Below are 144,179 nucleotides of genomic sequence, written 5' to 3' on the forward strand. Positions count from 1 at the left end.
TGTGTTGGTGCGGGTGGGACATTACTGGCGCGTTTGAATAGTAATTATGCTTGTATGGGACTCCCACCAGATGACATGATTGGGATTTTAACCCAGACTAATATTCAAAATCGCATTAGAGAGCAGCCAAATAAATGGCAACCGATTCACTGCTGTTCATGCGTGCTCTTATTTTCAATGCTTTCTTTAAAAAAAAGAGGGGAGGGTGAAGTGGGCTGCCCCATTTTGGTATTCAAAGTCCCTACAAAGTTTGCGACGGGCTTTTCAGAGAGATTTCCCTAACTTCAGCTCACTTGTTTCGGTTGAGAAGACGCGGATAATGGCGTGTAACGTCGTGTGAATTGATATGTTTCGGTGTACCTTATAAATTCATACCTTTTCTCACTCGACCGCCTCAGAAAGAAACTGTCACTCCACGCGATTCTCTCTGCTGTCGAGCGCATTTAGCGTGAGGTCTATTTGTGAAGTTCATTCCTAGGCAAATGTATGCAAGGGAGCTCACCATGAATAGAGCAGCGTGTCAGCCGACCCTAATTGGGATTTAGGCACTTAAAGCATATGCAGAACGTGACAGAAAGTCACAGGTTTCAAAGAAGTCAAAACTTTTGCCCTCCTCGTTGAATATATGGGAAACGTTCCTTATAGTATTTTAACCAGCATTTTCTTACGGAGCGAGGGTTACTGACCTAAGTGGCAATGCAACTTGTTTCGCCAAACAACCCACGCCAATGAAATATAAACAGCTGTAACCCTTGACTAGAAAACATTGGCCTATATGCTTGAAAAGGACCTGCTATTTTATACTAAGTTGTATATGATTCTGCGTTCTTTTGATTCTGATCTTTTCTTTTTTGAGTGGAAGCAATTAGTATGCCCTTTGCATTCGTTTGATTTAACTGATCTTGTAGGGTATACAAACAAAAAGGTCTGAAATGTTATCCTATAGGGCAAAATAAAATAAATAAATAATCAAGAACCCAAAGAGCTCAATTCAAATATCACAATTGTAATTTATTTTTTCCAAAATGCTGATTTTGGTGATTTAGCAGTCTAAGCTATGTAATTTAGAGAAGATGTAATGTAATTTAAAATCACAATTTAGTGGTTTTAACATGTTAACCGTTTTAATGGAAATGCTAATTCAAATTGCCACTTGTTGTTCAAGTGGCAATTTGTATTTATATAATTACAATATAATAATATTTTAACAAATTACAAAACAAATCATTTTTTATCAGCTTGTTATTCTATTTTCACTGTTTTCCATGTGGCCCCATCAAAATTAACATGACAGTAGCACCATGGACAGCTCCCGATTTGCAGGCTACAATTCTAGGCCTATTGGTAAATCACCTCATCATATTGATGTTTTTCGTGGATCAATTTGGTTGGCTGCACATTACTAAGGGTATTAAAGTGTTATCTCATGATATGAATCGGGGCTAAACGGAATGAATAGAATGTCTTGTCCCTCATTAGAGCGCTCGTTTGACAGCCATCCATAATCCGTGTTGCGTTTCTGCACAAAGCGGAAAAAAGGGAAAGCGACTTTAATTGTCCCTATACGTCTTCGGGTGGGATGTGCTTGTGGAAATGATAACCCTGTAGTTCACATAATAGACTATATGAAATTATAGAGGTAGTCTAATGATAATTTAAAATACATCCTTCATTAATGATTTATATTTGGATCATTATATACAGTATGCTCACATGTGAAGATGTGTGTGTGTGTGTGTGTGTGTGTCAAGTGTGTGTGTGTGTGTGTGTCATGTGTGTGTGTGTGTGTGTGTCACTGTGTGTCACTGTGTCACTGTGTGTGTGTGTGTGTGTGTGTGTGTGTGTGTGTGTGTGTGTGTGTGTGCGCGCGCGTGCGTACAATTTGTACAAATTTCCTATAGACTGTTGTAATACATCCATATAGGCTTATAGACATTTTTAATCAATAACAGTCATGCACCAGCAGTGATGCAGCCACTCTCTTTGTATTATTTTCACCAGCATCTTCTCTCCTGAAGGACATGCTGGAATAGTGAGATCAAATCCCTGCTGATCAGCAACAGGAAGAAAAGGTGGACAGAATGCGGCTGCCATCACTCCACTGTGGGAAAGAATCTGACTGATGGCTCTCTTCTCCAAGCGTGGCAGGATACCATGAGGTGACACACACACATCCCTCATGACCTCCTTTAGCCCAGTATACTCAAAGTGTGGTCGGGAGACCCCCAGAAGTCCTTGAAGAGACCCAGCAAAATGAGGAACAGTTTAGACATTTAAGCCTTATCCCCCCCCCCCCTCCCCTTTTGTTTGCTGTTCGAAAATAGCTGATTTCCAAATGTGTTGCAATGTGATGTGTTGCGAGCTTGTATTTTCAAATATTGAAACGTTTTGACAAATCTTCTCTTATGGTCCCTGGCAGAGAATATATTCAAATAGGGGTCCATATATATATATATATATATATATATATATATATATATATATATATTGTTTTGAGAACCACTGCATTAGCCTATTGTTCCCACAATGTCTCACTCTGAAAATATATGTTTAGCTTACTGCTTTGGCTTTCATGAAATTTGTTCTCAAAGTGGGATGTGTCTTCCAGGGGGTCCCCTACAACAGCGGTTCTCAACCTTTTCAGGCTGTGACCCCCCTAAAATAATCATATTTGAAGCACTTGGAATCATTGGAGTTGAAGCATTCCATTTTGTTTGACTCGGTTCCAGAGATCTACAGAATGTAGATCGGAAGTTTTCACAAGCCACTTACTGATATAATTTGACAATATGGCCAATGTTTGGTAAGTTTTCGGACAGTATAGTTTGTTGATCACGTTTGATGCAGTGGTATATTTTTCCTTCTGTTTTTGAGGTATTAAAAATGTCTTAAATGCCTTCAAATTGTCACTTCACTGCCAATCATGTGGTTTGGGACCCGAACCACAGGTTCAGAACCACTTTGTTAGTTTCTTTTCCTCCGCTTAGTAATATGCTTAAATTCAGCGGGTCCTCTCGTCTGATCTGAGATCTGAGGAAAGCAGTTCAATTTCACTATTATTTCACTATGTAAAAAGTATATATAGCCAATAAGATAATTTATAAGAATGACTATTGTGACATTATTATCTCCCACTTATAATAATGTAAAGGTATTCTAACAGCAAAATATTCTCTTATGGGGTCCCTGGGACAAACTCCTTTTAAATGGGGGTCTGCACTAAGTCTATACATATCAATGTGGGTGTCCTTGACATGAAAATGTCTGAGAACCACTGGCTTAGAAAGCGTAAAATGTAATCTATGCAACACTGTCATCCTCACAGATTGGGCGTGTCATACATAGGCGGAAAGTTTCACTACTACAACTATTTCAGATCATTTCAACTCTTATCAGAAATAGTGAAAATAGCTCACAAGCTGCGTTAGTGTGGGCTTTAAGCCATTAAGCCCATCTGCTGTACATCTGCTATTTTCAACGAGCAACACAGTTGACAATGTATAAAATAGGGCTTAAGTGGTTAAGGCAAGGGTTCAAAATGAATGAGATATCAAACAAGACAAGGTAATTGAATGCTGATTGCTTTATTTGCAGCTAATAGAAGAAAAGGGGATAGGGGGTGTGTAAGGGCACACAAAAGTTTCGAGATCACATTTCAGGCCTATATGGTCAAGGCATGACTCGGTAGAAAGGGGTCATCCATGGTCTTCATGTCCAGGTCAAAGGGCAAAGGTCAGAGCCCAGACATGGGGTTTTGGTCAATGCAAAGCTCAAAGGGGGGCGTGGGGGTTTATAGGGTGCGAGAAGGTCACACGGCCACTCTTGCTTCATTCACTGTCCGAGTCGTCGCCTGCTCCAGTGATGATGTAGGTCTGCTCCTGGTGGTCCGTCTCCATCACGTCTTCAGTTTTGACAGTTCTGGAGGGGGATATCGGTATTATATTCATATATCTTCACTTGAATGGGCTATATGCATGCACGCCATTTTGGAAAGAACTTGGGCCACTTGGGCCACCTTCACAGGTGTTACCGATGATACTAATGGAGGCTCTGTTCCATTCTGGTCAAACAGAGCAGGGTGCTGCTGCTGCTGCTATTGTGCATGTTGGCTACTTGGCTCGCTGGAAACACTCTGCTACACCAGTGGGTCTCAAAGTGTCCTTGAGTGAGTTCCAAATGGCCCGGTACGGGTGTGTAACTCTGAGAGTGTACAAACGGAACCAAATGGGTCCATTTGGTTCCATTTGTGCACACTCAGAGTTATAGGGGTCCTTGAAATTAAAACAAAGTTTGAGAACCACTGCAAGAGCCTTAATTAGTATCATTGGTAGGGAAGGGGCCCGGAAGTAGGAAGAGTTATTCTGTCTGCATATAGCCCATTGAGTAGCCCATTGAGTGACATAATTATAATGTATAGCGAACAATTGCTGAAAAACCAACTGTGTAGAACAATTCCTGCATGTTCTTACCTAATGAGCACCGTCCTCCGCTCTGTCAACTCCACGGCTTGTCCCCCATAGCCCTCGAGGGTGGCATCATATCCTTCAGATGAATATCCCAGAATTCCAATACCCATTCCCCCTGCGCCACCCTTCAACCCGGCAGCACCCATTCTACTAACAGTGGAACCGTCTGCGCCCATTCCTCCCTTGCCCTTCACTCCTCCTGCCGCGCCAGCTCCCCCGTCACCTCCCGTACCACCACCCATTCTTGCAGCCCCTACCCCAGAGCCTAAACCCCCAGGACCACCCGCACCGGCATATCCTCCATCACCTGCACCGCCCAAACCGCCAGGCCCTGTCCCTGAAGCAGCCTTTACTGAATCTGCACGGCCGTCTCCTCCACTACCCCACATACCAGCACCGCCCGTGCTATCTGACCCTGTGAGGCCACCATCACCACCCCTACCGCCTGCTCCAAAACCTCCACCTACCTGTACACCCTTAGTAGTACCAAAATCACCAGCAACCCCGCCTGCACCTGCCCCTCCAGCCCCCATACCAGCACCCATCCTACCAGCACCCATTCCGGTACCATCAGCACCCACACCACCAGCACCCATGCCGGTACCATCAGCACCCACACCACCAGCACCCATGCCGGTACCATCAGCACCCATACCGGCACCAGCAGCACCCATACCTGCAGCTACACCTCCAGCACCCCTAGCTGCACCTAAACCATCAGCACCCATACCGGCACCACCAGCACCCATACCACCACCAACACCACCAGCACCCAAACCGGTACCATCAGCACCCATACCACCAGCACCCATACCACCACCAACACCACCAGCACCCATACCGGTACCATCAGCACCCATACCACCAGCACCCATACCACCACCAACACCACCAGCACCCATACCGGCACCACCAGCACCCATCATACCAGCACCCATACCGGCACCACCAGCACCCATCATACCAGCACCCATACCGGCACCACCAGCACCCAAACCGGCACCATCAGCACCCATACCACCACCAACACCACCAGCACCCAAACCGGTACCATCAGCACCCATCATACCAGCACCCATACCGGCACCTCCAGCACCCATACCACCACCAACACCACCAGCACCCATACCGGTACCATCAACACCCATACCAGTACCACCAGCACCCATCATACCAGCACCACCAGCACCTATACTGGTACCATCAGCACCCATCACACCAGCACCCATACCACCAGCACCAGCACCCATACCACCAGCACCAGCACCCATAACGGTACCATCAGCACCGATCATACCAGCACCCATACCACCAGCACCACCAGCACCCATAGCGGCACCACCAGCACCAATACCAGCACCACCAGCACCCATACCAGCACCACCAGCACCCATCCCTGCACCATAACCACCAGGACCCATACCACCGACTCCACCAGCACCCATCCCTGCACCATAACCACCAGGACCCATACCACCGACTCCATCAGCACCACCCATTCCTCCTGTACCACCCATGTCTCCTACACCTCCCACCCCGGCAGTGCCCATTATTCCACCCACTCCTCCGGGAGAGCTACCTAGTCCTCCTGGGCCCATCCCTCCTGCAACACCCCCACCCATTCCTGCACCCGCCATGCCTCCGATGCCACCAGCAGCTATTCCTACACCCATTCCACCAGGACCACCCATGCCTCCTCCACCCATTCCACCAGGACCACCCATGCCTCCTCCACCCATACCCATTCCACCAGGTCCACCCATGCCTCCGATGCCACCAGCAGCCATTCCTCCACCCATTCCACCAGCACCACCCATACCCATACCCATTCCACCAGCACCACCGATACCTCCTCCACCCATACCCATTCCACCACCCATTCCTCCTCCACCCATACCCATTCCACCACCCATTCCTCCTCCACCCATACCCATTCCACCACCCATTCCTCCTCCACCCATACCCATTCCACCACCCATTCCTCCTCCACCCATACCCATGGCCATGCCACCATACATGGCACCGCTTGTAATGGCCATGGTTTGCACCTGGCCAGAAAGTCGCAAGTCCTCTCCCTCAATCAGTTTTCTGTGAATAAAAATAGATAAATAATGTTAAATAATTTATTTTTTTGACATAAACAATGCCAATGTACCAGTTCATGGCACCAAGCTAGCATAGCTTCAGATTGTTCCCTCACCTGTAAGTTGTGATCTCAATCTCTAGAGCCATCTTTATATTCAGAAGGTCCTGGTACTCACGCAGGTGCAGTGCAATTTTCCCCTTCATGGATTTTAGCTCAAGCTGCAGGGCTTCAATCCTTGCCTGTTATGTAAACAGGACCGACAATAGACTGTAAGACTGCCATTTTGTCTGTGTGTGTATCTGTGTGTGGCAGTTCAAATTAAAAGATTAAACAGCATAGTGAATAGTAAACTACACTAAATGGTATGATAATATCTTTACCTGCAATTCCTCTAGTTCCTTCCTGTATTTCTCTTGCATCTCTCGTATCTTGGCCTCAAGAGCATCATTTTTCGTCCTCATGCCGTCCAGGTCTCGCTCCTTATTTTGGATCTGGAGGAAAGCAACATTTCAATATGCTAACCTTTTTTAATTAAATTAAAATAAACAGTTCTAATTAAATGTCATCACTTTTTACACTCACGTCCTTCTTGGCGTTTGTTAGTGCTTCTCTGCCGCTGCGCATTTTATCCACCTGGTTCGATGTCTTGCTGGTCATGTCCTGAAACTTATCTCCATACCACGCATCCATTTCCTAAAACATATACAATGGATATTTGGTATTTGGTTGGAAGATCGAAAACACATTTGGCTTGGCTGTATGCTGCAATCTTATCAGTATTAGACAGGATCAGCATAATCATTTAGTCATACTCGGCCATTAAAAGTGTAAGTTGTGCAGTGTTATTATTTTACCTGGAGATTTTTGGCTGCAATGTCGTCATACTGACTTTGGATTTGTTTCAATGCACCTGCGAGGTCAGGCAAGGCGAATGCACTCTCTGCCGAGACGTGAGCTGAGTAGATCTGTTTCATTAATTCATCAATTTCCTGAGAGACAGAAAGATTAACCAATCAGAAACATTTTGAACAAAGTCTGTATGGATAAAATCTTTATTTAAAGATGTGACCCACCTGTTGATGGACCCTTTTCAGAAATTCTATTTCTATCTCCAGCTGCTCCAGATTTTTCTCCAGGACGATGCGGGAAGAGGTGGCTTTGTCAACATCCTGTAAAATGCACAGCATTGTCATGATATGTGGTTAGGGAAGAATTTTGTTGACAAAAAAATGTCTGGCCAATTTAATGGTAACATACTGGACGGAAGGCTTCAATTTCCATCTCGGCTCTGTGCCTCAGCTCAAGTGCCTCTTCATACTTGACTTTAATTATCGCCAGTTGACCATTCATGGCCTCCTTAGTAGCAATGGCACCATTCTGAGGACCAAGAAACCATGTAATAGTGTCATCCATCAGATGTTTTAGGTATGAGTAAAGCTTGTGTAAAACCTAGATCAGTTTATTGCATTCCAAACATGTGCTTAAGACCTGTGTTTGTGTGCGCACTTGTCTGCACTGCACAGCATCTTAACACACTCAGGAACCTCTGTATTATTTGCCTGCCAGAAATAAGCCTGTTACCAGGTTAAGAAACCTTGAAAACACCAAGTTTACATCTTTGTATCATTGCTTGAATGGATCTTCTGCATGGTGTTCAGTGAGACAAACTAACAATTCAGTCTTCATGCTCTATTGATCGTTTTAAATGTACAGCGTATAACAAATATAAATAGACTTGAAAAAATTCTGTCTCACCCGCTGAACTTTCATCTGCTCAACAATTTTCAGTAATTCCTTCAGCTGTTCCTCGTACATGAGGCTGAGAGCTGATGGCTTCTCAAAACGGTTCCTGTAAGCATTAATCTGTGCCTCCAACATTAGGTTCTGTGCTTCCAGGGACCGAACCTGTGACAGTGGGAAAAATAACAAGTTAACAACTTGTATTGTAACACTTCATGTGTCCCTGGAACAGACCTCTCATAGTAGTGAAAATAATATTCCTTCTTTTTAAGGATAGCAATGTCAGTTGGTTTGGTGGTCCAACTAGAAAAGAATGGTTGATTAATTTTGATGGGGATTGTACCTTTTCGATGTATACGGCCAGCCTGTCATTGAGCATAATCATTTCCTTTTTTTCATGTGTGCGCGTGCTTAGGAATTCCTGATTCTCTGCGGAAGCCACTTCCAGATCAATAGCTGGACGTCCATCATACCCCACACATGCCATTGTTCCTGCACCAACACTACAATAACAAGTGAGAAAGCATTACTCAATTACTTCAAATGAATGTTAGCATATGGGACAACAAAACTAACAGAGTTCGGTGTAAATACTATGCCATTTAGAGTTAAATTCTTGATGGCTTCTGAAATGGCTGAGGTATGAAAGCTTTGATATATAAAGTAATATCTACATTCACATACCATTTTGGTAACATTTTATATGAAGTACATGCATTATAAATGTACATAATACAAAGATAAAATAAAATGCAATTATCATCCACTTATAAGACTGTATAATCATAGTTAAAAGTACGGCTCTCTCATATTTGTAATACATTAGATTTTGATATTGCATTATAATCATTGTTACAATGCATTATAGTGTGATTATTAAGTCACTATAAGTTCATTAACTGAGTTGGGTGCTTTAAAGTGAAGAAAAAAACCCCCATTAAAACTATGCAAGAACTGCCTGCCTACGCCTTCAGGAATATCATTACTTTACTTAAATCACCCTAAGTCCACATAGTGACTTACAGTATAATACCTCTAAAATGCATTGCAATGGTGAATTTAATCCATTATATAATTCAAATACTGTATTACAAACTATGAGAATTATAATACACTATGATGATCCTTGCCAAACAGACTGTGTGTGAGTGTCCCACAGTTATGAAGCCTTAGCCATTCTTTGGGGCTTGACCTTTTGCTGACATAGCTTACCTGGCTCCGCGGGATTTGCGTGCAGCAGAGGCCGTCCTCCGTCCCGCTGTCTCCATACGCATGTTGCCGGCCCCAGCGCTACGCGGGCCGTTGGCAGAGGCATGGCGGGGTTCTCTCTTGGTGGGGCAAGGGCTGGTCACCCTAACCTCGTAGGACGCGCTGGTGTCCTCAAAGTGACGGCGGTAGGACGAAATCCTCTCTTGGCTGCGACTCATGATGCTGGCAACAGTGAGGCCTCTTGTTCTCTGGAATAGAGTGGAAGCAAAATTCACCTCGGTTGTGCTGTGGTACTACTGTCGCTGTGTGCTGTGGTACTACTGTCGCTGTGTGCTGTGGTACTACTGTCGCTGTGTGCTGTGGTACTACTGTCGCTGTGTGCTGTGGTACTACTGCTGTTAGCTTGGGCCCTTTCTCTGGGTTTTATACTTACTGTCTAAGTCAGCTGGGCTGTGACGATTGGACTGGACAGTGTGTGGTGCATGAACCAAAGCCTTTGGAATCTCTAACCTCCACACCACCAAGGGCTTGACCTGCTTGTCTGATATCTGTCAGCACCTTGTGAAGAGCTGAGCTGGGTTCATGAAACGGCTGGGTGGAGGCAATAGTGTATAGTTGAGGCTATCAACGTATAGCTGACATGTCAGTTTTTGGCTCTGTCTCATATAACATGTAAAGTACCCACAAATCGGGCTAATTTCCCCAAACCTCAGCATTCATGGCATCGTTGGGTGACAGGCAGGGTTCGGTCTGTCACGGAAGCCAGTAGGTGCACTGCTGATGTGATCCGTGGTGATGGCACGAGGGACTTTAATTGCTAGCTGAGCAGAGGCTTGAGAGTGACTCGATGAGGTCATGGCAGAGGGACAAAGGACCCCTGCGAAATTTGACATAAATTAGTACTTATTAGTCTGGTCTGTTTTCTACATTAAAACATTGGTATGCAGGAAAAGAAAGCCGAATTAAGTGCTTTGTAGAGAAAATGAGGAGGGGGAGGGGTGGTCTTGGCTGTAGTCTGGAGTTCACGGTTGACATGGCATAGAGATATGAGAGGGGAAAATAGTGTTCTGGCCTGTACAGCAAAACGCTCCATTGACACCTACTGCACAGGCCAGGCCAGGCCCCACTCTGACTGTCGGACATACTGTAGGTCAGCAAACACTGTCTGATTTACTGTATGCCTAAACATTAACTGGCCACTGCCATGAACTCTCTTTACCCATTCAGGCCTGATGTCGAAATTAAAAAAAAAAAGTTTTCTAAATCATGACAATTTTCGGAAAGATTTGAGGCACATTTTAACGATTTCTCAAAAATAGCACTTACAAGTTCATAGCGCGCCACTCGGTGGCGCGCTATGAGCTTGTAGATCTGCTATTTTTCAATAGCTAAACTATAACATAATGCTTGAAACACCAAAAGGGGTTCCCGCCCAAAATGGGTTAATCCTTAAACACAAATATAAATAACTTATGCTTATTTATATTATTTAATTCACCTCAGACTTGGAATTATTTAAGAGGCCTTTCCAATCTCTACTATCAGTGGTTGACTGAATGTCCATTTCCTTCCAGTGACTTCAGATCTTGCAGTTGTGTGTCACTCTTGTAGGAGGTGGCTACGTGTTTCAGAGATGTGGCCATGAGTCTATCTTCACACACCAGCACTTGTTGGCATACAATAAATATCGCATAACAAATCATTGTCTGGGGCACTCTGGCTATTATATTATTTAAAGTTAATGCTAGGTTGTCTTTTTCCCTCCACAAAGGAGGGGGTTTCTCATTTTGCCATTCATTGTAATTTGTGTCCCTGTGTACCACAGTATGAGGGTACAAAATGTTCACTCCAGAATCATTATTCTGTAGAAAGGCCTACATTAGTTTGTTGTTGATACTAGACTATTTATGGACAATATATATTCCAGGGAGCTCAGATAAAAGACTTATCTGCTCCAGGAGGTCTTCCACTATTTTTGTGTCCTCATTGAATAGTTATTTCTCAAGTAGCCATCATAACGTCTCTGAACAAGAAATTGCATACCATTATCCACAAATCCAGTATCAATAGGCGAATAGTTCCCTGGCCATAGATGAGATATGTGCTATGATCATACAAGCAAGACTGTAGTGAAATGGAAAACAATTGTCACATTCGTCATCATCATAAACTAGGAACCTGTGAATGTCCTCTGGAGGGCTAGTGACACATTTGTAGAGATGCAGTGGATATTGGACATGGTTAATTGAATACTATAGATCATCCTAGCCTTTGTCAGATAAATATTTGGTGGGTGTCTTTATTTAGCTGCCAGTGACATCAACATCTTAACCACATTACACCCTAGCCGATCTACAAGCTCACAATGTGTCTCATTGTGACATGTTGCAAGCTTGGAGGGGGGGGGGGGGGGGGGGGGTGAAGAGTGTACCTAGTAGACCTCAGCTCTTTTTATAAAACCTGTGTGTCATTCAGGCAGGTGAAAAAGAAAACTGTCAAATGTTTGTGGCTGTAAAATCAATGAAAAAAACAAACCCTCACCTTCAAGCTGTCAAGTATGTCAACTGTATGTAGTGTAGTCCTCAAAACAAAACAAATCAGATCAAATGATTTTTGTTTTTACTTTATTTTGATTATGTTGACAAAAGCTATATTAACTGATGCACAAATGCAAATCAAACTATGATTATTGTCTCCACCAGGCCGAAGGCATGGGGAGAGAGTATGTTTTGCACTCCGTCCGTGTGTCCGTTCCTTCCGTCCGTCTGTGTACAGCTAATCTCCGGCACCGCTAACCCGGTCGATGCCAAACTTTGCACACACACTCCCTGGATGCACCTCTGCCCCGCATTTTCCAGAACGGCCTGTTATAGCGCCACCATGAGGCAGCTTTTCACATTTTTTACCTAAAACTGCACCGATCTGCATGAAACGTTGCATGCACACTCCCTAGAGGCCAAGGACAAACCTTTGACCTGCATTTTCCGCAACTGCCTTTTATAGCGCCACCAGGAGGCCGACTTTTGTAAAACACATTTTTTGATATTACTCCTCCAGATTCTGTCCAAAAATCTCACAAATCGTTACACAGTATCTCTATGGTCATGTGCTCAAGTCGGATCTGTCCGATATTTCATATTCCATCCTAATTGGCTATAATTGGCTTTCACAGTTTGCAAGATTGCCCCGTTTTGAACAAAAGCCTCAAATCATGAACACAGCATGCAATTTACGTGAAATCTTTCACACATTTTCTTACTAGGCTGAGGAATATATCCCACCCTTTTCACATTGGCCTGTTATAGCGCCACCAAAGGCAAACATGTTTATATTACTCCTAAACATTTTGCCAAACATCTCACACAGTCCTATCCTCCTGGTGGAGACCTGTGCCCAGAAGGGCACTTTTTCTAGTTTACAATATATCAACCTGAAATGTGTATTGTTTTCTTGGTAATTTGCAGTGGTGGAAAAATAAAATAACAAGTAAAAGCCTGAAATCAAAATATATTTTAGAGCATCACAGTTCATTAGTCGTTTGCATAGAAAATCTATATGCACTTAAGAATCTGAAATTCAATCTTCACATTTTGTCCTATAAAAATGTTAAGGCTATAAACATTCTCTCCCAAAGCGTACAGTCTAGGTATACAAGTATTAAGGTCTAGAACTGAACCCTTGCATACTTAGTTGTGCCTATGATTACCCACTGTTCAGTGGTTGTAAGTGGTTGTAAGTAACAGTATGGCAGCAGTTATAGCAGCTGGTAGCAAACAAATGGTTGTCGCTGAGCTGTGGGGAAAGCCCTGCGGGTATAAAAAGTCTTTGGCAGTCATTCACACAGCAGATTTATGCCTTAACAATCGTGTATTATATAATAATAATAATATAATAAGTGCACAGCCCATCTGAAAACCTTTTATAAGAGCCTTTGAGAGAAATTCCAGTTATAGACTGATTAAGATGGGACTTCAAGTTCAGCGGTCCCTCCATCAGTTCAGCTGTTCGTTTTTTGCCCAGTCTTGCCATCCACCAGGGTAATGCTGCACACTAAAAGAAAGAATGACGGTTTGTGAATACAGTGATAATACCTTGATATCAGGTCAATACATCATGATATTCAAAACAAAACAGTTCAAAGGTGCCACGAAGCCAATCAGCATGTTCATTTTGTATAACTGTACTGGCAACACACTTGCGTGGGCTATTTTCGGCAAAGAGCTATGGTGTAGAATTCTGTAGATAAAGTAATTAAAAAAGCAGGTAGCTGTCCGGGCACCTAGGCTGCAATGGAGCCTGACAGTGTGTCATGGGTTTGGGGAATCCCGATCCCGACGACCTTTGCTGCATGTCACTTCCATCTCTCTCCCCATTTCCTGGCAGTATACTGTCCTATAAATAAAGGCACAAAAGGCCAAAAGCAACAGCTGTGCTTGATTACAGACCTTCCTTAAATATCAGGGAAACCACAACCACAAAGTAACAGTTTTTGTATTGGCTTGTTTGAAATGTACCCAGTCTGCATACTGTAAAATAAAATTCTCAATCAATCAATCAATCAAACCCTTGGTCTTGATTGACAATGCATTCATTGACATCATCAAATTGGCACATAAGAAACATGTATTCTAACATCAAACCAGTGCCAGCTATTCATCAGCTTGCCAAAATTATCCATAGGAGGTAATATATCGAAAAGTGAGAATCCAGCCAAAAATGTCAAGACAACAAAGTACCAAAGTGCATATTGCCCCGTTCTGTTATCACCAGATAAATGTAATCTCTTCTAAACACGTGTACCGAGTAATGCCATGGGCTCTGGCACAGGTCACTTAACTTTACATGCACACAGATAAGATTGTTATAAGTTACAATTAGGAGTAAGAACCTTGTGCAAAGCACCATCAAGAAAGTCAAGACCTAGGACAATGGTCAAACTATTAATACTTCTTCTAGATTATTCTTTATTTGTAGCCCCTCCTCCTATATACAGGTTTAATGTTTGTCTTGTCTAGACAAACATTAAAAACGCCATTGACAATGGACAGAGTTTAATGTTTGTTTTGTCTGTCACTGAGCAAATCGGCATATGATGTTATCGCGATGATGTAAGATGATAAGGGTTGGTAAAGCGCCCCTCACTTCACACGGGTGTGATTTTTTATGTTTACTTTGGGTTTACTTTTGGCTTTTCTCCTTTATTTAGATGTGGAGAGACAGGTAATAGGGGAGAGTCAGGGGTGACATGCAGCAAATCTGATCATTTTGATGATGGACAGTTGTCTGAGAACTTAGCAAGTCATTCTCACGCTTTATATCCCAGTGAGGTGGCCATCTCGAGGGCTTTCTTGCTCCTAATCCCAGCCAGGCAGCTGAAGACAATGTTATCCATAGGCTGGGGCATATCTCCACCATACTTCTCCTTGAACTCATCTGGATCCAGTTGGAGGGCATGGTCTACCTGTCCCACTGCAAAGTCAAAGGAGCACATTTTGCTAATAGTCCAACACAGTGGTCCTCAAACCTTTTGTGCCAAAGGCACACTGATAGGCAAGTCCAAATCTGAAGACAGTAAGACACACAAGCTCCAATACAATATACATGCTCCAAATGCATTGCAACGCTGTGATCTAGTATATCTGCTATTTTAAATTATAAAATATAATTAGATTTAAAATGTTCCCCTATAACAGTGGTTCAAATATACAGTAGGCCTACGGTATATATATTTTTTTAAAGTTATAGAATTTGCCTTTGGACAGTGTGAAATGAGAGCTAAAAAAGATTCATAACAATTTGTATACAGTATATTGCAATAATGTGTGGTTGTCACAAAATCCCACGGCACACCTGGACAAATGTGGTGTGCCTTGACAAAGCATGAAGTGAAGTAGTGAACTAGTTGTCTTAGTAACTTCAAATTAGCACACTTATATTTGTGTATACATGTGCTCTCCTCCTATAGGATTGCACTAACCTGATATTTATGGTCTTAGTAGTGCAGTGGAATCATCTGACAAGACTTATCAGCAACATTATGTCACATGGCTCTTGTTATGAAATGTTTTTTTCAAAGTTCAAAATGCAATATGACAATTACACCTTCACCTTTGATAATAATAAAGATTAAAGATACACCGTAAAATCCTGAGTGTTAATTTGTTAAAACATACAATAGAGCAGTGGTTTGATATGCAGTACAAGCTTGTAAAACGACTATTTTCTTCACTATTTCACTATTACTCTTTCTTAGCTGATATTTGACAATGTGGCCAATGTTTGACAATTTGAATATGGTTTGTTTATTTTTCATTTTAGAGGTACTTAAAAAGGTCTTAAAAGTCCTTAAATATTATTTTTTAGAAATGTGCAGCCAGATACCCTATATAGACGTATACTTTATGTTGGTGGTTTATTTACTGTCGGGTGAGAAAACATTTGGGGACCCCCCCCTGGGAGTTCCGACCCACAGTTTAAGAACCACTGCAATAGACGACGAACTCACAGGGTACGTTGATGGACCCCGGGATGCTTCCATACTCTCGGAGCTCCCAGGGCTCCCGCACATCGAAGACCACTGCCTTGTGTCCAACCAGGATCTGCTTCAGTTGGTCATAGCTCACGTCTGTGTTTCCTGACGACGAGCTGTAACACCGTAGCAACAATTCTGTCTTTGAGGTCAGTGCATCTATAATGTAAACAAAGGATGCAAATAAACAGATTCCATGTGAGGATTGAGAATGATGCTATTCTGGGCGATATTATGTACAAAATCAACTCAATATTATTATGACTGTTGGTGCATTCAAATAATTTTGATAAGTATCAGTATCTGTAATGTACTAAAGTAATTTTTTTACTACACTACATTTTTAGGAAGGAAAAAAGTATGCAGCCTACATATGAATTATCCACGTGAGCCTTGCCCTATTACAAATATTGCAGTGCATTTTGTGAGATTTTAGATCTGCTATTTTCACAATTATTTGACCTTCACTGTTAGTATTTGACCACCAGTAGACCTATTTATACTTTGACTCTGGGGTTTGTTGAATACTTTTTGTCCAACATGCACTGACAGCAAATAACAGAACAACAGGAATGCAATGCAAAGAAATACCTTCGCAATGCAAATACGGTAGGTATCTATAGTCTCATCATCACACAACATCCCAGCCCTGCTTACTTACAATAGAATACCATCTAGGCAACGCCTTAATTGACACACACATTAAAGTAATATGATATAAATATGACTTCTGCCGTTTAATCACTACTTACATGAACAACGACGAGCGTGAGTGTTGCTGACCAGACTGGACACCGTGGTGGTGGACAGTGGTGATCGTCCCGAGGCACAACACGCACCACAACGAACTGGGTTCAAGAGCAGACGAGGAATGACACCCGCCGCAACCCGCAGGCACCTTCTGAGAGCCATAGATACTGATAGATAGATAGCACCACTACTATTTTCTATTCTACCCAAATTGTACACCTACTACTACACGGATTTCGTATGCCAGATCCCTGCCTGTGTGTACACAATACACACACCAACCGACTGTTATGGTGGAGCAGGAGCTTGCAATGTTGCTTCAGTTTGGCACTGACACTGACATGCGCGACGCGTGCTTTAAGTTAAAAAAAAATACGGGTCACGGTCAAGGACACACCGTTTAAGGCAATTTGAAACGCAGCATACGCGTAACAAAACCGTTTAGGACCGACATCATATATTAAAGATGGATCCCACGTATGATCGTGCTCCTCAAACAGGACCGCTGTGCGCTGCGAGCGACGGACCCACCTTCAAATCTTCAAATCGATATTAGGCTGTTTAAATCAAAAGGCACGGCTTGTCCACTCTGAGCCACCGTTATTGCGTCACGTGTTGTCGGTGGTGAGGTGACCATGTGACTCTTGGTCTTGGTGCCCCCCCCTCTCTCCCTACCAAATGCTATCGATTATTATGATGCTATCCTGATTCCTGACAGGCTAAAGTCCTGATGATCGATTTGCTTTCTGATCGTCGCTGTGTCGCAGTTGGTAGTACTGCATGTACCTCGTCAATAGAACGGAGTTACATCGCTGCGGTTGACCCAATTAAACCCTCTATATCTGTCTACTCTCCACCGCTGCTGGCTGGGATACTAAACTAAACTATATAGCTAGCTCGGTGGCTAGTTAGGAAGTGTTGACAGTGTTCCAACTGTTGGCTCACATTGGCTGATAAAATAATAACCAGGGGAACACAAGGAACGAGGTGAGAGTTTACTTTTTGAGACATGTGTTGTTATTATTGGGTACGTGTTTAGTAAAAAAGGTCTTCCACCGTTCGTTGTTTTTTTAGTAGTTTTGATGATAAAGCATGATGAGCCAAAGAGGCCTTTTTGCTGCTTATCTACACTGACTGAGCCTCCCATCAGATCCTCTCCTTATATATCTGATTACTAAACACCTATAGGTGGACTATAACTTGGACATACTATCCTGTTAGCCTTGGGCCAATGTATTTTAATGTCGATTGACTGATCTGTGACATCTGTCTGAAGAATGGGCCAAAGACCTCTCTGTTAGCCTTGCATTGGTCGAAGGCTACTACTCTAGGTGGTAACATCTGTCACCTGATGCTTCGCAGTTGTTTAAACAACTGAGTGTACTGTATGTACAAATGTAACCAACATGGACATATAGTATCCATTTAGTTACATTTGTACTTACACATTTACACAACCCATCACTGAGGAATGAGGATTGCATGTGTGTGACCATGAGACTATCCTCATGACTAACAGCTGGTAACCTGGACCTCCTATGTTGACAGACAGTTGACACCTGGACCTGGTGTAGCCCCTCTCGGGACCCCCGTAAAGACATAAACATCCAAATGTCAGAAACCTTTACGGGGTCCCGAGAGGGGCTAGACCTGGTGTAGCCTAAGATTTAGACTCGTAGATCTCGTATATATAGTAGTATTTTTATTTTATCGATTCTGACATTCTCATCTCAAGGATCCCCAAATAAATGTAGTTTCTGAAAATATGTTGCGCCTGGGAGGCAGGGCTGCCTGCCCACCCACCTTGATTCTGCAGGAGTTTTCTTGATTTCAGACCACATCTCCCAGATAAAATCCACCAGAACACAGGAAATGACATCAACATTACAAATAAACCTTGATTCTCACAGTTTGATGTTGGCAGGCCTGCCTGGGAAGGACTTCCATAAATGATAAACGAAACGTTTTAAAACAATTTCAAGGTCACTTTTTTTAAGCTATTTTCAAATAGCCTATATATACATATGTTATATATAGGCTGAACGTTGGTTTAGGTTTACTAATTTTGCTTAGGACCCCCTTGGAACCTCTCCAAGGACCACTTTGAGAACCACTGCAGTAAAATATTGCATATTATCTAGTACTGTCCATGCTTCATCACGTTGATCTGTGTTGATAATGAATGCAATTAATCCTTACCTCGGCTGCACACTGCACAGCTCCCTGGGCTGCACACTGCACAGCTCCAGATGCGTCTAAAGGACCCCTTCTCCTTGAAAGCCGCCGACATGACCAAGCGGTCTAACAAGCCGAGGAAACCTCGAGATGAGGAGTCATCGGATGAAGTCAGTGGTAAGCTACTGATGGAGATAAAATATCGTACCACTACCAAGTAGGGTTGTCCCAATCCGATCACGTGATTGGAAATCAGGGCCGATCGTGTGTCATGTCATTTTCAAATGATCGGAATCGGATCGGGAGCAAATAAATGTGATCGGGACATCCCTAGTATCAATATCATTTATATCCATATCATGATATTAGACTGGATATTGTCTGTGATTATTAGTGTTCTATAAAAATATAAATATCGGATCGGGAAAATTACATTCAGGGGCTGTGAGTGGTAGTGTATAAAATAATGTAATGATCCAGTCAAAATGGATTGGATGGTTTGACTTGTCTTCCCATGTTCTCTCTGGAGCTTTTCTATTTTGTCTTTTCACCGTCCTTGATGTGTACTCATGAGTCATGTCCTGATAAAGGGCAGTCTGTGGCCGAAGCTACTTAACCTTGTCGTTTTCCATTCAAAGTAAATGTAACATGTTCCATTAGAGAGCCTGTTAATAAAGGCTTATCTGTTTTTGATAAGAAGAGACTTGAACTTCTAGTTTTCTTTACCCTGTCGTCTGGTCAACCGCCGATCCGACCAATTTCACGGCCCCGCACTCCCTCGGTAGTATACACACACAGTCACGATTATGACATTTTGCTTCACGAATAATTGTCACTCAAATAATTGTGATTAACCTTTTTAGTTGTGTCTGTCGTTGAACATTATTGGAACGTTACAAATGCAACTTTCATTTATTTTAGGCTTTGTAAACAAAAGTTGCACAGGGCAAGTATTAACTAGAAAATCAGCTCCTGCAGAAACTCGGTGGGATTGCTGAAAACTCGCGATGTACAGTATATGATGCACAGTAGAAAATATATTAAAGCTGAAGAAAATAATCACACTCATGTGAAATGAGGGGCGGTCTTATCTTATCATCATACGTCATCATCACTTTTCCGTCTTCCACTTTGTATCTTCACTTTTTCAGCCCTCAGCCAATCAAATCATCGCTATACACACAAAGCTTGGCATAGGAGGGGCTAGCGCCCCTCAAAAAGGGTATGGGCCTATACTAATGACATCAGGGTCCATATATGGGCATAAAAGAGACACAGACAAGGTGCTGCCACACTATCGAAAGAGCCGCGCACGTTCTCGGCTGTGCGCAGCTTATTTTCCGAGTTTTTAGACAGCTGGTGGATGGAAATTAAGCTCCACCTCCGCGGAAGACTTGCACGACGGCCAGATTCCCGGAAACGCTCTCCTCCGCGCAAGTCGTCCGCGGAGTTGGAGCTTCTTTTCCATCCACCAGCTGTCTAAAAACTCGGAAAATAAGCTGTGCACAGCTTAAGACGTGCGCGGCTGTCGACCGTTTTGCGCTTAGGTGTGGAAACGCTGATAGACGGGTAGTCTGACAAAGTCCCGGCACTACAACTCAGGGACATATTGGTCGGATAGTTGGAGCAACATACTATAGGTGACGGTGTGAGAAATACGAGCATAAATAACTGCATAAAGCTGAACATATTGAAGTTTGAACTAGATTTCTAGCACAATGTATGTGGAAGTACTTAGATTCTGGAAAAAGTGGCAGAATTTAGAAGAAGAATAAAGAAATGATAAATATAAATGGTAGAGAACTAAATAGTGTGTGCTCGCTGGAGCACACACTTGAAAAAAAAAAAATATCCTTGAAAATATATGAACATTTTTAACATGGAAATGGTTAAGACGATTATGAAGGAAATGATTGTGAACAGTCTGCCAGACAGAATATTCTCCCTAGGGGGCACGGTGGCACAGTCGGTAGTGCTGTCGCCTCACAGCTAGAAGGTCCTGGGTTCGATTCCCGCTGGGGACGCTGTGGGCGCTGGGGGCGTGCTCCCTCCTCCGTGTCATCGGTGCCCATACCTGAGGCGGGGTTGGTGAAAGGGCCTTTCTGTGTGGAGTTTGCATGTTCTCCTCGTGTCCCCTAGGGTAGGTACCCTCACAAAAAACATGCAGTAATCTTGGTCTCTAAACTACCTCCCCCTGGCCAGCCGGGCGCCTGATGGAGGGGAAAGGAACTGGTCGGAATCACGTGTTCCTTCCACGCGCTATGTCCGGCCGGGTAAACTCCCCCTTGTCAGGTGAAAAGAAGCAGCTTGGACTCCTCATGCATAGCAGGAAGCATGAGGTCAGTCCGCTGCCCCCCTAGGTTGGCCGAGGAAGTGTAGTGCCCAGGATTACATTCAATAATTGACACTGGGTGAAAAAATAGGTTGCAAAATTGTCGGATAAGAAAAAGAAAAAGAATATTCTATATGAGCAATTGAGCATCTTACATTTTTGATGCCCACCGTTCCACCCACAACAAGGCAATTTTGATACAGGATGAGTGAGTCCTTATCAGTCCCATGCTGTTTTGAGATGCTGCATTGTTGCCCATAAGCAAATTATTTAGTTTATTCAGAAATTCTGAACTGCGATTGTTAGAAAATAACAATTTTGACTGAGTTTTACTTGTGTGTGTGTGTGTGTGTGTGACGTGTATTTGGATTGTTTTGCAGGATTGACATGCCAACATGTGAGCAAGGCGGTGGACCTGAGTTCAGTGAAGAAGTCGGTGAGCTCCAGCCTGTGGTCGGTGTGCGCAGAGTGTCTGAGAGACAGGGTCATCATCGATGGAGACGCAGCCAGCTCCCACGACATCCTTGTTTGTCTCAAGTGTGGATTCCAGGTCAGAGTTAAGCCTGAAGCTTGACTTTTATGTTATATGCATACCAATGTCACGGTCCGAAAATAGTCGTAAAAAGCTCACAACGCATCACATTGTTCACGAGTTGTGAGTTTTAAGATCAGCAATTGGCTGATTTTTGGTGTGCAACTATATATGAAGTATTTTTATATGCTGTAGTACAATGTTGTCGCTCGCTGAAAATAAGTTTGCTAGAATGCAGCCACGAAATCTATGCAGTGGAAAACTGCATTTCCAGAAAGACTGATTAATGCTTAATTGTATTTGAACATTGTTGGCCTTGTAGGCTCTCTTAACACATTGAGAGCCCACGCAAAACTGCCCAAAAATCACTTTCACCTAGAAAATCCATTCACTTTTTACTTTGAAATGTTTTATAGTTTCTGAGTTATTTAATTTAAACGCCAAATGCATTCTCAATGGCGAAAACACAAACTTTGGCACCACGTATTAAAAAAAATAAAAAAATCATTGTTTTGATTTTTTTGATTAAAAGAAAAATAATATTTTTTTTTTTTTTTCAAAGACGTCCACAGACGTCTTGGGCTCTGCCCGTGCGGTAATACCAAAGACGTCCACAGACGTCTTGGGCTCTGCCCGTGCGGTAATACCAAAGACGTCCACAGACGTCTTGGGCACAAAATGTGTTTTAATACTGAGATGGTTGGCTTGTGTGCTCACACTAGTCTCATGTTGCCAGACTGTTGCCTCTCGCAATTTCCAAATGCTTCGGTCATACAGTCTGGAGCAACGGAAGCTCTATCATGAGTAAAATATAAAGCGGAAGTGGCGCCTCCTCCCCACTTCCGTTTCGTCTTTACAGTCGCGCAAATTTATCCTAATTTTAATAGAAATCATCTAAGAATATATAGCTTGTTGCTTTCTTACTCAGATTTTGGGAGGTGTAGTATAGTATTCGGAGATTGTGGAATAGTTGTCTGGCTATGCAAGACTACGCTCGCACTAGATATAACTCAATTTGTCTCCAGAGTAGTGTTTTTGTTTTAAAGTCTATGCTGTGTTCCTTCTACAGGGCTGTAACCAGTCAGAGATCCAGCACTCCGCCAAGCATCACCAAGCTCTCCATTCAGAGTCTCACTGCATCACTATCAGCCTCAATACCTGGAAGGCCTGGTGAGAAGCCTTAGACATTTGTAATGGTAACCTTGTTCAGATCTGTAATGAAAAACCAAGCTCTGTAAACATTGTAAATGCTTCCATGTACAGTACATTAAAACAAATCATGTATGTGATTTGTCAGTGCTGGAAATCTAGTGGTAACAATTGTTGCTCATAGTGGCATCTTAATAATTACTTAATGCATTAAGTGTAAACCAGGCATTTAGCCCAAACCACACCAGTTTGCAACTAGTCGCAACTCCTTGCACCAAACAGGTTTAAGGTCAACCACACCAATGCAACTCCTTGCAACTGCCATTGGGGATAATGGTTGCAAATGGTTGCATGTTGTAAGGAGTTGCGTGGCGAAACATTGGTGCGGTTTGGGCATTAGAGTGGGCAGACTAGACAGTCACACTCAGCTGTGCAATGTGTGCATACTGTGTGAATATGTTTCTGACAATAGTTTTAGGGTGCAGTCACACCACACCTTTATTCTACCTATGAGGGTGGATTCTGCCAATGCATTTCAATGGCAATGGAGCGTTTTTTTTTGTGTGTGCAGAAAACAATTCACAAATGGCAGCAAACCACTCCATTCCCATTGAAATGCAATGGTAGAATTCGCCCTAAAATAAATAAAAGAGCTTTGTGTCAGGGAAGTGTTTGGTAAATGCTCTGCTATTCGAATTATTTGTCATCATTTAATAATGTTGTTCCAACAGTTTTAGTCATTTCGGTGACATTCTGTCTTTTTAACAGGTGTTTTGAATGTAATGAAGAGCTGTCCACTCACTGTAACAAGAAGGCTTTGGCCCAGACCCTGGACTTTCTACAAAAGCACTCAGTCAAGGCAGCATCAGGTAATTTGTTTGGTTGTGGACCTCAAGGCCTTGGCTCCTCTGCATCTGGTGAAAATGGTAAATGGTGCATTTATATAGCGCCTTTATCCAAGGCGCTTTACATAGATTGTGCATTACATTCACCCATTCACACACACATTCATGTGATGAGCTTCTTTTTCCATGCACACTGTGTAGACCAGGGAAAGACTAGATCTGGTGTAACATTTCAGTGTTGTTTTTGGCAGCAAATTTAGATTTTAGTTTTAGTTATTGTCTCTTGAATAGTTTTCAGCATGCAACCAATTGTAAAGTGGATCTCTTGTCCACTAGTCCCTTCCTAACATTTTAGTCTAGGTTTTATTTGTTAGTTTGTCAGTATATTTAGTCTTAATTTTATCATCATAGCTTAGTTTTCATTTAGTTTCCATTTAGTTTTCGTTAGTGAAAAAAGGTAGTCGACGAACATTTTTCGTCTTAGTTTTAGTCGACGAAAACAACACTGTAACATATACATTATTTTCCCTTTCATGCCGGATGCGACAACAAAAATACAATAGAAATGGAAAAGTAATCAGAAAAATAATAGGCAAACATAAATACAACATGGATACATGGTATGAATGGGAAAAAGGTCAAAGGGTGTATGTGCAAGAGTTAAATCTTAATAGTTCATTTTTATTCATCAAATGGGTTCTAAGCCTGTATTTAATATGATTTAGTGAAGTAGACAGTGACGAGATCTCAATATAGCTGTTCCATACCTGATGGGAAATTGACCCAGACCAGTATGGAACTTTGGGAGATGTAAATGAGTTGTCTGCCTGTCTTGTATTGGAATGGTGCACATCACTGTTGAACTGGAACATTTCTGAGCTGAAATGGATTAGAAAGAGGTATTGTGTTCAGAGGGAGTGAAACTTCATAATATTGTAGTGGCCCAGGCAGAGTGATCACACACACCGCCGTGTTCCAATTCAATTCCCCTCCCAGTCAGTGACCACTTACTTAAGCTAATACAAAGTGTTTAGAGGAAGCGAAAGCGATGGAGGGCAGGTTAAATGGAAACAGAGATGGTGCTATTCCAGAAGTCCACTACTTTTAAGTGAAGAGGTTATTGCAGCTCACCTACCCCCCCTGGTGGCAACTGACATATACCCCCCCCCCCCCCCCCCACACACACACACACACCACCCACACCTTTTAAAAGACAGTTGAGACAAGTTTCAAATGCGCCAGTCAGTAACAATTTTATCTGAGAGAGAATGCATTCCATTAACCCATTCTGGGCGGGAACCCCTTTTGGTGTTCTAACCCTTCTGGACGGGAACCCCTCTTGGGGTTCTCTACAGTATTCAAACATTTTAAAAAGTTTTTCAGAAAACCTAGATCAGTATTTAGAAGGCATTTTTAGAATCGGCCCCAGTCCAAAATGTGTTAAGTAAGAGGATTGTTGTTTGTTCCAAGTGATCCTGCTGTATAAGTTGGATGGATATACTGTAAAATAATGCACAACCATTGTGGTGGTGCTGAAAAAGATTCAAGCAAAAATGTCTTCTGTTGGAAAAATGTCACATTTTATATACAATGCAAAATCAAGCTCCTCCTTCTTACAAAGTAATTTTCCATATTTAAAAAATTCTAAAGGCTTTCATATATCCGTCCACACAGTGCTGTCTGAAACGTTTTTTAAATGAAAAGCAAGTTGTAACTTTAATTAAGGACAATGGCTTCCCTGTTGTATAAAGACACTATGATTGGCTCAACACAGAGCAAGAGGTTTGGGAATTAATAGAGAATGTCCAGTTCTTCAACTCTCACACACAGCCATTACCATTTTATGGCTTACTTTCTTTGCAGTTCTATTTCCCTTTCACCTTACTCAGGCCATCTGAGCCCCCTCCACTCAACCATATGAATATCCACAGATGCCCCCCTCACCCTGTTCACCCTCCCAGCCCCCTGCTGTCTGACCCGTGCCTGCATCCCTATCTGCCTTGGGCTGGCATGACGGGACTCTCCGGTCCGTAATCTGCCTGTGTCCTTTTGCATCCCCTCTCTGCTTGTGCTCAGCCTCTCCTGCCCGGTAGGCAGTGTCCAGCATGGGCCTGGTCTCGGACCCAGTCAGACTGGTACCCCCTTCGTTCTCTCTAGCCAGACTGCAGAGACGCGGGGATGGCACTCCAGCCCCCGCCCGTCCTCCACCTGCCGCATGGCTGCACATATTAGAGGAATTAGACGCTTGAGCGATGCTTCCCGGCTGGGTTCCCTGAAGAACGAGTGCAGCTGTGTGGGCTCCAGCCACTACTCTGTTGATCTCTCTATCTCTCTCTCTCTCTCTCTCTCTCTGGCATACTCTCTCTCTTTCTCACTCTGTTCTGCCACCTCTGCGCCTGTGTGTGCTGTACTTGTGGGATCCAGGGTCCTTGATAAGTCGAGGGACAGGAGTCCAACAGCTGTAGTGCACACATTTTCACTGGACACAAGCACGCACTCACTCACTCACTCTCTCAGCATATAGAGCTCTAGGCTTGCAGCTACATTTTAGCAAACCATGAACACATGACTGAATTCTGAACATTTCTGGGCCACAATAACCTACCTGACCTGGCAGAGACCTATCCTTCGAAGATCACTTTTTCTAGTTTGTTTATTCAGTAGTCAGAAAAGAGATACAGATGAATGCACACCTGTGTTTGTGAGGTGATATGACCTTGGCTATATGTGCCTAAATGAAAAGTACTGTGTACAAAAAAGCTATACGCACACCAAAGTCCTTGTGGTGGTGCCGGCACACGGGAGAAAACTGTAGAGGAAATCTTGAAAAAACAAGAAGGTGGCCGCACACGCCAATAGCCAGAGTGCCAATATTTTATTAGGACAGCAGGTAAGACAAAAATGAATCCAACGTTTCGGCGGTTAAGCCTTCATCAGGGAATACAGAGCACATAATGGTTCACACTTAAGTATGGTGCCAGAGAGTCATGCAATCAATCAGAAGGGGGTAGGGGAACACGGGTTAAGTAAGACCTGTCCCTGTGATATGAGAGGTAGGGATCATGGTCATGTGGTGTCTCAAGTTCACATACAAAAGGAGTTTATCTCAAAGATGACTATAAGGCCTCATAAGAGGCTCTGGAATATACATTCCTTGTCATAGAGACACTAAAATGTATCTGAGAAATACAACGATATACAATTGTGAAATATAGAACCATACAACAGCGAAATGTATACAAAATAAAATACATAATTAAATACATTCAATGCAATCAATATAGAAAAATATTCAAAGATTTGTTGTGGATTAAATCCATGTACTGACAATAGACCTGAATGCCCCTCTAGTTATGCTGGAGTAGGCCTACAGTATAGTTATAGGTCACCTGCAGGTGAAAAGGGGGAAGGCGGCCATTACAATTAGGGTTAAAAGATGGGTTTACCAAAGGTTAAGTATTAGGTACAAAACATTTTTTTTTTGTAAAGGAAAAGTAAACAAATGTAAACCCAAGTAATGATTTGCCCTGTTCAAGTCAAAACATTGGTAGTAACCAGTGGTGTAAACTGCTAAGTACATTTACTTAAGTACTGTTTTGAGGGATTTGTACTTTACTTGAGTATTTCCAATTTCCAATACTCTATAATCTCAGAGGCAAATATTGTACTTTTACTCGACTACTTATTGGAATACTTTAGTTCCTAGTTACTTTGTAGATCTTGATTATCATCACAAAAAACACATTAACTACTTCAGCCCTATTACTGTATATATACATTTTGGCTGTTTGAAAATAGCCGATCTACAAGCTCACAATGCGTTGCATTGCGACGCATTGTAGAGCTTGTAGATCTTGAAATGGGACATTCTGCATAATGAGTACTTTTTACTTTTGGTACTTTAAGTTTGTTATACCAATACTTTTGTACTTTTACTCAAGTACATTTTGAATTCTGGACGTTTACTTGTAACGGAGCATTTCTACATTCCAGTATTCATACATTCAAATTCAAGTTTTAAAACACTTGAGTAGGCCTACTTTTTCCACCACTGCCCACATATTAGTTGAAATTTTAAATGGCACATACTGTATTAGACATTTTAGAGGTCTATTTGACAAATCTTCTGTTAACCCAAAACAGGAAAGCATCTGTGTCATTTTAGACTTTAGCGTTGGCTATTCAAAATGGCAGATATACAAGGTCACAGCTGCGAGTTTGTACATCTGGCATTTTTGAACATTTTTGAAAAATCTTGAAAGACCTACCGGATTTAGAAGACATTTGTAGGGTCGGCCTCAGGTCTTTCAATTGTTTGAGTCATTTCCCCCAGACCTCTTTTGTTCTTCCAACTGCCTGCCAAAGTTATGAATTTGCACAAATGGTATGATATGAGTTGCATTTAAATAAATAACATGAAACAAATGGATGATGGTAATTAGAAAAATATATTCTTTGCATTACCATACAATTTTACATTACATTCATACCAACTACACCTTAATTAAAGACACTAGACTTATGATCATTATGTTAATAATAATAAAAAAGAAGCATTGTTGTTTTAAACATAACAACCACATATGAAACATGCATCTCTAGAAGAGGTTAGAAGTTAGGAAGATTGTATACTTTATTAATTTAACAGTTTGCAAGGACAAGCATAGGAAAGTACAGTTCAACACAAGGTCTGATAATGGGATTAAATACCCAAGAAAACACTATGGCTTGTTTCCATTGGAGTCCTTATTTGTACTCCATTCATCTCTACTGACCTTGGAAAGTTTGAGCCCACCCTGACTCGATCAAGTCAAGTTCCATGATACAGTTTCTGCATGCATGTTATAGTAGGCGGAGATTAGGCCAACATTGGAAAACATTCAGCAAAAATCTACAAGCTTGGTGTAGAGGGGAAAAAAGTACAGACCCCTCGGGGACCCTGGTCAACAAAGTATATACTTTATAGTTAGTTACTGCAACTTTACTTTATATATAGGGTTTAAGTGGTCATTTTGCTAAAAATCTGCTGTGATTGTCACCCACTATCTAGTACCTACATTCTTCCTCTTTGCCTCTCTGAATTACCTGTCACCTACCCTGCACCTGATTGTTCCACCGTCTGGCTAATTGGGTAAAGAAGCAGGCAGCCATTGTTGTATTGAAATTGACTGTCACTGTCTCTTGGGGAGCTTGTGAAATTGCATTCTAGCTTGAAGGCCAGGTTTTAGGCAGCGGCTGTTGTTACGCTCTCTTTTTTCCCCCCATAGACCTCGGGCACAAAAGAGCCCCGGAAAGGAATTTTTCAGAATGTATAATAGTTTGTACAACAACAGCTTGTGGAAGAAAGAAAATCTATTAACTGTGCTCTCTCACCATCAAGGCCTTCAGCTCAAGTATCAGAGTCCCGGTAAAAAGCAAATTGACCTCTGGCAGCCCAGCTCAGTCTTGTAACACAGCTGGGGTGTCTTTGTGGAGCAAATTAAAATGTTGCCACTGAATAGGCATCAGAGCTTGCTGCACTCGGCCTATTTCTCCATTTTGCTTTCCTTGTGTTTATTGTTATCAATTTACCTGAGCGCCACTGTCTCAGGAGGTGGAGTGAGCGTTTGACAACTGGAAGGTTGCCGGTCCGATCCCTGCCTCTTCCTTGCATTGTGTTGCGAGTGTCCTTGAGCAAGGTTGGTCCTGATGAGCAGGTTGGTGTCTTGCAGGTTTGCCGAATGTGACACACTGGAAAGGCCTTTGGATAAAGACGCTATAGAAATGATAGACCAGGCATTTATCAATATCAATCAAGATACTTTTTTGTGTTTTGATTGACCAGAGTGTGGACACCCGATCACAAAAGCACTGTGTGTGTTCCTGCCGTGGTGTTCAAATAACAGGCTTTAGAATGTGAATTTAAAAAAAATCTTTAGTTTTTGATCAAGGTAAGACTTCCGAAGTCAAGTCTGAACAAAAAAACAGATTTCACCCACTTTTTACGTGTGTAAATGGTGATGTGACAAAACGGTGTATAACTGTCTGTTTCTTTTGCCTTCTTATTGTTAAGACCTGGCCAAAGGGTAACACAAAAATATGAACTCCCTCCTTTTCAGTCCCCTAACACAGCCAGTCAACACCAAAGTGTCCTTGAGCAAGTTTGGTCCTGATGAGAAAGGTTGGTGCCTTGCAGTTGCAGGTTTTCTCACCGCCGTTGGTGTGTGAATGGATGAATATAACACACATTGTAAAGGGCTTTGAATAAAGACGCTATAGAAATGACAGACCATTTATCAATATCAATCCAGATCATGCATTGGGAAGACGGCACACAAGGAACTACACATAAATGTACACGTAGGGTCATAACACTTATCCATGACCTTCAGCCCTTTCAATAGTATATAAAGTATATATATACATTTACTGTGTCCCTTTAGATATAGAATTAAGGTGACATCTTCCAGGTCACCAGGGGTACAGTATTCGGGCTCCATAGATTTGCACTTTTGTATCTGTTTCCACGTGTAGCCTAAAGATGTTTTTGGCCCCACAGAAAGTCTTTTAAGAATTGTTGGACTATGCTAGATGCCATTGCTCTAATGTATATGCAATACAAGAGAAATACATTTCATTTGAGCAGCTTTGGATAAACATTGGTGTTGGTAATGCCTGCTATCCTGGATGGTAAATGTAGAGCTGCTATTTTCGGTGCGCAACACCAGTCTTCCAAACACAGCATGTAGAGACAACAAGGTCACATCACGCTGCGCTGTGGCGCGTAAACCAAATCTAACACAGGCTTTAGAGAAGACTATTTTTTTGTGTGTGCTTATTGTTCACGTCACGTAAGCTGCCTATCAGTTAGGCCTGGTTATCAGTCAACAGCCAGCAAGAAACTTGTCCCCTGGTGGTGCTTTCACGGAGGTAATCAAGGGTGATTCCATCTTTATTCCCACCACCGCACACGGAAGTAGGCCAGATAGTGGGCAGCAAATTCTGTATGTGTGTGTGTGTGTGTGTGTGTGTGTGGGGCTGTGTGTGTGCGCGCACGCATGGAATATGCTGCTTCAGTGTCTTGGCCTCAGATGGCAAAGAAACGGGCTTTTCATGCCCCGCAGTCACAACAAATTAGCAAATTAATAAGACATTTGGTGTTGCTTGGTCTTCCTCTCGACTGGCCGTTCTCTGCTGCATGAGGGGACTTGGCCTTGGCTGTCCACACTGCTGCACTGTAAATGAACGTGGGCTCATGAAACCAACTGGCCATACATTGTGGATATGTCTGTCTGATCAGATTATAATGAACACCTCGTTGGTCATAATTCATGATCCTTGTAGGATTAGGGCTGCAACTATCGATTATCTTGGTGATATCCATGACTTTTTTTGATTCATTGTATAATGGAGAAGCTTTAAAAATATATATCTCTATCTAGCTATCCGATATAGACAAATAGATATCAATGTGATTTAAAAAAATATATTATTCTTTATACTTATACTAAAATTGTCCATTTACAAGCTTACAACAAATGACGCTTCTAGATGGACTCAAAATGATTGTTGAATTTGATTATGATAATTAATTAATATTTGTATACTGAATTATTGCTGCACTGTAGCTTCCTGCAATGTACTAGTAGGTACATTTAATTTTTTTCTACAATTTATTTTTTGGCATGTAGCCCATTTTAATACTAAAAAACACATTTAGGTTTCTTTTCAGTTAATGGAGGTTGTGATTACTACCAAAGACCATAGTAATGTCATATTGTCATAGGTAGGGGGGTGAGGTTGTCTGACACTGTAAAGGACTTTCTCTGGTGTTGGCTTTTGTTAAGACAACAGTCAAATGTAAAACCTACACAAATTGGATAGTGCACAGAATTCTGTCGCCTTATTTCATCTATGCTCATTACTTTACTGGTGACTGGCAACTTTTTTTTTTTTTTAAGTTTAAACAACAACAGCAACACAATTCCGAATTCCTATTGCATTCCTTCTGAATGGCATGTGTGGAAAAAGGACAGTCATTGGAGGATTCTCGAGCGTTTGTGCGTGCGGCACGTGTGTGCGCGAGCTCTGCTCTGCCCTGGGGACAGGCTCCACAGTGCTACTGCTGTCCACACTCGCTGGGTGAGCACGGGAGGGCCAGGTGGTGGTTTGCCGAGTGCAGCACAGTCAAGCGTGGACGCGGCGCATCCAGACGTTCGCCTTCCCCGACTGCTGCAGGGAGAGGAAAAATCTGCTTTTCCATATGCTTGTGCTCGTCGCAAAACCTCGTCCCTCCACCCACACACCCACCCCTCGTTTCCCTACACCCACCCCTCAATTCCCTACCAGATGGCTCGCTGAGCATTGTTTACCTTGGGAGACAGTCCCAGATGCAGAGTGTGACCATGGGCATCCTCATTCCGCTAGGCTTGTTTCTGCCATTCCTCTGCTGCTTCCTGGCAGCTCAGGTTGCACATCGAGGCCTAATTGGTTAGTGTCTTTTACTCTGACGTGGAGCACGGCGATGTGTCGGATCAATATTTCGATATGAAAGTTCTAGCTATGGTCTAGGTGACAAGTGGAAGAGAATATCTACATATTTACACATAGTGCCGTATGTCTATCTGGTGCGGTAAGGAATTTCGCATCGATATTGAGGTATAAAGTATATTTTATTTGGTCCATATCACCCAGGGCCAGCACTAATTGCAATATTCCCAAAATCAAATATCTATAATATTTGTGGGGAGGATTATTTTCACAAAATATTTAGTGAGATTTTGGATCAGTAATATAAGTACTAAAAGGGTAAACCAAATAATAGAACAGCTGGAATAATCACGTAGGTTCAGATAATTTGATCAGTTTACTGTAATGCAGCCAAGACATATATATTGCATATTTATATATCACTATATATAAATATGCATATTTATATATCACTATATATAAATATGTATATATATATATTTACAGATCACCACATTCGCATATTATTCGCATATACTATTACTCGCCTAAAATAATAAACAAGTAAGTTAAACATAGTAATCAAACGTATTGACATGGTATCAACTAAACTAATACACTCGTGTGGAGTTGTATGTTTGTGTAAGTGAGTGTGTGTGTGGGAATGCGCATATGTGTACGCATGTCTGCACATGCGTGTATATGCAGATGTAAGGCTACATTATATGGTAGGCTTGATTCATCAGGCTGGCTCTCAATCTATGTTTGTGTGTGTGTGTGTGTGTGCGCGTGCGTGCGTGCGTGCGTGCGTGCGTGCGTGCGTGCGAACATAGATTAAAACCTCTGTCTTTAATGGACACTGGAGGGAGGATGGAGATTGTCTAGTATTAGACAGTCGAGTATCGTGAACTTGAGAGTTGGCCTTAAACTATTCTTTGAAAGGTGTAACGAACTAGCATGTAGGAAGCATATTTGAAAGGTAAGGCATTTATAGATGAAAGAAAGAACAGGACTGTGTGTTAATGTCATAGATAGACAATACATTTAGATTTTTAAACAGAGGAGCAGATGGAGCCGAAGAGGTAGCCATTCTTACACATTTCTTTTGAATAATGAGTAATTTGTGTAAATTAGATGAATATGTACTTGCCCAGACAATATTGCAACAAATGAGATATGGATAAATTAAACTGTAATAAAGGGTTAAGTGTTAGAGAGTTTTGTGTCCGGGTAGCTCAGTCGGTAGAGCTCTCGCCTTTGGACCACAAGTCCATGGGTTCGATCCCGGGCACCGCCAACTCAGCGAATGTTTAGCACGGCTTGGTGCAGCAAGTCGTGCGGGAAGTACTGGGAGCTGATGGTAGGTGTAACCTCAGCATTCCATCTCCCACGGGTCTAGCCAGCGCGACTGTGGCTCAAGAGGTAGAGCAGGTCGTCCAATGATCCATGGGTCGGCGGTTCGAATCCCGGCTCCTCCTGTCTACATGTCGAAGTGTCCTTGGGCAAGACACTGAACCCCAAATTGCTCCCGATGTGCTGGTTGGTACCTTGCATGGCTTCCGCTGCAATCGGTGTATGAATGTGTGTGTGAATGGGTGAATGTAATGCAGAATCTATGTAAAAGCGCCTTGGATAAAGGCGCTATATAAATGCACCATTTACCATTGTAACAGGGATACGTACACTCCCGCGTGTTACCGGCTGATACCGACAATATAAGCCACTACTTCTTCTGGAAACTTTGTTGGTTACTATTGAATGAATACATTGTAAATTGTGCATTTATATAGAGCTTTTATCCAAATCACTTTACATTAGATTACATTCAACCATTCACATACACATTCATATACCGATGGCGGAGGAAATCACCATCCGGCCGTTACCGGCCACTCTACCCCTGAGCCACTGCCGCCCCATTAATAGTCAACAATCACAAACCAACACTATTATATTGATGTCACTGTGTTCACTATGACATAATCGATATTCCCCAGCCTTCTCGCATACATAAGAAGTAGGCATTGTCCCACACACACACACACACACACACACACACACACACACACACACACACACACACACACACACACACCCTCACCCTCACAGATATCCATGCATCATTTCACACCTGCTTCTCACACACATTCCAATATACAGCGTTTTTCTTTTTTGTTAACCCCCCTCCCATAAACCTTTCTCCGTGTCCTGTAAGCATTGCCATATGGGTGTTCCCATATGGCTGTGGTGTGGAGGGAGGGAGGAATAGGAAACAAGCCCCCAGATGTTTTGCCATCGTGGATAGCCAGATGCTGTTGGCACCACTGGGCGGATCGCCATGACGGCCATCGGTCCCGCCAAGCTGTAGCACATCTCTCTCCTCCTCCCTCAGGCTTCACTTCTATACTCCACCCTTTCAACAAGTGTCACTCACTGTAGATCTAGTCTCACGTAGCCAGACAACTATTCCACAATCTCCGAATGTTATATATAGAGTCCGGCATTTCCGTTCATGAAAATATATTTTTAAAATATCTTTACATTTAACTTTTTAACATCCATTTCGGCTATGTATGCTTAGATGATATCTATCTATCCACAGTGTGACTTTAACCCATTTAGAGCTGGTGCAACCTACAGTATACCTTGTTTTACCAAGTTGTTGCTATACATGTAGCAACATAATTATAATTTTTTTAAGAATTTAAAGGTTTTAAGAAACCTTAGATTAGGTTTCAGAAGTCGTTTATAGAATTGGCCTCAGGTCTAAATGGGTTAACGCTGAACATGTACAAATGCGCCCAAATGGACCCCATTTGTGTCACTTTTTACACTCTGAGTTAAAGTAACACTGAGGATTTTACTGTGTTTAAACAATTTCATTGGTCCAGGCAAGAAAAGACAAACTTGGCCTTGAGTACAATTATCGTTTTGTACTCAAAGCGGATTTTAGCAGTTTTTCTACCACTGTAAAAATGTAATAAAGAAATGTGTGTGCGCAATTGAATGTGGATTTTTCTTCCGAGTTCCAGTTTAATAGAGGAGTTGCCATTTTGTTTCCTATGGCTTCACCTTCTCATGGGGAAAATGGAATGTGTGTGTTAGAGGGCCACGAGTAAAAAGCCCTCGGTTGCTAGCATGCCCAGGACACTCCTGTCAAGGTCCTTGTCCTTGGAGAAGAAAGCTTGCTGGGTAGAGGCCAGTAGTGGGCTGCTGACTGGACTATTGGATGAAAAGCCTTTCAGTAAATGTGTTGTGCGCACGCGGAGTGGCTCCGCTCTATGAATCAGAGAGCCAAGCAAGGGGCAAGGACAGGCTCATGTCGAGAGGAGGATTGGTGAGAGCAAAGGGCAGGTTGTTAATTATGACTATAAGAATTGGTGGTTGGGTTCAGTTTCCATGGTTTTGGACACAGGTGGGTTTAAGCCAGAGACCCTAGGCCAACCTGCTCTTGTGTCTTGTTTTATTTGGGTGAAGTGTAGTTGGTCCAAAACCATTTCACACATTGTACTGTGAAGAGATGTAAAGTCAGTGGTCACTGGTCAGTATGTAAGGAATCCACTTTCCACAAGTATTTGCATTTTTTTCTCTGAATGAACAACATGACCAGCTACATAAAACACTAATCTACTGTACCTTCTTGGAGCCTGAGTTTAGCAAAAAAGATTATGAGAATATATTTGTTCTCTTTTAGTTAAAACCTCTTGAGCCCCATTGCCCCCGCCGGCGGGGGCAGCGGCTGTCCACCTCTGAACAGCGCTCAGCGGGTAAATGGAGACCCAATTGGTCTCCGGTTCCAACTCCGATGTTGCCGATTTACCCCCTTTACCCTCTGGGGTTTAAGAGGTTTTTAAGGATTGATATTGAGATGAAATATTAACTGTCCAAGTCATTCCAGTCTGATATATCCAGGCAAGTTGGAAAAATCATCTAACGTACGCATTGCTTACACATACAGTAGACTTCATTATCTGTAAGTGTTGCGGTAGCTACTCTACTGCAGCTGTGCACGGCTGTGTTTCCAGGTTGTAGTCCATTGAAGAATTTAAGATGAATAGTATAAATTCAGAGTTGTTTGTCGGAAGTGTGTCATCGATCTATAGCTTGTTCTTTACAGCAGGTTGGTGCCTTGCATGGTTCCTTTACAAGTGTAGCACATTGTAAAGCGCTTTGGATAAAAGCGCTATAGAAATGCAGAACATCTCTTCCCTAACTGCAGAGATGGCATTGGAACTGGCTGGCGTATTGAGCTGTTTACTGCCTTGTTTATATGCTGTCTTGCTTCTGGTTTGGCTTCATGTTGAACTAGTGACCGCAGAGGACAATTCTTGGCTGCACCTAAGCTTCCTCTTGACTCATGAGGATTCATGAGTCCGGTACCGATTCCGGTTCTTCTTATCGATTCCTTATCGAGTTCCCTATTTCCGTTCCAAAATGGTATTTCAATGAAAGGAGAGCTCAAGTTGTTGCAAATTAATAGTTTTATTTCATAAAAGATAACGTTTTGGTGATTAGACTCTAATTGCATTTAATGTATAAGATTAGCTATTAATAGGGAGAACCCCCCCATTAGGGTCTATGGCAGTGCAGATGAACCTTCTTCCTTCTCGACACTAGATGGACAAGGTGGAGTTGAGGATGGAGGTGGTTTGCTTTTTGCAAGCTGAAAAGAGAATTACAAGTGTCAGAGGCAGTGATATTTAAAAGCTGAGTCCAATCGCCTGACTATTAAAAGGGAAGAAACAGTGCGTGACTTTATGTCTGTGGGAACCAATAGGGAGAACCGAAAATTGAATTATTTGAATAGGTACCTGGTACCCAAGCAAGTTGGGTTCGGTACCTGCTTGGTCCCGAGGTTCGGGACCCACCCCTACAGTAGATACCAGTAATATGTCTCTACGTATTAAACTCATTCACTGCCGAGGATGAGTTTGAACAAGTTTTTTCCAAAGGTTCACACTGCCAAGGACAAGTATTTTTTTTCTTCTTTTTTTCTTTTTACACTAGATGGCGCTCTTGGCTTACGTATGATCCACCATTCAAGCCCCGGAAGTGCCTTTTCTGCAGAGCTTTCATCCAGGTGGCCGTGGTTTTGAGGTTATTCTGTGAGGTTAGGTTTAGTCATAGTTTTTGAGAGGTTAGGGTTCTGTTTAGGCATCACCTGGGCTAAAGCTCTGCGAAAAAGGCAGTCCCTTCAAGTCCCAGTGAAGCGAGGAACAAGGAAACTGTGTGGTCGCAAAAAACGACTCCCATCCACCCCAGACTATTCTAGAACACCTTCCGGTATCGTTCCACTTTTTCCGCGACCACCATTCCATTTTCAATTGACTCTTCTATTGAACAGATGAATATGAATATTGCATGCAGATTAATTTTCTGTGACCACTTACACTTACGATCGCCAAAATAGTTTCAATGCTGGAGTTTTCCCCTAACCTTCACCCGGGCGCGATCGTAGTTCCATTTCACGACAATCCGTCTTAAAATAGTGTGATCGTTTGTCATAGTGTGTCCAAAAATATTCCCGATCAACAACAACAACGGGGAACAGAGCGACATGGATGCCGCCATTACGCTCCATAGACTTTGCATTGCGCCTCGTTTTCTCACAAGCCCTAAGAAGCCAGAGTCACTGATCTTTTCCGGTAACGTGACATCATCACAGATTCACAGTGTCAGAAGAAAACCTTATATGTCTTAAAGAGACTGTCTCATTACATCTACTAGGTTTAGCATGTCTCCAGAGTACTTCTATGTCTACCTGTAACCTCGGATTCTGGCCATCTAAGTGAGTTCCCGTTTTTGGTTAGTTTGCACAGTGGTGTTCAGGAGTAACAGCTGGCTTTAGAGAGCTCTCGCCCTCCCTCTCCCCAACCAACGGAAACTTCTCCAGCTGTCATCTGCTGCCCCAGATGACCAGCCTCTCCTTACAGCTGTCACCACAGCACCCTACTCCCAGCTACTGTACCAGACTGTTTTTTCAGCTCCTAGACCTGATTCCAGTCTCACGATCTGATTTTCCCTTCCAACAGCCACGGCGTCTGTAACAGTATCCAGTTTGGTTGCGAAAGCTCGGCATCAGTCATTGATTGATTGATTGAAATATTTATTAACAGTTTGCAGAATTACAGTACAATTCAAGCACAACTCAATACAAAGACTGTTAACTGTGAGTGGACGACCCAATAAAGCATTACACTAGTTTACAAGAGGGTCCACCTTGTTCAATTCATCAAAACATTTAGAGACGTACAAATATACACTTCTATAAAGCCAAAGAGCAGAACGGGAATTCATCATAAAGGAGGTAAAAAGGGAAAAGAAACAGTGAGGGGAAAAGGGGTGTGGGGGGGGATTTAGATTTTACAGGGGCCAGTTTCGAATTGCAGCCGTCCGTAGGTGCCCTTTGAGAGCGGATTTGAAGGAGTCAAGGGATTCGCATGTCTTAATGACTGTTGGTAGGGCGTTCCACATTTTGGTGGCATAGGAGCGAAAATAATTTAGTCCCTTGTTTGTGCCTAATCTGGGTTGCACATGGTTTGTTGCACTCCCTCTGGTGTTGTGGGTGTGGACTTCGTTAACATTAAGGAAGTATTTGGATCATGTCCTGCTATATCATGTGCATGGTGCACGGATGTCCTTCATCCGTGCACCAGACCTGACTCACTCTACTGTAGACATTGTATAATAGACTAGTCCCTTCCCAGACCCAAGGCCTATTGGCTCAGCCCTCGCTATTTGCTAGTTTATATCCTGTCCATATGCATTGTGTTTGATTGTTTTGTTAATCATGCCATTGCAAGGTGGAGGATGGTTCACCGTGCGTCTTTTTCTGGCCTTCTCTCTCTACCAGGGTCGTCATCCAGGATCATTAAATTGCGAGAGGAGCCTTTTGACTATGCAGACACACCCAGAGGGAAGAGTCCTGCGATCAATAGCACACTGGCCCCTGTTAAAGGCATCAACAACCTGGGTAACACCTGCTTCTTTAACGCTGTAATGCAGGTTGGTATTGCAAGAAGTACAGTCCTATGCATATATTTCATGAGCACATTATATAAAGGGCAGTTACCAGTGTACTATTATTATGACTGCATTTGTATAAGCACCCAAGGTTGTTGCAAATACATTATGATAAATCCAAGGCCTGACCACTTTGAAGCATGTGCTAATATGTAGAATGAATGTCATTGCGTCGAATTTGATTTGTATACCGGTAATATATTATGCCACCATTTGGACATAATGGTTTTTTCATGCTGCTTTGACATTTATGATCATGCATATGTGCACTGACTGCATTGTAGATCCATACATACCGCTATGAGTGTCCCACTGTCCCTACCTCTCTATTCAAGTGGAACCTTTTACAAGACATGTTCATTACGCAGCAGCAAACCAGATAAGCAGTAGAGGACGAGTGAGTGTAAACAAGCTAGGCGGTGATGCGTTTCGGCTTGCTAGGTCATTTTGAAGCATTGTCTGTGTAGCTAGCAGTACATCTATTATTACAATTGGGAGAATTCCACGCCCACATTCCTCGTGGCGACAGTTTTGGCGACACATTTCTGGCGACTCTTCACAAGTGTTAACTAGGGGTGCATCATTATGAAATTATCACCGATATCCGATCTCCGATTATGTCGAACATCAAACATTAGAAATACACAAAACAAAAACGACAGAGACATGGTCACATTATTATTGCATCATCAATATCTGTGAAAATAATCTGTATTATTTTGAGACTGATCTGATATGGCATTTTTCATGGCCGATTTCGATATGCTACCGATTATATTGCGCATCACTACCATTAACAATGTAACCACGACGCAGCATAACATCATAAATGAGCCCAGAATGTCCACGTTCTGTTCAATCACAGCGGAATCGTGGATGCAGCCTACATTCCGAGAAAAACGTTTTTTATTTTTTTTATTTTTTTATTATTAGTTTATTTTAATTTAATTTAATTTGTATTTACGCGCAGTGTTAGATGTGAGCACTCCGAAGCAGTGTTGTTTTTGGCATCAATTTTTTAGTTTTTAGTTTTAGTTATAGTCTTTTGAATAGTTTTCATTTAGTTTTAGTCACATTTTAGTCACCTGGAATATTTTAGTGTTCAGTCTAGTTTTAATCGACTAAATATCATTAGATTTTAGTCGACTAAATCTACAGTTGATTTAGGCGACTAAAATGTATTTAGGTGGGCCTTGATGCCGTCGTAATGGCAGATTTTACACTTGCTGAAAATAGCCGATCTACAAGCTCACAACACGTCGCGCTGCGGCGCGTTGTGAGTCTGCTATTTTCAGCATGCAACCAAGTGTAAAATGACTTAGGCTGGATCTCTTGTCCACTAGTCCCTTCCTAACATTTTAGTCTAGTTTTTATTTGTTGATGAAATTGTCAATATATTTAGTCTTAGTTTTTATTTAGTTTCCATTTTATGTTCCTCAGTGGAAAAAGGTAGTCGACGAGCATTTTTCGTCTTAGTTTTAGTCGACGAAATCAACAGTGCTCCGAAGGCGTGTGAACTTCTAGTAAGGTACAAGGCTGGAGGCAGACGCTTTCACCTGCCCACAGATGAGTGGCTCTCAGGTGGTCTCGGGTGTTTTCCATCCATCACAGCTACAGAGCCACACTGGTCCTTTTCTGGTCATGTCGTGGTGACTGTAAGCTGGCATTCTTCCTCAACAATAACACTCTTTGTCTGCCATTTTGGTAATCAACCTTCAGGGTCGCCTTCGTTGATTGAAATTCGAGTGAGCGCAGATCTACAAGATCACAACGCGTTGCAGCGCTGTGTGTTGTGTAAACGGGCCTTTCGCTCCATTTGTGTTGTGTCCCTAAAGGAAATTGCAATCTTGCTGGTGAAAACATGTAATTGTCAGCAGGAGAGCCATGTCGGTGCTCACAATGATAGCGCTATTGTGTGTTCTCCATAGCAACTGTCTTCATTGCCAGAATGTGACAAAACAAATATCTGTTGAAAGGGTAGAAAGAGATGCTCCATTATCACGAGGGGACAATGTTGTCTCCTCACCAAGGATCTTCTCCTCATTGCATTTCAAATCAGATCATGGGTTCGTTTTAAGCCTCTCTTGGCTGAAATGAACAGAAGCGAGAATTATTTCACAAGAGTACATTTTATCGGCCACTTTTGCGTTTCCACTAGCTCAGAGAGAAAGCCGCAATTTAGTCTCTTGAGTGTTTATTTTATTCAGAAGGCTCATCTTCTTTTAATTTTAAACTCACTGTTGATGACATACAGACGGGTGACAAATTAAAGGAAAAACCAAAATAACTGACAAATGCGATGGACTGCATGATACAATTAAGCAATTAACATCCTATCATGCTCTGTGACATGTATAAAAATGCTGAGCAGGCCCGCTTGACCTCGATTTTGGATTAAGATGACAAGAGAAAAATATCTAAATGACTATGAAAGAGGGCTCATTATTAGGGCAAGTAACGTCAGGAGTTCAGTCATAAATACAGCTCAACTGGCTAGTGTTTCAATAGGAATGGTGACTGCATTTTATCTATGGGAAAGATATCTGGAAATATAATGTAATAATATAGAATAGTATAGAATATGATAGTGTGTGTGTGTGCGTGTGTGCGGATGGCGAACGGTGCCATCCAGTGGTATTAGCGAGGTGTTTCAGCTGTCGTGCTCAGACACAGGGACACGTATAGGGACACATACTGTAGCTGGGTATAGGAGTGGCTAGCACCACTCAAAAATAAGAAATATCCAAGACTTTTTAAATCCTTATTCAATATTTTTCAAAAATAGCAGATGTACAAGCTCGCAGCTCAACACATTAGTGATGCGATTAGTTTGAAGTGTCACTGCAAATCAAACAAAGTTATCACATTTATCCTATGATACTTCTATCCTGATGCGAGTGGTCTCTTCCAGGCTGACAATGCCCCTCACCCACAGTACACGAGGGCTCACTGAATGGTTTGATGAGTATGACAATTATGTGAATCATATGTTATGGCCTTCGCAGTCACCAACCTCAACCCACTTTAACGGACGTGTTAGACGGCACTCTCCACCATCAACCACCACCATCAAAACACCACAAATGAGGGAATATCTTTATTTAGAATGTTCCATCCCTCCAGTAGAGATCCAGAGACTTTAGGCAAAATCTGTTGTTTGTTATAGCTTGTGTTTTTTTGTGTTCTTAGGCTTTAATGTGTATTTTGCCAGTTTTTCCTTTTTCCCAGTTCCTTTTACCCACATAGTACTGTGAAATAACTGAAATGATATAATGCAAGTTTGTAATTATTTGTATGAAAGTATCTGTATTCTCTCTTCATAGAACCTGTCCCAGACACACATGCTAAACGACCTTATCCAGGAAGTAAAGGAGAAGGGGCACAAACTGAGGATCTCCCCCCCTGTAGAGGCCAACCTGGTACTGCCCATAAACCCACCACACACACACACACACACACACACACACACACACACACACACCCCTGGTCCATTACTAATACTACTTTTTGGACGCTATGATTTAATGAAAGTCGCTTTTTGTTTTATTGCATCTGTTCTCTGACAGCATGACATTAAAGTTGCATTGTTTAGAATTACCTTGAATGGAAGTGTGAAATGTCAAAAGTGTGTATCTATTGTAGGCATTCAGTACTGGGGGGAAAAAAATAATTCCTGTCATTTGGAGCTGGGAGGTGGAGATCATGGGACATCTTATCCATTCCTCACTACATCAAATTGGTTGGAAGTGCAGTTTTGATTTCTTTTCATTTGAGACGGTTTCCCCCCAGGGTCTGTTGACAGTGTCCCTCCCCAGCCCAGAGCCACTGACCTCAGCCATGTTCCTGTTCCTCCACACCATGAAGGACACGGGGAAGGGACCAGTGAACCCCAAGATCCTCTTCAATCAGCTCTGCCATAAGTAAGATGTGCACCCACCATCACAAGTCATGCTGGGGACAGATTTGAAACCTGATTATAACCCCAATATGGCCATTTGTACTCAAGATCTGCAATGATTTGTTTAAAATAGGGGAAGTCACTATGGACGGCACGGCATGCACACATGTAGTGTGAGAGGGTTTAGGATTCATATCTGTCAACTGATCAAGTCGGATCTGTTTGATTTTTATGATTGTAATCTGGCCAAATTTGAACGTGATCCTATTCCTAATATTAGTTAGTTTGAACTGGTTCTGAACAGTCTTGGAAAAGCGACTGCAATCAATCAAATGTCTTTCAGTGTGTTTGAGGCTTTTACTGGGTTGGTAGTTTTTTTTCAGCTGATTTCTTTAACAAACACATTATGAACTAATCCTTAATATAAAAGTTAAGTCCCCTTTATTGTTTTGCCAAATCATTGGATCAAAATGACAAAGGGCAAAAAGTGTTCTAGCATCAACATCATTTTCGGTGGTCGACTCGACACAGTTGCGCAAACCAACTATAAATCAAGCCTTCAAAGTGAACACCAACTGTTAGCCAGGCCAACATACTGGGTGTTTACAGCACTCGGGGCCACAGCTTTCACCTGCTTCTACCCCCCTCCTACCATGGTGACCACTTCACCGAGGGCTAGATTTCAACCAGCCAGACCAAGCTCCACCTGGTCCCAGCCAGTCCACCCACGAGCGCTCCATAAAGAACAGCGGCGAACACACAAACACACACGCTGACGGCCTGACGCACACATAACATCAAACCCAATGCCGACTAGTGTACCGTAACCAAACAAATGGGAGCAGCCAACTATTTTTTGCTCGTGTCCTTTGGCCCCACTGCCGCAGCACCTGTGTCGTGATTGATCAGCAGTGGGCTCTAACCAGCCGTGTGACAGGCAGGCAGTCACACCGCACGCGGCCCCACATGGTAAATGTAGCCGTCCACAGGCTTGTCTTTGAACTCTCTGCATGGTTGGATGGCTATGTCTTTTATTGACGAGTGGTGTGTGAGTGGTTGGCTGGTTGGGCTCTTGTTGTTTGAACATGGTACACTGCTGGTTGGCCGCGCGCTGAGTCTGTGTGATATATAGAGCTGCAACTATCCATGTTTTACTTGGCGATTATGCTATCCATTACTCCTTCGAATAATCAAGACGCGTGTGAGTTTTTGTAGTTTTTTCTTTATCGAGGGTTCCCACTGTCACACCGTGATACGTTGTTAGCTTGTAGATCTGTTCTTTTTGTCACGCGACACCTTCACTTCGAGTCTGTCTTTGGGGCATTGGGGCACTGATGTAAGTTGCTCTCCCATCTATGATTGCTACAGGCCTGGACATGGGGCTCACAATGCGTCCCTAGAGGGGCTGAGGGCAGTCTGCTGCTGCCTCTACAGTATGTTTGACTGTCTCTTGACTAGATTGCTCTCTGGTGCTGCTTTTTCAAGTGCTCAGGTACCTACAGTAGCTTTCCTAGCTTTCATTGCGTGTGTGTGTGTGTGTATGTTTGTGTGATGCCACCTCACCTGGTACCATCTCAGCCTGCAGCGCATATGCAGTCACTGGTGCGTTCAGACAGGCAGACATTGCATGCTTATTGCTCACGCACGCACGCACGCACGCACGCACGCACGCACGCACGCACGCACGCACGCACGCATGCACACATGCACACGCACACGGACACACCTTTCCCTTGCACCTTGAATAGAATAGAAGGAGTAATAGAAGAACGGATTTGCACTTGCTGTATCATAAACAATATTGAAAATGAGCTCCATTTTGTTTTCTACTGCCCGTTGTACCATGAGCTATGTCAAAAGTTATTTAACAGGTGTAAAAATATATATCTGATATGGTTAAGCGACGCAGAGCGACTTTTTAACATAAGATTTTTGCACTTGCAGAATATTTAGAGAAAGCATGGGACAAACAGTCCTTTCTGTGTGCGTGCGTGCGTGCGTGCGTGCGTGCGTGCGTGTGTGCGTGCGTGTGTGCGTGCGTGCGTGGCTGGTTTATCCTAGCCTGGCTAATAAGCCAGACCGAATCAGCCGTTGGCAAAAAAAAATTGCCTGCCGGCGGATTACGGTCTGGAGAGGCTCAATTGTACGCCCATTTCCTACACCAGTGAACTGGTGTGGCCAATCGGGACACGGTATGCAATATGGGCGGGCTTTGGTACAGTGACGTTCAATGCTTGAGACCTTTGACTGACAGTAGCTCTGACCAATTGCGTCAAAGAGAAAATGTTTGAACCCGCCCCCCGGGAAACAAGATCCATACACAGCATCTCCAGACTCAAATACCACACGACAGTGTGATTTGAGTCTGGCTTATTAGCCAGGCTAGGTTGCTAAGGCCGAAGGTTTACTATGTCATCTGTACACGCCATTTGCCATTGTGTTCTCCCTGGAACCTAAGCTCTCCCAATCAACAGGAAGGAAGGAACAGGAAGAAGCAAGGTCAAGAGTTGCTTTTAAATATTTCCTTTCTCCAGTGCAATGACCTTCAGAATAGCTAGAGCATACTCTTTGGATATACGGTACTGACACTGTGCCCCCGTTGTCACTTCTCCAAACTGCCGCAGCCGCCGAGAGGCTCGGGTCTGACCTTGACCTTTAGTGGGACGGCTCCTTTTCTCCTTTGCACACCGCCCTCATGTACAGTATGTGTGTGTTGAGAGCCAGGTTAATAGGGCTCACCGGCTATTAGACCAGGCTCAGTGCAAGTGTGTGTGACATTGGTGGTCTGTGTGTGTGTGTGCGTGTGACCGTGTGTGTGTGTGTTAAAGCACGTGCACATATATACATGCATGTGCTTTCACCCGTAAGCAGCTGGGTGCCTGACACCATGGACTGTTGCCAGGCCAGACCTCCCTCTCCTCATGCCAGCTGTACGGGGGGCCTGGTCTGAGATCAGATCAACACCAAGCCCAGGCAGTCGCATGGATGTTCTGGTCAACGGGACGCACTCTCTGGTGCCAGGGGAGGTCTCGGGCTATTTAGTGGGGGCAAAGACGGATGACAAGTAGCTTTAACTGTTCTGTATTCTTTTCATGTAAGAGTCTACACAATGTCTGTCTGCCAGATACTGTGGATCAGATCTCTTCATATGCAATCACTCAAGGCTAGCAAGCAGCATGCGCAAGTTTCAATCAAAAGCATTCTGCTATTCAATGTCTTGATTGTTAGCTTAATCTGTTGAAATTTTGCCCAAGTGGATGAAGAGGCCTCGCGGAGGCATTCATTGTACACCAGCTTTCCTCTTGGACTTCAATCCAGTTCATTTTCCACCATGGCCATTTATTGTATCCACGGTGCATTTTTCAGTACACGTTCTCTCGCAAACCTTTCGAGTTGAGCTATAAAGGCGCCTTACAAGAAAATTGCAGGGGCCAACAATGAATCCAGTCTAAGTGCTATTTTTTTTTTATCACAAAAATCATGCATACACACAAAGGTACAGATAACATTCTGCTGTATACAGAGAGGCTGAGGACTCGAGGAAATAAAGCACACTGAAGGTTGTTTTTCATCTGGTTATAAAATGTCAGACACTGACTAGACTAGCCCATTTTGGGCGGGAACCCCTTTTGGTGTTAGCAATATGTTATGCTTTAGCTATTGAAAAATAGCAGATCTACAAGCTCATAGCACGCCACCGAGTGGCGCGCTATGAGCTTGTAGGTCTGCTATTTTTTTTAAATCAAGACATTTTTAGAATCTGATCTCAGGTCAAAATGGGCTAGAGAATCACTATACAGGCTACTGTGGGCCCAACCTGTCAGTCAATAACAATCCTCCTGTCGGAGACAAAAGAGCATATGTCTGCATTTGCATTCTGATATAATAGTGAAAAGCCCCCTCCATAGCCTATTCAATACGTCCTGTTCTGTTTTCTTGTACAGCTATACTGTATAGATACTGTGTATTGTGCGATATATTTCACTGGCACTAGCTGTTGTACAGGTTAGTAACCACTAGCAGTGATACTTTTGACAGCAAACTTTGGTTTAGTTTTAGTCCTAGTCTTTTGAATATAAATGTAATTTACCGGTAGTTTTATTCATATTTTTTCTTTAGTCTAGTTTTAGTCTGCAAAAACGATTTTAGTAGACTAAATCTATACGGTTGATTTTGTCGACATACTATTTTGACAAGCGTTGGTGTCATAATAGCAGATTTTACACATCTGCAACACCCGAGCACAACCAAACTAATGACTTGTAAAATAAAATGACTTATCTAAAAATGTACCAGCAAAATAGAAAACCTACTGAAGTAAAAAGAAAAATACCTCTGGTAAAGAAATGTCCCAGTATTACATTGTATTATGGCGGTGGATGCTGAGGGTTAAGGAGATGATATGTAAAATGTACTTCAATAAAGTTATTTATTTATTGTGCCCAAATATGGAAATGACCAAGCCCGATATCAGCGCAATTCGGCATTGCTTGGCAATGGTCGACATCAGTGCAAATTGGGGGATTATGCCCAAAAATTGCCAAGATGCGGGCGAGTGGATTATGTCCAAATATGTCTGTCTGATTGATTGAATACTTTATTAACAGTGCAGAAATAGCAATTCATCAAAACATGTAATGACATACAAATATACAGTACATCATAGACTCACATTCTTTTAGGACTGTTGGTTCCACATTTTTGTAGCATAGGAGGAGAACATATTTAACCCCTTGTTTTAGCCAAATATGGGTTGAATGTGATTAGTGGTGCTCCCTCTGGTGTTGTGGTTGTGGATGGCGTTTTGGGAGTGGTTTGACAGGTACATGGGTGTCTTTGTGGTCTGGTAGATCAGGCCCATTGCAAGTTGCTGTACTCTGTCCTCTACCCTGAGCCATCCCAAACTAGCAAAATAAATATAGGGGTAAGGTGAGTTGAGTAAGGCCAAGCCGTGGCCTGGCCAGTTTGTGTCGGGATGTCTGGGGCCTTGTTTTTGGGCCATCTGTGGTGCTATGGTAACATGAGGTGCATGGCTGCATGCATAGTCGTAGTTCCCTTGAATTAGTGCTCCTGTTAGAGTCCTCAATGTATTATTACTGACATCTTACTGACATCAGCGTAAATCGGCCTTGTTAGAAAGACAGTTTACTGTACTGTATGTACACTATTGTAGTGTACATTTGTAAATTATAGTTCTATTTTTCTCTGTATTGTGTGTGTGTGAGTGGGGGCAAATGTGTGGTGACTCTTGTGCAGGTGCATTCTGTTGCGTGCGTGCGTGCGTGCGTGCGTGCACGCGATGCGTGCGTGCACGCGATGCGTGCGTGCGCATGTGCCTGCCTGCCCGCCTGCCACAGCATGCAGAGATTTGCCTTGTGTCTGGTACCAAGTCATCCGGCTATTAATCGTGTTTGCACCGCAGCTGTTTGCATGGGCCCAGGCCAGATTGGGAGCAGTGCTACAGGGCCCTTCTGCCTCTCTTCCACTGGGATGAGCTTCAAGACTGGCACATTCCCACTGATCGTCACATTGGAGCTCCTCTCTACTTCTCTCCTTTTTTTTAATCTCACTCTCTTGCTCTGTTTCTCAATGTCTCTCTCTCTCTCTCGCTCATGATTCTCGACTTGCTGCAAGCACACTGTGTTGCTTGTCAAGGGCCTGTTTTTTGCTGTTTGCTGAATGGGTACCAGTCCAAGATTATTCTGTGCTCAAATTATTGGACAAGCGATGTTAAATTGAGCATCCTTGCATGAGAACGTAAAAGTTCACTGTAATTCTTTGGTTAAAATAAATATGTTGTAAATAGTTTAGTATGGAGGTAATCCATGCGTTTTAAATGAATGCATGAACATTCCTCTAAACCCTATAGTAAAACAAGCCTGTGTATATTTAACATGAGACATTCCATTACATGCTCACCATCTTTTCAATTGTCAAAACACTGACTGAACCGGTTCTAAAGTGTGTGTGTGTGTGTGTGTGTGTGTGTGTGTGTGTGTGTGTGTGTGTGTGTGTGTGTGTGTGTGTGTGTGTGTGTGTGTGTGTGTGTGTGTGTGTGTGTGTGTGTGTGTGTGTGTGTGTGTGTGTGTGTGTGTGTGTGTGTGTGTGTGTGTGTGTGTGTGTGTGTGTGTGTGTGTGTGTGTGTGTGTGTGTGTTGGATGGCCATGGTGTGTGATGGGTGACCATCGCTGTGTCAAACAAGTTGCAACTTGCAAATCTGTTATATACTTCACTGCGATATTTACATTATTATTGTTATGACTTGTGGCTGCACTTTAACAATCGTTAATGGAATCGGTTCTCAGTTTTATTTTTTATTATGCATTGGTATCAGATCGGTACTCGGTATCAACCGATACGCAGGTCGAGGCAATCAGAAAGGGAAACATGGTTTTGGAGCATCTCTAGTTCTACTGTGAGTGAGGTCTGTACTCTGTACTGGCCAACAGGTTGCTATTGCTCTGGCCATTGGGTGCCCATCTGCCCCAAACATCTGTCTCACTGTGTGTGTGGGGCCAGCGACATACTCAAACATCTGTCTCACTGTGTGTGTGGGGCCAGTGACATACTCAAGGAGAGGCGCATTAATGCCCAATTTGTAGTTGACACACTCTGTACTGCAGTGGCATCCTGAAGCTATTGATTCAGTCTGATATCATTATGATTTGCATAGCTCCTTGATGCCATTGTTGACTCACTAAGGCTTGGACCATGAACAAACTATGTATGGTAGGCAGTAGGCACTAGGCAGCAGAGTTGATGAGTTAGGTTAGCAGATCTAGCATGCGTTGCTGAATAGTGAATACTACACGATATCTACCCTACCCCACTGGGGCGGCGGTGGCTCAGGGGTAGAGTGGCTGGATGGTAACCGCAAGGTTGCCAGTTTGAACCCGGGCTCCCCCAGAGTTGGTGTCGAAGTGTCCTTGAGCAAGACTCTGAACCCCTAATTGCTCCTGATGTGCTGGTTGGTGCCTTGCATGGTTTCCGCCGCCATCGGTCTATGAATGTGTGTGTGAATGGGTGAATGTAATGCACAATATATGTAAAGCGCCTTGGATAAAGGAGCTATATAAATGCACCATTTACCACTCCCACGCATCCTGCCATTGCTGTAGATCTGCGTTAATTAACAGTTTGACGCCATACCACGCGGAAAATCGGGTAAGAAATGGTCCGTCGTCTTGTTATGATCAGATGCACCAGCGGCCATGACAATGCGAAACGAAACCAAAGTGCAGAGCAAGTTGTAGTCCAAACAAACCCCCCGTCCACTTGCATTGGGCTCAATTTCCCAGAAGCCCTAGCAGCCCAGCATACGTTTCGATTTCCGGTTTCGTCATCATAACATGAAGCTCTCTCCCCCTGCTCCGCGGCAGAGGCGGACTTTTTTTATTATTATTAATGCCTTGTCCCAGATGGCAGGAATGAATGAATGAATGAATGAATTAATTTTATTTGTATAGCACCTTTCTAAACATATAGTTACAAAGTGCTTTACAGACAGGTTAAAAACAACAATCATGATTCATGAACAGCATCAGAAACGACAAAGCATAAAATAACAAAACATCAAGGTCATCATAAACGGCAAAAAGTAAAAAACAGTATCAGGAAAAACACTTGACATACAAATGTATTTTTTAAAAGCTGTTTAACTTCCTTAACCCAAGCCTTAAAGGAGAATTCTGGACCAAACATTTTTTTGTACAATAATTTGATGTTATTATATCCAAGAACGAGAGGTAGAGGTGAAAAATTACATAAACTCCATCCCTAGCCCATCCAGAGCTTTGATTGTGCGAGGTGGGGCTAAATCGCTTATTTTTATCACTCACAAAATCTGTCTTTCATCATGACTAGATATGCTGTACAGTGTTTTGTCTCAAATGGGCTGCCGTAAAAAGGCGAACTACCGTAAGATCCACCGCACATACTCGATGGAGTTATGTCATTTTACTCTTCTCCTCACACATTCTTGGATATAATAACATTAGATTAATGTAAGAAAATGGTTAGTAATTCTCATTTAACTCAATCTTCTTCCAGTGCCTAACTTAACTAAAACTAAAACAGGGGCGGCGGTGGCTCAGGGGTAGAGTGGCTGGATGGTAACCGCAAGGTTGCCAGTTTGAACCCGGCTCCCCCAGAGTTAGTGTCGAAGTGTCCTTGAGCAAGTCACTGAACCCCTAATTGGTTTCCGCCGCCATCGGTGTATGAATGGGTGAATGGGTGAATGTAATGCACAATCTATGTAAAGCGCCTTGGATAAAGGCGCTATATAAAATGCACCATTTACCATTTAAAACTTGATTAATTAAACCAAAAACAAATGCCTATATCCAACGGACACAGTTCATCTTGCATTTTCCTGCAAACCAATTCATTCTAAGTGCTACAATGATGTGTTTGTGCTTGTGAGTGTGGATGTTTGACACGATTACAGTGCACATGTCATCCTCACTGGTTTAACTAAAGCACATTGAATGCACCACTGACTGTTTATAAGCTGCACAAACCTGAGAAAGCAGGGAGGCACTTAATAAGCATGAATACCATGGTGTGGCCATTCAGCCTTATGGCACGTGTCTAACAATGCTCATTTGCGTGCCTGAACAACAGCTATTGCTTGCTGGCCGGCACCACCATGGGAACATGCATGTCTGGAGTCCTTGAGAAAACAGAATATCCATTTTCTTTCTTATTGATGGTTGTGTTTGCATTAGATTTGATTGTATGCTGTTGATTTCTTTCTTTTGTTTTACTTATTATTATTACTTATAATTGTTGTCCCCCTATGGATATCCAGGAATTCAATCTCATCTTCACACCCCCGAATCAATGTGTGATGTGATTTTATGCTATGGGGGTGGTAAAGTATTTATGCTTGAGGCTGGTGATATAGTTCATGTTTATTGGCAGCGAAATTGAATCCACCATAAATATTATTTCACCAATGTGTTGTGTGTGCCCTGTCCAGACCAGGGTACAACTGTACATGCCATATGGTTCTCCAAATAAAGGGAAAGATGGGCATGTTATTTATTTGCTCAGGGTAGGGTTATTCACGTTGAGTCATATTATGTCTTTATAAAATCAAACTTGCACATTATCAGTGGAATATTGCTGACTCAACTACATCAGGAAAGCCATATCCATGCCGATGGTGTAGGATCACAATACTTCAGTGTTGGAAAGTAACTAAGTACATTTACTTAAGTGCTGTACTTAAGTACAATTTTGAGGTATTTGTACTCAGTTGAGTATTTCCAATTTTCAACACTTTAACTTCTACATCTCAGAGGCAAATATTGTACTTTGAATCAACTGCATTTATTTGAAAACTTTAGTTACTAGTTACTTTGATATTATTATTACAAAACATACATTCAACAATTCAACAAGTAAGTCAAAGAATTGAGTACTTTTTCCACCACTGCAATACTTGCTTATTGGAAGTCAGGTGTCCCAGTTCACCACCCTCAATCTAGACTGGAGACCATACTCTTTTTAGAGTGTCTTTGCTCTTTTTAGAGTGTTTTAGACCAGGGGTTCTCAACGTTTTTGGCCGGGGACCCCCGGAAATGCTTTGGCAATGTCTCGGGACCCCCGCCCCGCCCCCTCCCGACCCCCAATATAAATTGACTGCTACAATAACCTTAACCCATTTTGGGCGGGAACCCCTTTTGGTGTTTTAAGCATTATGTTATAATTTAGCTATTGAAAAATAGCAGATCTACAAGCTCATAGCGCGCCACCGAGTGGCGCGCTACGAGCTTGTAGGTCTGCTATTTTTGAAAAATCGTGAAAAAAATTAATAATAATAATTTGGGGACCCCCCAAACTAATTTGGCGACCCCCTGAGGGGTCGCGACCCACGGGTTGAGAACCCCTGTTTTAGACTAGTGTCTTATCGCTGCTTGCAGCTATATTTCTTATTGTGTCATGTCCCTCATGCCCACCCTTTCTCCTTCCTCAGGGCTCCACGCTTCAAGGGTTACCAGCAGCAGGACAGCCAGGAACTTCTGCACTACTTACTAGACTCCATACGAGTAGAAGAAACCAAGGTGAGTTTACTTAGGATGTCCCCAAATGTGGTTATTGCTACAGCTTGTATCTAACTTTAAATCTTAAAGAGTTTAGCTTTTCAAGTTGTCATTTAACGTTTTCAATTGGATTGCTGAAAATATGTATAGCCAAAAGAATAATGCAAGGCCTTCCATTCCATAAACATCAGACTGTATTGACAAATCTAACAGTCAGTTAGTTTGACCACAACAATCAATGTCTCAATGATACCACAACGATCAGCAGACTTTTCTGTGGCGTTTATGCTGTGCTCCACTGGGATTAGTGTCCAAACAAAACAGCAAATCTCAGTCATTTGGATCACGACTGATCTGCTCACACAAAGTTATTCAAGACTAGTGAGAAAAGCGTCATGTGGGACATTGAGACAATTTGTACAGGCACACAAGGTCCGCTCTTTTTTTTCCCCAGCCAGCCCATTCTTTGTATTTCAACCTTATGGTGCCATGTTTTCTGGCAAGTGAAGAGTGTTCCTCCCCGTGCGGGGCAATTAGACGAGGACCCCACAGCGGCCCGTTCGCAGGGCTGAGCCTGGCTGGCCCCCCTCAGCCCCACCAGCAAGCTCAGTGGGCCCAGGAGGAGGAGAGGAGCGGGTGTGCGTGGAGTGGTCACCCCGGGGCCTGGGAGGGGGCACAGGCAGGGCCTCCCCTGGTCCCATTCAAACTTGTGAACGCAGACAGTTGTGCCACTTGGGGGACTTGCAAGTGGCACGACCGGCATCATTGTGTGATCTTGGGAAACCCACAGCTGGTGAATGAGCTGCGGGGCCGGCCCATTGTGCTAGAGGGTCAGCCCACGCCCCCCTCCCGCTCACTCGCACACACACACACATTGGTCCCCCCCCCCCCCCCCCCTCCCCAAACTAATCAAGGCGACAGAAAAAGGGGGTGGGCAGGGGGGTTACAGGGGTACAGGGTTAAGCCTGCTCTCTTCATCCACTTCAGACAAGCTCAAGTATACAGCCAAGCACAGATACAGTAACTTACTACCCTATATCCGAGTAGATTCTTAAAATGAAGGACGGCGTGCCTTATGAAGGTTCCCACAATGCATTGTAGTGCTCAAAAATATCCGAGACACAAGTAAAAATTACATCTGACACACGCATCCTTGCATGTTTAATTTTGCTTAGGTCATCAGTACACTTTTGATACTTTGTGAATGTAAACTCATCTAAATTGCAATATCTTAAATTGGACAGTACACACACACACACAATTACCCACACGACCTCGCCTTGCACGTGCCACATGACTGGTCCGTACTACGGAGGGTGTCACCAACCTTTGAGCCCCTAAGTGTTTGTGTTGATGGGCCATTAGCATGGGAGGTCTAAATATGCTAATTCTAAACACAGCCAATTATCGCCGATTAGCTGAGACGGTAGGTATTACTCTCTCAGGGCATGGCCTGTCCTTCTTCAACCCATCTTCTTTTTAGCTTCCACCACCAACCAACCATCTCCACTGCACTCCACCCCACCCCGACCTCCCTCCCCCTCGTCCCCCTCTCTGTTCTGTGCGGGACAGACAGCGCTGTTGGTTTGGGAGAGAGAGAGAGAGAGGGGGGCAGGGGTGGGGTGCTGGTAATTAATTAGTAGGCGAGCCTCCGCGTGGCCTGAGTGGGTTGCGGGCCGGCCGGGGCCTGGATGGGATTAACAAGGTTTTTTTGACCTAAATAGTCATTCCAGTGCGTGGGTGCCAGGACAATGGGGGACGACTGGTCGGGTCCACAGACACAGACCACGGCCAATTATCTATTGATTGGTGCTTTACTGTGGCGGGGCGCCTCTTCACAACTCTCTCACCAACACACTCACTGACCATGCCACCTTCAATAAGAGGAGGCTGTGGAGACGACACTGACACACACACACACACACACACACACACACACACACACACACACAGTAAAATCCCAGTGTTAACTGAACTCAGAAGAGTGTAAATGAAACCAAATTGACGCATAGTGTTCCATTTGTTTCACACACACTTCGGAGTTAAATTAACGCTAAGGATTATACTGTGCACACACATTCCCAGACGACAGATCATGCTAATGTTACTAGACAAGTACAGTGATTGCTTCATCTTAATGATGCCTCTAATATGTGTACCTGTCAAACTGACCATTATCTAAAATTACATTTAGCTAATTGACGTAACACAGATCATTAATCCACTTCTACACTTAATGTTTTTTCTTCCCACTCTTGAAGTCAAGTAATTTAGGTTCAGTTCTCTATCTGCATCAATGTATATTTGTGTGTGTGTGTGTGTGTGTGTGTGTGTGTGTGTGTGCGTGTGCGTGTGTGTGCGTGCGTGCGTGTGCGTGACGTTTGCCAGAGAGTGAAAGCCAGCATCCTGAAAGCCTTCAACAACCCCACAGAGAAGACCGCAGACGAGGAGACCAAACGCCAAGTGAAAGGTTTGAACACACTCATAACATAGCCTGGATCAATAGCCCCATCTTGTGGCGTATGTTGAAATACACCTCAGGCCATTTTAAGCAGCAGGGTCCTACTTATAATACTTTAACTGTAAGCCAATTATAATGACTTTATATTTCAATTGGAAGAGGTTGGGTTAATGTTGCTGTGTTTGCCAGGCCTACCAAGTGATACCAAGTGTTGGTATCAGAAGCCTCTTGACCACTACACTGCAAATGACCTGTTCACTGTTACTATTAATAATGCTGTTCCAGTGCTCGTTTATCTACGAGTGCCTAGTTTGACTGAAGTCAGAGTACTAAGTGGAATGGAATATGTTCCTTATGGCTCTGTTTTTTATGCTGACTGATGAAACAGTTCATTATAATCCAGAAATGCTTACATGAATCTCTCATTTTTCCTACAGCGTATGGGAAGGAAGGTGTCAAGATGAACTTTGTCGATCGTATCTTTGTAGGCGAGCTGACCAACACAATTATGTGTGAAGAGTGTGAGCATGTAAGTGGTTGTGTATGTGTGCACAATTAAAGAAAAGTAACGTATAAAATCTATATTCCAGGTTCTGTTTTTGTTTCTAATGTTTGACATTCTGTTGTTGGCGTCTATATAGTCATTTGAGAATACATTCTCCCTAAACAGACTGGTGCCTCATTGTGTTAGGTTAGGTGTTCTACAAGTGCTGTATGTGTTCCTGGCAAGGCGGTGATTGCCAGTGCCACGGCACCCGTTTCCCTCACCCTCAGTCTGAAGCCGAGGCCCAAGGCTGTTGCCGTAGCACACTCTGTTTTGTTTCACCTCTTCAATAAAGCATAGTTGAGAGTCCCAATGTTTTTTCTTTATAGCGCAAATTACAAAGGTAGCTTCTAAACTGGATGTTCACAGTGTAATTTGTAGGCTAATCAACCCAATTGTCTCTGCTTTTAGGCTCTCAAGTTGTTTTGATTTAAGCTGCACGATGTAACTTTGCTCTTCTACCCTGGATTGGAACCTGGTTTCCTGGTGACGGTGACATTTAGTGATGTTTATTTTACTGCTGAAAATATAAACTGATATATTTTCTTTATTTTTCTTCTCTGCCTCTCAGATTTCAACAGTGAAGGAGGCCTTCATAGACATCTCTCTACCCATCATAGAGGAGAGGGTAAGCCTTTATATAACAGTGACGTATAACGACTAACATTCATGCCAGACAGTACAGACAATACAAGATGCGGCCTGCTCATGCATTGAAGGAAGCATGAGCTCAGTTCGGGGCTCTCCCCAGGTTGGCAGAGGTAGAGTAGCGCCGTCTGCCAGGATTACAATTTAGGCAATATCCCACCCCCGATGACAGACTCGGAAGTGAATTCCTCATTAATTTTTTTCCCATAGACGTTTTAAAAAGTATTTATTTAAAGAACTTTTAAGCCTCGGACAAAGCCAACTCTTGTTGTGACAAATCATGACAATAAACACAAAGTTTTGGGCCGATCAAATATTTAAAAAGAAGAAAAAAGGGCAGGGTATAACACTTTAAAAAACGTTTTTCTTCTTTCTAATTATTTGATCGGCCCAAAACATTGTGTTTATTGTCACAACAAGAGTCCGAGGCTAAATACTTTTTGAAACATCTATGGGAAAAATGAATGGGGAATTCTCTTCCGGGCCTCTCGTTTTCATGAAAGACTGTGACGCTCTATTGGCAGTTGGCACCGGGTAAAAATGTTTTACAAAAATCTGAAGGACTAATATATATATTTTATAAGTGTTTTACTTAAGTCGGCCTCCTGGTGGTGCTATAAAAGGCAGATTTGGAATACAGTTTGCATACAGTTTTACGCAGATCGGTGCAGTTATAGGTAAAGATGCGACTGCCTGTTATAGCGCAACCTTGAGGCTGAAGTGGGAATGTACGTGCACAGTTTCACCGCAATCGGACACTGCGTTCATGATTTGCGGCATTTTGTTCAAAATGGGCCACTCCTGCAGACATTAGATGTCTAGCCAATCAGGATGGAGTATGAGAAATCTGAAAGTTTCACTGTGATCAAGTCAACAGTGCCAGAGATTACCTGATCACAGACGGACACACAGGCGGACGGACAGACAAAACATAGCTTCTCCAGAAGATTCTCCCATGCCTTCGGCCTGGTGGAGACAATTAAGCGCAGAAATCCCTGGTTGATTGATTAATGGCGAGACCATTTTCATCAACAGAAAAATACATTCTACTACTGTATACAGACCATTTCTTTATGGTTTCTTCATAACATTGAAATGCTGTGATCTTTTCTTTTCGTCATGGTCAGATATCCAAACCGTGCAACCCTGGAAGGCTGGGTAAGATCCCACGGGAGCAGGAAGGTCACACGTCTCACACTGATGAGATGGTCGCTGCAGCACACTCTCACAATAGGAACACCAGGAAGCTCAGTGGGCAGGTGTGTACAGTGTACACGTGTGCGTGTGATTAGTCTTACGTTATTTTTCATTCCATTGAATTTCTTATTCACCGATATGCCTGAGTTAAGAGTATTCTTTAATATTTACCCCTCCTTACAATCCTTGTTGATTCTCTGTCCTGCCAGAAGCTGCAGAGCAAGAGATCTCCAAGTTCTGTGGAGGAGAGGGGAGCAGTCTGTGGAGTGGAGCGAACGGAGGAGGAGGCGGTGGCGGCGGCGACGGCTAGCGGAGCGGCCCGCGGCGTCTCGGTGTGCAGGATGGCGGCTGCAGGCAGCCTTTCGGACGGCAGCGAGAAAGACTCGGGCCCTCAGGACAGCAGCAACGACGCTGACAGCGAGGCCTCGGAGAGCGAGTGGACCCCGCGGCCCCCCTCTTCCGGCCAGAGCCACTTGCGAGGCTCCACCCCGACCTCCACCACCACCCTCACGCCCTCCCCGACGGCCATCTCCAGCCCGTCCCCCTCGCCGTCCCCTTCTCCCAGGCAAGGCGGCGCCGTGGAGCAACTGGTCAGCGCCGTCTCGAAAATGAACCTGAGCTCTACCTCTGCGGCGGACTGTTCGCCCGCGATGCACTGCTCTTCCGAGGACCCGGGAGAGACGCAGCCTCAGCAGCCCCGCGATGTCCCCCACCACCATCACCACCACCACCACCACCAGGGGGCCTTCCAGGCACTCTCCCACAGCTACACTCCCTGCTCCAAGGAGTGCTCCGTCCAGTCCTGCCTCCATCAGTTCACCTCCGTGGAGCTGTTGATGGGCAACAACAAGCTGCTGTGCGAGAACTGCACTGAGCGCAGGCAGAAGCAGCTCCGCAAAAGCGGCTCAGCCGGTGAGAGCAGTGGTGTCACAGGGTAACTGACGGTGGGGAGGGGTGAGCGTGGGTAGCCCGGGTAGCCCGAATTTGGTGTTTTATTTATTTATTTTGTTCTATTTTAGCTTATTCCTGGCCAAAATTCCCAGGTAGGCATGCTTTGGCTAGGCAAAAATGGCACAGTCGCCGTTCAATCAATCTTAAATGGGCCAATAGGCTTTGGGGGGGATGAAATCACCTATCTGTGAGAGTGAGGGTGGTGACGCGCATGGGTGAGAGAACTGCGCTTGTTTGCCAGGATTGTTTGAACTGGGGATGCCACGGTATATCAGCCGTATATCTGTTATCGCCTGATATTCAATTTTGCACTGGCAACCAATATGTTGGTGTGTGTTATCTGCAGAAAACAAAAAAGACAAAAATAAACAACAACATCAGTATCGGCTATTAGTCAAATTGTTATTTTAGACATCAGTATATTGGCACAGAATTTCCCAATCGGTGCATCCCTAGTTTGAACTTTACGCACTGACAGTAATGGAACCTAGATCAGGTTCAACCTAGAGACCACTGCCCCATTTGTTTACATATTTCTCTGATGACATTATTGTGACGTTTTCTCACGGCAAGAATACTAAAATGTTGTAACCAGCTTTTTGACTTGAACTTTGTGTAAATGTGTTGTCTGCACAGATAAGAGGGCAGAGAAGGTGTACACCAGTGCAAGGAAGCAGATACTGATCTCGTCACTGCCACCTGTTGTCACGTTGCATCTCAAACGCTTCCACCAGGTTAGAACTTTGAAGTTTTCCCTTTGCACATTTTGCTGAGGTTAACCGATATCCTTAGACATTTTTAATTCATGCACAATGTTATGTAATGTTAATAATTTACAGTGCATTTGGGCTGTATCCTGCGCTGTTGTAATGTGTGTTGGGGTTTTGCTTTCTTAAGGCAGGGATGAACCTACGAAAGGTGAACCGCCATGTTGACTTTCCTTTGGTCCTGGATCTTTCTCCATTCTGCTCTGCAACCTGCAAGGTATCCCTGCTTTTACTGCTGTTAGCAGACACAGGCTTTACTGCAATACGAGCTTTAAAAAAATAAAATAAAACTGATTTAGTTTAAAATTATTAAATAACCTTCTGATATTACTGTTAATAGAGAAGATACAGTTTTATTTTTGTGTTGATCCTCTCTGATTGTGAAGAATGACCAGGATGTCACATTTTACAAAAAAACATTTATCTTTGTGAATGTGTGTCGCCTCATGAAACATATTCTTCTTATTTTCTTTGGTAGAACCTGGCTTCTGCAGACCGTGTCCTCTACAACCTCTATGGGATTGTTGAGCACAGTGGCTCCATGCGTGGAGGTCACTACACAGCATACGTCAAAGTCCGTTCTCCCCCGCGGAGAGCAGAGCCACAGCGCAGGAACCTGCCAGGTAAGGGCCCGTCTCTAAGCTATAGCAATAGCCTATCCGTTGGGAGACTTGACTCTCTAGCTGCCTGCAGCACTGCAGTCTCCCTCAAATGCCTCTCAATGTCATGAAACTATTCCAGCACAGGCAGCGCAAATCGTCGCCTATGCGCTCATGCAAAACACTGTTTAAATGGCTTAAGCATCTAACTTGCAACATTGTTTTTAATTGCACGATTTTAATTGCTTGTACACTTGGAAATATGATAAATATCCTACCAATTTCATAGGACATTCCTTTACAAAATATATTTTTTTCAGGATTCTTAATAGGACTGGTTGTTAAAGATCCCTAAATATAGTATTAGTTTTATATACATTTTAGAAGTGAAAACATATGTTTAGATGCATGTGACAGCCTGTCAGCTGGTCAGACAATGCTGCTCCACTTTTCTACGACAGGTGAGGACAAAGCCTACGACACCCCCCTGACCTGACGTGATATTTTGCCGGGTGCAGGTTCAAGTTCATGCGGGGATGATAAATGCCGAGAATTGCGGTGATTCCAGTGTACGCCCATATTTGGGCGTACGCCGCGTTGATAATGAAGGCCCTAATGACTCCCTGCTGTGTGTGTATGTGTGTGTGCTCCAGGTACGAGGGAAGCCAGTGGAAGCTCTCCGGGCCAGTGGGTCTATGTCAGCGACACCACTGTTCAGACCGTACCAGAGTCCAGGGTCCTCAACTCTCAGGCATACCTGCTGTTCTACGAGGAAATGCTGTAGTACAACTACATGGCATTTTGCTAATGATGTCATTCTTTTATCTGCTTTTCAGAGCGAGAGTACTATCTTTAATACTATTATCTATAAATAGGAGGTGTGAGAACAACCGAAAGATGTTTCGCAGTTTGGGCCTGATGGGCTTTTCATGTAGCTGTCATTTGCTTACAGTTCCTCGATTTGAAATTGGCACTTTATATCCGACTGCATAGATCAATGAAAGGTTGACATTTGACATTAATTACTGCTGAAGTGATTTGAGTGTGCTGCTTTAGTATAATTTGAGGGTCCAGTTTTTCCACTTCAGCATGTTTTTTTAAAAGTGCTCACCGAGGACCTTAGACATCTGAGACGGGTTAGAGAGTCATTGAACCATTTGAAGAGCGAGAGAGAAGCTGAAATGAACTTTTCTTATACTGTACCTCTACAGCTCACCTAGGCCAGAGCTGCACACTGCATGAAGGGATTTGCTAGCCAACGAGAAACAAGCTAGACTTAACGCATGTTGGACTGTGCCCCGCACTGAATGGTTGAAGACGGTAATTTTGTGCTGTCTTTCTGTTTTCTGAAAGTCCTTAATCTTTTTTTCTGTGTGCCTGCGTGCGTGTGGGTGCGTGTATGTGTGCGTGTGCGCAGCAGAGAAAAAGAACATTTGCTTAAAGATTAGCACAAATTAGGAAAAAGCTAAGTTATTCGCAACCTGAAGTGGTGGAATGGAATGTAGTTTTTTTTACACCAGAATAAATGAATGTATATCTCTTACTGATTGATGATAGCCAAAGAAGAGTTTGGCAATTGAAAGTCCTATCAGAATATACGTATAAATTAAACACCCAAGGTGTTTTCTTCATAATGAGTTTCTTGGATATTTCCTTTATTGCTGAGGGTCTTGAGTGTTGCAACATTACGAAGTACTTACTGTATGTGATTAACAGAACAACAATTCACTCTGCCTCTATTGTATTTCAACTAGTTCTAGACATGCAACCGCAACATATGACTCACTTTGATATCGGGAACGCAGACAACTTTATTTTATTTTTTTCCTCAATACCATCACTAATGTTGATTGGATTTTCTTTTTTAAGAGCAGAAAAGAGGAAGAGCTATTAAGGCTCCAAGCCTGACCAAAAACACCTTACATGAAAATTGCATGGGCTCATAGTATAGTGAATGCCTACTATTTTTATTGCCTACTCTTAAATTCCCCTGTCTTGTGAGTTATTTATCTTTTTATATGAAAATATTTTAAACGATAATGTTGTTTTCATTGCTTGTCTGACAATTGCCAAAATATTCAGATGAGGTGAGGAATTTTCTGTACATTAAGGTAAATAGATATAATGTTTCAAAAACAAGCAAATTTTCAGTGCCTACATGTGTGCTTCAGATTGAATAAATGCAAAGGGGAATGTGTGGCATATTTATGTACGGTATTAGCCTTCTGTATGCAAAAGTAAGTACAAAAGAATTTCATGTCTATTGGGGAAACAATATAACGTACTGTATGTATGGTGCCTCAGGCTTGCAGGGTTTTTCTTCTAGGCTGATATTTCCGGTTTGTTTCCTGAAAATGACGATTTCAGTTATAAACTGTTTAAAACTGTTAGGATATGTACAGTATATCAGATGATAGGCTATTAAAAAACAAAACAATAAATCTAATTTATGAACTGTAGTACTCTTAAATGCTATTGTCTTTCTTAGCACATGTTATACTTTTTCGTACAACGGTGTATAAGGTAATTTATCATTTTTGCTCAGTGCAAGGGATCTGTAAGTCTTAGCCTGTCACTGCAGATACAGTACAGCCATATTCACTCTGTCGTTGGTGACTATGTGCCCTGACGGGTGCAAAGCAGCGCTGTTTCGGAACATGTCGCGAGCTGGTGAAGAAGAGGTGGGTGTGGAATCGGGGAAAGGGCAACGTCTAAAACTATCAGCTTAACCCGTCCTCTTGTTCCGGCACAGTATGACATCTGGATAACACTGTTGCGACATGAAAACAGGTTGTCAAGCCACCACCAACATAACGGCAAAATCTTGTTGAAATGTATTTGTCTATTTTTAAAAGGAGGAGGCTGCTGCATTTTGCTTGGGGACATGCTGCTGATTCAGGATTAACTGTGATTTTAATCCCAGTTAATGAAAGGCTCCCAGCACTCCTGTTAAATGGCCACAAAACAAGAGGGTGATGGTAAACTCAACGCTCGTATCTTCAAATTGACCAGTAGGTGAAGGTTAAATTCCACTGCACTGCTATGCGAGTCATTAACCAGACCAATACACCATTTGCAGTATACCACACTACATTGGAGAAACAATGTAGCAAGCAAAACTACTACATCACACAGCAACTGCCAATGCCGTTGGATCTCAAGGTTACATTGCACCAGATACAAGACATGAATAACATAGACATGAAATAGATTTGCATATTTGGTGCACATTACTCTAATTGAAATAACACTTTGTAGTAATTTTATGATAATGTTCTCATTTTTCTGTCATGAAGGTATCCCACAAGGGCATATAGGGTACAATCCCATCATTAGATCAACAGAATTATGATGTGGCAAGCATGCATTTTACATTATTTGATGTGTTATCTATTTTTCTGTGCAATAGGCTGCTGTCACTTTAACTGCAGTATAAAAAGTGGCTGCAACAATAATTTTCCTTTTAGATTTAGACCAATTACCAACAGCTGCAGACTGACTGACTGACTGACTTGTCAGCCTTCTCAAGATTACAAAACAAGTTCAATCATTTTTAAGATGCAATCCATATCATTTTAGTCCTTTTTTTTAACCAATCTGAATTATGCAGTATGTTATAACTAGCACATACACAGCAGTGGTCGGAGGCCGTCTGGTTCTCCCAACTCTTCCTTTGAGAAATGTAGACCCTGCGGTGTTGGGTTGGACACCTGGCTGACAAGTAATAATGCCTGAAACTCATAAGCTCAATATCTGGCCACTTGCCAAGTGAGGACTGCCTTATATGGATTGGTAGGAAATAGGAATACGGTCCCTGGTGTGGGAACTCCAGTTTGAATACTGGACAAGACATCATAAAAGTTATGGATTGCAGCATTTAAGCCTTTTCATTGCACAAAGCAACTGTCTGATATGCATATTTGTTTTTAAATTAATGTGTTTGTGTTATTTAACTTATATTATGTTAAGTATTATTTAAAATATATCAACAGATTTCTTTTTTTTAGGCTAGGAGACAACCTTGTCCACATGATCTGTAATAAATCTACTTGTGGATAGCACCTACAATGAAAGAGGTTGACTGTGATTCTCATGATTATGACAGTCATGTTTCAGGGCTAGTGGATTAGATTCAGATGTACATACACACAGTCAGAGACATGGTGCATGAGACATGGTGCATAATTAAGTTGGTTTCTAGTAAATGGCATACATTCCATAGGGCTGGACCACAGACAAATAACTTGGAACATTGGGACACCAGAAACAACGTAGCAAGCAAAACTACTACATCACACAGCAACTGCCAATGCCATTGGACCTCAAGGTTACATTGCACCAGATACAAGACATGAATAACATAGACATGAAATAGATATATCAGCAAGATCCGATCTCATATTTCAGTTGGATCAGTGGTTTTCATATCAAGTCAGGACCATTATTTATTCGGCATTTGAGCCACGGACCACCACAATTTGATGACATTTAGCCTCTCACTCAGACCCAAAACTTGATGTATTGATAGACATAACAAATCTTCTACATTCTCTAATTGTGTAGACTTGAAAACGTTCACCACTGAGTTAGATTCAGATGTACATACACACAGTCAGAGACATGGTGCATAATTAAGTTGGTTTCTAGTAAATGGCATACATTCCATAGAGCTGGACCACAGACAGACAAATAACTTGGAACATTGGGACACCAGAAACAACGTAGCAAGCAAAACTACTACATCACACAGCAACTGCCAATGCCATTGGACCTCAAGGTTACATTGCACCAGATACAAGACATGAATAACATAGACATGAAATAGATTTGCATATTTGGTGCACATTACCTTCCTTGTCCCTAAATAAATCAAATATTTAAGGTGTTATTTTGTATTTTAGTTATAGAGCGCAATTATAATGTATAAGGCATATAAGGCATCGCCGTATAAGTCAGAAACCTTGCTGTTATTAGATCTCAATTTCAAAAATCAAGATGTCAGGATAGCATTTTATCAATAATGAACATCTCCAAAGTTAGAAGCTTCTTCTTTCAGTCTGACTGGAAAAACTGGTCTATGCATTCATTCATCTCCAACAGGTTAGATAAGATTATGGTCATTCTGGACTTCCCAAAAAGACAAAAAATGCTGCCTGCAGCCAATCAATGCACAATACTGCATGTGCATTAAAGAAAAGCTTAACATATTAATAGTGTAACTAAACTTAAACTGTCTAATGTGCATGGGTTAACTTTGGTCTCAAAAGGGCTTCTGAAAAAGGGGGCCTTGACATTTTTTAGAAGACTTGATTATTGTCTCCACCAGGCCGAAGGCATGGGGAGAGAGTATGTTTTGCACTCCGTCCGTGTGTGTGTCCGTCCTTCCGTCCTTCCGTCCGTCTGTGAACAGCTAATCTCCGGCACCGTTAACCTGGTCGATGCCAAACTTTGCACACAACTCCCTGGATGCCAACGATGAACCTCTGCCCCACATTTTCCAGAACGGCCTGTTATAGCGCCACCATGAGGCAGCTTTTCACATTTTTTACCTAAAACTGCACCGATCTGCGTGAAACGTTCCATGCACACTCCCTAGAGGCCAAGGATAAACCTTTGACCTGCATTTTCCGCATCTGCCTTTTATAGCGCCACCAGGAGGCCGACTTTTGTAAAACACATTTTTTGATATTACTCCTTAAGATTTTGTCCAAAAATCTCACAAATCGTTACACAGTATCTCTATGGTCATGTGCTCAAGTCGGATCTGTCCGATATTTCATATTCCATCCTAATTGGCTATAATTGGCTTTCACAGTTTGCAAGATTGCCCCGTTTTGAACAAAAGCCTCAAATCATGAACGCAGCATGCAATTTACGTGAAATCTTTCACACGTTTTTTTACTAGGCTGCGGAATATATCCCACCCTTTTCACATTGGCCTGTTATAGCGCCACCAACAGGTTGATTTTTGTAAAACACATTTTTGGAACAAAATGCCTCAAATCATCCAATTGCCATCAAAGGCGTATGAAGAAATGGCACCCTTTTCACATTGGCCTATTATAGCGCCACCAGGAGGCCACAACCTGACCTGCCCTGGTGGAGACCTGTGCCCCAAGGGGCACTTTTTCTAGTTTAAGAATGTATTGAATGGGTGTGCTATTTTGTTTGTATGTTAAATTATGTTTATGTATGTATTCATTTATTTATTTAGCAATAGCATTGTTTTCTCATGCCAGTAAAGGAATTGAAAGTTATGAAATTAAATGACAATTTTGGGGTCTGCTCATAATTCCAACATCCCATTATCCCGTTACGTTAACGTTAGGTTAGTAGTGTGTTGGTTTGAAGGTTATTCTTTTTTCCGTGTTATGAAATATATTACCTGAGTCCTGATTTACCATTATGTACAAAAATAAATAAATAAATAGACAGCTTGCGTGCTGGGTGCTACGGCCCTCCTCCAAGATGGCTCGCGTGCACGAGACTGTACCCGACACCACGCACGTGTCGTCTCAACTCACATGCACAGCTCGTGCCCGGCCGTGGCTAGCAGCCAGCTCGCTTCTCCGTTGACTGAAGCCATTTTGATTATCTGCTAGTCTGAAAAACGGTGGAAAACTGCTTTCTTGGAAAGACGGAAAAGGTGGGAATAATAATAATAGGCCGGAGCAACTGTATTTTAAACCCGGTTTTATTCCAGCCTCGTAAGACGTGAGACTGTATGTTGAACATTGATCTTCCAATCCAAACGACTGCTGAGCTCAACGCGACGTATTTTATTCTGTAGCATTAGCATTTAGATTAGCTAGGTATCCCGTTCCTCCTCCTCAGCTCTTAAACGTTTTGTCAACAGCGGGTTCGAGGCCCCCGATTTGAGTCTACGGGAGGCTAACATGATTATCAACGTTAACCGAATAATGCCTCGCCACGGTGGTTCCGAGTTTATTTAACAATCTGGACGGAAATGGATGCTAAGAATCCTAGCTGTTTAGCTAGCTATAGTGTCGGTTAAATATTCATTTTGCTTTATTTTGTGTTGAAGCTGCAGCCATTAGCTGCTAGCGGCAGCTGTCCTCTGTATGCTACTATGCTTCGACGTTGTGTTATAAATAAACTAATAAAGATGTTGTGTTGTGTTTTTGCAGGGCTGCAGGGACAGGGATGTGGGACCAGGGAGGACAGCCCTGGCCGCAGTGGCCTCTCAGCCAGCAGCAGTGGATGCAGTCTTTTCAACACCAGCAAGATCCAGGTCAGTGAATATCAGCAAGATCTGATCTCATATTTCAGTTGGATCAGTGGTTTTCATATCAAGTCAGGACCATTATTTATTCGGCATTTGAGCCATGGACCACCACAATTTGATGACATTTAGCCTCTCACTCAGACCCAAAACTTGATGTATTGATTGATAGACATAACAAATCTTCTACATTCTCTATGTGTAGACTTGAAAACGTTCACCACTGAGTTAGATTAAAAAAAAGTTTTAAACCTGTTTGACTTGTTTCTTACACCAGGTCAAGTGGACTGGGCAGCACTGGCTCAGGCGTGGATTGCACAAAAAGAATCGACGGGAGCGGAACAGCTCCAACCCAATGGTCAAGATATCCCGGGCCTTGACCCTGTTCCACAGAACAACCATGGAGCCTTCCACGGTGACCCATCTTTTGGAAGAATGTGGCAGCCTGGTATGCAATTATATAGAAATCAGTGATCTATCTCTAAATCAACAACCAAGTTGATCTGTTCGGGAGTAGCCATGGATCAAGATCATCGATATATTTCATATCGAGTCTGACTTTTTCTTTCGTATGATAGTCTTGGGCTCTCTCTACCCCCCCTAATAGTCACTAGACATCTGTGCGGAGAGCCCGTACTTCTGTACATGTACAAAAAAAACAAAGTGCTGACCATGTAGCCACGGATGGTTGTTAACTCGACATTTCTGTGTGCCAGTGCTGCAAGAATTGGCCAAAAATGACAGTCGAATATTCCTTTTAAAACAGCGTGGACATCGAATGTATATCATTTTAATATAAAATATTGTACCCTAATATGCAGCAAAACATTCTTTCTCTATATGCGCCGGCCGCAGTTGGTGCAGAGAAATGCGCTTTCTTGCGAGATCAAATTAATGATTCTCATTCATACTTACTTTATCTTATAGCCTAATTTTTGTAATGGTTTAGTTTAGATACAGAGACGCATCAATCCAACGATGTGCTCATTGTGCTGTGATAGTAAGTCTTGATCCGAGGCTAGTTCGGCAGCATTCTTACTTGGCGATTGCATATTCAGTATCATTGACTTGGAACTTCCGTTCTCACAGAAAAACATGAATGAGCCTTTGACCATTTTTGGCTTCTGTCCATCGTCCACAGAATGGGGAATGCACGGCCAACCCCCTCCCCCGCCTCCCCCGGACCAGGCCTGGATCCCGCCAGCGTCGGTGCCGATGGATGTGGTGAACCCCAACGAGGACAGCAACAGCCAGGACAGCATAGACTTCACCTCCGACGCCCACCATGGGGTTTACCCCCAGAACAGCCATGGGTATGGGGCTCAGCCCGACAGCTACGCCATGGCCCCCTTGGCCATGAACCAGTTTGATTATCAGGTATGCAGATGTCACAGTAGGATTTGTTGAAGCGTTTGCGTTTTTAAGTGTGCCAGCCAAGTAAAAGGAGGATGTGGGATCCATAGAAACTGTGCTGATTGCCAGAATCTAGGCACCTTCTAGAACAGTCAGTGCATTCTTGATGCCTTGCAGAGAATGTTCGATTGTTGAAGACCCGACATGGTTTGGTATGATTTTTATCCGTTCATCTTTGCTTTTTTCATATTTTAACTTTTTAGACCATTGTGGATTGGATAAATATTACCTGCCTTGTTCTTGAAAAGGCACAAACCACACCAAATCCTGTAAATGCCATTTGGTGGCAATTTGCCAGAGTCTGTTGTGTAATTGGTTTGAGCGTTAACTTTAAATGTGTGTTCTACCATTCTACAGCATGGCGCTGCTCCAAATTATGGTCCCGCTGGCTTCCATCCCCCATACTGGCCGGGCCCTCCTCAGAATAGACGAGACAACAGAGCCCCTGGATTCAGGGATCGGCCCAGGTCCCCTATCCAGCTCCCTATCAAACAGGATGCCCCATCAACACTAGGTGAGTTGTTTGTTGTTCTTTTGAGCAGACACGCCCCCCTCCTGTTTAAGCCCATTCAACTTCAGAGTGACTCCACATTAACCATGTTGGACTCATTGAAAACAGTCCTTTTTCTGGTTGTACTAGTAATGAGGAGATATCAGTCACCAGGGTCATGTGTTTTAGTCTAATATTTGAAATTGAATGGGCTTATATAGAAGGGGGTGTCACTGATCAAATCAATATTGGATGTCCAAATATTGAATCAAGCAACTTAAAAACTGTCGAGGCCTGGATACACACTGCACACAAAAACAGAGTAGATGTTAACATGCAGCCCGCCGTAACCGTAGGATTAAATTAATCGTCTAGCCTGCCAGAACCGTAGCCTACGTTTTCCAGGGTTTATATTCTTTAATCCATGTTTTGATCCGAGTGTATCGTTAGCTGCCGCTCGTTAGCATAACAGTCAAAGTGGGACAGTGGCAGCGGACATTTTGAAGATGCGCGCATCCACTTGCACTCTATGGGCTGCTTTCAAAGGCCTGTATCTCCAAATCGGCGCAATGAATGTCGTTTCTGGTGAAAACAAGGTTTTTCAACGGCCTCCAGCAGGCGCTGTGATACTCGCAGTCAGGTTTTTCCACCACCGGCCGAGAGAACAACAACCGGTCAAGACACCACACACAACATTTTGTCATTGTAACATCCCGTTATGGATATTTGGCCCTTCAAAATAAGGGGTGCGTGCGATAAAACCGTGGCAATGCGCGATAGATAGATGAATTAATGCTGACGGCAAAACGTTTAAAATGATCTCAGAAGTGTAAGTGAAATGACCTTTAACTCATTGTTACATTATGCAATTCCCAGGCTAAATTGTGTTATATTCTACAAGTTCACAACACATTTTGCAATGTGAGCTATTTTTGAACAAATAATGTGACTGTAATGACATGCCCAATATAGTAATGCCATCTTGAAAGTGGTAATGAAAAGTAGGTAAACAAGTAACGGTAAATATGGTGGGAAAATATACAAATGGTTAGAAAGTGTCATCATGATGAAACTGATTGTTTAAAAAAAGAAAGTGTCAGTCTAGAAGTAGGAATGAGTCATTGTAACTGTAAGAAACCTTTTCTTCTGTATTTACAATTAAACACTACACCAAAATGTAGATCTGTTACTCTCGGCTGCAGATGCTGTGAAAAGGCGCACACTGCCTGCATGGATACGAGAGGGCCTTGAGAAAATGGACAGAGAGAAGCAGAAGAAAATCGAGCGAGAAAGAATGGAGAAGGAGCGCATCATATCGGGAAAAGATGAAGGCCTCGATGAGGAGGATGAGGAGGACGATGGAGGGGGTGAGGCCCGTGTTCCCCGCCGGAGTAAATTTGTAAGTTAACCGAGGCCATCTGGTATTATTCTTTTACAAGTTCTGCCTACGTATTTCATTGAATGGATCTTCTGCATTAATCGTCAATAGGACAGTGACGATGAGGAGGGGAATGAAGAAGAAAAAGAGGAAAAGACCTCCCTTAGGAAAGAGTTTGCCAGCCGGAGCCCGTCTCCTCCCTTGGAGGACAGCGAACCAGAGATGACCGAGGAGGAAAGGGAGTTCCAACTGGTCAGTGTCCCCGTCTATGAGAGCATGATGAGCCATTGGGCTCATCATGTTTCATGGCTGTTGTTTTGCCCTGAATGATTAAAAGCATTGGGCTGAGTTTCTCTCTTTGGCCAACCTCTTCCCCAGATGTTCCTGACTAAAACGCTGCTGACCGAAATCTTGCTAGAAGTCACGAATGAAGAGATCCAGCATGTGGCTAGAGAGACGCACCGCAAGGCCACCAAAGGTCTGCTCTTGTTTTCTCCAGCTCATCCATCATCTGTGCCTGACACCAAGACATTGTGTTTAAGTCTGAAGAGAATCCATTCTGTGTTTCATAGTCTCTAAAATGGACTCAATTGTGCCCTGTTAATCAGGCTAATTGAGAGGCACACTTGGGAATATCATGTCTGATTATGGTATGCTTTCTCAACCATTCTCTGCTAATGCATCGGAAGGAAAGAGCAGAGCAGGGTGTTTTTAAGAGCACAATGACAAAAAGAGAAAAAAAAGTCCATTTGGTTCCTTGGCTTTATGGGACCAGGGCTACTTGACTGGCAGTAAGTCTGACTAGCGTCTCACCAGTGACTGTATGATCACCTCCCGCCTATAGATACACAGGTTCTTGCTCCTCGGTTGAAGAGACAGTGCATTAGTACAGAGTGGTTTCTATCCCTCCTGTCCGACTGTTTGACTTGGATTGTGTGGCAAACCGCTTGTTTGTTAACCCTCTCTCTTCTCTCCATTTTCTTTCTCTTATCAAAGACAGCTCTTGTGAATAGTGCGTTATCTGTGACCCCCTACTCTAGCGACTCTCTTGCCGTTGAGAAAGTGGTGGCTGTATGTGTTTTAACATGTTGTTCCTGTTGTTGATGTGAATCAAAGCTCCTGCAAAACAGCTGGCACGGTCAAGTGCATTGGCTTCTCTGACTGGTCTCAGTGAGTATCCCATTTCTGTTACTGGGAAGGGCACGAGGGTTGGACAGTGGGTGGGTGGGTGGGTTGAGATTGGGGCAGAGTTGACAACGTCAATGATTCCGCAGGGTTTTTGGACTTCACTGATAGAAGCATGCTCTCTTAGAAATATTGAGAAGTAGATCTGTTTTTAAGGGTTGATGAATTAGAAATAGGGGGGAATGAGCGTGCAGTTTGAGTAAATGATTTTGGTCCCTTCTTATCTCAATAATCGGGGACTCTGTTGTGGCAGGCGGGCTTGGTGATTACGGTTCGGACGAGAGCGAGGATGAGGATGACCATAGCACCCGGGGGTCCGAGTCGTCCGATACAGACGAGGAGGAGTTGCGTCACCGCATCCGTGAGAAGCAGGATGCCTTCCGCCGTAAAGAGAGGGAGATGCAGCAGCTACAAGAGAGACAAGCCCTGGAGGCTTCGATGCTTGCACGTGGTGAGAGTTTGATGTTGGTTTCTCGGGTCCAGTACTTAGTTTAGACAGTTTTTGGTTTAGACTAGTCATTGGTTAGACCAGTCATTAGTCCTACAACTACAACCTATCTCAAACCCTCACCCTAAACCTAACCTCCCACGGAACAGCACACCTAAACCTAACCTTAACCCATGTCTAACCAATGACTATTCTAAACTAAGTATGCACCCCTGGTTTCTCAGCATGTTCAATGGATTGATATCCAGTCAGTCAATTTAAACTTGATTTATATAGCTCATTTGAGAATCTCTTTTAAATGTAACCTTGGACAGTAAATATTTGCCTCTGACCAGTTTGTTTTTCTGTGTTCACAGAAGAGATGGCGAAGGAGAGATTATTGAGCAGAGAAAGTGGGGATTATGACGAGGTTCAGGCAGAGAGTTTACACAAACAGGAAGCTAGGGAGGCGGAGCCTGTGGTAGAGAGGCGTAGGTCCCGTAGTGAGAAGGAGGGAAGTGAGGGCAGGCACTCGGGGCGAGGGAAGGACAAAACAGCGCGAGTTGGCAGTGAGTCCCCAGCTAACGGCCACAGCAGCAGTTCCCCGTCCAGCTCCAGCCGGAGTAGTAGTCGCTCGTCTTCCCCCTCCTCCTCATCTTCGAGCTCTTCCCGTAGCTCTTCGCGGTCCTCCACCCCACGCAGGAAGAGGAGGCGCAGTCGCTCATCCTCCCACAAGGCTCGCGGCCGCCGTAGTCGCAGCCGCAGCTCTCACAGGCGACATAGTGACCGTAGTGACAAGGTCAGGGACAGGAGGCGCAGCAGCACAGAGCGTTCCGGACGACACAAGAACGGCCGCAGCGTTTCCAGGGAACGCAGGAACCACAGGAGTAGATCCAGGGACAGAGGCAGGGCCAAAGAGAGCCGTAGTCGCAGCAGAGAGAGAGACAGGGAGAGGAAGAGAAGTAGGGAACGGAGGGACAGCAGTCATAGTCGGAGTAGCAAACATAAGCAAAGGGTCTCCAGCAAGGACAGGGAGAGGAAAAAAGACCGGAGCCGCAGCCACGATAAAGACAGCAAAGAGAAGAAAAAGAAGGATAAAGACAGGGAGAGAGAGAAGGAGAAAGAGTCTGATAAAAAGAAAGACAAGGCAAAACCTAAAGAGAAAGAAAGGGATAGGGAAAAAGATAAAGGAAGCAGTGCTGTGGCCGAGGAGAATGGGAAGTCAAAGAAGAGGAAAGAGAGCGACTCTCACACAGACTCTCAGAGTGACAAGCACTCCAGACATGATAGCAAGGCCAGCAAGAAGGGCTCCGCCAAAGCTAGCAAGAAGCGCTCCGAATCTGAATCTAGTAGGTCCCCAACCCCTGAAGTTAGCAAGGAAAAGAAATCTAAGAAATCCAAACGTAGTCGTTCAAGATCCACGGAAAAATCTCACAAGTCTGGTAAGAAGGCAAGCCGCAAACACAAGTCTAAGTCACGATCAAGGTAGTATTCGTTCTTTTCTCTCTCTTTTTCTGTAGTATGTCTTTGTTGTATGTCTCTGTATGATTCAGAGGAATTCTAGCCTATAATGAATAGTCATTGTAAATCTCAATGAAAGATGAAATTTCATGCAGCTTGTCCATATTCTATAAACGCAATGCAATCATAGCCATTTCCTCTTAACAATTCGATAAGCATTATTATTAAGGTTCAAGTCTGATTCTGATCATTTGTATACCAGAGCGCCAGTTACGTTATGTTTACATCATAGTGTATTTTCCCTAAATAAGTATTTATCTATTGCCTCTGTGCCTTTGTTGAGCCGGTTTTAGTTAATTACTTTTGTGTTAATGTTTATCTGGCTGCCCTTCAGTAGATATGATTTAAATGTTAAAATATCAATGAACAGATAAATATCTGCCAAAAAAAAACAACCTCTAGCACTGCTTATAAGTGCTTTGGCAGAGCTAATTATCCACAAGTACTAATTAACTGTAGGTTTGTGTGTTGGAGGGAAGTGGGTGCGCTTGTATTCATGTGTGTGTTTGTGTCTGCATGGCTCGTTGTAACTAGTGCAGTACTAAAGTTTGTCCCACGACTCTCTTTCAGGTCCACGTCTCCTTCCCGCCGCAGCAGGCGCTGAGGAGTACAGAGTGCCTCTTGAACTGTGCACTTTTTAAATTCCATGAGTTTAAACAGGCTTGTCTCATTATAGAGGCAACGGTGTAGGTGAAAATGCCACTCCTACCCTCAACCCCCCCCCCCTCTCCCCTGTTCTACTGTGTAAATAATGTTATTTTTAAAAGTGAATACTGCGGAAAGAAAGGACTCTTTGAATGCTAGCTTTTTTTCCTTTTTTTTGCTTGTAACATTTGTGGACATTTAAAACTCTGAAGTTGTATCGTTTTAAAACCCATAACAGGAGTGACCGTATCCAAATCATGTAAATTGTCCAATAAAACTGATTGTACCGTGGCTATTTTCTTTCATGATATATGCTTGCTATAAATTGGATAATTAATTGCAAATGAAAAGCTACTAGTCAGGTTTCATGTAAAGTAAATTAATACTGTACATGACTTCATCGATCAGTGACGTAGAGTCTGTGGGGGCCGGGAGGGGCAGGGCCCCCATGAGGAATTGGACCTGAATATACAGTATATTCGCCTCGGTTTGTGCCGCATCAGGGGCACGGGCCCCCATGAGGATTATGAAAACTATTCGACCCTGTCATCGATAATAAGCTATTCAATATTCATAATCCAAGCCAAGGGCAAAATTTGTGCCTGTATATTATAATGATTAAAATAATTATGAATATGACCAAATATTTTTGAATAGTCCAAGCCTTGTGGTTTTCTGTATTCACAAAGCAACATTAGATTGGGTATGATGGATTTATGATTTCTGGGTTTGAGGCCTACATTTTCTTTAACGAAGGCTCTCAGAGTTCCAAATATCGACTGACGACAGAGACATTAGCATTGACGTCAGGTCAATGTAGAAACTCCATATAGGGCCTATGGATATGGACGACTTGCATCGTTCCTCATCGTGACGGGCATTCAGACCGATTCAGACTGCCATCATGACAAGCATTGAGCAGACCCTATATAAAGACTCAAAAGAGTGGTTGTACAAAACCTTTTTATCAGAGATATTAATCAAAAGAGAATATTAAATGCATTACATTTATGTTATTTCTTCAAGTGGCCTGGCTGCTATCGGTCATTCGGGTGAAAGGGATTAAGGCATTGATGTGTCCTGGTCCTGAAAAGTACTAGGAACTATAAAGAGAGATAAGTTTCTACACGAACCTAAGTGGAGTGGGGAAGCGACGGTCACATACCATTGGCTAACCGCTAGCATAGTAGTGCATATATAACCGCCAATGTAAACATAAATATATCACTTTTCAAAATGTACTCAAGAAAGTGCGGGCGTCTAATGCTTGGACTAATTTGCACAAGTCCAAAAGCAAACTTGAAGAATGTCCTGCAGCTGAAGAGTGCGTTCAGCTGGACCTCCGTGTGTAAACGGCGCACACAGCTGTTGCAGAGTCAAAATGCCCTGCACTGTCATATCAGGTAAGTTTTAGGTTATAGATTATTATGTTGGTAGACTATTATTGATCAAGCAGGGGAAATTGAGATGACCATGATGACTGAAATAATGTAAGACCCATCTTTAATAACCAATAACCATTATTTAAGTGAACATTGTCTAATTGCATTCACTGCACTGCCCAGACCCCCCCCCCCCCCCAGCGCAGGGTCTCGAGCCCCCCCCCCCCCCATAAACTTTAACATAGATGGAAGCTGTGTTCTGGTGAATTTGGAGACTTTGATACCTTATCCAAGAGAAATTACGATGCAGGATATGTGGTCAAAATGCAGGAGGTGCCTTCAGGATCCAGGAGGAGTGTTGGCAGCCCTGGATCATGGCACATAACTTAATTTTGTCCAGAATGTTGTCCAAAAAATATACACAATTTTAGCATCTTTACATTTACCCTTCAACTTATTGTTTATGCCCATAATTCCTAAGTGCCCATTTTTCCTGTTACCTTTTGTAACTGAGGCTAGGGTTTGACAGCAGCATGATACTTGAATGCCATTACAATTTAGGCATTTAGCAGACGCTCTTAATCCAGAGCGATTTACATTAAGCAAGAACAAAAAGCATGGCAATACATTACATACATAAAAAGTAGTTATCATGAAACATGCGTAAGCTAAGAACGTAACAGTGGAATATCTATATAATGAAACTATACTATACTATACATATGTACTATGAAGTGCTATGACTATATATAATACAATGCAATTCTAGTGCTGTCTACATAACATGCTATAAGTCTGTATTAAAATGCTATCTAAGTCTACAAAAAGTGATATCTAAGGGGGTAGGGTAAGTGCTACGGGCCAAGATGGAGTCTGAAAAGGTGGGTTTTCAGACTGCGGCGGAAGATTGGGAGTGATTCTGCAGTTCTGACTGACATTACTGCCATTATGGCAAATGGATACATCAACACAGGCTTTTACTGAGAATCGTTAATATTTCCCTCACAATTATATTGTTATCTTCTCTAGTGTTCGTTCAGCCTCCCAAACTACAGTGGACCCCAATGAGCTGAAGAGGTTCCAGTCACTGGCCAGCAAGTGGTGGGATGAAGGAGGAGAATTTGCTGCTCTGCATTCCATGAATGACTTAAGAGTGCCTTTTATACGGTGTGTGTGTATTTGAGGGCACGCATATATACTCTTACTCTATATACAATATTTTTCTTTTAAAGCAGTGGTTTTCAACCCTTTTCACATTAAGGTCCATTATTTATTCTGCATTTGAGCCACGGACCACCATTTGATGGGATTTAGCCTCTCAGACCCGACTAAGATTTTGTCCACAATTCCATGCTGTATTGATGTTGGTACCATTAGGAGAGACAACAAAATAATCTACATTCTGTAAACGTGTACTCTTCTTGTAAATTAACGGTCCAGATTTGGACCAATAATGAAAGTTTTGATAGCGTAAAATGAAACTAAATGGACCCGTAACGAAGGGCATTTGGTTTCATTTTACGGTGTCAAGAGTTAGAGATCTATAAGGGCCAATTTGGTTACCAACTCCATAATTTAGCTGGGGACCACCAGGAACCCCGTCAAGGGCCACTGGTGGTCCCCCGACCACTGATTGAAAACCACTCTTTTAAAGCAATATGTTTATTTCAATCAGCCACTGTCAATAAAATTGATAAACTATCAGGTTGATGTACTCAAAAATATCCAGAAGGGGGGTGAAACTTAGATAATTATTAGGCGAAAAACGTGCCAAGGAAGTAGAAAAAATAACTACCAGCATTTTCTACTTTAACACTTATCCAACCAATAAGAAAAGTGAATTCTCATTGCAAACGGCACTGTCTGTGTACTGTACGAGTCCATGTTTTGGGTGCTGGTTGGGGGATAATCTTTTGATTGATAAGATCTGCTATTGAAGATCATTGCATTATCCATGTATGTAAAGAGAGAGAGAGCCGACCATTGCTCTCCCCTTCCCCCTCTGTTGTCTCCGAGATGATGAGTCCTTATAGTGGCAGTGTGACATCTACTGCCACTGTAGGTTGAATCTGACACAGGATGAGTCTGGTACGACTCTGCCCTCAGGCTGTGTTTAAATGAGGCAATGTGACAACACTGCCCCTGTTGCTGCTTTATCATATTTTGTTATAAATGCTACTAGTACTCCCCAGTGTACCTTTAACATCTCTAACCCTGCTTTTATTTTATTTTAGACTTAGATTTAGAATTCAGACTAGGTTGAGTAGTTAGTTTCATGAAATAAATAACAATACAGATTGTTATTGGGGGACATACCATTACACAAGTGTTGGGGCAGCAGTAGTCTTATCAGTCAGTCTTGGACAATCTGCCTATGATGAACTTTGCTGCCTCACTGCTTGTGCCAACGTTATGGCGCCGCACCACAGCTGGACTTTAATGAGAGACATACTGTAAATAGACAGACGTGTGCCTTGTGCCTGAGGGAGACAGCTGTCAGATAGCTTGGGAAGGAAGTGAAAAAAGGAGGTGGAGAGATAAACAAATGGGCTAAGAGGGAATGGGCAGCTAGCCTGTAATTTCTCCAGAGGATCATTGATGTTGAGCATTGCTTAGGACGATGGTGTCTTGGTTGTGACAGTGAATGGTGTGGAATAAGTTGAGATTCTCTGGGAGAACCAACCAACACTATTCTTATCCCAAAGATCTACATGAGATGCTGAGGCATACTGTATGTTTTCATTGAAGATTACATTCCCTGCATTATATCCTAAAATGTGTGTTAATGGTGCCATGGAAGGAGGCCTTAAATGTGACTTCTGTCTCGTCCATGTGCTCAGGGACAATCTATTGACTGTGCGTGGAGGGCAGCCAGGGAAACCCCTTGCAGGATTCAAGATACTAGATGTTGGCTGTGGAGGTGGCCTGCTCACAGAGGTAAGTGTGTGTGTTATAGAGGCTATGTAGGCCAGTTGAATCTCATGGACATCAGCCTTGTTTGACATACCTGCCATGAGGTCCCAATTGTTTGAATTGCTACTGTTCAAATCAGATGTCCGTTCCGTCCCTATGGCAGAATAGTAATCTGTGTGAATAAGATAGTGCTTGTGGTGTTGCTCTGATGTGGTGTGCCCTTTCACACATGCACCAGTGCTTTAGCATACAGTACATGTAAATGTCAGCTGGAGTCACGTTGTGTCTTCGCTGTCTTGTGGATTTGGCTGGTCGTGGTTTGGTGGAGAGGACGGTCAGGTGGTTTACACTTGTTTATCCGTTTGTGGGTTATGATAGGTAGACGTAAGAGGACAGGGCTCTTGTCCCGGCCTTCATTTGAAGTGAACAAATACCAGCCCTCTGGTGTGATCCAAGTAGACAAAATCAGGTCTCATGAGAGACGTCTCCTTTGCACACTCTGGCACATTTATACATGCGCACAGACATGTGCCAAAAACGCATATACACAGAGCATCAGAGATTTATTTTTTCTCTCTATCTCTCTATCTCTTTCTCACGTGGACACACATGCAGTGTCTGTAAGCATTGGAATTCTGTGTGTCTTCTTTCAAAATACTGCCTCTATGACTATTCCACTCGGAAGATTGTGGGAGAGTGGAGATTTGCCTTTAGGCGACACACACACACACACACACACACACACACACACACACACACACACACACACACACACACACACACAGTTTGCTGTGTGTTCACAGCAGTTCTCCAGCAGAGGGCACTGGATATCACAAGCCAGCTCTTGTTGTTTTGCTCTACCAGTTTATGTACAATACATACTTTGTGGTAACTAGTCTGACATGTCATGTTCAGTCTACCAGAGTATTGATTGATCTCCCTCTAATCATCCTAATCATTGCTAGTGATAAAATATTTCCAAATTGAAATATTGTCTGGTGGAATTATATATAAACCTCATTTAAAAAAAAACCTTTTCATATCAACAGTGAACACAATTCTATTTGTTCTAAGAATGTTTCTCTGCATCTTTCCTCTCACCCAACACCAGCCTCTGGGTCGCCTGGGAGCCAATGTGTTGGGCATTGACCCCGTAGAGGACAGCATTGGCACGGCACGGGTCCACTCGTCCCGCGACCCAGACCTCCGTCGCCGGGTGCAGTACCAGGCCTGCACTCTGGAAGACCTCACCGGGGAAGGGGACGAGGACGACGGCTTTGATGCTGTGGTGGCCTCAGAGGTGGTGGAGCATCTGGCCGACCTGGAAACATTCGCCTACTGCTGCAGCCATGTGCTCAAGGTGGGTAATGGGACGAGCTTAGCTTTTCACTCACTGTTAAGTACAAACTTTGAGTATGTTATGTTCCTAGACAGCTTGCTGGAGGATTTTGTTTGTTTGTGCACATCGTCATATCGTGTCGGGTGGGAACCTTGTATGTCATTATTTATTTTTCATTAAAATGGTGAAAATCAGCAGATCTACAAGCTCACAACATGTCAGATCGCGACACGTTGTGTGCTTGTAAATGAGCGATTTTTCAGTGCTTTTGTGCGGCATTCTTCTATGTCAAAGTAGGGAATTCATGAACGAAAAAACATGAAAAGTTTAAATATGCAGATACAAGGTTTCTGCCCGGCAACAATGATATGATAATTTTATGTCGTTTTTAGTGTGTGTGATCGTATGCATACACATACAGTAGGACAATTGTGAGTCGTCGTGAAGCTTTCCATATGATATTTTTCCCACACTTCGCCCTCTAGAGGTGAAAGCCACATACGGTATACACTATACAGTACGTGACCATGAACATAATCTCCTGGGTCAGTGGGTCACAAAACAAACACTTTGAGGGGGGAAATGGCTTCTGGTAATCTCTGCTTAATGCCACTGCTTTCAGGTCAATTGAAGATTCGATTTTCTGTCTATTTTTGCATACCGGATATGGAAAAAAAATCCTTAAATAAAAAGACCTGGAATGTGGTACAAAACTGCCGACATCAAACAGTGACATCTTTGCATGTCCACTTGTATGTGAAATGCTTTTATTCTGCAACACTTGGTCTCTGAATAGAATAGTTGAGTAAGTGGCAGATGAACCACACAAAGGCTTCTGTCGAGCGTGCAGGCTCTTTTTATGTCCGTCTGTTTACCCGAGGTTGAACTTGGTGTCCGTTGGCACTGAGCAGTGTGACCAAGCCAAACGTGATGTGTAAATGACAAAAAAAACAAAACTGTTGTGACTCATGAGGGAGCAACTGATGGAAAACCATTAGTACCTCAATACTGTCTATAAAATAAATGCAGTCATTTGTGTGTGTGTGTGTATGTGCTCGCTTACAGCCTGGCGGCTCGCTCTTCATCACTACCCTCAATAAGACCAACCTGTCCTATGCGCTGGGTATCGTAGCAGCAGAACGGCTGCTACGCATCGTTCCGATGGGGACCCACGACTGGGAAAAGTTCATCAGCCCTGTGGAGCTGGAGCGCCTGCTCGAGTCCTGTAAGTCTGTGGTTTATAGCACGACCCCATTCTTCCTTCTCAGACCTCCTCTCCTCTTCCTCATTTACTTCTCTATTCAGGAGCAATATGTTTTTCACTATGGAGCCTGCAGGTCAGTAGTTTAGTTTTTTTCTCATATGGCTAATGTACTACAGCAAGTGGGCGTGACAGCACCGCAGAGAGAACACTGACCAGATGTGCTTACGCAGCAGCTGGTAAAAACGCTTTGGACAAAACCTCTTAACTCCATTGGACCCTCAAACTGTCTGCTAAAGCAACTAACTCCACCACCTCTCCCCCTCTCATGCAAGTAATTGACAATATATAAAGTCACAACACCGACTTTGATGAGGCAGTATTGTTTTGTTTTCAAAATATAAGGATTTCTTAATTTCCTGAAGAATTAACATTTTGGAGGCCGGTCGGACCAATAGGATGTTTGAATAATGACATGGCAACCAAAAGATGATCACCATTTACTTTGTTTTATTGAGGTTATACTGGAGGTTATTTTGAATATACCTTGAATATACTTGGCTTGTTATTCTGAAGAAAATGTGTTCTAATAAACTAAAGCTTAAATCATGCATCAGTATGCATGCAGGCTTGCATCCAAATGCATGGTTTTTATCTCTCAAACTCAATCCTTGTATTGAATTCTTCACTGAGACAGACTATTCAAAAACCAAACAAAAAGCACAAAGTTACTGTACCGTAATTCAGTTTTTCATCATGGAAAAGTGAGAACGTTCTACCAGAGTGAAACACTAGGTTAACTTTCTCTTTCTTCTGCGACTGACATTACTTCTGTCCCTCCTTCGCTTCTATTTTTCCCCTCCCACCTTCCTTCTGCCTACCCTGTTCTCTCTCTCTCCCTCCACTCCCTCCTATCCTCTTCGCAGATGGATTGTCGGTGCAGTCTGTGCGGGGCATGCTCTACAACCCTGTGTCAGGACGCTGGAGCTGGACCGACAGTACGGCCATCAACTACGCTCTGCATGCCGTCAAGCTGAGCGAGGAGCCTCAGACGGACACGGCCGAGGCAGACGGCCCTGACCCCCAACGCCAAGCTGCTTCCTAGAAGCCAGCTGTGATGCAGCGTTTATGAGACTTTAGTGAAAGAAAGAAGATGGACCGTGCAAACCTAGCATTGAAAAGCTGTGAAGAAGGGACGATGTGGTGTGGTTTTTGAGCTCTCCTGAGCATTATGAAAGTTCTGATGTTGTTGGTTTTGTCCAGGGTTGGGACGACATCCTGCTCCTAATAAGGAGTTGACAGACAAGCTATTTCAGCACCATTAAGCATTGTGTTAACTGTTAAGTGTCAAAAGGTTCTCTACAATTGTCAATCAATGCACTTTTGGATCATCATTGTCCTAAAAAAGAGAATATCTAAAGATATTGTATGTTTTGTGATTGTACATCTTGCCATGTCAAATCTCTTCAGATTCTCTAATATGACAACAGAAAAGAAAGCTTTTGAGTTCATTGTGTGATTAGGCTGAAGTCACGTGCGCAGAGGGAATTCATTACTGGGGTTGGGGTTAGCAATGGTCTCTGCCGCTGACACTATACTGACTTTATAATTGGTCTGATGTGGATGCCTGGATGTATTGCATAACCCAACACGTGCCTCTGACTCACTATACTTCATTACTGCCTGACATCAAAGAGACTAGTAGGTTGAGTATTCCAGGGACACACACGCTCGCCTCTAGTGGCTGGATGCACAATAAAGAACCCCCATAACTCAAGAGTGTACAAATGGACCCTTAGGGTTTCAGTCTAGAGTTGCAAATCTTTGAGGGTCCATTTTGGAACCCACTCAAGGAAGCACAGCTGCAGCACAAGGTGACTGTGAAGGAACAGGCCTTCAATAATTCTTGCAAAATCTTCATTTTCACAACCAAGAGTTATTCATAGTGATGGTAATGAATGATCAACAACACCACTATGAATGACTTAAAGCTGAGTAGGCCTATCACACTTGGTATGTACCTGTGCTGTTCCATTAGCTAGACCTAATATTAATATGTATTATTATTATTATGGTGGCCTAGTATATAATTAAGGTGACCTTGGCCTATAGTGTATACAAACCAAACTGTTGCAATTGCACAAAAGTAGCCTATTTATTTATATTTTTTGTTTTGAATATTTTCTTATCCAGTAGTCAATGATAATATCCCTTGGGGATTTCCCAAAAAATCTCGTGACTTGAATTGTGGGCAAGCTGTTATTTCAGACCGTTTTTAGAGTTTATTGCGTCAATGGAGTCATGGTGTGTGTAATATTTAAACATTGCTGACAGTGTAAACAGGCAGTATTTTAGGCTGTTTTCACTGGCATATAGGGAGCCCTCACCGGTGTGGGCGGGGGTGACATCACTCGCTTCCATTGGAACAGACAAAAGACACAACGACCGAACGCCTGCGGAAGACGCCGAACTGGGTGCGGGCACCATCAGGGCGAAGAGAGAGAAGATGATGCTTTTCACATCGTATGTGGCAGATAAACATAACGTCGCCATGTCGTAGTGGACCAACTGCAAGAGTCTTTTGATGAAACCGAAAGCGGGGACTAGGAGGACTCTGAGGGAGGCAGCCGGGAGGGGGAACTGAGAGAGAGAGAATAATGTATTGGGCTGCTGGCTTCGCCTCTTCCCGACCGTGTGTGGTGGAGCTGGGGCGGAATCACAGCCTGCCTCTCGGGCTGTGTGGCTCCGATGAGCACCAGTCGTTATATGGCTACATCATTGCGATCCCTTTACATGAATACGGAGGGATCATGTCGGCGTTGGGGTCCGATTCCTGGTGGAAGAAGACACTCTACATTACCGGCGGTGCCCTCCTCGCTGCTGCTGCTTACCTACTGCACGAACTGCTCGCCATCAGGTTGGTGCATGCCTGTGATGTAATAACACGTCAATCCAATATGTTGCCATCGTCATAATCCATATGTAATAGACTTAGCATTCTAGTATGTGTTTTTTGGCTAGAAATCAGAATTCTGGTAAAAGTGATTAATTTGGCCCTGTTATGTACTGGTTGGATATAGGGGTGGCTGCCAAAAACGTTTGAATATTAGGCTACATTTCTTCACATTTTCCCGACTGGGAATATAGCTGCAGGTTTGGGTAGGTTTCAGCCATATTTGCCCCCGCAAGGACACGAGACTTAAGTTCCGGAATCACGCGTGTGTTCGTGTGCCAGTCCCGTGCTGCTGTCTCCACCGAGGCGCTTGTGCGTAAATAAAGCGCTCCTCTGGCGCTGCGGTGTCAGGACGACCTTTGCTGAACTGTGTGACACGGTGCTGCATGCCGCCTTGCTCTATATGGCGTTCAATAAAATCCTTTCATGATTCCATCATGCCTATCATTTCCACCACCACCACCACCTGAAAGCGGATGGACTGCAATCACTGCATATAGAATGAACCCCATGCAGTAATATTTGCATTGCGAGATTAGCTCGGGGCCTTCGGGCCTATTGTGCAATGAATTGTGCTCCCCGGCCCTGTCAAGGATTATTTGGATTGTCTAGTTCTGCACCGTACATGCAGTGACCATGCAGGCATGAACGTTTATGATTTCCTGATTTCCCTCTGGGTAATAATCTTCTTCTGCAACGTTGCATTGCGTGCGGAGACGCTGCTGAATCACGTGTAGGCTCCCGTGGCTCATCTGCTGCAGCTGTTTACTTAGTTTAGACCATGTAACATGATGTCGTCGACAGTGCCATCGGGTTAGTTATGGCATAATAAAGATTTTCAGGCCTATCCTATCTCTGCTAGAGCCTTCATGTTTTCCGAACGTTTCAGAACCACTTTGCGAATAGACAGCGTCATTGAAGGACCGTTTCAGCACCACTAAAGTGAACAGCGACGCTGAAGGCATATAGGCTATACTACTAGCTACTAGACAGTAACCTTATTCTGGTGTAAATTAATTGAAAATGAACGCTAACAATGCACGCAGAAATACAGATTGTGTGAGGCCATAAGAAAGTGTATAACCAGCTATATTGTCTTTGCAGTGATACATTCCCATACGTTGTGATGAGCGCTTTGACATTTTGTCTTATATGAACCTTTATTGAGAACATGATATCCCCTTGAGATGTCGAGGGGGTCCAACAACATACAGCAAATACAGAACAATACAACAAATACATTCATGCATAAACAAGGACAAAACAAACAACAAAGCTCTCCTAAAAATAGCCGCTCCCACCCCACCTAATCACCCGCAACATAGTATCAATAAATCAATATATTCATGTAATGATATATTGCATGGTAGGCGTGTATATTCAGAGTACAGACCTATCTTGGATAGAAAAAGGAGACTTATACATTAAGTGTGGGCGACTGCTAGTCCTGACCTAACCCTGTAGTTACTCTGAATTATTCACACTCAAAGATATGTGTCAGTATGTGGTACTCAAAGACTAGCCAAGCCAAAGAACAGTCACAATCACATTATCTCCATCATAATACTACATGAAGACTAACAAGTTGTACTTTCAAATTGGTGATTCAGAGGCCCACCATTCTGGATTGATTGATTACCAAATTAATTCATATTGTAAATTCCTAAACCAGTCGCTAACTGGGTAGTCCCCAAACGGCCTATAGTGCAGTGGTTTTCAACCAGTGGTCCTTGAGGGGTTTCCAGGTGGTCCCCAGCTAAATGATGGAGAGTTGGTAACCAAATGTACCCTTATAGAGCGTCGCAGTCCCGCCCCCTTTCATGACTACGCCAGGCCCAGGAAATAATTCCCAATGCATTTTTCCAATAGACATTTAAAAAAATGTCTATTAAAGACCTTTTAAGCCAACTCGAGTTGTGACAAATCATGACAACAAACACAATATTTTGGACCAAACAAATTCTTTGTAATAAATTACAAAGAAGAAAAACAACAAAAAAGAAAGGAAATGAAGCAGATCATAAAATAATCCATATGATATCAACCTGCTGCTCGTTATTGATTCCAGGTTGTTGTTGGCTGTATAAAAGTTTCTTCCGACATTCTGTTTTTATTTCGACAGAATTTGGTCTGTGATCTGAGAATATGATTTGGTTTGAGAGTTAATAGAGAAACCACTGTTGCTGAGAATAAGGTGTGAGTGTGTGTGTGTGTGGGGGGGGGGGTGCATTGTTCTTTAAAAAACACAGCTCAGGGAACCAGGGACTGTCCCTGCTGTGTCAACAGCCTATAATAAGCGGAAGGTGAGAGCCTATCGCTTCCTGGGAGAAAAGCCTCCAAATGAACAGCATGCTACTTTGGTCCAGTCATGGTATATATATCACAGCGGCATGCATTATGTTACACAGCAATTGAGCTACGCTGTACGCTAGCTTTTCTTCAGCCTTTTGTACGTTCATTGAGTCTTTCTCTTTGTTTGTGTGCAGCAACTAAGTGCATGTACTAGTATGTCGTCTTCTATGTATGTCACAGCAGCATTATGCAGCAATTGAGAAATACGCTTGTTTCTCTCTCGGGGCAGATTCCTCTGCCTTTTAGATGTTCATTGAGTCTTTCTTTTTCTTTGTGTTGCATGTAGGAAGGAGCAACAGTTGGACTCTAAGGATGCCATAATACTCCATCAGTTCTCCAGGCCAAAGAATGGCGTTCCCAGCCTCTCACCGTTCTGCCTCAAGATAGAGACATACCTGCGCATGCTGGACCTCCCCTACCAGGTAAAACTATAAATGGATTCAGTATTCTTTTAATAATAATAATAATAGCTTGAATTTATATAGCGCCTTTCATGAACCCAAGGACGCTTTACAAAATGTACCAACAACAATCAAAAACTATGCCATAAGCCTGAGAGAATAAGTGTCTTTTCAAGGCAGCCTTAAAAGAGTCCAATGTTGGAGCATGGCGAATCTCTATTGGAAGAGAGTTCCACAGAGTGGGGGCTGCCACACTGAACGCTCTGTCCCCGAAGGTTTGCTTGACTGCCTTGGGGACAGAGAGGAGGTCCAAGTTTGTGGACCGCAGGTTTATGGAGGAGGCCTGAGAGGTACTTTAGTTTTCAGTGTTTGCTAACAGTGTGACTACATTTTAAACATAGTGTGACTACATTTTAAACATAGTGTGACTACAAGACTACATTTTGAAATATCCTAAAATACAGGTTCGTATTATAATCGGGGACATTGACATTCAATGTTCTTTTTCCACAAATGAGTCTTGAAAAATGGGAGTCGTCTTATAATCAGAGTCACCATATTCGGCACAATATGGTATTTGGTTTCAATTCTTCACATGGTACTTATTTCACTAATGTCCAGAAAACTCTGCCCGCTATAGCTTTGATCAAACAGCCATTCCAAGTGTTTATATTTTCATAAAACATGACTGGACTAAACTATTTACCCTCAACCAAGGTGTGAACATGTATTCGATGTGTTTAACTACAACTGCACATGATTCATTTCCCCCCAGAAGAATGTACAGTATATATTCTACAGTATATTCTAATTTCCCCTGCAGAATTTCTTTGACGGGAAGCTGTCGCCACAGGGAAAGATGCCGTGGATCGAGTACAACCATGAGCAGGTGTCCGGATTAGAGTTCATCGTGGACTTCCTGGAGGAGAAGCTGGGTGTCAACCTCAACAACAACCTGACTCCTCAGGAGAGGGCGGTGTCCCGCGCCATCACCAAGATGGTGGAGGAACATCTGTACTGGTGAGTTTGGCTTTGGCACACAACAGGTTATCACTATCAGTGAGTTCAAAGACAGACTAATATGTGACTCTAAGGTCTGATACAGATTTACAGAAGAAAATAAGATTGTGGCACAATGGACCTAAATTACAACATCTAAGTGAGAACCACTTGTGTGGTATAGTGTGGTAATTCACTTATTTGTAATGAACTAAGTAAATAAAATACAGATTTCAAGGTGTTTACGATGTTTTAAGGGACATTAGACTTTAATATCAATCATGAATAGGCCAATATATCTCTCTATATATCTATTATATCTGAACATAAGTGATAAAGAAAACGGTTGTGAGAAATGAAGAGTGACAAAGGACCCACATGTCACAGAGGCTGGTGTAGGCTACTCCTTAACTATAAGGGGCATACCGACCCGTCCTGGCTAATTTTGGGGGGGTGATGTGATCGTCTGTATTGTCACTAACAGGATGTCCTCCGTGGTAGTGATGAGTCATACATCTGCTGAGAAACACACTGTTGCTAGGAAGTCATGTAGCACTCTGGTCCCACAGAGGAGTAGGATATTTTCCATTACCTAAAAGCATTATCCATCATCATTCTGTACTTTCCACTCAGAGCTCCACACTGAATGCCGTCACCTTTTCTCCTTCTTGTTGTTTGACAATGTCAAAAATAAATGCCTGTTGGGCCTCAGTATGCATTGCAATACTCGTTGTACCTGTTCATCTGTCCCTTTTCATCTCCGTCTCCGTCTGATCTCAGTCTGGCTTTGGCCCTTTTTTCCCCCGGAAAAGCAGTCTGCAACAAGGACATTAACATCACTGTGTAGATATTAGTCTGGAACTTGTTCGTTGTGAAAGATGCATTTCCAAGGGGCGGTTACAAACACATTCAAATGTCCCAGCAAAAAAAATCCCACTTTGAATAGTGGGTTCAGATTGATCACCTGCAACTCTAGGGTGAGTGAAATGTAGTTCAAACCGAGGAGTGCCAGATCAATGTGTATTTTTGGGGGCTACCAGCCCCCCTCCAACGCCCAACTTTGTGTGTGACCCCCCGCGTGACATCATATGGTAGCCAAGTCTATGACTTTTTTCTATGACATAGTGGGTGGCCCCCCAAAGGCGCCCCTCACTTCACACAAGTGTGATTTCATTTTAGCTGTGGAAGATGTGTCTGGTTTCCAAGCTAGCAATATATGGGCATATCGGTCTGATTGGTGGTTCTGCACAACCAGACTATATATGGGCTTGGGTATATTCATATTGGTCGGATCAGCGATTCTGGACAAGCGCCCATCCGATCACCTTCACGCTTAGCCTGGCGCAGCCACACTAAACACGCCCCTATTGCATATGCATATGCCCCGAGGCGGATTCGCAGTGGTATATTAGTATCGCAACGCGAGGCTACTTCACACTGGGCACTGCAGTGCCCGGGAGTTTATCATTATGTGGTCAAATGGGTGGGCCACGAACGCTTTCAAGGTTTTCAAGTCGGCCCTGCTCCAGAAAATGTTGGGGACTATTGAACTATGGGGTTAGAGGAGTGCTGTCTATATTTAAATGGGAGGCTGCTTTTAAGGATGAGGAATGACGATATAAATGTAGCTTCTAGTTGAATCAAATTATTATCTGTAGATCCAGAGTGCCATTTTATGCAAGCTGCCAAGTAATACGATTGACATTTTGTAGACAGAGTCCCCCCCATAGACTCCCCTGTGACCTCCTCGTCCTTTACAAATTCTTGGCATTTAATCCCCCCCGCCCCAATATATCATATCCTTTTGATGTTGGCACTTGGCTTCTTTATGATGTAACCCACAATTTCAGTCAACCCCCTTCAGAAGAGTAGACTCAAGATTAATCATTCAATTATAAAATTGTATTATATATTCTCCCTGCTCTGTGTGCAGTGTGTGTACAGATAGTAGCTCAGAGTGCAGTGCAGCGTACAGTAAATTACATAACCCAGAAGGCCCTGCCTTTATTATTACACATTGTTACTGTCGGGCGGAAACCTTGTATGTCCTAATTCATTACTTTTCAGGAAATAAAATAACCACAATGGATCCAATGTAAATTATTGCGACTATAGGTCACAGATTACTATGAAAACCTGCAAATCCTGTATGTCCGTCAGTCAGGTCACGCCTCCATATATGGTTGTCAGTCTACGCCTCGTGACATCACGCCTCGTAACATCACGCCTCGGGACATCACAAGGTCCATATATGGGCATTCCCAGTATTAAGCCCATATATGGGAATGTCAATATGGCCATATTGTGACAGTCTCAGTTTTCCAAAAGACCAAAAATAGCAGATAAACAAGCTCACGGCATGTTGCACCGCAACACATTGTCTATTTTAGGCTATTTTTGCTACTTTTAACGTACGGTCTGTGTCTTGCAGGTTGTTGTGCCCTTGTGTTTCCTGGAGGTCTGAGTGAAACAGTTGTAGAACGCTTGTAGAGGTTGTTTCACATTAACCTAAATACCTCCAATTCTTCTCTCTCTCTCTCTCCTTACCACTCTCTATCTTCCCTCACCTCCTTTCTCTGCGTTTGAGCCACCCCCATCCAACCCCCCAGCTAACCAACCTTGTGCTATGTTTAGACCATGGTTTAGACTCGCGTATTGATTGAATTATTTATGTCAAGGAAGGGCAGTGGGGCATCTTGTTGCTCTGTGTAGGGCCATCTGCTGACTATCAGCTGTCACTGTGGCGTTGTGCTCACACGTTCTTTCACATCCATGAGCGAGACTGATTGAAGTTACTGTAACAACTGTGACTGTAGCTCCAGGAAGCTCCTCAGTCGCAACCATGTTGACTGTATCTTAATATTGTCTACCTCACTGGTTCGAAACACTGGATCTGGGCACCACCAGGAGGACGGCCTTTTTGAATCCTTGGTGAACCAAATGGACCAGTAAGGGTCCATTTGGTTCCATCGTACACTGTCAAGAGTTGCAGACCCGTGAGGGTCCATTTGGGAAACGTGGAGAAATGGTGGTCTATCTGGTGTCACAACACTTTATGTATGCATCGTTGATGAATGGTTTGGAAACAAAGAAGGTGCAATTGATTAAAATGTTGTCTTTTTTAGCCCGTGACGTTGTATTTGTGGTATTAACTGAGAATGAATGATGATCTTTAAAATATATATTTTTTAAACATGGTGATGATTTTGAATCACATTTTTATATTTTCATTTTGTTTTTCGGGGAAACAGTTACAGCAGCTTTAGGGGACGTTAACCAACATTGCAGGAATTTGAACATGGTTTTGTTTTTAGTGTGTGTTTGTCCTTTAAGAGTGTAGTCTGTATATCATGTTCCGGGAGGACACAGTGTAATGTATGAGTACTGGACAGTCAACAGAGATGTACACCAGATGCTCTTATTTAATTTCCATGGCATGGCCAGTCAGTCATCCAGGAGACTGCAGACTGGAGCCAGTGGGTCTAAAAACACCACCATTATCTATAGGCAGATCACACCCAGGAACCACTAACGCAAATCTATAAACAGGAGAGGGTTTTGGCTTTCTTTCCCAACAGACAAGAACAAAAATTGGGAAGTATCTCATCTACACGTCTCTCTTCTATAAACACATATTCATCAGTCAAGCTTGATATTTTCAGACAAATATTGCAGCTCTGAATCTCCATGTCGGCTAATTGAGATGAGGTGAAGAAACCAGAAAGTTGCTGATAGTCATCAGATGGCCAGCTAATGTGTGGGTAGCGCCTCCAAAACAATTGCCAAAATGGCAAATGGTTGGCATTCACCCTTTTGCTTAGTGATTGGATGATTGTACTCTATACCACAGTAATAAGGAAAAGAAGCAAAGCAAAGCAAAGTTAAGCAAAGTTACTATATTATTATTTACCCAGGGTAACTGGACTAAGCATCAGATACTTGTTTACAGCCAGGCCCTGCTCATAGAACATTTCATGGTAGTGGTTCAATGCCTTGCTCAAGGGCACTTCAGCGGTGGTAATTTTAACGTGCCGGTCCGGGGATACGAACTGGCGACCTTCCGGTATCAAGACCGCTCCGCAAACCGTTCGGCCACCGCTGCCACCATCAGGGTGGAGTGGAATATGAGTCTGAGAAATGGGACTGATTCCTGTTGATCACATGAGTATAGAGATGGTGTATACAGATTTGCGTGATGTATGGATAAAATGTGTACGAGTAATGAAATGTGTCTCATGGTGGTGCTATAACAGGCCGTTCTGAAGAATTTGGGTCAGAGGTTAGTCGTTGGCATCCAGGGAGTGTGTGTGTGCGCAGTTTGGCATCGGCCGGTCCAACGGTGCCACTGATTAGCTGTACGCGGACAGACAGACACACTGACGGATGGACGGACGGACAGAGTGTAAAACATACTCTCCCCCATGCCTTCGGCTGGTGGAGACAATAATAAGCTGCTAAAATATCATCCTCTTTGTGAATGCAATCCATCTCACAGGTTGGGTATCAGTAGGTCGGACATGTCAGCTCAGTGGCCTTGTGGTAAGAGTGAATGTCTGTCCTGAGACTGGGAGGTCAGGGTTCAATCATGGCCGAGTCATAAAAAACAGACAATAAAAATGGTACAAAATGGCTCCCTACTTGGCACTCTATCAAGGGTTGGAACGAGATTAATGCCTCACCCTAAGGCGATTCCTCAAGGATACTTACTTATACATTAGGTAGGACATGTGTTTTCCTCAACTAAAACTATGCCGAAAAATATTCAACTACCTTTTTTCACTGACGAAAACTAAAAACTAAGTAACTAAGCTATGCGGACTAAAAGATAGACTAAATTGTTCGCCGTTTCGTCAACAAATTAGACTAAAACGTGGAGAAGAGATCGAGTCGAACTAAAAGACAAGTCATGTTATGTTTGGTTGCGCTCGGGTGAAAGTAGCTATTTTCAGCATGCAACCAAGTACAGTATATGACTCAGGCATTGCACCATCAAAATATTATTTTTTTGTCTGCAATATAAACTGTAGATAGGGTCCCAAACTAAATAAAAAAATATTCAAATACTATGACTAAAACTATATAAATCTAAATTTGCTGTCAAAATTAACACTGTGTATACAGTACATTAGGTAGGACACGTGCACAGGCTGAACCATTCTTTTCAAGAAATGAAAAAGAATGTGTTCCATTGGGTCCAATCAAATTTAGTTATTATTTAGTTTAGTCCCAAGCTCTTGTTAATTCTTTTCATTGGTTAAATATGTATAGAAAAAACTTTCAAGCTGGTGTCCCGATTTTGGGCATGTCATATAGGCAGAGAATTATTTTGGAAATAGTTAAACTAGCAGATTTTCAAGCTCAATGCCTTGCGATACTTTGTGACGTAGGTAGAATCAGCTTAGAATCAGCTATTTTCACAACTTTTTCGTCATATGAAGAAGTAATAGTGCATTCAGTTGTGAAAAAAAAAAAGATGAAATATGGAGATAGACATTTTTTACACAACAGTGAGGATATACACATGACGTTAGTGTCTACTGTATTGAACTGCATTGTTATCCTGCTTACCACATCACTTCACCTTGCAGCAGCGCGCAGCCTCTTCTCTCAGAGTGTGTGTGAGCGCGTGCGTGTGTGTGTGTGTGTGTGCGTAGAGACGAGGAAATGGTGCATAAACAATTTTCGCTTGCTTAAATGATCGGAATGCGCAAAATACAAATATCTATTCTGAAGAATCAGCTCTTCAATCCATACACCTCACCCCTAGGGCTCCTCTCTCCTTGTATCCCATCTTGTGACCTTTTTTTCCCCGATAGATGGTAGTTTTCTTTCCCCATCTACTTCAGTTTTCATTTTTATAGTTTTTTTTTATTTTGTTTTGTTTTTTTCACCACTAATGTTAAGAATGTGATTTAGATAGCATGTTGTCTGGACAGATGATAGGTTCAATGTTTACCGGGTATCCTACCATAGTTTATTTGAGGCAATACATTGTTCTCTCTTCACTCTATTTGTGTGACTATTTACCATGCTGTTTGTTCATGCTTACTCCGATCTCGCACTTGTAAGTCAGTAAGTCACTCTGGGTAAAAGCATCTGCTAAATGCCTAAATTGTATTCATTTTAAAGTAGCCTACAGTGTCACATAAAGTTGTCTTACTTATAAGCATCGTTTGAATATAATTTATTAATGTACTGAGAATGGTACACAGCCAGAACGGGCAGAGGAAGCTGTTTATACGCTCCAAGATTTTAAGCAGCTCACCATGGTTTTTCATAACTGTTACTATTAGGCTACTATAAATATCACCTCAATTAATTTCTTATTGCCTGAATTCTCAAGTTAACTCAAAGCATTTCATTTGTATTGCTTTGGATCATCATGTTCCATTTCTGTATAGTTAACTTGATTTTGACAATAGCTTGATTTTGTGTTTTCCAAATTCCAGCATTTCCAGGATAATAGTTGTATCTAATGTGTGTGGATAAATATGATATTATGCAGTGTTTCATTTCAGTACATCTTGGTACTGGAGCTGGCAGCCTATTATAGCATCTGTGTTAATATATACTGTACACAATATAAAATCCTCTCTGAGAGAGGTCGGGCTCAATCCCTGCCAGAGCCATACCAAAGACCATACAAAAATGCCACCCAATGCCTCCCTTCTTGGCACTCAGCATTAAGGGTTGGATTGGGGGTAAGTCCCTGTGACATACTAGTGTCATGTCCAGGGGGCGTACTTGTACACCAAGCTGCCTCACGCCATATGGCCTGCATGGGAAGCATTGGTTCCCAAAGGCTAATTACTTATGTAATATGGAAATGCAGTGTTTCATCTCAACACGTGAGTTTACTGGCAAGTCTGGCAGCCTAATACTGCACATATAATACTGTACTGTACATACATACTACATATAATACAGAACATGTAATCCGTTCCTCTCTGCTATGACAGTGTACATTCCTTGATTTCTCCAGGATGGGAGCCATGCAGGCAGCCAGCTCAGTTTTATATGATACTAGATACTATGATACTACACCATGTTGTGATGTCGGAACAGATCCATATAGGGGTGATCAGGTCCAGAGCCCGGGGCAGAGGCTTTTGTGCTGGTTCTGGACAACCGGAAATGCATGCCCCAATATTATGTATGTGTCCCTTTTATGCCCATATATGGAGTTCTTTGTCAAGCATTGCAAATGAGGCTTTTGTGTACCCGTTCCACCCATCTGTCTGTGTCCCTTTATTCCTATATATATGGAGTTCTGTGTCAGGCATGCCCACATTTTGGAGTGGTGTGATGTCAGAACAGACCAGTTCCATATGGACCATGGGCGCTTTGAGCAGGGGCCCTGTGGATTACAGAAGTACAGTACAGTACAAATATGGAGTGGTGTGATGTCAGAACAGACCAGTTCCATATGGACCATGGGCGCTTTGAGCAGGGGCCCTGTGGATTACAGAAGTACAGTACAGTGAGCAGGGGCCCTGTGGATTACAGAAGTACAGTACAGTGAGCAGGGGCCCTGTGGATTACAGAAGTACAGTACAGTGAGCAGGGGCCCTGTGGATTACAGAAGTACAGTACAGTGAGCAGGGGCCCTGTGGATTACAGAAGTACAGTACAGTGAGCAGGGGCCCTGTGGATTACAGAAGTACAGTGAGCAGGGGCCCTGTGGATTACAGAAGTACAGTGAGCAGGGGCCCTGTGGATTACAGAAGTACAGTACAGTGAGCAGGGGCCCTGTGGATTACAGAAGTACAGTACAGTGAGCAGGGGCCCTGTGGATTACAGAAGTACAGTACAGTGAGCAGGGGCCCTGTGGATTACAGAAGTACAGTACAGTGAGCAGGGGCCCTGTGGATTACAGAAGTACAGTACAGTGAGCAGGGGCCCTGTGGATTACAGAAGTACAGTACAGTGAGCAGGGGCCCTGTGGATTACAGAAGTACAGTACAGTGAGCAGGGGCCCTGTGGATTACAGAAGTACAGTACAGTGAGCAGGGGCCCTGTGGATTACAGAAGTACAGTACAGTGAGCAGGGCCCTGTAGTTTACAGAAGTACAGTACAGTACGTGCAGAGACTTGGTGCATTTATAGTTAGATAATATTGTGTTTATAGAGTTCATGCCGTGTATCAAATGTGACAGATGCTACAGTGTGTCTCACACTGCTGTGTGCTGCTGTGTCTCTGCTGTGAATATATTGATGTCGTGCTGTATTTCACGTCTTCTCCATGCAGGACCGCCAGCTTTTAGTAGCATCTGTGCTAGTATGCTAGTCCAGTGGTTCCCAAAGCTTTCAGGTCGAGACCCAAAAGAGAGATTAGACGTTTGCCCGCCCGGGACCCAAACTAGTGACAATAGCAGATCTACAAACTCACAACGCGTCGCTTCCGCGCCGCGTTGTGAGCTTGTAGATCTGCTGTTTTCACCACTTCTTAATTATTTAGATTTATTTTATTCATGGAATTTCTTACATTTCTTGCTTTGTTTGTTTTAAAATTTATAAAATTATATAAATGTTTGTATTAAAAGAAGTCTTTGGAGTGGCCCACAAATAGGGTCCCGACTCCTGTATGAGACAGTACTGTATTATCTCCTGTCTTTTCCCCACAGGACAATAGCGTACTGCCAGTAGGTGGACAACTGTATAATGAGACGGTATATGTGTCTCCTGTCTTTTCCCCACAGGACAATAGCGTACTGCCAGTAGGTGGACAACTGTATAATGAGACGGTATATGTGTCTCCTGTCTTTTCCCCACAGGACAATAGCGTACTGCCAGTGGGTGGACAACCTGGAGGAGACCCAGAAGCTGCTGTCGGTCAGCGGGCCGCTGAGCGACGCGCTCAGGTGGCTGCTGGGTCACCTCAACGGCAGCATGGTGCGCCGGGAGATGTACGGCCACGGCATCGGACGCTTCTCCAAGGAGGAGGTGTACTCCCTGATGGAGAGGGACATGAGGACGCTGGCCACGCTGCTGGGTATGTATGAGATGAGGGTCGCTAGACCCTCCTATGCCCAGCTTTGTGTGTGTTTGTGTGTAGTGTATCCCATAGCGATGATTTGATTGAGGATGGGGGGGTGCAAAGTGAGGACGCCAATTGTGATTGGCTGAGCAACGGAATTGAGTATAATAAGTTAGGACGCCTATTGTGATTGGCCGGAATGTGATGATGTATGATGATAAGAGCTCCCCTCACTTCACACAAGTGTGATTTTTTTACTTAAGTAAAAGTATCAATACTGCAATGTAGAACTACTCCGTTATAAGTGAAAGTCCGGGATTCAGAATGGAAATGTACTTTAAGTACCAAAAGTAAAAGTACTCAACGTGCAGAATGTCCCATCAAAAAATGAGCAGTTGAGACGAATTACCGTCTATTTTAAGTCCATAGTAATTATCCATAATGTATAACTGATGGATATATTTAATGCTCAGGACTTATGGATTTGGATGGTTATTCGTCTCAACTACAATAAAAAAATCTTTAGAAAATAGCCACTGATTCGGCCTCAGGTCTTAATGGGTTAAGAATCAAGATACAATTACAGGGCCACTGGTATTGGACAAACTGTGTGTGTGTGTGTGTGTGTGTGTGTGTGTGTGTGTGTGTGTGTGTGTGTGTGTGTGTGTGTGTGTGTGTGTGTGTGTGTGTGTGTGTGTGTGTGTGTGTGTGTGTGTGTGTGTGTGTGTGTGTGTGTGTGTGTGTGTGTGTGTGTGTGTGTGTGTGTGTGTGTGTGTGTCTGAGGTCTAAATGTGGAAAATGGAAGGAGGGAAGGGCCAAAGTAACAGGAAGAGCATGTATTGGGGTCTTCGATCGCAGGGCTGCCTAAGTGAGACATCAAAATGGAAATAAGCAGTCCTTTCCTATGGAGGAAACTCATTTTCCATTGATCTGTTTACACTGTTATGAAAGATATTTGGAAAATAGAAGTTTCTCCCAGACAGAATGCATCTGTATTTTCAGAACCAACGCCATCATTTGTATAGCTTCTCTCCAGAGTTTGAAGTCTGTGTATACTTTCTAGTTTCTACGTCAAATAATATGACGATAAAAGGTCAAATAGTGTGCTAAAAGCACAGTTGGTTGCCCATGCTCAAATGAGTGTATATTTGTATAATGTCTCTAATAAAGGATAAATGGTTGGGTAAGATCATCAAGTCTACTGTAACACCTTTTACAAGGAGTTTAATTTAATTTAATTGGGAATCTTGGATCCTCGTCAGGTCTGTGCAAGGTAGCACAGGTAACTGGGTACTCGATATTTGCCATTGACAATGAAAGGAGAAATTAGGTAAAAATTCCGCCAAATATGATCAAAACATCAATCACATGTCGGTGGGAGCACTTGGCCAATAAGGGACCACCATTCTTGATGATTATGTACGATAATGATGAGCGCCCCTCACTTCACACGGGTGAGTTTTTTATTTTTTTTATTTTGGCTTTCGCCTTTATTTTATATATTTTTATGGGGGGGCAGACAGTAGGCTGACAGGAAATGGGGAGAGAGATGGGGGGAAGACATGCAGTAAAGGCCGTCGGGATCGGGAGTCGAGCCCGCAGCACACTGCCAGGCTGGCAGCCAAGCCAAGGTGCCTGGACCACTGAGCCATGGCCCAGGCCCACGGGTGATGTACAAGCGAGGGACATTTTGACCGTATGTCAGTGGAAATGACCAGGGATGATCAGCCCCTCACTTCACACAAGAGTGATTTTTGAGTGGTGCAGCCACTCCAATGACCAGCAATGTCCGTCCCTATCTATGTCTGTATGTCTTTATGTTTAGGGTACCAACAGGTGACAAAGTGTCGCTGTTGAGCTTCACACTGTGCACAGGTGCATGATGGGAAGCTGAGTTTTTTTGGGAAGCTGAGAGTGGGAAGCTGAGAGCCGACACCCACTAGTCAGACACCCACTAATCAGACACCCACTAGTCAGACACCCACTAATCAGACACCCACTAGTCAGACACCCACTGTCAGACACCCACTGTCAGACACCCACTAGTCAGACACCCACTAGTCAGACACCCACTGTCAGACACCCACTGTCAGACACCCACTAGTCAGACACCCACTGTCAGACACCCACTGTCAGACACCCACTGTCAGACACCCACTAGTCAGACACCCACTGTCAGACACCCACTGTCAGACACCCACTGTCAGACACCCACTAGTCAGACACCCCAACAGCACCACTCAGTTCAGACGGGTCTGATGTTTCTCTTAGTGTTGATTGTCATGGCTGTTAGCTCCCACCTGATGTTGTGTGGGAGTCCCAACCATTCCAGATCATACTGAATAACTGCTAGCTTGCAAATTGTCTTCAGACTAGGACTTAAATCTAAGATATACAAGTCATCAGTTTTGCCTCCTCTAGACAGGATGATACGATTACCAACCATGCAACAAGCTATATCTATATTACAGTATCGAAAATCAGGATCAGGAAATAGGTGGTAGGTATCATTAGTAAGTGGTCTAGGATAACTTTTCCTCTTGGGCTCAAGCATCTTCCAGGAGAAGGTCTGTGGATTGAATTTCCACAGGTCATTCAAGTGCTGGTTCATGTTGTTGCCACCAAATATGTACAGCTCTCCATTGTAGGCAAAGGCTGAATGTTGACAACGTCCTTCTGGTAGAAGCTGTGGAGAAAGTGTGCTCAGCCAGCCGTTGGTCTCTGTGTCAAACACACTGATGTTGTTGTAGAAGTCCTGTCCCGAATAGCCCCCAAATACAAACATCTTTTTCCCAATGATGGTGGCAGTATGACTGGTTGAAGCAGGTGGGGGAGTGCCTATAGTGTTAATTAAAGACCACACCATTGTGGTGGTTTCCAACATGTAGATGCCATTAGTGTAGTATTCAGTTGGGTTGAATCCTCCATAAATATACATCACCGTCCCCAAGACACAGGCTGAGTGGAATGCCCTCGCCTGTGGAAGGGCACTAGAAACCTTCCATCTGTGGGTGTTGACATCAAATTCATGCACATTGTAGTACGTATTCCTCCATTGTTCCCGAGAACATCCCCCCAACAGGTAAACGGTATCTTCTATCAGGACAGCTGTAAAAGAGTAGCGCATGGAAGGAACCTCAAGGTGATCTTCTCTTCCAGCTGTTACTTTTGGTAACTTCTTCCACAATAAAGACACAGTGTCGAAGACGTGAACCTCCATCTGCTCCGTGTCCTTCTTGAATCTGTCCCCTCCAAAGGAGTACACTTTGTGTTCCACTGCTACGGAAACATGATGGTATCTCTTTGCTCTGCTCTTCTGATGCACCGTCCAGCAAAACATGCCTTCTCGCGAAAGAGATATAGAAGTTACCTACAGATTAGATTATTTTACTTAAATCTTGCAGCTTAAAGAAGTGTCACTGTGTGTACCCTACCATTCATATTGTTTCTGTCGCCCAAACATCACATAAAGTTTGACCAATCCACAAAGCCCATGTGTCACGTTAGCCAATCAACAAGGTCAATGCCTGATGATCTCCCTAATATGGAAGATTGATCACTGTGAGTTTCAGTGATGTCATCAGCACCACTGATGGCATAATTGCTAGCTACACCAGTCTTCTGCCAAGGTGTCTTCGCTATACCCTGGAGTGCATTGCCAGATTTCAAACACTTTCAAGAGTTAAAAAATAAAAATCACACTTGTGAAGTGAGGGGCACTCATCATCATCGTACATAATTGTACATCATCATCTATGACTTAAAACTGTAATATACCAACAGTTTACACTGAGTGTGAATGAACACTTTAAACACTTTAAAACATAGTCAAGTGGGTGCAAATGAGAATCATCCTCTTTGGAGGATTCAAAGGAGATGACACTGTCATTGATGAGCTGTTCATCTTGACTTGAGTATTAAGACATTATGTAAACTAGCAGTTATTCACTTTCAGTACGGTCTGGTCAGTCTGAACTCCCACACGACATCAGGTGGGAACTGGTAGCCATGACAACCAACAACAAACTATAAAACAACAGAATATATTACATGAGTGTGCTCACTGCCAACAAGCTCACCAAAAGAAGGAAAAACAGAAAACAGTCATATATATGGATATTCTCCTTTCATTGTCAATGGCATTTAATGTTTGTGTTGGCACAAAAAGACGATTTGCTCAGACACATATGACGTAAATTCTCCTTTCATTGTCAATGGCAAATGTGACACGGGTTAGGACAAAAACCTGGCCCTAGCCGCCCTACTCTTACAAAACACTCTAAACATGGGTTGGGTATTTCTGTTTCTCTGTGTCTCACAGGAGATAAGAAGTACTTCATGGGTGCAAAGATGTCAACGTTAGATGCCACGGTGTTTGGCCATTTAGCCCAGGCTATGTGGACGCTGCCGGGCACACGACCAGAGCAACTCATTAAAGGTTAGTTGGCATGCTCAGTGTTGAAGCTACACTATTTTTTGTGTGTCAATAAAATGTTATTTTGACCAATATTTATGGTAGATTCTGTATGTGGACTAAACTCCCCATTGCAGTAGACTCATTCCCAGTTGTCCTAGCATTTCACTCTACCTTGCTGACTTGCTGTACCCCTTTTTCTACCTTTTATTTCGATTAATGCTAAGATGCTAAGATAAGGCTTCTAATGCAGACATTATCTTGGTCACTAGTCCTCATTATTTTACCACAGATGTCAGTAGCCTGGAAATAGCCAGACGAATGTGCCACAGCTAAAAAGAGAGCCCTGGGCAGATTGGTCTGGCTGGCACTCCTTGGTTTGAATTACATTTTGCTCACCCCGGAGTTGTGGGTGACCAATGATACCAATCAGAGCCCACTATTCAAAGTGGGACAGTTTTAGCTGTGAATGTGTTTGTACCCGCCCCTTGGAAATGAATATTCCACACTAATCACTGCGTATATATTATAGTCTTGCCATGCCAGGCTAAAATGTCAGGAATTTGATTTAGAACAACAAAACCGTTCTAGGTGAAGGCGTGCTCTACTCAGGGAGTCAGGTTGATAGTCTCTGTAGCTGATGGGTGCAGATTCTTGAAGATCAATGGAAAAAAGGGAATATCCGTACTCTCTTGTATAACGTTTTGAGTTTCTTTATTTCATGAAAAACACAAGCAGCAGCAGCAGTCCACCTAGAGAAACGAACACGTTTCGGCACGCAGGCCTTCCTCAGCGTTTCAAACACTTAGAGAAAGGCTGAGGAAGGCCTGCGTGCCAAAACGTGTTCGTTTCTCTAGGTGGACTGCTGCTGCTGCTTGTGTTTTCATGAAATAAAGAAACTCAAACTTTATACAAGAGTGCGGATATTCCCGGACTCTTCCAGGATTCCAGGAATTTGATTTAGACACTAACTATGCTATATTTTGACAGAAGTTCATTATTGATAGCTGAACCTATAGTATGTTTCAAACTAAATATTATTTATTTGGTTAGCATGCTGTTATAAACGGATATGCTACTAGGTAGGTTCATTGTTTACCTGGTAGCCTCGTCCCTTTGAAGCCCTGCTACACGGTTCTCTCTGCACTCTATTTATGTGATCATTTGTTTATTGACTAGTGTCTAACACACTGGATAAAAGCGTCTGCTAAATGCCTTAATTTTAATTGTTAATACAATATTATAACACAATTGCAGTGGTTGTATTTGGTCTTCCTGCTCTTCTATTGAGAAATGTATATCCCGGTCTGGTCTGACCCCTACTGGTTAACAGATGGTACTGTCTGAAGGTCAAATATTCAATATCTTCCCTGAGCAAGTGAAGTGGTGAAAATGTCAGCACTCATGCGTGGTACTCTGAATCTGGTATACCTTTTATGAACATGCAACATTATTTCATGTATCCGGCTTGTAATTATGTATTTATGTATACATGTATTTCCTTACAAAATTGGAATGTGGAACCTGAAATTGAAAATATAAAGCATATTCCTGTTTTATAAGAGCTTTTTAATACCACAAGGGATGCTGTATATTTCCAGAGAACCTAGGGTTGGGTGTATCTGTCTGCCTCCACTAGATGGCAGTGAAGTACTGCTGCATTGCAGTGTTTGATGATGACACAGGCTTTGATTTTGTTTGTGTATCTTCAAAGAGATTGTTAACAGCAGGGAAAACACCGGAGACCGGAAAACGGTCTTTTTTGTTTCTTGGATGCAGAAAAGGATAAAGAAATCAAAGTGTGAACATGAAATCAGATGTTGTCATTTCAGATGTTTCGGAAGGCATCAAGCTGTGTCTTTGTGGTTGTGTACAGCCTAGTTTTTGATGAATGAGCTTACAATAAGAACATGAACATAAAACACCTCTGACTGAGCCATAATCAAAGCATGAACTCACAGCCTGTTGTTGCCAGTAAGTGTTATAATTATAAAGGCACTATGATGTGCCTGCAGTCACCTTGTGGACCCCCACATCGACATGTATTAGGCCAGGGGTTCTCAACGTTTTGGGCCGGGGACCCCCGGAGATAACCTGACTCCGCCAGATGGGGCAGCAGAAACGGCCTGGCCAATCAGCAGCAGCTAGAAGCTGCTGCTAGAAGCTGCTAGAAGCTGCTGCTGATTGGCCAGGCCGTTTTGTGGCCGGGCATCAAGTCTGCCTGAGAGTTCCCAGATGGGAGCAGGAGGGGGGAACCCAGTGTACTCTCTGCTGCCCCATCTGGCGGAGTCAGGTTACCCCGGAGATGCTTTGGCACTGTCTCGGGACCCCCGCCCCGCCCCCTCCCGCCCCCCCCCCCAAGATAAATTGACCTCTACAATAACCTTAATAATAGAGACAATACACCATAAATAAATACTGAAACCAGATATAATCATTAGGGAAGGTGTATGTATGTACTATGTGTATTATATGTAAACTCTTCATTTCCATTTTCCAGCCATTCAGTTGCATTTTTTTTTAAATAATTTGGGGACCCCCCAAAATAATTTGACGACCCCCAGAGGGGTCACGACCCACGGGTTGACCCCCATTTGAAAAGATATGCCAGTGACCCCGATAAGAGAGGATTTTTACGGCTCTGGAGCTCCAGTTTCACATGCTTTAGGCTACGGACCCCAATCTAATGGCATTTCTATCTCTGGTACCCCAATTTATAGTGTAAAACCAATGGACTAGGTCGTAGCAGCTCATTCATTTCATTTGCTGCTTTCTTTCGTTTTAGGGATTTTAACTGTTTTTGACAGGGGGGCGGGGGCATTCGAGCATGGGGCTAAATATGTATTCTTTTACACAATTTTATAGCGATTTATTGTTTTATTATTTACTATAGTCCTACTAGACCCCAAGAAATTACATCTGGACACAAAAGATCACAGGATCTACTGATTGTGTCAAACTGACATATTGAGCCTATGACACACAGTGTGGCTTCCCCCCAGTAGGCTACCTTCACATTCAGTAGATCCTGGGATCTACTGAATGTTTTTCGCTCATCCACTTTTCAGAAATGACTGAAGAAACCAAAAAAAGTATCACTATTTTTACACAATTCCCGCCAGCACTAATTAATGAGACGCAATGAGACGCAGAGTGAGTAGACGGAAAACATGCCATTTTATAATGAGCATTAGTGAGGACCAATTATATGAAGATAAGGTTGAAAACGTGAACATTTTCAGATGGGGTGTCCGTGGCCAAATACATATCATTTTGGGGTTCCTTGGAAGTTTCAGAACTACTGATTTGGAAGGCATTTGTAGAATCAGCCTCTTGGTCTTGATGGGTTAAAAATACTCCTGTCTCCTGTCTTGGCTTTGTAGGTGAGCTGATCAACCTGGCCATGTTCTGCGAGCGCATGCGCCGGAGGTTCTGGCCCGAGTGGTTCGTGGACATGGAGGACCTGTACTACGAGGGCGACAGTGACAGCAGCAGCACCGGCGACTCCCCCAACGGCCTGCTGGACTTGGGCCTGTTCTCCAGGACTGACACTCTGGACGACAGTGACGCTAGCAGCCACTCGGCGGCGCCAACCCCGCACACCCCGCGCTCCCACTCGCTCTTTGACTCGGACGTGGGCACGGGGTCGGACAACGAGGTTCAGCTTAAAGAGGAATCAAAGGAAGACCGGCTGGACGTTTGAGATAGGAGGCGCGAGGTGACCAGATTTGGCTGACAAGAGTCCGACTGACCCACAGCCCTAACCCGTTCGAGAGTTACTGGCCCGCTCTGTGGTTTTACAGACGTGGAGCAAAGGTCTCTGTTCCTATACAGGGCCAGAGAAGAACACTCACTCATGGAGCAACTGCTCCAGCTATTCCATCCTGATGACAAAATCCAAGTTCCCGAGAGTAACATCAGTGTGTAGCCTAACCGTCTCATGGACAAACTGGGTATTTATATGCGGGGCATATGAACTGAAAGCGCATACTATTATAAATAATATTGTTGCTGTCGGGCAGAAACCTTTTATCTCCATCTTTAAGCGTATTTTACGAGATAACATCTATTTGAAAGAGTTAAAGTTGATCTGTGGGTTGTATAAATATTGGAAAAAAGGATTAACAAGAGCTTGTGACTAAATAATAACTAGTCTACAGCTAGTGGAACACAGGTTCTGAGAACTAACCATTTTGGACGTACAAGGTTTCCACCCGACAGCTACGTTATGATTTGTTGGGACTGTTTATCTGACAGTTCCTCTTTGCCTTATTGGTCTCGTCACAACGCTGGTGATGGGTTATCAAAAGATAGGCATTCAATTTGGCATTTGTTTACTTTTAAAGGTAGAGACTCGAGAGATAAAGATAAACAAAATTGAAAATATCTGCACACTTCGTTAAAGCTCACAAAATTATTATATGTACATTTTGACCATGTAGGTCTTCCTCCGGCAAATGTTTGATTGTCCCTGTGATTGGATTATTTGCTAGGCTGCTTCTTCCGGCTCACAGGTGCTATACATTGTCATTAGCCAATGACTTTGGTATAAATGCGATGCAAGAGTGCGGTCTAGCCGACACCAACTCGGGACTCCTGAATCGTTGCCCTCCACACTCTCCTATATCTAACATCAGGGTCTTGAGCTCTCCAGTGTTGTTAGCTAAGATGTCGCGCCACAGTGCATCCACCTAGGTGGTGCGCTTCTTGCCTTTCCTAGCTTTGCCCTGGGTTGGCTAGTGTACAGTTTGCTTGCCTCTATAGTTCCGCGTGCCTGACGCAGTGCCCTGCCAGCCTCATCCTTCTCTCTGACTTTGTCTGTGTGACCCGTGGTATAGGTCCCCATATAAATAGGCTTACGTTCCTTTGTAAGAGAATAATAAAATAAAAAAATACCTACTGTACATGCTCGAAACATTGCACTCTTAAGAAAATAGTTTGTGAGCTTTAACCCAGTGTGTGGATATTTTAACTTATGTTTGATACATGCCTTGTTAGCCAGCACTTGGCCTAAACACAGGTACTAGATGTGCACACAATCTGCTCATTGAACAGAGTTAGAGAAGATACCTGTTGAAGACAAGGCATGTATACCGTCTCTCTTGTTGGAGGAAACACTGACTGCTCTGCTACGTTTTGTAACTTGAAGTTATTAGTGTACGTGGAGATTACCTGGCTGACAGTCGTCTATTCTGTTGCGTTAAAAGGTCCACCTTCGGTCTCTTCATCGCCGTACAAATAATCAAAGCGAAAGTGATTCATGAGTATTTGCACGATCCACAATCGCTAAGTTTCATCTGTAGGCCTAGAGCAGGGGGACTGGCGAGGGGGGGGAGGGGGGGGGGGTACGGTACCGTTGGTTCAGATGTTGAATGTTTTGGTTGCTTTAGTTGTTGACGCCAGGGGGTCCTTGAGGGGGTTCCAGGGGGTCCTTGAGGGGGTTCCAGGGGGTCCTTGAGGGGGTTCCAGGGGATCCGCAGCCAAATGAGAATTATACAACAATATGTCGGAATCAGAATCAGATTTATTCACATCAAAGGTTTACAGGTGTAAATCTGTGGATGAAATGTATTTTAATGTCACATGTACAATTTACAGTTATAAAAAACGTTTTAAACCAATACCTCTTCATATCAGGGTATATAGGGCAAAATCATTTGAAGTGGGGGGGGCGGGGGGGGGGGGGGGCGGTCTATACCCTAATTAAAGTATTGTCGGCGGCCTTCTGTGGGTTTGAAGACCACTGGTGTAGACGACTTACATTTTTGTTGATTCAATATAGCTGCAGTTACAGTGTGTGGCCGCTAGAGAGTGGTGTGTCCTCAAGCAAGCCTGCATGGCGTCTCCTCTGTTCCATAACCTCAAGGTCATTGGGAGGCCCATGGCTGTCAGTGGTTCTTCTGTCACGGGCGGAAGAATGAGTATGAATAGAATTATTATCATTTACTTTCTCCTCAGTCTTGGCGCGTAAGTGATGCCCTTCCTCTGATGATGAGTAGATTTGTGCACATAGTGCACGATTGAGAGCAAGTGTGTGCGCTCGTGCGTGCGTGTCGTGTGTTCTTGTGGCCATGGACACGTGTGTGTGATATATTTCATGGAAAGACGTACCGTAATGGTGTGGAGCAGAGTGCAGCTAAAAACAAGCGGCACTCAAATCCGTAACGAATGAGGTGATATGTGCAATTTGGGTTTGGAATCTTATAGTTTTTAAGTTATTTAATATCAGTGCCACTTTAATATTGTTTATATACCAACTTATGTGTCAAAGCTGTTTATTTTTGTTGGTTTTGGTTTGTTTCCTTGTTGCTCTCAAAGAGATATATATAGTTTTTTGCACTATTACACTATTTTGTGTGTGTGTGTGTGTGTGTGTGTGTGCGTGTGCGCGTGTGTGCGTGCGTGTGTGTGCGCGCGCTGTGTGTGTAGATAAGAGGTTGATTATGAATGGTAGTGTGTAATCTGGTTAACGTTTCTTCAGGAAAATGCTGGATGGGAAAATAATGAAATCTGCACACACACACAGTCACAGTGACAAAATACCAAATGAACTACAATACAACTGTGTGTGATTTAGTTGTAAAAGGAAAAGAAGAAGCCGTCCCTCCTCGTATTTTAACTGAAGGTACAAAATGGACCAAAAACATTTCTGAAAGTGGTCAAATGTTAATTCTCTTCCGTTTAGTTTTGAGAGAGGTAGGCCTACTCACTCACAGTAGCATTATGATGGTTGTAGAATAAAAAGAAGATAATGTAGTACTTGTACGTACATAGACAGCGTAATGTCAGGATATTATTGTGAATGACAAGTCTTGTTTATGGAAACAGATAACACAGCAAATTCTTCAGCGTTATTTTAACTCGGAGAGTGTAAAGACTGACCCTTAATATCGGCAGAATTCCTGTCGAGTGCACCAAAATTCTCAGTTGATTTTATCCATTTGTACCTGTGAGAGTGTGCAACGGGTCCATTTGGTTAACAGTTTACACACTCTCAGAGTTGCATTAACCCCAGAGATGTTGTTTTCCGTGTGGGGCGACTGACTTGAGAATACGACATTGTATGTGGCCTGCCTGGGTTGTGTTGTGGGTTGTGTCCATGCTAACGCTACATACAGACTGACCACCATATCAATCTGGCCGCTTTAATCAAGCCATATTAGAGAATACATCTAAACGAAACATGTCTTGTTATTGAAACCATACTGTAACATTACAGCCATGTAAATACGTGTGACAAACTGTAACATAATATACTATAATACCCTGTAGACCTGGTGTCATAATATCCCAGAGGGGCTGGTTGACACTGGTCACTCCTAACAATTTCAATAAAGAATAGCTGTGACAATTTTACACTTTTTGAGTGGTCCTTATGTGTTTGTAATGTCGGTTGAAGATAACCTATTGATGTCATGACGCACGCACGCACCCACGCACGCACGCACGCACGCACGCACGCACGCACGCACGCACGCACGCACACACACACGACCTGTACTTAAGTATTCAGTCATTTTCACATCTGCAACATCCCTGTGTGTGTGTGTGTGTGTGTGTGTGTGTGTGTGTGTGTGTGTGTGTGTGTGTGTGTGTGTGTGTGTGTGTGTGTGTGTGTGTGTGTGTGTGTGTGTGTGTGTGTGTGTGTGTGTGTGTGTGTGTGTGTGTGTGTGTGTGTGTGTGTGTGCGTGCGCGTGCGTGCACGCTTGCATGAGGGAGAGAGTGTTGAGTGTGTGTTTTCAATCAGGCTAACAAGCGGCAGTCATCCAGGCACGAAGGAGGAGGCTGATTAAGGTTCTGCCAGCCGCTGGAGGCAAGACGTGGGGAGAGGAGAGGAGAGAAGGCAGGGATGAGTGGAGGAGAGGACAGAAAGAAGGGAGCTGAGGTGAGTATAGTGAAGAGGAAGTGAGAACTGCAGGAGGAGGAGGAAGGACGAGAGATGTAGTGACACAGGGGAAGCTGAGGGGTGGGATGGAGAGAGCTGCATGGGGGCCTCAGTGTTTATTGAACCACATGAACACTAGCGGCCTCATTCTGGGCATGCCATAAAGTGAACTGGGCAAACATCCGGTGAAAATAAGCCACCTATTGGCAAACGAATAGCACATCTCTGAGCTCAAGATTGTAGATCAGCTATACTTTTAGTGTGTAGAGGGAAACAAGAAGTCATATATCAGCTTACATTCCATTCTCTTAAATATTGTACCTTAGTGGGGCTTTCTGTAGTCACGTATAGTCATGGTGTGGTGGGGGAGAGGAGAGCGGGCTTAGTGTCCCATTGGCCGTATAGGGACTCAAATCATCATAAAGGTAAAAATAACAAAAATATGTAAAGAAGGGGGTTATAAGGAGGTGGGGGTAGTCACTAGACTAATGGGGGGGGGGGGGTAATCATTTCCTCTCCCTTTAGCATGAAAGGTGGATTTTCAGGCCTGTTTTAAAGGACGCCAGGGATTTGCATTTTTTGAGGGAGGGAGTCGGGGCATTCCACACTTGGGTGGCAGTGCTGTAGAATGAGAATTTGCCCATGTTTGTTTTGAAAGTGGGTGGTACCCTATTTTCTACAGTCTATGGTGGTACCAGATCGTTGTTGTCGCTTCCTCTTGTATTGTGGCTGTGGGAGTCGCTCACTTTATTTAGGTAGTTTGTCAGGTACTGTATGCGGGTACAGAGGGCATAGAGGGCAAAGCTGCATTTACAATTTTAAATGTCAGTCTCTAATTTCAATTGCTTAGCTCTGTTTTCTACCCGGAGCCAAGCAGGTCTAACGGGAGCAGGTGGAACAGAGGAGAGCAGAGGCGAGAAGAGGGCAGACGGGGATCACCAAGCTGCTGAGTTAGGAAGACTAGGGATAAACACGAGAGGAAGAAGTCAGTGGGGAAGAGAGGAAGACTAGGGATAAACACGAGTGGAAGAAGTCAGTGGGGAAGAGAGGAAGACTAGGGATAAACACGAGAGGAAGAAGTCAGTGGGGAAGAGAGGAAGACTAGGGATAAACACGAGAGGAAGAAGTCAGTGGGGAAGAGAGGAAGACTAGGGATAAACACGAGAGGAAGAAGTCAGTGGGGAAGAGAGGAAGACTAGGGATAAACACGAGAGGAAGAAGTCAGTGGGGAAGAGAGGAAGACTAGGGATAAACACGAGAGGAAGAAGTCAGTGGGGAAGAGAGGAAGACTAGGGATAAACACGAGAGGAAGAAGTCAGTGGGGAAGAGAGGAAGACTAGGGATAAACACGAGTGGAAGAAGTCAGTGGGGAAGAGAGGAAGACTAGGGATAAACACGAGTGGAAGAAGTCAGTGGGGAAGAGAGGAAGACTAGGGATAAACACGAGAGGAAGAAGTCAGTGGGGAAGAGAGGAGAGAAGAGGAGTCGGGTGAAATGAGAGCAGTGGTGGAAAGTATAACTAAATACATTTACTCAAGTACTTATACTTTTAGTCCTGCGGGCCGATTCTAAAAACGCCTTTACTTAGTTTTTGAGGCGCGCTATATACAGTAGCCCCTCCTATATTCAGCTATTAGTGTAGATTTATGTCCTACACAAACATTAAATTCCCATTGACAATACATGGAGAATTTTTCGTCATAGTGTCTGAGCAAAAAGGCATAGTGTCTATTTTACGTCATGATGATGTACGATGATAAAAGCCCCTCACTTCACACGGGTGGGATTTTTATACTTTATACTATCTCCGATATTGTACTTTTTACTCCACTATACAATTGTTTGACAGCTTTAGTTACGAGTTTCTTTATAGAGTTCCATTTGTCATTACAAAACATACATTAACCATACTTAGGCTAGGGCCTAGTAAATAGAAAATACGGCTTATGTGGTCAAATAGCCTAGCCGCTATATAGGCTATTTGAAAAACTACAATCTACAGGCTCACAGCGTGTCACATCACGTTATAGATCAAAAACGTTTGAAACATTTTGAAAGATTGGAGCCTATGTTTACTTTGGTTCGGCTTAACCGCCGAAACGTTGGATTCATTTTTGTCTTACCTGCTGTCCTAATAAAATATTGGCACTCTGGCTATTGGCGTGTGCGGCCACCTTCTTGTTTTTTCAAGATTTCCTCTATAGTTTTCTCCCGTGTGCCGGCACCGCCACAAGGACTTTGGTGTGCGTATAGCTTTTTGTACACAGTACTTTGGTACTTTTACCTTCAGGCATGCTTGACCGAAACGTTGCTTCTTTGAATAAATCGTTGCTCCTGTACCGTGCAGTTCGGCACTGTGCGGGCATATTTTTTTTATTATTGTACTTTGCTTAAGTGAAAATAAATAAATACATAAAATAAACTCTCAGTATATCTTCCACTGGAAATTAGGGATGTCCCAATCATGTTTTTTTGCTCCCAATCCGATTTGATTTTGCCGATACCGATTTTTCCAGATCTGACATTTATATTTTTATAGAACATTGATGCCATATCACAATAGTACAATATCCAAAATCACAGACAATATCCAGTCTAATATCATGATATGGATATAATATTGATACTAGGGATGTCCCAATCACCGATTCCGATCATTTGAAAATGATGTGATCGGCCCCGATTTCCGATCACGTGATCGGATCGGGACAACCCTACTGGAAATCAAGAGGGATTAGGGAGGAGGAGGAGGAGGGAGGAAGTCAGAGCATCAGGAGATAGAGAGATGGATCTAATTCTGTGAGCAAGGGAAGAGGAGAGCTACAGCTTATTGGAGAATGTTGGGGTGAGAAGGAGAGACATTGAGAAAAGAGGAGACAAGAGGGTACAGTACATGCATAGTTGGGCTGGGGGCTTGGAGAGACGAGTGAGAGGGGGCTGTGCAGGACTGGGCTGGGCTGGGCTGGGCTGGGCTGGGCTGGGCTGGGCTGGGCTGGGCTGGGGGCTCGGGGAGAAGAGAGGGCCACGGATCAGGAACCATGGGCTCCCTCGGGATGGAGCAGGTGCAAGCTGCAAGCGAAGCCTTTGGGCCTGACGGAGCAGTCAGAGCTTAAAACAATCTGCACTGCTCCTTTTTTAATTTGGTTCTCTGAACACCCCACCCCTCTCACTCACTCATTCACTCTCTCTCCCTCTCTCTCTCTCTCTCTCTCTCTCTCTCTCTCTCTCTCTCTCTCTCTCTCTCTCTCTCTCTCTCTCTCTCTCTCACAGATCAACACGTAGTGCAAAATTAAAAAGGGAACTCCCCTGGCACGCCAAAACAAATTAGTGCAAACAAATTACACAGAGTCAACACACAAACAGTAGGCGCATCTGGACTAGCGGAGCCGGTGGCTACCTTCTATGCTAACCACATTTGGCTGCACTCCTCAAGTCACAATTTGTAAATACAGTTTTGTGCTTTCAAAAAAAGAATAATCTTGGCCCTTTATTTCTGAGCAAGGCTGCTGCGCTCTGCAATTCTGCTGTGTGCATCTCTGACTGTGTGTGTGTGTGTGTGTGTGTGTGGTGGTGGTGAGCATTGTTGGACTTGGCTGGCCCTCTCCCGTGGCCCCGTGGCCCTCGTGGCCCCTTCGGCCCCTCTGGCAGTGGCTGCAGTCTGTCCATCTGCCTCCTACTGGCTCTGGTGGGACAGAGGCCATGGGGCCCCGGGCCAGCTGCTCAACATCCCCCCCAGCACAACCTGCCTCCTGCTGCCAGGTGGGACCCCCAGGATAGGATACACAGTTGGACATCTACACAGTGCACGCACGCACGCACGCACGCACGCACGCACGCACGCACGCACGCACGCACGCATGATGCGCACATGGTGCACAGTACACTCAGATGCCCAGTGCCCACATGGATGTTTAAATGCGGTAACAGCCCCATTATAAATGTTGGGCGACCTGAAGTTTTCCAGGAGGCATTTCACAGCACGCATGCACGCACACACACACACACACACACACACACTGCATGTGCTGAACACAGCCTTTTGATTCTGGGGGTTCAAGGGGGACAGAGGGGGGGACACACCAACAGGTGGCGCTGTTTTCTTTCCTAATTACGGCTTTATTTATTCATTGGCATGCAGAGGCTGACTTTGGCTGCCCTGCTCTTTCGTGTGCGTGAGTGTGTGCGTGCTGTGAATGGGGAATATTCATTTTTTAGGATGTTTTCTGTGAGGGTCCAGTTAGCACCTGCTTTGCAGTATTTCTACGGTGTGGCTGCAGGCCAAGCTCTGTCTGTCTGTCTGTCTGTCTGTCTGTCTGTCTGTCTGTCTGTCTGTACTGTATGTCTGTACTGTATGTCTGTGTTTGTACATGGATATAGGTGAAACTATTTCCGCAAATCTCGTAGTTTCACCATTTCTCGCTTCTGTTGCTTTCATTGGAGACATTGAGACATTTCCATTTGGTCAAATGAGGCATCATACTGTAGATCACCACACCACCATCGCATGAACACCAGGACATAAGCATGAACACCAGGACATAAGCAGCCATGAACACCAGGACATAAGCAGCCATGAACACCAGGACATAAGCATGAACACCAGGACATAAGCAGCCATGAACACCAGGACATAAGCAGCCATGAACACCAGGACATAAGCAGCCATGAACACCAGGACATAAGCAGCCATGAACACCAGGACATAAGCAGCCAACCAAGTTCCACAACCAGCACGCAGATACTCTACTGACTTTTCAGGGGTCGAGGCCCATACAAATACTTGAAATACAAGCCCTTAACACCTCCACATTTAACAGTACAACATAAATGATACATAACCAACAAACTAATTTAACATTTGGCCCAGACCGGCCCACCAGAGGGTCAGCCCACCGGGCATATGCCTGGTACGTCCTGTGGCCAATCCAGGCCTGACACATAGTAACAAAATACAATACAGTTTCAGTTATTATGAAATAATACGTATTGTTATTCAAATGAATTGGGATTCAATTGAAATGAATTGAAATATATTGAGTTATAAATAATATTGAAAGAGTTAAAGCCTCTGTCATTTTAGATTTTAGCGTTGGCTGTTCAAAACAAATAGCAGATCTACAAGCTCACAGCGCGTCACTTCGTGCCGCACTGTGAGCTTGTACACCTGCTATTTTCGCAAAAGATCTCGAAAAAGAACTACTGATTTAGAAAGCATTCATATAGAATCGACCTCAGATCCAGGGCCACTTCAGCCCTTTTGCAACCAGAGCTTATTTTAATGATGTTTAGGACACAAGAAAAACTTTCCTGGGGTTTTTATGTGTGTAATATGTTTTTTTAAGATATTTTAGTCATGACGCCATGTTCATGACCAAAAACATGTCATGAAAATGTGGTCTCACTTCCTTTTTGGACTACAAAGTCACACCTCCATGCATCCTCCCCCCTCTCCACAAGGAGAGGAAGTGCACTAAAGCATTCTGGGCATTGTAGGAATTCAGCAATCCAGTCAAACCCTAGTCAAACACACAGACTTAATTATTTTTCTGGCCATAGGGTGCAAATTTCAAATTGTGCTACTGTTATCTACTACAAATACAATTAATATTGAGTGTCTGCAGTTTCTTCCAGTGGTGAAATGTCCCTTTTTTTGGCGTATTTCTATTGTACAGAATCTAGTGTGTGGAAAGTGTTCCATCTCAGGTTCCATTCCTGTCGACCGTTAACCAGGTTATGTTGCATGAAAAGACAGACAGAGGAGAGGAGAGGAGAGGAGAGGAGAGGAGAGGAGAGGGCTGGTGGGTTCTTCACAGAAGACACCACACCACATACCAGACTGAAGCCTATCGTGGCTCCCCTTCTGTCAGCCCATTATCTTCCTCTCCACGCTCCTCTCCTCTCCTCTTCTCTCCGCCTTCTTCTCCTGGATGTTATCTCCAGCTGCTTATGCCCTAATACCCCGATTGTTGTGCTCTAAAAACAATAATTAGCAATCCCAAACGAGACTGAGGGGTGAATTTAACAGCTTTCTTCTGATGTTTTTTCCTTCCCCTTTATCTCCTCTCCTTTTCTTTCTTTTTTTCCCCCCTCTCTCTCCTCCGTAAGAGCAGGGGGGATATTGGCAAAGCCTCTTTAAACTCTCCGGTATTATGGAGGATTATTTTGTGCCCAGATCCTGGCTTGGTGTGTCTGTTCAACCCCCCCCCCCTCTCTCTCGCTTTCTCCTCCTGGTTGTGGCAGACACGCTAGGTAAACAGTTTGTGTCACACTTGATTGCGTTTGAGAAATTAAAAAGCGGTGCTGACAATGGGCCAGGGCTGGGGATGAGGACTGGGGGACACTGACACCATAAGATTCGCTCTCTTTGGGGACGCGTGGCGTGCCGTATGATGGAGCGAGGCCCTCGCAGGCAGAACAATGCAAGGCCTCGTCCTTCAGAGAGACGCTACCAGCTCCAGGTCTCTGAGACTATCTACGCAGGGCCATCTGCTCTCTTTCTCTCACTCCCTCACCCTAACACACACACTCTCTCTCTCTCTCTCTCTCTCTCTCTCCCTCACTGTCTCTCTCTTTGTGTGTCTCTCTCTCATACTCCTCTATTTGCACTCTGTTTGGAAAGAAAGTGGGTTTGATGTGGCTCACTTATTCAACTGTTTACGAACACAAACACCCTCCCTGTCTGGCTGCTGGATATTTGTGTGTGTGTGTGTGTGTGTGTGTGTGTGTGTGTGTGTGTGTGTGTGTGTGTGTGTGTGTGTGTGTGTGTGTGTGTGTGTGTGTGTGTGTGTGTGTGTGTGTGTGTGTGTGTGTGTGTGTGTGTGTGTGTGTGTGTGTGTGTGTACAAGGGGAATATGTCAAGAAAATACACACACGCACACACACACACACACACACACACACACACACACACACACACAGTGCAACATCTGTGCCAGTCTGTGAAAAACACATATAACGTTGTTTGTTAACTTCCTTTGTAGAAATGATGTTGATAAGAACTTATGGTGAGATGAGTGTGTCGTGTGTTGACATGTAATGCTGTACAGCTTCTAAAAATGAACTCTCTAACCATTTCATCACTGAGGAAAAAATACTACTAATAATACAAAAATAAATACACAAGCCACCCTGTAGAGGGCAGTGTGATACTACATGAAAGATGCCCTGCTATATTCATTGTCAACATCAATGTTTCAGGGATATGTGAGGAGTACTGGAAAACTGTAGTAAACTGAATGTTGAATGTGACAAAATCGTATTAACCAAAAAAGTGTTAACCACATACAGTGACCACTTAAAACCCAGCATCAGGCGTTATCAATATGTCCATACAAATGTGTCCGTGGCAAAGACTTGGTCTTGTCTGTGGCAATTTTTAGATTTTCTGTTCTACACACTATTAGAATTTTTTTATTCTGATCATAAGACACAATTACTGAATGTCAGTCTCCAGGTTTTTGTTTATACACTTATTTACTATAGGACACTATGGCACATTAGGAGTCCAACTACTAGGCTACTAGTGGTTCTCACATGTTTTATTTGCAAGGACACCCTTAACTCTGAGAGTGTTCAAATAGAATCCATTTGGTTCTATTTGAACACTCTCAGGGTTACAGATCTGCAGGTCATTCAAGGCTAGCTCTTTTTGTTTCTGGTAATATTATTGTCCACTCATGTCTCATGCATGTCCGTGCGGCAAAAATGGAATTTTGCCAAAAATGTCGACCACAAGCCAGTAAAGCCAAAAACAAATCTTTAAAAAAAAAAAATTGACAGTATGACATCCCAGCATCCGTACTGTGGGGAAAATAGATCTAGCTTGTCGATCTGCTATTTTCAGCGGAAACTTCCCCCACAATAGTAGACAACAGACAATACACTAATATAGAGCCCTGTGGTACTCCGCTCAACCATATGGGGTGGTTAAACCCTCTAGTGAAATGGACCTGAGTTGCAAACTGTCCTCGCGGAACGCTCCTTTCCACTACACCGAACCAAAACTCTTTGCCAAAAATAGCCAATCTACTCTACAAGCTCAGAGTGTGGTGAACTTGCGATTTGTTGGCCGGTACTGTTCCCTCCAGAATATGAATGCTGGGGTTCTAAGTGGTTAAATAAACACAGCTGTAGGCTATAACACAAATGGAACTGAAAGGGGCCCATTAGTGATTTAACAGTGTACTAGACCGGTGCCCGGCTGTAGAGCACATGCAGAGTCGGTAACGATGGAAGTTGGAGACGCATTCCCCACCCGTCTATGCAGTACCCGTTGTACCCGTGTCAGAGTACCCGTTCCACCCATCTGTCTGTGTCCCTTTTATGCCCATATATGGAGATTTCTGTATCTGTCTCTCTGTGTCCCTTTATTCCTATATATGGAGTTATGTGTCAGGCATGCCCAAATATGAAGTGTTGTCGGAACTCGGAACAGGCCAGCTCCATATATGAAGATATAGGGGTGATCAGGTCCAGAGCCCCGGTGGAGGCCTTTTGTGGCGGTTCTGGACAACCGTGGGTCCGACCGACTCGACCACGGGCACTGCACTGCCTGTGGGGGTGTGGAACGCGTGTGTCGAATTTGAAGTCGGTGGGGCGAACGGTTCTCAAATTACGTGGATTACAGATGTGTGTGCGCGCACACACACACACACACACACACACACACACACACACACACACACACACACACACACACACACACACACACACACACACACACACACACACACACACACACACACACACACACACAGACTTATAGATAGACTATAGATAGATAGAAGTGGATCAGTGTTCTAATCTTTGATGCATAGCATAGAACAAAATTTCCAGGACAAGCCACAAAAAAGTAAGAAAAGAAAAAAAGAAAAGAAAAGAAAAAAACACCCGCTAACCTCATTTCACATGACATTCGCAGGGTTTCTTTTAACCACTTCAACTCTACAGAGTCCCTCGGGACTAGTGACTATTTCAGTTTTTGCTCATTATGTTAATTAAATATCTTCACTGAAAATAACAGATCTACAAGCAGATGTAAGGATCTACATACTGTATGGGTGCTGGTGTTAAGGGGGTAAGATCAGTGTTTACAGATGTATGATAATTATCGTATTTGTACGATCATTTTACCCTCTGTATACGAACAATAATTCCAAAAATTCCCAAATCATTTCGCCATATCACAAAAACGTGCGAAATTTACTCAATTCCCTGCTGGCTTCAAAATAAGTCCGGAAATCAGTCCATCTGACCCTAGATCTGTACTTGGGGGTCACGTCTTTCCAGTCCAGTTTCAGGCTTTTATTTGTGTAAGGTCCAGGAAGTTGCCTGCTTCCAGAAAGCATATGTGATGTGTTTTTGTCACATAGGCGTCTCAAACAAGTTTGTTTCTTATACACTAAATCCATTTTTGTTTTGCGAAATTACATATTTACACGTGTGATTTCTGTTTTTGCCTGTATACAATAGTTTTCTTTCAAGTACGAAATGTTTTTGGCGAGCTGGTACGATAATTTAACATTTCCCATCTGGCTCACTGACTCACTGTGACATGCAAGAGTAAAGTCATTGAGCATTCATCAGTGAAGTGAAACATTCAGTATGGTTGTAAACAATGATTATGCGATAAAGCCATTAACAAAACAGTTGTAAAACACTTGAACATTGCTGTCATGCTGCCATTCAAGTTCCGTTGATCCTTAGTTGCATAGCTGAACATTTACGACTATTAGACTGATTTGAAGCAGCAGTAAAATGATATTCTCTCACTGAGAATGTCCATCATTCCTTGTGCAAGGCCGGTCTATATGAAAACACCTCTGAAATGTCTCAATGGGCCACAGCATCTCATACATCTTTTAGGGGATGTTTCTCTTAAAGTTGGCTGCACTCTCAGTAGTTATACGTATGACACGTTCTTGGCTCTGTTCATCTAAATCTAAATCTACATCAAGCTGAAACCAAAGCTTAAGTCACAGGCAAAAACTTTGTAATCGTTGTTTTGAGCACAAACAGGTTGCTGCCTGAAAGTAAAGTAGTGGATTAGTCATGAGGTGAAACTTTATTCCAAAATGTTTCACACCTCTGGTGCATTTGCTAATTTTCATTGTAGTATCATGTTTTATTCATACAATTCTCACTTTGCACCACCTTTTTTTGTTTTTGTTTTTTTGTTTTGTTGGATTTTGTTTTACCTGAGTTTTTGTTTACTCACTCAACACATTTGCTCATTTGATTATTTGCATTCGACAATTTAGCAGGAGTAAACCTGAGACAGGCTGCACTAAACCTGCATCACACATTTGCCGCCTCGTGTCGAGGGACCCAACCGAACATAGGGGAGTCTGAAGTTCACAGGCCTCCCCTAATATATAATCTGTTGTTAGACTGTCACCGCAAGGAGCATAACCAACCCCGCGGAGACCACGCTGAAATTCATTAATCTAATTAAATATGTCGTATTGCCCAAATGAGACGCTGGTGTGGCTTTGCTGCGGGATAAGTGCAAAGTAAGGCTGGGTCCCACAAGAGTTAGCATACAGCCGACGTGCGCTAGCGCTAACGCGCTTCATTAAACTCTTAATTACCTATTGTTTCTAACTAGTTGGTGGCGTTTTAATGAGAATCTACAGGCGGTTAAATGTAATCTAAATTTTCTAATCTACTGGTCCATTACCAAGGAGTCAAAATGTTATTGGTTTTGTGAGTAATCAGACTTTTAAATGGCACTGATATCACTCCCGAGGGCTAGGAGCGGGTTTCAACTGTGTAATTGAATTCCTTTTTTTTCTCTCTCTCCTCCTTCTTCTTTTTTTTTCCATATAGAAAGCAGTGGTGGAAGAAGTACTCAAATGTTGTAGCCTATAAGTAGCAATACCACAAATTAAAAATACTCTTTAACAATTAAGTAAGTCCTGTATCCAAAATGTTACTTGAGTCAAAGACATACAGTAGCCTACCAAAGACATACAGTAGCCTACCAAAGTAAAAAGAAAAGTGGCAAACCTTAAAATATATATATATATATATTGTGAGCTTGTAGTTTGTAAATCTGCAATTGTTTGACCAGTCAAAGTATATTATATAGGGTTTAATTGATATAATGTGTGTTATGTAATGATGATCTAAATCACATACTGTACTTGTAAAACGGTTCACATAATTGTAGTGGAGTAAAAAGTACAACATTTGTGTTTCTCTGAAATAGTAGAAGTATAAAGTATTGTAAAAAGGAAATACTCAAATAAAGTAAAAGTACCTCAAAACAAACACACAAACAAAATGTATACTTTGTAATTTGTACCTTTGAATACTTGAGTGTGCATTTGCACTTGAGTTTGTACTTGTACTTGAGTATATACTTTGGCCAGTCGGATCACAAGGTTTCCGTGCTTCATATTCTCCCGCTTAAAACAGGTCACCATGGCGACCCCTTCAAGCGAGAGGCTTCTGGAAGGTTATCCTGCACAGATGAATGCATTCAGGCTGAAAGCACCCACTTTCTTATCTCACACACAACTCTGTGTGTGTGTGTGTGTGTGAGTGTGTGAGTGTGTGAGTGTGTGAGTGTGTGAATGTGTCAGTGTGCGTGCGTGCGTGCGTGGCTGCGTGCGTGGCTGCGTGCGTGCGTGCGTGCGTGCGTGCGTGCGTGCGTGCGTGCGTGCGTGCGTGCGTGCATGCGCACGCTTATACGCGTATACACGCGTGTGTGTTTATAATGTGTATTAATGCATTTTTTTACTATCATGCCCATGAGGATGGTAGTGTCAGAAGACTTGAGTTTGAGGGGTCCATTATGGTCATACTTTTTTGTTCGGATTTTGGTATACAATTATAGGAAATCATTTAGAGGGGGTTTGGGTAATGTTTACTGTTTAGAGTTAGGGATAAGGATTCGGGTTGGATGTAGCAGTGCAGTGGTAACAGTTAGGTCTGGTTGGGCCACACAAGTTAAGTAAAGAAATGAAAAATGTTTTTGAAGTCCCCACAAAATGACAGGGGTGTGACGTGTGTGTGTGTGTGTGTGTGTGTGTGTGCGCGTGTGTGTGTGTGTGTGTGTGTGCGTGCTTGCGGGCGTGCGTGCATGTGTTTGTGCGTGCGTGCATGCGTGTGTTTGTGTGCCTGCGCGTGTGTTGTGCCCCAGTCAGAGTGGGTGCTGTGCTGTGCTGTCACCTGGAGCCAGATAAGCCAAAGGATTTATCACCCTCTGAATTGCCTTTGAGTGCTGGATAAAATGGCTCCAATACATTCTCATATGAAAACGCTGTGAGGTTAATGAGAGCCAAATTCACAGAGGGCTAAATCTATTAGGTTTTCATGGATGGAATCAATCAACATGCACCACACTGGCTGATTTGTCATATTGAAGCATTGCCCGTTTGAATTCCAAAACACAGTCCTCCTCATGGAATGATTCACTTTGATTTTGATTGCCTCTTCATCAAGGCGATGACAGCTATGAGCTAATTTTCTTTTCTATCATGTTACACACTTATTAGCTCTGGCGGTCCTTGGCAGATGACTGATTCTCTCCTTTTATAGAGCCATTGTTGGATTTTATTCAGGTACATTCAAACCGTCAGTATACTCCTGTATTTTCTTTTAGCAAATTATATATATATTTTTTGCTATATGCACAACTGAGATTTTGTTACTAATTTAACTATGGGATTTTTGTATCAGACTCCCATCTGATACAATGTTGCGTACAGTTCCCATCCCATATCATAGACTGAAGAGATCAGCCCATGGAATTGAAGTGATTGAGAGAGAACTCAGAGATTATCACAATGAAACCAGTTTTGATTCAATGTCCATGCAGTTGTCATAGCAGTCTCTGAAGACAGACTGTTGGTTCACTCAATGTTCAAATACGGCCCCCCCACCGCACGCACGCACACACGCACACACATGCACACACGCACACACACTTCCGTTTTGCCTAGTTTGCAGTCACGTAAATATGTCCTATACTGTGATCTATCTAGCTGCATGGCTGCTTAGCAGAAATGGAAATAGAAAAGCTATTTTAAAATAGATTTTCTGTCAACGGAAATGACAAGATGACAGCTTCCTGCGCGGGACTTTCAGGAGGCGGAAGTACAGTCTCTTTCTGTTGCATTTGAAGATTTTGCGAGAGTTGTCTGGCTCTAGAGACTAGAGACTAAAGGACACCTGAACGTCTGAATTGTTTGTGTGGTTGATATTGTGTTCTTTGGCTGCGGATGCATCATTACCTGCTTTAGTGTTTGGTGTGTTGAATGCATGAGTTCACATCCCTGCATTCAGGAGAAGATGTTCAACCAAGCGGATGGATTCCCAAATGTTGGCTGGTTGATTTGCCAAAAGCTCTGCAGAATGTCAAACGCTTGTTCCTGTCTGATAGAAGAGTTGTTGAATAAGCCACAGCTGGCACTTACACCTATTTTATTCAATCCGTGTCCGTCCGCCGCCTGTGAGAAAACGTCTGATCTTCGCAGAGGAAATAAAGGCAGAAAAGAGGCATTTGTCTTCGGCAAACGTGCGCCTCTCTCGCCTCTCCGCTGTGATGGATGGCAACCTTGGTGTTTGAGTGTATGTGTTTGTCTATCGCAGCAGTGCAAAGTGACCAGGGACAGGCGCCAACTGGAGAAGCCCCTGTCCCCCAACTAATGAGCAGCATTATTCAAATGGACTCTTTGTTGTCAGTGTACAGCTCGCCACTCCACACACTGCCTGCCTCCCCTTGCTGTCACATGCTACATCACACAACGGCCCCACGTCCTCCTTCTGAAGCCTATCATTTGTACTGTGGTGCGGCATGCAGTGTCGCTGGCCGACAAGAACTGATTTTCAAGCGACACGATGAAGCGTGATGAATGCTCCACGATGCTCCAACCATTTGCTTTATCACCTATACTTCCCTGTCCCTGGAGTGAAGTAAATGTGGAGAGAACAACTCCAGATAACTACCTTCACTTGCTGCACATCATTACATTACATTAACATGCTCTCTGCACTCTGATACTCATATTTCTTGACACCAATAAGGATCATGTTGCTGCACTGTTTTACTGCTTTCAGCGAGTGTGATAAAAGTAGTTGTGCAGAGGGATTACCCTCTGGTCTAACGTACTTAAACATGACATCAAGATGGGATCAAACAGTAGGTGGGCAACTGAGCAAAGTCTCAAAGAGAAAACAAACACGAAATGTCAACAAATAGAGGCATTTCACCCAGTTTGTCTCTCACGCTGTGGAGTTGCATGGAAGAAGAAAGGACTAGAGGCTCTTTTAAGACCTGCATCAGCTGACAGGAGGAGCAGTGGTGAATAAAGGAGGAGGAAAAAAGAGGAGGGAAGTCAAAAGAGGAAAAACCAGCCTTTGTAGGAAAAAAAAAGAAGGGCGAGGGGAGAAAAAAAAGAAAAGCTAGATAGAAGAAGGGTGTTGGAGGAAGCTCCTCCGACAGAGCCCATCTCCAGCTGTCACAAATCATTTCTGCTCGGGAAGTGAGGGGAGGCGAAATGTCAAAATATTTGAATAAATTCCACAGAAGCCTGTTGAGAGTGGGAGGGGGCGGAGAGCGGGGTATTGTTGGCAGCAATGGGGTGGAGAGGGGATGAGAGGGCTGCTGGGGAGAGAGGGAACAGGGGGTTGAGGAGAGATGGGCAGGAGGGTGTTTGCATGTGAAATAGCCTTCATAGGCCTCAGGAGAAACACGACCATAATGGAAATCAAGGGTTCGGCTACTGCTGTGATATTTTAGCTCAATTTAAATAATTCTGTCTTACTGTAGGCTTAGTCTGCAGATGATCTATAATTATTTCATGACTGTCGCCTATTACATTATAAAGGTGTTGTTTGACAACACAGGTAATGTATCAACAATTCTGTGTGTGAAGATCCAACCCAGCTACCGTTCCCTTTTTCTGATACAGTCTATTCCCGATCACCATCAGAAGAGTTTGGAGGAGTGTAAGTGTATTCCCCTCCGTTGGCATTATTCGGTGCGCAGAACTTGGTGGTGCATTTAAGGTGGCAGGGAGTAAAGTGAACCCGCTGTGAGCTCGACGGTGCACCGCATGCCCTTTGAGTCTGGGGCTGTCACGGCGACGCACTGCGTCAACTCCACATGGGTTAAGAACATCACAGAGACCTTGAAGGTGAGAGTGTTCTCGGGCATCAGATCTACTGTGCCTCTACTCCTGGCTCTGAACAGTGCTGCATCACAGCTGTTGTTTCGCTTTACTGCTCTGCAAGAGCAGAGGAAAACTGTGCCGATCAGTGCAGGAGAAAGCTATTAGATTTAGTGATAATAGGATAGACTGAGGCGAAGAAGAGTATAGGTCGAACACCTTCCTCATCAAGAGCCTTCATGGTTCCGCTCCACTATCTCTAAGTTGTTTAAGTGGGATAAGACGATATTTGAACGCTTGTGCATGCTTTTAGGCTATGTGGCAGCTTATACGTATATGCAACCTTGACATTGTACTGTATGTTTTTACGCTGCAGACCTAAGCCATTACCAGCATTTCAGTGAGCTAATATATAGTTCAATTTTACTCTATTCCCTATTCTTGTTTATAGCCTGCAAGGTGAAAAGTGAATTAAGCGCAGGCTCTCTGGATAAAAGGTCTAATGATGCGTGTTTGTTCAAAGTCTCAGAGTGCATGTTCTGTACTACTATCGCGCCGTGCACATCTCCCCTCTTTGTTCAGATGATCTCTGGGGTCCATTAGAAGTTGCGGGGTCAGTGTCTCCTCTGTGTGTGCGCCTCTGAACTCACCAACACTGTATTTAATTAGGCCTCTAATCAGCCACTAAACATACAATAAAATGAGACAATCTGTGTGTCTGTCTGTTTACCCCGCTCCACCTCTATCCCCCCCCCCCCACAATCACCACATATTTGCATGTGGTTGGTAAAAGGAGGAGAGGAAAAAAAATAGTGTTTATCGGAGAGAAGGATCAAGGTCGTGACTCCTCATCACCACCGATTCCCCGAAACCAATTAAACTCTCGGTCGGTGAAGTTCAGTTGGAGGACGCGGACCGGAAAACAATACCAGAAGGAGATGACAGCTCCTCTCCGCTATCTCTGGCCGTATTTTTCTCCCAGCGTTAATTATATTTGCAGATTCTGTCATTTAGACTAAAAGGCTGGAGAAGTTTTTGTAATCAGCACAGAAATATCCTTTTGGCAAGCTATCAACCTTGTTTAACACTAGCTTGTGTGAAATAATCAAATATTTGGATTGGGAGGTCAGGAGTGTTAAGACCTGAATGAGGAATAACTGAAATACGCGTTCTAATATTGAAGGCAATCCTGTGAGTGAATTTCCTCAATATTTGTAAATATGAAACAGTCTTTGAGAATGTGGAGTACTTGAAGAGAGTATACCTTTCCACGTGGAATGACTTCCACCCTTAGACTCTGTAAACTATACACACACACATATGCAGCTTTACAGCAGTGTCGAACATTTCAAATGGCCATAGCTCTGATCAGCACACATAGGACTGGATTTGAAGTCCAGAGGCCTGAAAATCCAGTAATCTTATAACTACCCATAATCACTATTAATGAATGTAATCAATAAGTATGTGTTTCTGACACAATGGGTATGACCAGACAGTAGCGTCAAGAGGCGTCAAGAGTGCGCGGCTTCAACTTGTAGCGTGGGCAAAAAAACGGAAACGATTTTCCCACGCTACAAGTTGAAGCCACACACTGGCGTCATTTCCATCCACCAGCAGCTGTTTAAAAACCCGGAAGAGACGCCTTTTCTAGGCGCTTTCGAGGGATAGGCGTTTTCTTGACGCCTCTTGAAGTGACTGTCTGGTCAAACCCAATGTGATCGCCTATACCAAGATACCGCAGGCCCAAGAATACAGGATGTCACTGTTGAAGTCACCTGCTTTTTAGAACATCATGTTTTCTGTCTATTTATATTCATATCCTGCCTAGTTCTCTATCAGTCATGACAAACATGTCTCCTGGACCCCGGACATGTAATGTGGGCTGCTCAAATGTATATATTCTCTGTGTGTAAATAGAGTGGAGCCTTTAGGACGGTCACAACAGGTGATTTGAAATCACCTTGAATTCACAAAGAATCTATTTCTGAGCCTGGCGTCTGCAACTTTGTTTGGTCTTCTTGATTGACTCACATTCTGTAGGCCTAGGTAAGAGATTTGATGCTTACCACAGTATGCAGAACTTACTTCGGTTTGACAAAATACTTTCTTATAATATACTAAATATTTGTAAGAAAGTAAATTACATTATTTGGCATATTTTGACTATATTTGACTGTATTTGCCAGTGTGGTTAATTCATAAAATGTATTAATCCCCATGATATACGTTATATTCCTTCTCTACTCAATATACATAGTGCTCTATAATCTCTCTTCATTGCCTCTTACTGTATTCCACGTGTGGGGGCCTCTTACTGTACTCTACTCCCACTAACTGCAGGCGCATGCACAGACGTGTGTTGATACCTGTTGAACTGTCAAAGGTATTTAAATGTATGTGAATAATAAATGTCCTGTCACCTGGCTGGAAGTCATGTTTAGAATATCACAGGCACTTATAAGCATGTCACTTGACCGCAGACTCACCTGAGGTGAGCCACTGTAACGGGCCTTATTATTTTAAATGATATGCTGTACAGTTACCATAACATATGGGATTCATTTAGAAGTCACAACCACTATGTGACCTCGTGACCTCAGTGTAAGTTCGGCAGAGACGCGCCGATCGCCATGTACTAAGAGAACATATACATACTACTGTACTAAGAGAACATATACATATACTACTGAAGGATGCACAATATCATAAACCTGCTTTCTTCTTCTTCTTTTTTTCTTTCAGCAAATCCATTTGAAGGACGAGGTTAGCTAAAGTGCAGGCCTGTCCATCACTACTTAAAAAAAATCTCAAAAGGAGGTGGCCAGGCATGGCTAGATATTCGCAGAGCCCCATGGGATGTTTTTCCATATGGGTCGACGTACGGTACTGCTTCTTGGGGAGAGCGAGGAGACCGGCTGTGACTTTTTATGCAACCGAGTGTTCTCTCCTTTAACTCCCTTTTCAACCTCTGTGCACAGAGCAAGGAGACTGGCAGTCTCGTTATTTCACCGGCTTTTGACAGCTGGGGCATAGCAGAGGGACAGAGAAATGCGTGCGTGTGTGTGTGTGTGTGTGTCTGTCTGTGTGCGCGTGTGTGTGTGGGCAGACTGGGCACGCATGTGTACTTGTGTGCATGCATGTATGTGTGCTTGAATCAGATAGAGAGACAGACAGGCAGGCAGACGGACAGAGACAGTGAGAGTACGTGTGAACGCATGTGTGACTCTGTTTGCATTTATGTGTGTGTCCGTCCGGATTTGCATTTGTGTGTGCTCGGCCATGTGCATATATGTATGTGTGGCACAGTGGACCAGAACAGAGCTCTGACAGTAGCTCACTGATGCCTGCCTGGAGAGGGGCTGACAGCAGCTCCTACTGTCAATCACAGAGCAACATGCCCACTGGCCGCCCTGCTCACATCATCCTAGCTCGTTAACTCTGAACCTGGCAGGGTATACTGTCTATTTACTGTGTGTGTGTGTGTGTGTGTGTGTGTGTGTGTGTGTGTGTGTGTGTGTGTGTGTGTGTGTGTGTGTGTGTGTGTGTGTGTGTGTGTGTGTGTGTGTGTGTGTGTGTGTGTGTGCGTGCGTGCGTGCGTGCGTGCGTGCGTCCGTGCGTGCGTGCGTGCGTGCGTGCGTGCGTGCGTGCGTGCGCGTGCCTGCCTGCCATGTGTGTGCATGTGAGTGATCTCCAGTCCCCTGCAGTCTCTGATGTTATATGTTTAGTTAGAATATTGGTATTTCAGTCAATGATCATTTCAGCCTTTAAACCTCAGCAGTTTAAAAATGTAAATGTAAATTCTTGAAATTATATTCAAAATCACAGCTAATCTGTTTTTTTTTTTATTTGCCTTCTTTATGCCAAACTTGTATATTGTATAATACTAGATATAACCATAATGTATCTGTTTTAATTAACACACTGAAAAAGCCTCATGTGAATCAAACCACTGTACAGGCGAAGTTTGTTAAATGTCTTAAAAAACAAAAAAATATTGAATGTGTTGGTTGTTTTCTTTTTTGACCATTAGATTGCGCCGTGGGCACTAGAGAGGCCATGCATCGTTGCTGCTGGGAGAAAGGAGAGAAAAGGCTCTTTTCAGTCAAAGGTAAAGGAGTCAAAGGACTCATAAGGGGCTGCCGTGGGCTCTGTGGAGACCCGGTGCTCTTTTTGTTGTGACACTAGAGCCTCAAACAATGCACCAGAGAGAGACAGTGACTGACTGCCTCATGGACGAGTCATTCATCTATGAAAATGCCAGCCAAGATGTGACCACCACACTCACATCCATCCATTAGGCTCTTCATTATCAGGGGATGCGGGGGGTGTGCGTGTGTGTGTGTGTGTGTGTGTGTGTGTGTGTGTGTGTGTGTGTGCGTGTGTGCGTGTGTGTGTGTGTGTGTGTGTGTGTGTGCAGAAGATCCATGTTGAAGAGACAACAGTGCAAAGCCAGGGAAAAGACCGTACGCACACGCGCACGCTCGCGCACGCGCACACACACACACACACACACACACACACACACACACACACACACACACACACGCACACACACACACACACACACACACACACACACACACACACACACACACACACACAAAATAAAACAAAACAAAACAAAACAAAACAAAACAAAACAAAACAAAACAAAACAAAACAGATTTCATTTTGTCACACTATACGGCACCAATTCATACTGGCTGTTTATAATGATGCTTATGAACCACAAATAAACGTTCTGGATAGCTTTGGTCTCTGTGTCAGTGCTCCCAGACAGTAGCGTGACCTCACGAAGATGCAAGATGCAGCTTAGAGCGTCTCTTCTGGGTTTTAAAACAGCTGGTGGATGGAAATAAAGCTCGCACGGCTGCAGCTTGACGCGTCGGCCAGAAAACCGGAAACGCTTTGCCCACGCTGCAAGTTGCAGCCGCGCTCAAGCTTAATTTCTATCCACCAGCTGTTTAAAAACCCGGAAGAGACGACGCATGCTGTAAGCAGTATATTGCATCTTGTTGAAGCGACTGTCTGAGCGGCCTGTGTGTGTGTGTGTGTGTGTGTGTGTGTGTGTGTGTGTGTGTGTGTGTGTGTTGGTTGTGTGTGTGTGTGTGTGTGTGTGTGCAGAAGATCCATGTTGAAGAGACAACAGCGCAAAGCCAGGGAAAAGACTGTGCCTTCCCCTCAGGGCTCTGCATCTTGTCTGGCCTGTCCTGTGTGCCACAGAGTATTCCAGGCTCAAATTGGTCTTTCGGTCATTCGCGCACTCACCAAAAGTCAACCAATTGAGATGTGCCATGGTCATCATCAACTCTGATGGACGACAAAGGAAGGAAGGAAGTGTGTGTGTGCTTTCTGTCTCTCCCGTCATTGGTAGTCAGTATCATAGACATAGAAAGGTAGACGTTGTAAGTTGTAACGCACCGTGTTGGTGCCAAGGAACGAAATGAAAGGTGGGGACGTGAGTCACGTTACTGGACGCCGCCATGGCGTTCATGTCCATATAACTCTATGGGTGCACTTCCGGCCTCAGTTCGATACAGGTCACTCCAATGAATTGCAGCGGCGAATGAGGCGTCAATGCTTTCTATGCATGCATGTCTATGGACACCTGTTTCCAGTGTCCCGTGAGCCTTTGCGTTTTATGTGTGCATAACTTCCTCTCCCGGCCCCGACCACAGAGAGGAAGCATTGAAGCCAAATGGACATGCTGGCCAATCGTAGGTACTGCAGTGCGGTCTGAACTGGGCATGAACGTGCGTCGTACCAGCGGCGGGCTCGTTCATTACTCGCACGCACGACTAGCGGTGCTCGTTCATGACTAGCATCCACACGACTAGTCGACTAGTCGACTAGTAAATCCACTAGTTGGCCTTGTTGGTACTAGTTGACTAGTTGATAAGAAGAAAAAAAAATAATCACCAATGTACACAGTTTTTAAATGTACAAATATATATATATTCTTTTACATAATGTAGTTCAACTAGTCGACTAGTCAACTAGTAAACTAGGCAACTAGTCAACTAGTAAACTAGGCAACTAGTCAACTAGTAAAAATGACTAGAAGTGAATGCCCTAATCCACACGCATGCGCGCACGACTCGCGGTGCTCATTCATGCTTTCGGCCCGGCGCATTCATGAATGCAATTCTGATGACATTTTAGGCCCAAAATGGGCGGAGCCCACCACTTTTTAACCCGGAAGAAGGGGTGAAAAGGGAGTATGCGCTGGGTGAGAAACTCCATTGCAAGCGTTATAACCATAGACATATAAAGGTATAGACGCCCCTTTCGGCTCTGGAGCGTATGTGCTCAAGGGAGGGCAAAAAATTGCAGAGATTCCTTGCGAAGCCCCACGGAAGCATAGGGTGACTAGATCCAAAGTGTTCATTTGAGGGACAGAAGTATCACTTGTGTGGGACGGGATGGGACGGGGCGGGGTAGCAACTTATTACATAAAACCTTTGATTCTAACATGTAAACAAAATTAAATAAGAAGGTTGCCTCTTATATCCATTTGATTCTGGAAAGTTATGCAAATTATGGCATATTTTCATATAATGCTCAGATTAGGAGCCCAAATTTGGAGCTCTGGCTCATGGACTTCCGATTTATTTTGGTATGCAGCACCTGAATGCAGCCTGACTACTGACCAGTAATGTAAACCAACCAGAATCTCAACTGAGAATACAGGTTCTGTTTCAAGCTCCGTCTATAAAGAGACACAATTTGGCAGTTCAAACCTGTCACCCTGCACTGCAGAGCCACTATTACATAGACTTAATAGACAAGCACTTAGCCTACCTGTTGTTGTTCTGTAGCTGCTGATGCCCTTTTAGGATGACCAGAATCAAATCCAAACTGTTCATTTGAGGGACAGAAGTATTTGTGTGGAACCGGGGGGACGGGGCGGCGTTAGCAACTTATTACTCAAATGCGTTGATGTCATATTCGACCATAGGCCTACTAATGCCTATAATTTTATTATTAAACCCCTCTTATCTCACATTTGGTTTTAAATGCAAATTTTGGTAGTATGGCTGACTTGGTACCGTAGCCTAGGGGATATTTCTCATGTTATTTTAACAGACTTATTAATAGTAGGCTACATTTTGCAGGAAAGAGGCAATGAGAGCTTTACAACAGAAAGCCAACTATTAGGGGACTATAGCGGGCATTTGAACACTGCTAGTCACAATTTGGGACATGGTCTCAATTTGTGGGATGCCTGAAAAGTCCTGGCAATGAGGGACTGTCCCACGCAAAGGGGGACATCTGGTCACCCTAAGCATGAGTATGCGTCACAGAGCGCATGTTCGGGTCTGATAAGTCCCGGAAAAGATGCGCTGTGATTGGCCAGTAGTCACTTGAGTGGCAGCGTGACGTAGTGTGTGTTAATTTAAAGTGTGTTAATTTAAAAGTTGTTAAAAAGTTTAGAAACAACCCCCCCCCCAAAAAAAAAACACAACAGCGACTACCAAACCTAAGCGTCTTTACAGAAAAACAAGCCAAAGGTCGCTTATTATAAGCAGATATGGCAACACTGGCTGTTTAAAAAAAAATCTGCCTAATGATGTCACTGGAGGACGGTTTCTAAACTGCTCATAGCCCTTCTATGAGACACAGACTGAGTAGAAAAAAATCGTGCCATTTTATCATGATTATTAGTGAGGACCTATTAGCCTATATGAAGATAGGTTGAAAAGTGGTGAAGTGGTCCTTTAGGTGATTGCACAGTTGCACACACGAATAGGAATAGGATCGAGCCCCAGTGAGCTCCTTGTGAAACAGGTGGATAGTCACAATATTTGGCACCACTAGGCCTACTTGTAGTAGAGTTTTTCATCAGCAAAGTGCCAAAATGTTCGTTTCGAATTTGCACCATATTGTCTACTGTCTAGTGGTCTGAATACGAGACGGCTCGCCCCTTTGCCAACTCCCCCAAGCGAGATATCCGTGCTGTGGGGCGAGATATCTACGCGGTGGGGCGATATATCCACGCTTTGGGGGCGAGCTATCCACGGCTTGGGGCGAGCCGTCTTCACTTTTCGAAATTCCGGGGCGAGCCGTCTTCACTTTTCGCGGGGCGAGTTGGCAAAGGGGAGAGATGACCTGTTACCGTCTGGAGCAGCAGCACGATGAGTTGAAACGAGTGCTTCCAAACTCCCAACACTCCACAAAGTCCACACATCACCTCACCTGCACAGAATTTCTTGACAGAAAGTAGCTCATAACATGTCTACGGTGGATTTTTATGAAACAAACGCTTTGCAGATTGAGAGAGGCCAATTCAAGCTTCATGTACAGCTGCAATGTTGGTGAGTTTAACGATATGTTTAATAAGCAGATCGGACATTTAGAGATTCAATGTTGCAGCTTGCATCCATCCACGTTTATTTCCTAGTGTCAGCGACTCGTGAGCTTTGTTTGAGCCACTTCTTGACAGTTTTTCGTATGAAGAAAATTAAGCAATAATATGTTACCAATTAATGCACTATAATATTATCTATTTATTTGTCCAAATGACTTGGAAAAACCAGTCTGGGCTCTGTGAGAAACATGGGAACTACTACTCCCATGATGCATTGGTTCATAATGAACACACTGACCGGATGTTGATATCTGGTGAACAACAACATTACAGAATGTGTGTCTTTCATGGTAGAAACAACATCTGAAATGGAAAGGAGACAGTTTGATTACAATCACGCATATGACCTGCGCTTACCGTGAGTTCAATGCGCTTTATTTCGTCGGCGATTGTTAGTTAAACGTCGCTAGCTAAAGCTATAAGCCAAACCAAACCCAGTCATCTCAATGCGATGTGTTTTGACAGCTCGGCTGTAGTGTGTGTACCCTAGCCAGCTAACATATGGGCTAACACAGTGTAGTACTGAGCGTAATGCATTCGGCTGATAGAGTCCGCTCCCTTTTCTGCAGATAAGCAGACAGTAGGTGAATGTTTCCCCCCCTGTGTTGCTTGTTGTTATATATACTATGTTGATGTTTGCTGTGCTAATGCCATTGATCTATATCTGTGTAACTGTGTTGACTATAGGGCACTAAGCCAGCTAGTTAAATAGCTTTATGGGCCCGCGGAGAATAGGAGGATGGTATTTGTCTGACAGGAAACATTTGGGGCAGCACCATAGCAGCCGCATTGCTTATCATCATCATCATCATCATCATCATCATCATCACGAGTTAATATAGTATCTATCTGTGGTGGTTAGTCTAGATCTGCTGCTGATAGATTGATTGGAAATTGTATTCACAGTTTGTAAAATGGGTACAGTTCAAAAGAAAGTACAGGTCAATACAAAAACTGCTACTGAGGATATAACCAGGAAAAGCACTAAGACTTGTTTACATCAGGGTCCTCCATTTTCAATTAATCTGAACATTTAAAGACGTTTATAGACTATATGCTAAAATGCAATGCTTGCTGATAAAGGAATAGATTAACAACAACAACTGCTTAATATCATACAGTCATTATGATTGTGAATTATAGCTCTCGTATAGGACCTTGTCAGTGGATATGTGGATAGGGAAGGGATTAGGGAACAGCTTGGGTTTATTTCCTGTCAGCTACTCTACTGATATTCACAAACATTGAAACAACTGAACTGCAACAGGAAATAAACTTTAGAATATTTATGTTGTCGAGTGTCTACTATAGGGATCGACCCATTATGGGCCGATACCGATTAGTTGTGATCAAAGAGACCGATAGCCGATATTAAAAGCTGATGTAATGTAAATGTATTCATTTCAATTATTATTTTTTAATTGTCAAAATTGACAGTAACACAAAACAGAATTATTTAAATGCATTTATTAATATTGATCAACTCCAGTGTAGGGAGCTCCTATTTGAACAACATTTCTTATAAATTGAACTGAAAAAAAATAATAATAATGAACAAATGTATATTGTATCAGTGGACTACTCCCATTCAACAGCACTAGATGCAGAGAGGAGCACATTTATGCCTCTTTGAATAGACTATATTGTCCGAAATATTGGTGAAATATCTGCAAAATCGGTATTACCGCCCACTGGCCTCGCGGTCCAGGCGCATGCCACATATGGGCTCTGGCCTGACACTAGCGCGTTGCGTGTTCGATTCCAATGAAGGCAGAAAAGCTCAAAACAAACCTTTAAAAAAATACAATAATGATGATAACATGATATCGGTGCTGATATATCTGCCAAGCCAATAATCCGTCGATCCATAGTGTCTACTGATTAAAAGGAACAAAGGATCAATGATCCTATCATAGATGCATTTTATCGATTCTCACTTTTGCTTTCTACAAAAGAAAAAGTCAGACTTGGTCCAAGGCTAAGGAACAAAGTGGGCCTATATTCAGAATGTACAGTAGAAACCTCATGATCTCACATCACATCTCTGGTATGAGTCCTAATCATTCTGGCTGTGTGCACAGCGTACTGATCTTTACCTTTAGTTTCTCCGTCAGTCTGACTCTGGAGAGTTTACCAATGTTGGACTGTTATCTAAGTCAGTGGTTCCCTTTTTGATGTCAAGGACCCCCAAATTGACACTAATTAGCCCACAGACCCCCATTTGAAAAGATTTGCCAAGGACTCCCATGAGAGAAGGCTCTATAGCAGTGATTCTCAAGCCGTTTAATTCCAAGGACCCTCAGTTTGACATGCATTAGTCTACGGACCACCATTAAATGGCATTTCTATCCCCCAATTTATATTGTAAAACCAATGTTAATTTAAACTATCATTTAGCTGGGGACCCCCTGGAACTCCATCAAGGACCCCTGGGGGTCCCGGACCCCACTTTGGGAACCACTGATCTAAGTTACGTCACTAATAGTCTGTACACAAAATGCCAAACCAGGCCACGTTTTCACTAAAAGCCAGTGTGAGTCATTGTGTGTGAGTCATTGTGAAGTGTTTACACTCACTGACATGTTATTTGACTTGTATAACAATGTTTTTATTCTGACCTGCTGAACATCTGATTTGATTTATGTACAGTACTCAATCTACTCATCTTCAGTGTGTTATTATCAGGATTGGTCCTCAATACTGATGCATGCTTTCCCAACCTGAGCAAGATAGCTATTGGGTGACACGGGTAACCATGGTGACTGTAGCTTTTGTCCTATGAAAATGTTTTGTTCTAGTACAAAATCATTTTAGTTCCAATGTGAAGTGCAGCAAAGTGATGCAATTGGTGAAAAAAAAAGAACAAAAGGCCAAACGTTGTTATTCAAACATGTCATATTGTCTTGGCAGGATTTGGAATAGACAAACAACAATGACAGTGAATATATGAATCATAGCAGCTCATAGCAGCTCATAGCAGCCCTGATGAAGACCGTATAGGTCGAAACATGTCGGTTGAATAAAGTTTTCCTCCTTTTTAACCTTTAAGTGTGCCCGGATCTCCGCTTTGTTCTATAGATGTGTTATCCCGATTGATCCCAGGAGCACCTTTTTACTATTTACATTTTTTATACCTGCACACCTCCTGAGCACCTGGTTGCTTCCTTGCCTCTGCATAGCTGTTCATTGTAGTTAAAAGGAATGTGTTTGTTCATTGTGACTGTACCTGCTTCATATAATAGCATTATAGGAATGCTGTATTTACAAGTTACCATAGTAGTTAGTAATAGAGCCTAGCAAGTGGCCATTGTTATTTTTTACTGCCTATAGTAATAAGGTGGCGATTGAATTTCAGAAAGCTTCCTTCCTGCTAGATAATATTCAAGGATGACAGTAGTACTGTAGTTACCAAGCAGGATTCACACTCTAAAGCAAATCAGACCTGCCTTTGTCTTGCTGTTCTCACTCACTCCTGGCTATGTTTGTCTCTCTCTAACCTACAGGTCAACCGTCATGCATGCAGCTGAGTCTCTAGACTGCGCTTTGTAGAACCCGACCCTTGAGCCAGTGTGATCAAGTTGCGGGTCCGGCTGCTCTCTCTCCCCCCCTCCCCCTCCCCCTATCCCAACATCCTTTCCCTCCTGCCCACTCCCCAATCCCCCACAGTTCCCTATGCTAACCCTCCTGAGCATGTTTTACTATATCTGTCTGCGGCGCCGCTCCAGGAGCGGGACGCGCGGCGAGGCTCTGAACAGTCGGCGGGCCGTGGAGTCCGGTCAGCGGACGGCCCTGCCGGTCAGCGTGGAGGTGACGCAGTATGCCAAGGAGGTGCTGGACTTCAGCTCGCACTACGGCAGCGAGAACAGCATGTCCTACACCATGTGGAACCTGGCGGGCGTGCCCAACGTCTACCCCAGCTCCGGGGACTTCACGCAGACGGCCGTGTTCAGGGCCTACGGCACTTGGTGGGAGCAGTGTGCCAGCGCCCCCCCGCCCTTCCGCCGAACGCCCAAGAGCTTCCACAGCCGGGACTACATCGAGCTGGCCTTCGAGGAGCCTGTCTATCCGTCGGCGGTGGAGGTGCTGGAGACCTACTACCCCGGGGCCATTGTCCAGATCCTGGCCTGTTCCCTCAACCCCTTCTCCCAGAACCCTCCCACTGACATCAGGTAAAGGCAGGGACAACGTTCTTAGCCCTTATTATGCCCAGGATGTCCCCACACGTCTTTATAGTTACACCCGTAGGAGGCCTGAGACGTCTTTAGGCCCTTTTTAATCCGGTATGAAACTGGATCACTAAAATCCATTTTTTGACGAGCTCCCAGCCATTCACTCGTTTACGGGCCGACAAAACTTGCTACAGTATTATCTCTGAATCTACGGCGCTTTCCATGGTTTTGATCAGAAGGCTCATGCTGGTGTTCTGTCCTAATTTCTGACTTAACCAATCTTAACCAACCATCTCCTTTGGAATATAGAGCACCAAAGTCTGACGTCAATATCGGTAGAGGGCACTAAGTCCACAGGTTCATGTACTTTTTATTTGCATTGTAAACCCCATAGGGGGATTTTAGATCCCCCTATCCAATCCAATCCAATTTTATTTATAGAGCACATTTAAAACAACAAAGTTGACCAAAGTGCTGTACAATTAGGCAAAGCAGTAATAAAAAAATATATATATCAGAGAAATATTAGTTTTTTTCAGCCTTGACAGTAATTTGATACGTTTTCCAGCAGGTTTTGAGGATGTCATATGATGTGTGGAGCTTGTCACTTTTCCACCTGCGCTCCGCCTTTCCACATTCTCGTCTGGCGGCGCGAGTGGTGTCATTGAGCCAAGGCTATTAGATCTCATATAAGAACTGTGTTTGAAAAATAAACAAATCATCCAGGCAGTTTCACTACTATGGATATGAAGAATCGACTGACTGAGAGAAAACGCTATTGTTACTGCTGCTGAATTAGTACAATATTCGCTAGAAACGGACTGTATGAAATATGAGTGACTGACTGTCGTAAATGATACAGAGACTCCTCCCAGACAATATCGCAGAGACAGTTTGTTTATTTTTGGACCACAATTATTGAGATGATTTTAAGAGGACCCCATGTTATTCTCCATAGAGAAAAGCTTCCATGAGCGAGTGATGTCAGGACTTCGGCGCTCTATTAGCGCTTCTAAAGAGAGATCAGACTTACGAGGTAGTAATGGAACATTATACCTCCCGGTCAGCGGCGAAAGCCCCAGTGCAAATATTTAGTTTAGGCCCCCTAAACAAAATATTGTGTGTGTGTGTGTGTGTGTGTGTGTGTGTGTGTGTGTGTGTGTGTGTGTGTGTGTGTGTGTGTGTGTGTGTGTGTGTGTGTGTGTGTGTGTGTGTGTGTGTGTGTGTGTGTGTGTGTGTGTGTGTGTGTGTGTGTGTGTGTGTGTGTGTGTGGAGGTGGGCTTCTTTTTTGTATGTTTCAATCAATCTGTATGCATGTTTCACTTTCAATCAATCTGTAGCCTACTGTATCTGTAAGAGTGCACTGAGGGCTGCAGGCTATCAGAAATGACTTTGGACAGATAGATAAAACTCTGCAAGTTAAACTTGCAGAGTGACGGATTACTTTACCTGGGTTACATCTTCTTGAATGGTGATATGACATAATAATCCCATCTAGTTTTTCATTAGTGCGACTGAGCATGACAAAATAGGCTACAGCTGAGCTTTGTTGTGCTGCTGCCTGCTGCATGAACACGCGTTGAAACAAGGCTGCGGTAAAGATACCCAGAAGGACTGGACAGTGATGTCACTGTTATGCAACACGGAAATAGTGCAGACATGAAGCTCAGGGTTCCACAGGGTGGTCTCTTGAAACCAGTCAGTCAGTGACATCACCGCCGAATCCTTGATGTTACTCTTCCTGCAACCGAGTAGCCTCGGTAACCAGGCTTTCTTTTCACCGTCGTCTTGACTCTTTTTTCCCCCCTTCCCCCTTCATCGGCCCCCTGGGGGGCCGGGCCCCGGTGCATTGCACCGGTTGCACCGTCGATAGCTTCGCCACTGCTCCCGGTTTTGGGGGGAAATGGAAGGCGGGGCTTTTCAGAGTAAAATCTGCCTAATCTGCTGTGCACTATATAGCACCTTTTTATTTTGAAAAAAGTGCACAGCATAAAAAGTGTTAATTTCCAAACAATGAGTGGGGAGTCGGGACACATTTGTTTGAGGAAAAATAAGACACCTACTATATGTATCTTTTGGCTGTAAAATGGACCTTAAAAGTTTGGGAATCCATGCTCTAAATTATGCTGCTTAAATCAGCCAGACAACTCCCCCCACTCCCAAGACTTCTTAAATCTTTGTGAGAGGGAAAAAAAGTTGTTGAGTTCAATAATGCTGAGCAGAGGTTTTCTAACATGGTGCGGCCTTTGCTGTTCCAGTCCCTAGTCTTGTAAACACCTTACCAGAGGAACTTATCTGGGAAATCAGTGTTCTATTTATTTTTACGCACATGTTTGTTTGTTTAGGATTTGCATGTATTGTACCTAGTTAGATTTTGCTGTATTTGGTTTGTTTTCGGTTTATGTCTTTGTACCGTTATCGTAATTTATGAAATACTTAATACTAAGATTTTGTCCATAACTCTTTCCACATCGTTTTATGCATTGTTGGTATTAATTTAAGCAATTTATGAACCTCTGTGTGGACTATTTGAAAACATTGATGTTCATCTTTCTCCTTGATAGTTTGCTGTTGCATGATTGCTGGTATTGTATGGTTTCTGAATGGATGGTAAACATACACCTAGACCTCTCTTAACACCACCCTGAGAAAGTCATAATCCTTTAGTACCATTAGGGGGAACAAGTGGCTCTCAACTCATTCCAACTAAGGGCAGATTCACACTGAGTCTGTTTGATCCAAACTGCTCCCGAATACGATTGCCTGGTCCCCGCTGGCCATGATTCACAATGGCCTTGATTCTTTCGCACCCGAGTACACTTTATTCATTCAACTGTATTCAAGCTTTCACATTGCATCGATCCGAATGAATCTGGCTGGCAAACGGCTCTGCTCTGATTACATCAGCTGTTTGTTGTCTTGATAACACCTCTTCACTCTCGCCCCACTGTCCAGGTGGGAGGTGCTGTGGTCTGGGGAGCCCGCAAAGGTCATGACCCCTCAGGCTCGCCAGTTCTCCCCCAGCATCAAGCAGCTGAGCTTCCCCACCAACCTGCTGCGCCTGGAGGTCAACAGCTCCCTGCTGGAGTACTACACGGAGCTGGACGCCGTCATCCTGCGTGGCGTGAAGGAGAGGCCCATCCTGTCGCTCTACAAGATGCCCCTGATCGACATGAACGACCTGAGCGACAGCGAGGACGAGCTGTCCGACCTGGCAGGCCCCTTCAGACAGGGAGCCAACACGGGCAATGGCTACTTTGACAAACTCCCCTATGAGGTGATTCTTATATGTCAGAACGGTACATTTATATCTAGGTTATTATTAGGGTTGATCCGATCACGTGATTCGGAAATCGGGGGCGATCACATCATTTTCAAATGATTGAATCGCATCAGGAGACATCCCTAGTATCAATATTATATAAATATCATGATGTTAGACTGGATATTGTCTGTGATTTTGGATATTGTGATATGGCATAAGTGTTCTATAATAAAAATATAAATCAGATCAGGAAAAATCGGTATTGGCAGATACTCAATATCAAATGATTGGAATCGGATCGGGAGAAAAAAAAACATGATCGGGACATCCCTAATTATTATATCCAGTATCTACACATTTGCACACACACACACACACGCACACGCACACGCACACACACACAGTCTGGCTCAAGCCCATTCTGATATTTGAGCTTGTATTCGCGAACAGAGCAATTTTCATGCCTTGGAGACGTATCGTGTTGTCTGAGACGAGTTTTCAAAAAAACACCAGTGGTTTCGGCAGATATTGTTTTTCTTATCTCCTGTCCAAACCGCTGCCATTAACAGCACTCTTCACAACCGCTGCATGTGTGTTTGTTTCAGAAACACAATATAGCTATTATCTGTCAGCTGATACCTGGTTGGAGTGCCGTGCATTGTTTATTCGCTGTCGGTGCACGCACACACACAGGCACACAGTCGTCTCCCCTCCTTCTGAGAGGGGTGCACAATGCACAAACAAGCCGACTCACAGCCACGCTGATTGTAAGATCAATGCTCAGTGTTCCAGATAATAACCACTTCCCCCGTTGTTATTTAGACCTGCCTGAGAGCACGCTCACAACTCACAGTAACCTTTCCCTTCTCCTCACCTTGTTTTGTCTTTCCCGTGTCTCCTCTTCTGTCTCTTTATCTCCCCTCTTATCCTCTCCTCCCTTCCACCCTCTTTTCCACCTTCTGCCGTCCTCTTCAACTGTCCCTTTCCTCTCCTCCCCTGTGTCTCATCCCTTCTCCCCCCCTGCGCCTCCCCCCCCCCCTCCGCCCCGGCCTGTCCGCAGCTGATCCAGCTGATACTGAGCCACCTGTCCCTTCCAGACCTGTGTCGCCTGGCCCAGAGCTGTAAGCTGCTCTACCAGCACTGTTGTGACCCGTTGCAGTACACCCATCTCAGTCTGCAGCCCTACTGGGCCCGGCTGAGTGACGCCTCGCTGGGACACCTGCAGGGCCGCTGCACCCTCCTCCAGAGGCTCAACCTGTCCTGGACCGGCAACCGAGGGACTCTCACCTTTACCGGTTTCAGCAGGTCAGAGGCCTTGTCATGGTGATGCTCGCCCCCCATTGCCGAGGACTGAAAGAGGGTCGGTCTAAACAAAGAAAGTTAGATAGTGCACACAGCAGCAGAGCCCCTTGCATTGTGGTGTTGTTGTTTTTTAGAATGAATGACAGCAGACTGGCGTTCATGTGGTTTAAGTCTTCTACAGTACATGTTGAGTGGAAACCGTGTTTGTCCAAAACCAAAATGGACACAGACTGACACACTTAACCACATTCACTTTCCAAAGTTTTCAAAAATAGCAGATCTACAAGCTCACAATTAATGATAATTTGTACGTGGTACGTTTTTGTTCGTTTTTGTTCATTTTGTAGGGCGTGGATGAATTTATTTGATGAATTTATTTGGTGATGAAAGGGAAGTGCACATCAGCACCTCCACAACATAGCTAACACACTATCACAGACACAGGATGAAAACACAATAAAAGCCCTGGAGCCAGTTGCACAACCTCACACTAAGTTTAAACTTAAAGCCTAGTTTTAGCTTAAATGGCTTTTACGTCAAGCCATTTAAGCTGTTACTAGGCTTTAAGTTTTAACTTACTGCGAGGCGGTGCAACTGGTTCCTCTGAGGCTTAAAGCATTCATTTACCAAAACAAAAAGGTTTCTGCCTAACAGCGATGATATGCTCCCCTGCTGTCATGAAGGTCATTGAGTCTTACAGTGTTTCACATCTCTCTCTCTCTCTCTAGTTTCATGAAGGCGTGTGGCCTGAGCCTGGTGTGTCTGGAGCTGTCGTGCTGTCACTTCCTGTCGGAGCCCTGTCTGGAGGTCATCTCCCAGGCCTGCCCGCGGCTGCGGGAGCTCAACCTGTCCTCCTGTGACCGGCTCCAACCGCAGGCCTTCACCCACATCTCCAAGCTGACGCGCCTCCGCAGGCTGGTCCTCTACCGTACCAAGATAGAGGTACAGTAGGTCTTATGGTCAACACTGTTGTTTTCCCAGAAAGAAGGAGCACATCTATTTGGCCAGAGTAGAAATCTCCAACAAGGTGTTCTTTGGTACAACTGGGTGACAGACAGTAATACAGTATATAGATGCAAAGAATCACACCTGTGTGAAGTGAGTGTTGCAACTCCGTGTGGGGGTCCCCGGGGGGTCCCCGGAAGTTCCAGACCCACAGGAACTCGGCCAGGGTGTTAATTTATGAAAAACAATGATATATACTGGTTGAATTCGGGGGGTGAACGTTTGTAGAAATGGACATATAATACTGCTTTTTCTAAACAAAGAGTTACCTTTGTTTACTTTCTAAATTCTGACGTTTGAAGGGAGCAGTCACACTCGCACTGTCACACAGTCCATTTCTTTAATAGTGGAAATTGTCTTCATGCCTGAGCTTAGAAAAAATCATGTTCTGTAAAATCAAAGGCCTGTCCAAGAAAAATAAATACCTGCTCTGTCTTGGAAATAGAGTTTGATTGAAAGACAATAGGATCACAATTCATCTCCTATATAGACGACGTGTGCGTGTAGTTGGCGTGCTTAACGTAAAGGTTAAGAAGTACAGCAGATAACTCGTATGAACCCTGGAAGGTATACGTGTTGCGGGTTGGGCGAGGCTAATTCTTTGTTGTCATCATTTGTCAGCTCGGCAGGGTCCCTTACAAGACACATAGCTGTTTCACGTTCAGACCTGCCCCGTCTTATTTGATGCGCCTCAGCGTTTTTCCCTCTGCCTTTTGTCACATTTCGATGCTCTCCAGCGGCAGCTGGCCCAGCTAGTGGTGTGGCGGAGGGGCGGGGGGTGTAGTGTTTCTGCGGTGAGTCCGGGGCGCAGGCTTCACGTTGTTTACTGAAACAGAAACAGAGCAGGCTGTGTCTGTCTAACACCTCAACTGTCATTACCCTGTCACTGCTCTAATTAAATAGCTCTCTCGCAGGAGAAAGGCATTTATAAAGATGCCAGCAAGAGACCGCACACACACACACACACACACACACACACACACACACACACACACACACACACACACACACACACACACACACACACACGATATGAGACTTTCACAGAGGACCGTGTCATGTCTAACACTTTCTCCTGCCACCGAGTTACACGTACAGGCGGTTTGATGTCGATCTCTGGTATCTGTATCTGAAGAGCTCCATGGCCTCGCCGCCACGCTTGACTCTTGTGAAGAGGCGTACAAACATTGTGATGTGCTGGATCACATTACACTGATGCTGTTGAGTGGCTGCATTTGTGTTCCAGACAGAAGAAGGCAAATCAGTTAAAAGAGGTATATTCGAGGACATGACGAGACGAGAGCTATTTGTTGATTTATCATATTGTCACTTTCGAGCGGAAACCTTTTATTTATGCAGGATGTTCTGCAATCTGCATAAAGTTCCTTTGTAATTTACCCTGATTTATACTGTATTGTGTTGGATGTATTTGTCTGTA

The 144,179-nt window shown here is 43.5% G+C and overlaps 7 protein-coding genes across 9 annotated transcripts in view; 5 read left to right on the top strand and 2 right to left on the bottom strand.

The window, feature by feature from the left end:
* Positions 1 to 3,662: 3,662 nt before the first annotated feature.
* On the bottom strand, positions 3,663 to 9,719 carry LOC306925108 (uncharacterized protein; the record flags this gene model as incomplete). Its single annotated transcript, XM_079503787.1, has 11 exons — positions 3,663 to 3,918; positions 4,470 to 6,554; positions 6,667 to 6,791; positions 6,933 to 7,043; positions 7,135 to 7,245; positions 7,407 to 7,541; positions 7,626 to 7,721; positions 7,810 to 7,929; positions 8,308 to 8,457; positions 8,636 to 8,795; positions 9,505 to 9,719. 11 exons carry the CDS (start codon positions 9,717 to 9,719, stop codon positions 3,828 to 3,830), a joined length of 3,399 nt encoding a protein of 1,132 aa, XP_079359913.1. The 3' UTR covers positions 3,663 to 3,827.
* A 2,391-nt stretch (positions 9,720 to 12,110) lies between these two features.
* tstd3 (thiosulfate sulfurtransferase like domain containing 3) lies at positions 12,111 to 17,289 on the bottom strand. The gene is made up of 5 exons (XM_079503268.1): positions 16,783 to 17,289; positions 16,007 to 16,189; positions 14,811 to 14,970; positions 12,907 to 13,551; positions 12,111 to 12,181 (listed from the first exon to the last, which is right to left on the bottom strand). Exons 1-4 carry the CDS (start codon positions 16,940 to 16,942, stop codon positions 13,494 to 13,496), a joined length of 561 nt encoding a protein of 186 aa, XP_079359394.1. The 5' UTR covers positions 16,943 to 17,289; the 3' UTR covers positions 12,111 to 12,181; positions 12,907 to 13,493.
* Positions 17,290 to 17,415: 126 nt separating this feature from the next.
* Positions 17,416 to 62,854, top strand: usp45 (ubiquitin specific peptidase 45). Of its 2 annotated transcripts, XM_079503266.1 has the most exons (19): positions 17,416 to 17,767; positions 19,000 to 19,132; positions 21,668 to 21,837; positions 22,889 to 22,989; positions 23,737 to 23,837; positions 39,115 to 39,266; positions 42,608 to 42,703; positions 43,074 to 43,204; positions 53,162 to 53,249; positions 53,683 to 54,021; positions 55,617 to 55,698; positions 56,127 to 56,218; positions 56,805 to 56,861; positions 58,009 to 58,140; positions 58,288 to 58,990; positions 59,666 to 59,763; positions 59,927 to 60,013; positions 60,275 to 60,419; positions 61,049 to 62,854. In XM_079503266.1, exons 2-19 carry the CDS (start codon positions 19,030 to 19,032, stop codon positions 61,177 to 61,179), a joined length of 2,808 nt encoding a protein of 935 aa, XP_079359392.1. In that variant the 5' UTR covers positions 17,416 to 17,767; positions 19,000 to 19,029; the 3' UTR covers positions 61,180 to 62,854. The 2 variants fall into 2 exon arrangements, with proteins under 2 accessions (XP_079359392.1, XP_079359393.1); XM_079503267.1 differs by lacking the exon at positions 53,683 to 54,021 and having other exon boundaries at positions 17,426 to 17,767.
* Positions 62,855 to 66,854: 4,000 nt separating this feature from the next.
* Positions 66,855 to 74,988, top strand: pnisr (PNN-interacting serine/arginine-rich protein). 2 transcript variants are annotated; one of them, XM_079504264.1, is made up of 12 exons: positions 66,855 to 67,041; positions 67,544 to 67,647; positions 67,916 to 68,086; positions 68,780 to 69,015; positions 69,409 to 69,565; positions 70,723 to 70,940; positions 71,031 to 71,171; positions 71,298 to 71,397; positions 72,036 to 72,089; positions 72,358 to 72,555; positions 72,909 to 74,016; positions 74,623 to 74,988. In XM_079504264.1, the coding sequence occupies exons 2-12, from the start codon at positions 67,560 to 67,562 to the stop codon at positions 74,654 to 74,656; spliced, it is 2,505 nt and encodes an 834-aa protein (XP_079360390.1). In that variant the 5' UTR covers positions 66,855 to 67,041; positions 67,544 to 67,559; the 3' UTR covers positions 74,657 to 74,988. The 2 variants fall into 2 exon arrangements, with proteins under 2 accessions (XP_079360390.1, XP_079360391.1); XM_079504265.1 differs by having other exon boundaries at positions 70,744 to 70,940.
* Positions 74,989 to 75,810: 822 nt separating this feature from the next.
* Positions 75,811 to 82,976, top strand: coq3 (coenzyme Q3 methyltransferase). The gene is made up of 6 exons (XM_079503140.1): positions 75,811 to 76,100; positions 77,109 to 77,246; positions 78,920 to 79,016; positions 80,104 to 80,352; positions 81,397 to 81,556; positions 82,459 to 82,976. Exons 1-6 carry the CDS (start codon positions 75,934 to 75,936, stop codon positions 82,635 to 82,637), a joined length of 990 nt encoding a protein of 329 aa, XP_079359266.1. The 5' UTR covers positions 75,811 to 75,933; the 3' UTR covers positions 82,638 to 82,976.
* Positions 82,977 to 83,126: 150 nt separating this feature from the next.
* On the top strand, positions 83,127 to 106,909 carry faxcb (failed axon connections homolog, metaxin like GST domain containing b). The gene is made up of 6 exons (XM_079503139.1): positions 83,127 to 84,449; positions 87,124 to 87,259; positions 88,062 to 88,258; positions 97,012 to 97,229; positions 101,536 to 101,652; positions 105,012 to 106,909. The coding sequence occupies exons 1-6, from the start codon at positions 84,190 to 84,192 to the stop codon at positions 105,329 to 105,331; spliced, it is 1,248 nt and encodes a 415-aa protein (XP_079359265.1). The 5' UTR covers positions 83,127 to 84,189; the 3' UTR covers positions 105,332 to 106,909.
* A 25,973-nt stretch (positions 106,910 to 132,882) lies between these two features.
* Positions 132,883 to 144,179, top strand: part of fbxl4 (F-box and leucine-rich repeat protein 4) — a 17,130-nt gene continuing 5,833 nt past the window's right edge. The window contains exons 1-5 of the mRNA XM_079503106.1: positions 132,883 to 132,947; positions 136,504 to 137,169; positions 140,125 to 140,446; positions 141,495 to 141,739; positions 142,465 to 142,678. Of these exons, the coding sequence (XP_079359232.1) occupies positions 136,673 to 137,169; positions 140,125 to 140,446; positions 141,495 to 141,739; positions 142,465 to 142,678 (1,278 nt within the window). The 5' untranslated portion in view covers positions 132,883 to 132,947; positions 136,504 to 136,672. The remainder of the gene's footprint in view (positions 132,948 to 136,503; positions 137,170 to 140,124; positions 140,447 to 141,494; positions 141,740 to 142,464; positions 142,679 to 144,179) is intronic.

The sequence above is a fragment of the Electrona antarctica genome, assembly GCF_951216825.1.
Source record: "Electrona antarctica genome assembly, chromosome: 6".
Lineage (NCBI taxonomy): Eukaryota > Metazoa > Chordata > Actinopteri > Myctophiformes > Myctophidae > Electrona > Electrona antarctica.

Coding starts and splice junctions, on each gene's coding strand:
- pnisr (XM_079504264.1), top strand. CDS start 67,560: ATGTGGGACCAGGGAGGACAGCCCTGGCCGCAGTGGCCTCTCAGCCAG. Junction 71,172..71,297: donor AGGAAAGGGAGTTCCAACTG/GTCAGTGTCCCC, acceptor CCTCTTCCCCAG/ATGTTCCTGACTAAAACGCT. Junction 72,090..72,357: donor GGCTTCTCTGACTGGTCTCA/GTGAGTATCCCA, acceptor CTGTTGTGGCAG/GCGGGCTTGGTGATTACGGT.
- usp45 (XM_079503266.1), top strand. CDS start 19,030: ATGCGTCTAAAGGACCCCTTCTCCTTGAAAGCCGCCGACATGACCAAG. Junction 23,838..39,114: donor CTCAGTCAAGGCAGCATCAG/GTAATTTGTTTG, acceptor TCTCTCTACCAG/GGTCGTCATCCAGGATCATT. Junction 54,022..55,616: donor TCTTGGGAAACCCACAGCTG/GTGAATGAGCTG, acceptor GACGTTTGCCAG/AGAGTGAAAGCCAGCATCCT.
- coq3 (XM_079503140.1), top strand. CDS start 75,934: ATGTACTCAAGAAAGTGCGGGCGTCTAATGCTTGGACTAATTTGCACA. Junction 80,353..81,396: donor GCTGCAGCCATGTGCTCAAG/GTGGGTAATGGG, acceptor GCTCGCTTACAG/CCTGGCGGCTCGCTCTTCAT. Junction 81,557..82,458: donor GGAGCGCCTGCTCGAGTCCT/GTAAGTCTGTGG, acceptor TCCTCTTCGCAG/ATGGATTGTCGGTGCAGTCT.
- faxcb (XM_079503139.1), top strand. CDS start 84,190: ATGTATTGGGCTGCTGGCTTCGCCTCTTCCCGACCGTGTGTGGTGGAG. Junction 87,260..88,061: donor TGCTGGACCTCCCCTACCAG/GTAAAACTATAA, acceptor TTTCCCCTGCAG/AATTTCTTTGACGGGAAGCT. Junction 88,259..97,011: donor GTGGAGGAACATCTGTACTG/GTGAGTTTGGCT, acceptor TTTTCCCCACAG/GACAATAGCGTACTGCCAGT.
- tstd3 (XM_079503268.1), bottom strand. CDS start 16,942: ATGGCTCTCAGAAGGTGCCTGCGGGTTGCGGCGGGTGTCATTCCTCGT. Junction 16,190..16,782: donor TCACGCTCGTCGTTGTTCAT/GTAAGTAGTGAT, acceptor TTTACATTATAG/ATGCACTGACCTCAAAGACA. Junction 13,552..14,810: donor ACCTCACTGGGATATAAAGC/GTGAGAATGACT, acceptor TCTTTCTTTTAG/TGTGCAGCATTACCCTGGTG.